We start from the raw sequence: 144,179 nt of genomic DNA on the forward strand, positions 1-144,179 counted from the left end.
CACCAATGAAGTTCTGGAAGTTTGCATTGCAACTTCCAATGGGCAGAGCCTAAACTTTTTGATAGAATCAAATAATGTCCTCAAATTTCAAACAAATGTTCATATCCTTAGAACCATAGGGGTTACAAAGAAGTGTAAATGGCAAAATCATCAGAACAAACTATTTTTTTAAATGACAGCATTCTTTGGGTTTTAATTCTTAAGATGGATTTTATAAGTTCCAGTAAACATGGTAATTATTAAGTCTGCAATATTTTGTAAACAACTTACAATATCTCAACAAGTTACAAATATACTGTCAGCAGTTTGTTCTTCCAGCTGAGTGCTTTCACATGGGCCTGAGCAGTTCTGTCTGTGCTACATGGATTCTGATGTATTTAGAAAAAAAAAAACATGACTTTTTTGATAATATAAATAAATAATATTTGAACAATTAATATCTCTTTACTTGCACTAGATAGAGGTCAAATATCAATGCTGTTGTGTTTGACATTGTGTAAGCTTTAAGATAAAATTGTTTAATACTTTGTATGTAGCATGGCTTTAGAATTATTAATGCAAATATGAACAAACAGTATTTGATGCCTAGAGATGCCAGTAGGATGCAACTGCAGAAATTCTTGGAGGCATCACTCAGCTGCAATGAGTTAAATGTAACACATATGTAAGGAAAATATACATTATTTGACTGAAAATAAAATAGATAAATTAAACAATTTGTAGAGAATTTGAAAGAGAAAGCAACACATTCCACAATCACAATAACTGGATATAACAAAAGTCCAGGTTCAAATTACAGTAGGGCCATGCTATTTTAATACAAACTTCTATGTTTTCAGTCTATGAAAGTTTTTTTAAACTTTAGAAACAAAGTATATGCATTGAAATACTTGGTTATATAAGAAGATCTTGCTATGTAATTCCCTTGTAGATTATTTTAAGTTGTTATATAGAACTTCATCAATGTATACAGTGTTATAAACAATATTTCATTATTTTTATTTGTAAAATCCAGCCCAAAATATAAGCTGCACTGCTGCCAAAACAAATCATTTACTTATATTAATATTAGTCCAAGTGCAAAAAAGTTTTCCAAGATTCCAAGATGAAGACTGGAACGATCCAGGAAACACAGTAGGAAGATAAAAGTGATAATACTTGTGCAAGAAAAACACATATATAAATAAAGATGTGCATCATTACACTACCTGGACAGTTAAATAGAGAGAGAGAGAGAGATCAAACCTACTACAGCAATATTGAACTTAATCAGGACCTTCTTCCAGCTTAACCCATATATGATATGTCTAAAAGTGGTTCCAAACAGAATCAATATATCTATAATAAAATTCAGGCAAATAACCTAAGCTAATTCAACAGTTTTAAAATTTCCTAAACTTAATGTTTTACCGTAGAAGGCAATGTGGTAAAATTAAGTACCTCCTCTGGTTTCACAGGCAAAACATGCAGTCATTGAAAATGTAAAAACGTAATATGAGGGTAGTGATATTAAAATTAGATATGAGTAAGGAATTGTAAGGGGTAAGATCTAGTTAACAGAAAACTAATACTGCAGTCAGACCATATACGGAAATGGAAATGGTGTGTTTCTTATTTAAGATCATTGGCGGCCATGGTGGTGCAGCGGTTAGCGTTGCCGCCTCACAGCAAGAGGTTCCCTGGTTTGATCCTCGGCTGGGATGCCTTCTGTGGGGTGTCTGCATGTCCTCCCTGTGGTCGCGTTGGTTTCTTCCGGGTGCTCTGGTTTCCTCGCACATCCCAAAGACATGCTGTAGGTGCATTGGACACTCTAAATTGGCCTTAGGTGTGAGTGCGTGTGCCTTCTGTGGAAGGATGGGTGCCGGGCTGGCAACTCGGCACCGTAAAAAAACTTCACTGTCAATCATGAGTGGACAGGTGATCCATTGTGGTGACCCCTCACTGAAAAGCAGAAAGTATATATATATATATATATATATATATATATATATATATATATATATATATATAAAGTCTAGAGCTGCAAAATGAGCTGAGGTTAAGTATATAAACTGCAGTCAGAGTGACTTGAACCAAATCTGCAGAGGTTAATAGGTAGTTAATAAGGGTGCAGTCCAGAGAGCTATAAAGGAGCCTATCCCAAATTCCCAGTTGCCAGCAAGCACTGTCTGGTTAAAGGAGTTTCTCAAGGTCACACAATAGGGAAATAAAGGTTGAGGGAATCAAACCCTGTATCCCAGGAACTATAGCTCACAGCTTTAAACCTCTGCACCGACTACCAGACAGCACCACATTTTTATCTCTGAACTGCACCATCAAGATAACTATCTAAATGTACAGACTTCTTGCACTGGCTGAGAATTAAACCTGGATCAGTTGCTTGGAATGCAGCTATGGTCACTACTCTGCCACCAATGGTACTAAATGTCACCACTAAATGGAACTGTATGCATGACATCTGTTGAACAAACAGTCGTACCTGTCACTATCAGACGCACTCATCCTATTTAGACATTGCTGGATTCTAACACCTGCCTATCTTAGTCCACACTCTATAGAACCATGTATTAACTGCTCATGCCACATGAACCAGATGCACATGGGAGGGGATGAGAAAGAACAGATCGCAAGGTAGTCAGCAGTCATTTGAAATTTATTACTATTCAAAAGAGACTTTATTTGTAAATTTAGACTTTCAGCATTGTCCTATATACTGAGAGAAAAACAATGAAATGCTGTAATTTTATACCAAGAAGTAAAAATAGCCAGGGTCTGAAGCTACAACATAGCATGAGCCTGAAAATATACTAGCAGCAATTAAAATCACCTGAAAAAAATTGGATAAAGCACATGGGAGAGGGCATGATAAAGAACACAATATTGTAGCCATCTCCGTAGCTGAAGATGGAATTTTAACCTTGAGTATACCTTCAAAATAGACAAAAGAAAGCAACAATGAAATGAAAACTTAACTATGTATAACATATAGACAGTCTGGATTAACATTTATCATTAATACAAATATAGAGTTATTGTACAAGTGTAGAGTCCTACGTAGTAAGAGAAAAGCAAGTAGAATATGAAATTTTATATCAGAAATTATAATATGCTGATGGTAAGATATACTATCAGCAACTGGGACTGCCCACATTAAATTGGCACGAACCAGCAGGTGCATGGTTCAGGAGGGGGGATGAGACTTAACACATTACTTTAAAGACTAACAATGTCCTTAGAAATATAGCCACTAAAAACAGTACCTTGTTTGGTAAATCAAGATGCATATTTTAAGCAGGAAATATTAAGCAGTGCATTTAAAACCACCTCAGCAAATCAGTAATCCCACCCCACCCCAGCTCAATGGCCCAACAAAAATCATTAAAACATTCAACACTGTTCTTCTAACCCAGTGGTTAAAACACTCAGTGGTTCTCTTGCAGGCAGAAATAAAGAAGCATGTATTGGTGAAAGATGTTTTTCTATCATAGATGTGGTTCTAACATTATTTTAATTATGCTAATATTGATGTTTCTTCTTATCATTGCTTTCAGGAATTGTTAGAAAGGGCCCCTCCAACCACAACTATAATTGTCATGATCTGATCTCTCACATATTAGCAATGTAATGCTGCAAAACAGAAGGTTGTTTTATTGGGTCTATATTACATCGTCAAACTCACAGGAGTTCGAACGATGTAATATCAAACCATGAAGTTCGAAACCCAAGAATTATGAAAACACAAAACAGTGATTTTTTTTCCCAGGGAAAAATATCGCTGTTCCGGTAGAAAAAAAAACACTTACACTTTAAACTTAAACTAATGTGGGGGGGCTTTGCCTAACACACCTCGCAACGTGGGGGCTGTGTCCTCCACACCCCCTACTTAAATATACCAATTCCGAGATCGCACCACAGTGGAGGAAATAGCAAAGCCCCAAAAACGGCCCCCAGGGGAAAAAAAAATCAGTGTGCCATAGCTTCATATTTCGAACATTTGGGTTCGATATTACAGCGTTTGGACTCCTGTGAGTTCAACGTTGTAATATAGACCCTGTTTTATTTATATTTGTGGTTAAACTTGAGCCCCAATCTTTTTCTATAGGTTATATGAGGTTATAATTTTACTCATGGTATGTTGGTAGGATGAGTCCCATGACTTTTCATTTCAATGTTTAAATTTTTTAAGTATTGTAACTAATTTGAATAACTTTAGTGGCAGGACAGGTAGCTTACATCCTTCTAAGTTGGGAACTGTTGATTGAGGGCTCAGTGTATGTTATTCTAAAAGTGTATTAATTCTGGTTAAAGCACTTGGGCTTCAGGCCAGTTATTTTACATTAAGAGGGTTCGTGGTCTGCACTCTTGTGGGAGGAGAGGCTGGACTCTGCCCTTCTGAGCTGGGAATTTCTGGTTAAAGACTTATAGTGCCTGCATATTTGAACTGCTTCTTACTGAAACTGGTACACCTTGTTTGCTGTAGCATATACTAGATCTAGGCCTGCTGAATCTAGCTTTGTTTGTATAACTTGAGCACTAATCCAGGCATTCTTTAAAGTATTCAATTGTATTTATTACTGCTTGGTAGTAACTTGATTAAAGTGTAGCTATCATTCTAAGTCTTTTGGATTAAGCACTTGGGCTTCAGACCAGTTGTTTTACATTAGGAAGGTTTGTGGCCTGCACTGTGGTGGCAGGACAGGTAGCTTACATCCTTCTAAGTTGGGAACTGCTGATTGAGGGCTCAGTGTCTGTTATTCTGAAAGTGTATTAATTCTGCTTTAAGCACTTGGGCTTCAGGCCAGTTATTTTACATTAAGAGGGTTCGTGGTCTGCACTCTTGTGGGAGGAGAGGCTGGACTCTGCCCTTCTGAGCTGGGAATTTCTGGTTAAAGGCTTATAGTGCCTGCATATTTGAACTGCTTCTTACTGAAACTGGTACACCTTGTTTGCTGTAGCATAGACTAGATCCAGGCCTGCTGAATCTAGCTATGTTTATATAACTTGAGCACTAATCCAGGCATTCTTTAAAGTATTCAGTTGTATTTATTACTGCTTGGTAGTAACTTGATTAAAGTGTAGCTATCATTCTAAGTCTTTTGGATTAAGCACTTGGGCTTCAGACCAGTTGTTTTACATTAGGAGGGTTTGTGGCCTGCACTGTGGTGGCAGGACAGGTAGCTTACATCCTTCTAAGTTGGGAACTGCTGATTGAGGGCTCAGTGTCTGTTATTCTAAAAGTGTATTAGTTCTGGTTTAAGCACTTGGGCTTCTGGCCAGTTATTTTACATTAAGAAGGTTCGTGGTCTGCACTCTTGTGGGAGGAGAGGCTGGACTCTGCCCTTCTGAGCTGGAAATTTCTGGTTAAAGGCTTATAGTGCCTGCATATTTGAACTGTTTCTTACTGAAATTGGTACACCTTGTTTGCTGTAGCATAGACTAGATCCAGGCCTGCTGAATCTAGCTTTGTTTGTATGCTTGTTGTTTGTTTGCCTGTTATTTACCTGAAATGCTAATTCCACCTAAAACTCGGCTTTTCAGCGCTTCTGTGGATCCCTAGTGATAGCTGCATTGCTTACTGTACTTATTTCCTTGTTTCACTTGAATGAAAGTTACTGTTTGTTGTTTTTGCATTTAAGTTACCTGTAGCACATTGCATTTAAGTTACCTGGCACTTGCTCACTAAAGCAATTATATAGGTCAGCACTAAAAAATTAAAAGCACTACACCCTCACAAACTCCCCTTGAGTACCTTGTTCCCCATTGGCCTTTTTTTTCAATTATAAAGGAATTCCCAATACTATTCTAGCATGTCCAAAGGTCAGTTGTCAATCTCCTCTCTGGTCCAGCTGGTAAATCTGGGAATCTTGAGGCAATGTTACAACTGCCTCATGTACACAGACAACCCTCTCCTCCTCCCAACAAATTCCAACACATGTGAGAGATGCAACCATATAGCCAAACTGGAGGCTAAGCTCTCTCATCTCAGTACTGGCATAACCAGTCAGGAGGAGAAGGAAACCACACTCACTACAATTCCAGTCTCACATAGACCTACCACGACAGCAAACCAAACACATAAACACACAAAAACATACTCGGAGACTCTAAATAAAAATTTGCCTAAGCAGCAGAGACCTCCAAAGCAGACACCCAAGCAAACGCTACTCCAAAACAAAACACGTGCAACACATAGCTCACAAAGCCAGTGTGCTGAACAGTCACAGCCCTTAAGGCTAAACAACACACCTGATACACTTGTAATAGGTGAGTCTATTGTCAGGCACACTGACGTCCCGCTCACCAGGCTGAACAAGGAGAAGGTCACGGTGAGCTGCCTGTCGGGCACTAGGATCCACCACATAACACAAGCACTCAGGTCACTCCAAGGCAAGTGCAAATATGACTCAGTCATTGTCCATGCTGGTGTGAATGACCTGAGACGTACCTCCCTGGACTACATGAAAAGAGACATAGAGGAGCTCTCTGAGCATATAGCCCAGGCCGGTATGACCCTGACCTTGAGTAGCATCTTACCCTCACCAAGAATGATGCCACAATATGAAGACAAGATGATCAATTTCAACAATTGGCTTAAGTATTGGTGTCATTCAAAGGGGATCCAATGCCTGTCAGCCTGGGATGACATGCTCGACAAGCCACGATGCTTTGCTAGGGATGGCTTGCACCTATCACCCCTGGGCTTTCGGATATTGGCAAAGGCTCTTGCTACCCCCATAGTGCCTTTTTTAGGCAAGGCTCAAAAGACAAACCCACCTCCATAGGTATCACAAGGGATAAGAAACTAAGAGTAATGCTACTCAATGCCAGAAGTCTTAACCTCAAGATGCATGCACTCAAAACTCTCCTTAGCATGGAGAACACCGATATCTGTGCAGTAACAGAAACCTGGTTCAAGGCTCCTGAGAGCACCCCAGCACTACCAGGTTATACCTCATACCATGCTTTTCGGCCCCAAAACTTGGACCAAACCACAAAAGGAGGGGGAGTATCAATATTTGTCAAAGATACCCACACCTCCAGGTTGGTGGCACAGCACGAAGCATCAGAGACTATCCATGTGCAACTAACAGTGGGTAAAACTGCCTTCCAGTTTATAGCCTGCTACAGACCACCCTCCCAAACCCAGGAACTCCACTCGGCCTTCCTGAGAACACTGGAAAATATGAAGGTCTCTCCAAACACCATTATATTGGGCGATTTCAGCTACCCAAACATAGACTGGGAGCATTACTCTAGCTCCAACACCCTAGCCCAAAGGTTCCTAGAATTTATAAACTCAAATGTTATGGAGCAACTTGTTACCACTCCCACAAGAGGGGAAAACATACTGGACCTAATCATCACCAACATGGGGACTCTATACTCCAGACCAGAAGTGTATCCCTCACTGGTAAGATCAGACCATAAACTTATCTCACTGGATATTCACATCCCGACCCCACCCCCTGCCCAGAAAACCACAGTGAAAAACTTCTCTAAAGCAAATTTCACACTCCTCAAAACCGAGGTGGAATCCTTTAAAGCCCCCGGGCCTGTGGAAAATATGTCCCAGAATGCAGAATCCTTTATAAACGCATTCTATGAACACCTTCAGGAATGCATGGATCATGCGATCCCAAATAAAACTAAGACCAAATTCTCCAAAGGCAGACGTCCTGTCTGGTGGACCCCAGCCATAAACAAACTATACAATAGAAGGAGGAAGCTACTACATGATAGAGCAATATCCCAAAAAGGGAAGGCATCTCTGATCAGTATTAACAAAAAACTACGGGCACTCATAAAATCGTCTAAGGCCAGCTTCGAGAGAAAAATTACACAAGACACTAAGGATAATCACAAGGCTTTCTTTAGTTATGTTAGGAACCTGGGTGGGAATTCCCAGATATGCTCAGAATTAGTCCAAAATGACAAAAAATACATCGAACCCACAGACATTGCCAACATCCTAGCTGACAGGTTCAGCGCAAACTCCCCCCCCCCCACCAAAAGGGCAAATATCTATCCCAGCAGAGTGCGATCCCCCCCTGACATCTCAGATGCTCAGGTAAGAGCCGCCCTCTCCAAAGCAAAAAACACAGCATCAATGGGACCAGACGGTGTCCCGGGCTGCGCCCTACATGAACTCCAAGAAGAGCTAAACCCAAACATAAAACTACTGTTCAATCTCAGCCTTACTACAGGATATGTACCCAAAGAGTGGTGTACAGCAATGGTGGCCCCTCTCCACAAAGGTGGTGCCTCAACGGATCCTGGAAACTATCACCCCATAAGCCTGACTAGCTTGGTCTGCAAAGCTATGGAAAGGATCATCATGGACCTTATAAATAAAGATATTGGGGACCTACAGACACTGGATCCTACCCAGTTCGGCTTTGTTAAGGGCAGATCCTGCCTCTTAAACCTGGTCGATTTCTTTGAAACAGTCACCAAGGCCATTGACGAGGGGAAGGTGGACCACACAGCCTACCTGGACCTCGCAAAAGCCTTCGATACAATACCCACCTCAGGCATTATAGATAAGCTCACCAGCTTAAATATAAACCCCTATGTCACTAGATGGGTTGCAAACTGGCTCAAGGACAGAACCCACATGGATAGAATTGCTGGAGCCATGTCAGACTCCAAACCAGTTACAAGTGGCATCCCACAAGGCTCAGTCCTGGGACCTCTCTTGTTCGGTATATATTTCTCAGAGGTACAGGCCAACACGGAAGGACTGTGGCTGACCAAGTTCGCAGATGACTGCAAACTGGGCACCATAATCGACTCTCCAGCTGACACAAGCATCCTCCAAAAGGGCCTCATAGAAACAGACAACTGGTGCCAGAGCCTTGGCCTCAAGCTAAACGTCAAAAAGTGTATAATCATTCCCTTTGGCAAAAACAAAGTGCCCACAAATTACCACATAAGTGGTAATCCATTAAGTATGGAAGAAGTAATTAGGGACCTGGGAACCCAAGTTGATAGCAATCTCTCATATGACAACCACGTGGCCAAAGTGGTTAGAAAAACATTTTATATAGCCCACCTAATCATGAAGGGATTCACATCTAGATCAGGGGAGGTCATCGTGCCTCTTTACTCATCCCTCATCAGGCCCATAATTGAGTACAATGCCCCTTTTGGGATGTACCTTACCAGACACCTGCAGCAACTGGAAATACCCCAAAAGTACCTCACCAAGAGGATCAAAGGGCTCAAACAGATGCCATATGCTGCCCGGTTAAAGAAACTCCAGCTCTACTCAGTGGCATACCGCCTGCTCAGAGGCGATCTGTGCCTGACGTATAAAGCCATGTCCAACCCGGAATTAATGGACATGCTGCACCTCAGAAAATCCAAATCCCATCGAGCTACGCGCTCGAGAGACTTGAACCTCAGCACTGAAATAAATAGGACATGCTAGAGGGACAGATTCATAACCCAGAGGCTCCCTTCACTCTGGAATAAAATCCCAGTCCAGGTTAGGCAGAGTCCCTCATTGACTCTCTTCAAGAGGAATCTTGATGAGTGAATGGGGGATCATAGGTTTACCCCGGTATCACTTCTGTGTCACTGTTAGACAGAGGCTAAGTATACTAACCTTAAAAAAGGGCATAGCAAAATTAATTTAAAATGGGTGGCGAAAGCCAAACACACTCTGGCTAGGTTTATAAATGCCCTAGGGCAGATAGCCTAGTATGAACCTATGAACCTATGAACCTATAACATTTACTGAAGATTGTGGTAACAGCTTAACATGTTTGCTGTTTGATTATACAAAAGTTTTAGCAATTGATTTTATCTCTAAAAGTTAAGTTGATTGACGTTTCTAAGGGAAGCCCAGTAAAGGACCCAAAAATCCACCCCTTGGCCCCTCCCTCATTACAGACATGCCCATGGTCTGGACTACCCCTCAAGACACACCCACTATTTGTGGCTATAAATAACACACTAAAGGACTCGTCAGTTTGCCTATGGAAGCACTCATCTGCCTGGAGTAAGATAATAAAGGACTGAACCTTAACCACTTGATGGCTTCATTGTTTTTATTTATGGGAGTTATTATGTTTTTCATTTGTGAATTGTCTTGATGTACAACCTTACTCGGGAAAGGTCTAAAAGAAAGATTACCAGCTCACACCAACTGACCACCAAAATGAACTAAAAAAGCCCAAACAGCTCCCCTGGATTGCTTTGGCCCCACCAAGCTTGAAGTCAATGTGTTACCACATACCCACATGGGTAAGGTAGTTTTTGGTTTATTGCTTTTTGCCCCTTGGCTTCACTGGAACACGGGGTCTACAAAATGACTTGCTTACCAACTGTTTCTTGACAGCTTCTTGTGGATTTACATTTTTTGGAGTTTCAGTTCTCAAGTTTGGGTCTAATGTAATTAACAAACAATGACTTCATAATTTCTGATTTCCTAGACTTTATAAATATTTTTATACAACCTATAGTTTTATAACTATCATTAACCAGTTGGTTGATATGCTTAGAAAAACACAAAGCTGGATCTACCCTTATACACAGGTCCTTAAATGATTCTACAGTCTTAAACACTGTGTGCTGTATTAAATACTCACCTTTCAGTTTATCTATCCCAAATCTCATATGTTTAGTCTTTGATGTATTAATTGGCATACTAGTCTCCTGTGCCCAAATGGTCAATTTAGTCAAGTTTTTTTGTAGACATGCCCTATCTGTAACACATGTAATCGGTTGACCCAATTTCAGGTCATCTGCATACAAGCTGTAGAATACTTCAGATGAAAAAGTTAGGTCTGAAAGATACAATATAAACAAGTAAGGTCCTAAGGCAGAGCCCTGTGGGACACCCAGAACTGTAACCAAGAATTTCACCTGTCCATTTGCTGTATGATACTTGCAATGTTGTATATGCAAGCCATGCAGCTATCCATCTTATCAAGAGTAAATCAGTACCTAGTTGTTATAATTTATTTGACAGATTGGAGATTTGTAGACGTAAGGGTCTATATGACTATGGGTTTGTCCTACTCCCCTTTCCCTTACAGACAGGTTTAATAAGCACATGTTCCCAGTCTTGAGGAATTTCCCATATGTATATGACCTATTAAATAATAGATATAATGGTACTATAAGTTCTTGCTGATGTTCTCAGGTCATTATTACTTATTTCATCTTCTCCCAGTGCTTTGTTTGGATCCAGTTTGCATAGTTCTTTTTCAATATAATCTAGTTTGATTCCAGTGTCTGAGGTTATCTGGATATCACTAGAACAACTTATCACCCTCTTTGTGAAGCCAAACTGTTTTGCATCAGATTTTGTAAATATATATGGCCAGATTCAGTAAACCCTACACAATCCATTTATGCCATGTGTGCATCACACAGCAGTGCGCACTTCGTAGTGCATTGCTTTGGATACAAGGTGAACACTGTGGCATTCTAATTACAGCATAATCAGTTGAATTGTATGCTAATCAACCAATCCAGGATGGAGGAGCTATTCAACAAGCTATAAAGCAACCACATAGACTTGGTGCTGGTTTTCCATGTGAATTCCAAAACCTATTGGAATACAGCCCACAGAAAGGAGTCTACACAGAATGAATGTTAGGGCCTGCTGTTGCCTGTTGCTTTAATTCATGCGTCTGTGCAACATGCTGAAGTCTATGCTACTGCTAATAGACCACGGCAGAGAAGGAGAAGAGTTTTCAGACCCTGTTTAACTTACACAGTCTACATGACGTGGATATTGTAGGCAGTACAGGATAGACAGAGACACACTACAGAAGCTCTGCAACCTCTGTCGTCCTCAACTCAGACCCAGGACAAACCAAGGGGAACCCATACCAGTGGAGACAAAAGTATGTTCAGCACTTAGAATTTTAGTTACAGGAACCTTTCAGTGATCAACATGGGATATGCTGGGGGTGTCAAAGGCATCAGCATTCAGGATTCTCCATCAATTCCTGAATGCTATGCTCCAACATGCCAGTGACCACATATATTTTCCCCATACTCCTAAGGATAGGGCCACAAATATGCAGTTCTGCCATATATTGTACACATATTGAAATTAAGGGGCCACCTGGGGAACAGGGAAGGCTCTACATAAATAGAAAAGGCTTCCACTTTATTAAATGCCAAGTTATGTGTAATGCAAAGGGAATCATGTGTGCTGGCAACCCAGGCAGTTACCAAGACTCACATATCTGGCACACCTCCCAACTATATCAGATGTTCACTTGGGCTAATATCCCACAAAGTCATTTACTGGGAGATGCAGGTTATGCACTGGAACCATGGCTGATGACATCCATAAGAAATGCACATCCACCCACTGAAGAACACCATAATGAGGCACACACTCAAACCAGAGATATCATAGATTATGTGTTTAGACTGTTGAAGTCGCTGTTCAGGTACCTATATGCATCTAGGGGTGCCCTACAGTATAATCCATGTACATGTATTGAAATATGTGCCATGCTACATAACATCATCCTGAGAAAGCAGCATCAGCAGGATCAACAAAGGGAAGGGGGCACACATCCCACCACCAATGGCAAGGTCACCTCAGCCACAGGCAGGTGAGGAGTCAGAGAGGGAACCAGCAGGTGCTGTGGGTGTAGGCAGATGTAGGTGTGCTCAATATGCCCTCACTAAGAAGCAACACATAGCACATTCAGGCACCACCTAAGGGGCTAAAGCCTTCATCCTACACACATGCATATAGTAACAGATACCAGGAATGTTCACAGCCTTTACCTGCCCATGTAATGGCTGTCTACTGCTAGCATCAGACAGAGTCAGCCTTGAACTACAACTGTTACAACTGCCAGATTTGCAAGGTAAGTGTTGAACATGAAGTGTATTGTGTAATAATAAGAATGAATGGCATATCCTAGCAAGCTGTTGTTTCATTTGTTTCATAATGTAAGCAAGTAAAAGGTGGATGATTTGTACAGAAATGACTTTAACATGTGACAGCAGAAACTTATGTGACTACATGTGTCCTCTATCAAGAAGTATGCCTCAGGCATTAAAGATTTACACATCATATTTACACAATGTCACTGCAGTCAAACCTCTCACACAAAAGTACTCCTAATGTCAATAAGGTTGTCAGTAGTACACACGCTGCACCCATCACAGATACTTCAAAGCAGACATATAAACCCACATATGGTGAGGCACGTAAATGTAGCCTTCCTAAACAAAACCACAAAGACCTCCTAGACAAAGTACACATAACAAATACCCTCAGCAGCCCAAAATGCACTCTTTCAAAACAACACACACATCAACACATAGAGACACATCTCATGGAGCCTCTACTTCTAAGCTCATAAGGTATGCCACCACACAATCCAACATCCTGGTCATTGGAGACTCCATCTTTAGACACACTGATGTCCCCTCTCACCAGGCTGAGTAAGGAGAAATTCACAGTCAGTTGCTTATTGGGGCTAGAATCTGCCATATTATGCATGCACTTAGGTCATTGGACCACAAGTACAAGTATGACTCAGTCATAGTCCATGTGGGAGTAAATGACCTGAGATATACCTACACAGACTATATGAAGAGAGACATCATGGTGCTCTCAGAATGTGTGTCTCAGGCTCGTACGAGCCTAGCATTGAGCAGCATTTTACCTTCTCCAAGGATGACTCCACAATATGAACAAAAGATAACTGACTTTAATAATTGGCTTAGTTTCTGGTGTTATTCTAAGGGGGTGCAACATTTGTCAGCTTGGAAGGAGATGGTCAACAGACCACGCTGCTTTGCCAGGGATGGTCTGTACCTCTCTCCTCTAGGCTTTCGACTATTAGCTAAATCATTGTCTTCCCCATAGTGCCTTTTTTAGGCAATGCCAAACTGAAAGTACTTCTGACATAGCAAATCAAAACCAAGAAAATCTAAAGGTATTACTGCTTAATGCTACAAGTTTAAACAAAAAATCAACTCCCTAGAAGCTCTCTTCACCCTAGAGAATGCTGATGTGCGGTCACTGAGACATGGTTTAAAGCCACGGAGAGCACACAAACAGTGCAAGATTATAATAATGCCTTCCAGACATTAAGACCAGCTAGGAAGTGTATTTATTGAGATCAAATAGTAAACCACGAAAATACTTTTCTTCCAAAATAAACCCAAGAAAATCCACCAAGGTAGAAATCGAAGGCATACTATAAAGCTCCCAGACTGCTTGTGTAAAAGTTCTCACCACATCACGAATCTAGCAAATTTAAACACTCCCAGTCATAAATATATTAAACTCCTTTATTAGTAAAACACCAAACGACATGAATGTCTAACACATATGTTTTCATTTTGACCAACTTCATCAGATGTGGGCTCAAATAAATTAACACAATACTGATTCAAATTCCAAAAGAACCAATCAATTCATACTATTTAGCATATTTGATTGACATTCCAGGGATTTCATTAAATAAAGTGCCTCTTCTTAAAAAGTTACTCAATGTGATTAAAACCATTAAATGAGTAATGGTTGTTTCCTAACCATGAATTCATAAATACTTTAATACCACTTTAATAAAAACTTGAATAAAAACATTTATAAATATCATAAAATTGTGTTAAAAAATGTGTTATGTATTTGTTTTCCTTATAGGAAGACATCATATTGTCATTAGTACCATCTTCTGGCCAAATGTTAAAATGACACTTTAACAGAACCTTTCTATAGCCATTTCTTAGGAAATACTTTATCTAAAAAATTCCATCCACGGTGGTGCAGCGGTAGCATTGTTACCTCACAGCAATAGGTTCTCTCGTTCGATTTTCGGCTGGAGTGCAGGGAGTGCCCGCGGTCGAGTGGCGCTCCGAAAGACATGCGTGAATGGGTGTGCCTTCGTTGAAGGTTGGGCGTCAAGCTGGCAACTCGGCACCGTAAAAGCCTGCTGCCAATCATTAACAGATCGGAGTTCCGCTGTGGCGACCCCTAACCGGGAAAAAACGAAAGACAAACAACAATAACTTTATCTAAAATTCATGTTTCAGTTTCCATTATTGACATAATAGTCTAATGTGTGTGATAAAAATAACACAGATTTAAAACCAAGGAATCTCTAAAATATTACAAAGGTGTTATACAGAAGACAGTAAAAGTGAATATTTAAGTTTTATTTTTTTAACAACAGGTTTACAATTTATTCATTGTACTTTGTATACCTGTTTGACATTGATTTTAAAAATAATGCATCGTGGTGCTATAACTTGGCCGCCCTGAGTTTAAGAAGGGGAGTAATAGAAATACATTAATTTAACTCTGGCCATTTATTAGCTTGTAAGGTCACCTGCTGCCAGAGTTCTCTGTATTCTATTTTTTCCTCCCATAAATTTCCCCTGACATAATTTTCCACCTTCTCCAACACAAAAAATAAAAAGTGAGCATCATTACATTACTTTTTAAGAAGAGGCACTTTATTTAATGAGATCCCTGGAATGTCAATCAAATTTGCTAAATAGTATGAATTGATTGATTCTTTTGAAATTTGAATCAGTTTAAATATTGTGTTAATTTATTTGAGCCCACATCTGATGAAGTTGTTCAAAACGAAAATGTATGTGTTAGACGTTCATGTCGTTTGTTTTTTTACTAATAAAGGAATTTAATATGCTTATGACTGGGAGCGTTTAAATTTGCTAGATTCGTGAAGAAACATGACCTATCAGGGCCTCTGGAATTGCTATTTAACTATAGCCTTCAAACAGGCTTCGTGCCTCATGAATGGAGAACAGCAACAGTCATCCCTCTGCACAAAAGTGGGCCATTTACAGACGCTGTAAACTACAGACCCATAAGTCTCATTAGTCTTATGTGTAAATCCATGGAAAGAATTATCATGGAAATGATCAGTAGTGATATAGTAAACCTCCAGACACTGGACCCAAGTTTTGTTTCATCAAGGGCAGATCATGCTTACTCAACCTGGTGGACTTCTTTGAGAAGGTCGACAAAGCAATGGATGAGAGCAAAATGATTCACACTGCCTACCTTGACCTTGCCAAGGCATTTGGCACAATACCCCACTCAGGCATTGTTGACAAACTCAAGAGGTTAGGTACAAACCCATATGTTGTCCAGTCAATGGATAGCCAACTGGCTCACAGACAGGACTCAGGGAGTTAGAACTGGGAAGTCCACCTCTACAAAGAGGACAGTCACAAGTGGAGTCCTTCAGGGATAATTCCTAGAACCGCTTCTTTTTGGCATTTACTTCTCTGAAGTCAAGGCCAATGTCAGTGGTCTCTGGCTGACTGAATTTGCAGATGATTGCAAATTAGGAGCTGTCATTGAATCCCACACTGACACTAATGTTTTCCAAGAGGGGCTGACACAGACAAACAACTGGTGCCAGAGCCATGGACTAAAACTAAATGCCAAGAAATGCATAATAGTACCCTTTGGGAAGTCATCCACTCTGGGTAACTATCATATTGACAATACACCTCTTAGAGTTGACCCAGTAGTCAGGGACTTAGGTAGACATATAGATAGTAATGTAGCCTTTGACCATCATGTGTCTACAGTGGTGAGGAAATCATTCTATGTTGTGCAACTTATAAACAAGGGTAAGGCATCTAAGTCCAGGGAAGTCATTGTTAACCCTGTATTCAGCATTCATCAGACCTATCATTGAGCACAATGCCCCCTTTGTTATGTACCTAACCAGGCATATGCAACAATTTGAATGTCCACAAAGGTTCCTCACTAAAAGAATACAGGGCTTAAGTAAAATGTCCTATGCAGACCACCTCAAGGCTTTATCCCTGTATTCTGTCTCCTACAGGCTTTTGAGGGGAGATCTGTGCCTGATATATAGGGCATTCCCGGACCCCAATCTGATGGACCTCCTGCATATCCACAAAACAAACAGCATCAGAATTACCCATTCTAAAGACTTAAACCTTTTCTGTGATATAAACAGGACCTGCTGGAGAGACAGGTATGTATCCTAGAGATTACCCATCTCTGGAACAGGATCCCCATCCATGTAAAGCAGAGTTCCTCCCTAACCCAATTCAAGTGCAACCTGGACAATTGGATGGGATATAGGAAATTCATCCCTGGTTTGGCACACCTGTGTCACTAATGAACACTGGCAACCTGTAAATGGTTCATCTCCCAAGCCCTTGCTTACACTTATCAAGGGTATCAGAACTTGTCAGAGATTTTGGATGTATGGCTAGGCTTAAAAAGGCCCTTGTGGTCATTAACCTAATAAACACCTATGAACCTATATCACTCAAAAGTACCGATGGTCACTGAATGTACTCAATTTAGCATCATACTTTTGTAATTCAAAATCAGTAAAGAGAGAAGTTAGAAAGTAATGAGACACATTTCAGTTTCAAAATTCACATCCCTCAGAAGATAATTAAAAATACTGATGCAAAAATATGTTTGATTCTATCAACTGTCTAACTTTCTAAGACCAGAATATGTCAAAGGTACAATTAGCAAAACAATGTCACAAATGCAGATATATTAAGTCAACTATGCACCCTGGACATCAGACACAAATGTTATGTGTCCCTGAATCCAAAATATAGAAAACAAGGATATGGCACAGTTATCATCACTTGCACAGGGTGTTGTGTTGGAGGGGTCAGGAATCCTAGGCTGACACAAAAAGTTGGTGAGTGTGTGCGAGTAAGAAAGAAAAGCAGACAGACATTTGGATAAAGTAACACATGACCATTGAGACAAAATGAGCTTTAAGCTTCACAGCTGAACCATGTAACTGTCGTGTGTGTGTCTGTATGGGTCCTCCAGGTGAAATTGGTGTGGACATGTCTGCAGGAACACAGTCGAGCTCTGTGCTAACTCTATGTCTTGGTATGTTGGACAGGTGTGAGCTGGGCATGGTAGAGGTGGCAGTTCATCATTGTTGTACCCATCCATGAGAACTTGCTCTGCCAGGAGTTGTACTGTTGCATCCACTCCCATGGTCAGAAGCACTGCTGCTACATGACTATTACTGATGTCTGCTGGATGAGCTCCCCTCATGAGGATGCTCAGAACCCCATGGCCTGCCATGTCTGGGTGTAGACACCTCAACCACTAACAGAGTAGTGGAAGTAGTGCCAACACTAAGGGAGCGTGATTGGGCACAGCCATATCAGCTAACAGTAGATGATGTGGCTGACTTGCACCATGAGGATGCCATCCCCCTCCCACCAGATGTTCCTTCACTGACACCGCAAATCCCAGTGTATCATTCATCCAATCCATTGAATCATCAACATGTTGGAGGCAGACATGCATGTCAGCCTGCGCCACATCTACAACCCTAAGCATTTCTCTGGAGGACCTATAGGAACATGCCTGTGCCTCTGTGATGGGCCTGGCCCTAAACATACATCGAGTGGCCTGGGAAGACACACCTGGATCAGATGGAGGATATACAGCAGGCCTCCACTGAGCACCCCTAACAACCATCCTGCATGGCACCTTGCCCACACTTTGGCTATGGCCAGAGTCAACAGGCACTAAAGCCACAGTAACCACACTTCCCTGATCGAGTGTCTCACACTCCACCTGTCCAATATCTGAGGGCTCACTGGAATGTGTTGGCCTACTGGCTGTGTTCAATGGAGTTACAAGGGATGGCTGAATATCAACCTCAGTGTCAGATTAAACCTCTGCACACCCCCGACTTTGTTTCTGTTTGACCACCATCATCATCAGAATCTGCCAATACTCTGACATCAGGTGGTAAGAGTCCTACACTTCCACTTTCAGGATCACCTGTGATTATAAGCAACAAACACAGGAAATAAATTAATAGCTATTACACTGCTAATACACTACTATAGTCAAATGTATGCTAACAAACTAACAATAGTGCCACTACTACAAACAGTACAGCAGTATACATAACAGCCCTGACACCCACATCACACATATAGATAAAATCTTCTACTCATCACTACTGACAAAAAAATATTTGGCTTACCATATGCAGTTATTGCTATGCTTCCCATGGATGATGGTCCTGGAAGAAGTTAAGCAAAAGATAAGGACATCTTCACAATTAACAGTAACACGGGGTTAAAGCTTTTTTATCCTTTATATGCCCATCAATGATACTTTTAACAAGAACTTGGATGACAAGTCCAACCTAAACACATATGTAATCAATCAGAATGTATTGTTAACTGTAGCAATCTACAACTCCCCCCAAATTAATTTATTGTTGAATAGAACTTATGTATTGCTGTCATATTTTATTATAGAAGAATATTTAGCAACTGAGATAGATAAGCCTACCTGGAAACTCATCCTGGGACATACTTGTTGTCCCAGAAACAGTAGCACCAATGTCAAGGACATGCTGTTCTGCACTTTCAAGGGAGGTGCCTGGATCCCTGAGAGTGGACAGGAACTCTTCATTTGCTGTTAGTGGTGGCTGTGTAGCAGTCCCCCATTACCCATAAGATAATGGGTCACTGCAGTTGCTCTCCTCCCTGCAAATGAAATCATGTCAGTGGCCCTATGGTGCACCTGATCATATGTTCTGCTGTGGCCACCTACTGCATTCATGTCAGCAACTATTTGCTGCCAGATTTACATTCTGCCTGACATATCTCCATGTCCCCTCTCAAGCAGAAAGGCACCATGTCACCTAAAAGCTTTCACAATGACCTGATTCTCAAGGTCACTGACTGGGGGGTTTCAGGGCTTGGGGTGCCTGGGTGCCATAGTCCTAGGTGACCTAAAACAAAACAGAAGGATGATACACATAAGTAGCACATAACTAAAAGTCTTGTTTCCAGATAAAACACAAAAGGTAGAATTTTACTGCTACCCACTAGAGAAACATAAAACAGTCAAGATATTGAAATATTAAAAGAAGGAATTGTGTGGTTGTAACATATTACAATCGCAAACATAGTATGGTTGGATGCAAAACAAAGAGAGTAATAAATAGCAACATATCCTTGTTTATGTAAAAACAGAAATGCAACTTTGTTCCCTCACCCCCCCCCCCAAAAAAAAGAACAGGAAAATGACACATTTTGCTAATAAACCATTAGTAAAATGCTAAAAGTGATATCAGATAAACTGTCCCCGAAACATGTCTATAGATTTAACACAGAACATTCCGTTTTAAGCTATGTTCAATCATGTCTACCTGTGGCTAGCACTCCTCTAGAGGTGTGTATGGTCCATCCTAGAAGGTTAACACCCCTGTGTCATTGACAATATAGGACATTTGAATAATGTCCAAATAACCACACAAACAGATAAAAAATAAAAAAGAAGGAACCAAGTCAGAGATCCACTCTGATTATAATTTATTGAGCACTTTTGTTTCCCAAATAGAAACTTCATCAGAATACATATTAAAATCCAACACACCTTTTTAGAACATTCATCTAATTAATGAAGTTAAAACTACACCTACTTAAAGGTGAATGATTACAAAAAGTTATAAACACTATGTATGCATATACACAACTTATGTATAAACACTTTGCTACTGGTATACACATATAAAAAAATGAAAAATAAAAATAAAGCATGGAAAAATGTTAATAATCTAACTATGCATAGTAATGCTTTTCACAAATAAAAATCAGCTCTTAGTCTTAAAATAGAGCTGATAGAAATTGCACTATTTAACCCTGGATAATTAGCAGCATTAGTCCACAGTTGCCATCTCAGCTCTTTTAACTCTAACTTCATTAATTAGATGAATGTTATAAAAATGTGTGCTGGGTTTTAATATGTATTCTGATGAAGTTTCTATTTGGGAAATGAAAGTGCTCAATAAATTATATCAGAGTGAATTTCTGACTTGGTCCCTTTGTTGTTTGTTTTTTTATCAATATAGGACATTTACCATTTCACAGAAATAACAGTAGAAGAGTATACACAGAAAAACAATTATAACATTAGCAGTTGTGATGACAGTTAATAAGGCTGTGCATCTGAGATTCTAAGAAATGTATACAAATAAAAGCATCATTTGCTAATTTATATATATATATATATATATATATATATATATATATATATATATATATATATAAACAGATTTTTCTTAATGACATTTCAGCATATGCAGAATATAGCTGAAAAATGCAAGCATACCTTTTCAAGGTCAGTAATCCTCTGTGAAGATATATCCCAAAGTAATATCATCTACTCTGCTATCTGCGTCTATATCACGTTATCGAAAGTTTACTTAATCAAATCAATAAAGGTCGAACTTTATTGATCGATTAAGTAAAACATCGAATAACATAAAAAAAAAGAATAAAAAAAAAAAAACTAAATGGCGTAGGCAGGGGGTCAAGCACCCCTGCATCCCCACGCCCCCCTACTTAAAATATACCAACTCCGAGACTGCACTGCATTGAGGTAAATGGAAATCTCCCCTTATGGATATTTCCATTTACTTGCACAATGTTCTTCACTTTCGATATTGTCGTGCCGACAATATCAGACTCGATATTGTCAGCTTATGACAACGTGAAGTAGATCTTGCTATCCACATAAATAAGTTACCTAGCTACACAGTTCCCTTTTTATGGTGTAGATTCAAGGCTGTGAGCACAGTAAATATGCAAATGAGATGTGAACTCATTAGAATTGCTGAAACCCAATTACTTGGCTCTATGTCACAGAAGTAAACATTGTGCAGACTCTCACTCAGTGTTTGCTGCTAATGGCTTGCAACTATGAAGGATTACTGGCAGGGAGAAGGAAAACACAACAATTCAGACTGCCCTACCTTCGGTGGGTGTGTCAGCCAGGATAGACTTACAAAGTGTATAAGTAATTGTATCAAGGTTTTAAATGTAAGTAAGCAGCACACATTTCACAGTGTCTGTACAGTAACATCCAACCTCCCCTTCATTTGTTGACAACTGTATATTATTGCCATTTAATATCCTTTCACATTTTAAGGACAATGATACAGAATGCCTTACAGACTGCATGTCTCAAATTACTGCTCAGCTAAGACAAGAATGAACAGCAAACAGAGAGAGAGATAAGACAGGGCTGCATTTTTGCAAGCAATAGTCATAAATTGCTGTGTTATCACTCAGTGCACTACATCTGAAATTACTACATGTACAAGCAACTGTCATATGTTTTGTTAGTACTGTGGCTGATGTTGCAGTTGGTTGTATGCAGAATGATTTCTGTTCCCTGTTGCAATGCTGTTTGTGTGGCAAAGAGATAAGACACTCTTACTGTTTGCTGAAGGTTCATTGGAGTGAGAGTTCCAATCCAGATCTGTGTAAAAATATTTCATGTGTACCACCAAAATTTTGTTGTGTTTATTCCATAGATTTCTTTTCTCCATTTCAACTAGTTTTCCCTTTATTTTTTTAATGCCAGTGTTTGCGTGGTGAGTGGCTTGGCACAAACAAGAGAAACAGAGAAACACGATAAATGCCAGGTTTAGCTTTACTTATCTCATTTGTGTGACACTTAGTGTGCAAACCTGGACTAGTGGACCACAGAGGAAGCAGACTGAACATCTGCAGACAGGGTGTAGAAAGTGTAAAGGTCAAAAAGGATACATTGTTGCAATTTTTGCTTTCCATCGCACAATGCCACTAAGTGACTTTGCACAGTAGTTAGCAATGTTCACCAACACCTGCAGCCACTGAACACCTGCAGACAGGATGCAGACAGTCAATGATTTAAAATGGATGCATTCTATTAATTCTGTTGGGCACCACGCAAACTCACTAGGTGGTATTGCATGGCAGTTAACACACAGAATTTAAGAATGAATAGAGAATTATGCAACTGTCATTTAACTATTCCTGTGGCAGCAGGTGAAAGTGTAGGGCTGTGATACAGATGGTCCTGGGTTCTAATACAGGAAGTGCAACATATTTTTACTATTGTGACAGTCCAGTTTATAGCAATGAACAGAAAAATATATAACTGTTATTTCAACATTCTTGTGGTAACAGGTGTAAGTCTAGGGCTGCCGTACACATGGTCCTGGGTTCTAATATAGGACATTCCAGACAATTTTACTGTTGTTCCATTTCATATTATATTCATTCCCACTTATGACACTTTAGATAGTGAAGCTTATATGAATTATAGGTATGAGGGATAAGACACTGTTATTGTGTTTTCAGATGTATGACTGAGGGTGTACTGTCTACTATAGGGTCTATATTAAATCAGTGAATGCTTAAAATAGTGAATGCTGATTTATTGACCCTTTAAAAGTGAAAGCTTGAAATTCCGAAGATGTGGAACAGCGACTTTTTTCCCAGCAAAAACAATCGCTAGCCCATTTTTGGGACTTTGCCACTGTGGTGCGATCTCAGAGTTGGTATATTTAAGTATGGGGGTGTGGGGGGTTAAGCCCTCCACTTTATTTAGTGTTTTGAAGTTTTTTTTTTTTTTTTTTATGGGACAGAGATTTTTTTTCCCTGGGAAGAAAATCATTGTTCCGTGTCTTTAGGATTTCAAGCTTTCACTTTTAAAGGGTCAGTAAATCAGAGTTTGCTATTTTAAGCATTCACTGATTTAATATAGACCCTCTACTATATTTATGTAAGTATAATTCTGCTGTCTTGACTTGGATGGCCTTCACACTCAAATAAGACACATACACAAATTAATCTATATTCAAGAACCTTGTCAGGTCACACACATATATGGTTAACACCTGAAATGGTCAGCTGTATTTATGAATGATTCATGTCTATATCTGAGCAGCACTTCTGCTATGGCAAAGATGGAAAATCGCCACTGTGAAAGAAAATGCTTTGTACCTTATGCATAGGTTTGTATCCCACACTTTATGAATCAGGTTTTTCAATATATAAAGCAAAGCAAAAATGTGTCAGGTCATGAAATTTATGTCCCCAGTGCATGTCTGCAAAAGTAACTCACCTAACAGTTGCCTTCCAATTTTCAAACTTTGTTGCCAGCCTACAGCAGCAGACACCCCTCTAACTGTCAAGTGTCAAATTAACCTTCCAATTTAAAAAATGTATTTCCCCCCTGCTTGGCACTGCTGCTCTCTGCTTAACATTGTGCAAATGTGGTTGGCATCATTGCTCAGGTTTGCACACTGCCACTAAACATGATAATATGAATTCACAGGAAATTATTAGATATTATTGCTCTACTTTTGGTATTAGACTTGTCTGTCATTAGAGGGAAAGGTGCCCAGTTTAGGGCACACCAGTGGGCTCTTCAGGAGTCCAAGATATTTAATGGACTCCTGGGAAAGCACCACAGCCAAAGGCTTCTGCATGGAGTCTATTCTGGCTCCTAGTACAAATCTGAGGCTTGGAGTAGTTTGGCTAAGGCAGTATCCAGTGTGACTGGAATCCCACACACTGGAGAACAGCGTATGTACCATTTCAACAACCTACAAAGATGCAAGAGGGATACGCTCAACCAGTGGTTGACTGAATTTCAAACTGGTGACATCCCACATTTCTGTAAGTATGCTAATAAAGAGAAGTTTTAATACACAGAAAGCTAAATATAAGCAAGACTAGTATGCATAATGGTCTTCTGTTCTTTTCTTTTCTTTTCTTTCCACAGCTAATGCCAAAATAGGGTTAAATTGACTGGCTCATGATGATCGTCTGGAGATACTGAGGGAAACAAGTGGTATGTATGTAGCACAAAAGAAGTATTATTGTAGCTTTTAAAGTTAATGATAGATTATTTTTTGTATTCTATACAGTTGTAGCAATGTGAGTATGCATATCTCAACTGTAAAAACAAGTATGCATGCATAAGTCTGTAGCACAAACCGACTTTATGAGTCAAGTGTAAGACTGTAGTAAAAGGTTTTGGGTAAAAATACCAAAAGCAGCAACTATACAATACTGAATTTCCTTCATATTATTACATAAATTTAACTCTATACAAATGGAATAAATGCCCTGCTGTTAATTGTAATCAGTATACCTGGGGACCAAGCATATGTGTGATATATGGACATTGCAAAATTACTTTGAGCAATCTGTAATCATAGTTTGTAGTTGATAAGGATGTATGCTTAAATAAAATAGTTCAGATAAAATAGTTGTACAAATGTGATACTGCATTGTATGTCACATATGATGGTACTAATTTTATCTCTTTTTTCTCTCACCCCAACCCTTATCTTTGCTATATTATGTGTTGTCAAAATGTCTCCATGTCATCCATCTGTAACAAATCACTAAATGCTTCACAGCACAGCAAGGTAGGTCAACCCCAGTGTATCATCCTGCACCAGCTCCACCAGCTCTAGCACCGATGCCCAGCACATCTGGGACCCAACCTTGCAGCACTGCCTCTGCTGCCCCTGAACTACCTGTACCCTCAGGTAGCAGTGCCCTACCAGCTGGTGCTGTAGTACACTCCAAGAGTAGTGGCCGAGGTGAAGATTTCATCACCCACCAGGAGATGCCAGGGTTGGTACATAGAGTTGAGCTCCACACCACTGGTGTATGCCTATACTAGATGGAGATGCTACTCTCCCTCATGGCCCATAGGAGGAGAAGATGTCAAGCATTCCAGCAGCCAGCGGAGTAAGGGGACAGTGATGACAGTCCTGTGGGTGAGGATTAGATTCTCACTGTTTCTATGTTTGATAGGCATGAGCTTGTGTTGTCCTCTCTCTCACCCCAATCAGAGTGTCATAGTTTCATAGGTTCATAGGAGGTTAATAGGCTAATGGTGCTATGGCCTTTACAAGCCTAGCCCTGTAGTAACCTGTTACCCATATTGACCATAGTTAGATGGTCATTGTTAACAGAGTGATTATGTGATCACCACTGACTGGCCCTGTCCATGAAAGACATAGGTGCCACCCCTGGGTGAATTTATGGTCACCTATGCAGTTGTCAAGGTTGCACTTGAATAGCATCATTGTGGACTTCTGCTTCACATGAAGTGGGAGCTTATACCAGATGAGTTGCAATCACTGGGAGATATGTCTGTCTCTCTAGCATGTTCTGTTAATGTCACAAACTAGGTTGAGATCCCTGGAGTGAGTTATTCTTGTCCCATTTGATTTTCATATGTGTAGCATTTCCATTAGGGCAGGGTCCAAGACCTTTGTCCCCAAGCTTTTGTGCCCCTCACCATCCCTGTCTTGTCTTGTTTGTTTGCATTTGCTTCCTCACCTACCCAACTTATCTGACCCAGAAATACCAATGCCCCTTAGCCGGCATTCCTCTCTTACTGAATTAAAAAAATGGGCACATGTACCACAAAAGAAATATCATCTCATATATAGTTCTCCGTTTCACACACACACATTTCTTGACACACTTGATTTTGTCCATTTGGCTATAAAGCATGATTGCAATGTTCTCACTCCTCTTTGTGGAGCTGACAGTCAAAATTTAGCCAATATTCTGCATACATTTTCAGTTTACACTGTTACAGAAATGGCTAGCTATGGTTCCTACCTCCCTCCTGTACATTCCTGTATTGCTTTCCTTTTGTTCTTCCCCCTGCTTGCTCCCCATTTCACCACTTTCCTATCTACCCCATTTTAACACCTATAATCTGGTCAAAAAATAGAATCACACACAACACACATAAGTAACAAAAAAGCAATGGAACCCTTCACTTTTTGTCCTCTGTGTTTGCACAGAATTTGGCATCATGCACCAATGCCAAGCAATGGTTAACGTCTCTTTCTTGGTGCAGTTACCTCCACACAATACTGCTTAAACACACAGTGCTAAGCTAACACACAATAACACACGGTGAATGTAGTATAAAGAATAATTTCATTCCATTATCTCTATTTTTTTAAAAGCATTACATACACCTGGATTTGAACCCAGTATCATCTATGCTTAAAAAAAATGTGTCAATGCACTTACACCTGCTGCCATAGAGTGAGCTAAGCAGCAGTTGTGTTTCATATACTCAGTACTAACACACATAAATTTAGCAATGAGTTTCACATTTGTGCACTGCTTAACTATGTGTAAACAGGAAAAGCAGTAGAACTGTGTATCCCACATGTGCAAATACTTTGCCATCCATCACACAAACACTCTGCTCACCATTGCACTATACAAACTAAATATTAGCATGTATTAGTGCTGTTTATTGTCCATTTAGTCTTCATGCCATGAAACTACATGTGGAAATAAAATAAAATGAAGGCCCTTTCTAAGAATATGTCAGATATTTACAATGCAGCCATGTGTTACCTCCCCCCATGCATTGCAACCATGGTCTCTCAGTACTTGTTGACAAATATATCAACTACACCGGATCACCTTCAGATGCCCGAAACGCCAAACCGCCGACACACAAATCACCGACACCAAAAGACCGACAACAAAAAATACCAACAGCGCAAAACACCGAATACCATTACACCAACACACTACACGTAAACAACACAGTACACTATATAACATATCCACTATCCCTAACCCAAACCCTAACCCTAAGGTCCGACACTACCGCACACTTACCCTACCTGCACCCTAACCCTAACTCACTTACCCACCCCTAACCCCAAGATCCGACACTACCGCACATTCACCCTACCTGCACCCTAACCCTAACTCACTTACCCACCCCTAACCCCAAGATCCGACACTACCGCACACTCACCCTACCTGCACCCTAACCCTAACTCACTTAACCCACCCCTAAACCCACAGTCCCTCACTATCGCACACTTACCTGTCCGCTCCCTAACACTAAATCCCTCACTCTATCGCACACTTACTGAGTCCGTCGGGTTCTCACCTTGTCGGTCATCTGCGTTGTCGGTGTTTTTGACCCGTCGGATTCCGTGTCAGTGAAATGGGATGTCGGGCATCTGAAGGTGACCCACTACACCACATAAATTAATAGCAAATGTCATGTAATATACTATGCACGTATTTAGAATGACAATACACATTCAGATTTTCAAATACTTGTAGTAATGTGGATACATGTTTACATATAGTTTGTAAAGCTGTCTCTTGAACTATACCTGCACATTGGAACACAACCACCACAGACTACTCATTGCACACTCATCAATCTGGTAACGTGCAGAACATGAGCTATCTTCACAGTTGATCATACTTACACATCCATTTCATGCAGGCATCCCAACATATTCTCTCCAACATCCAGTGCTGATGTCATCCACTATAAGTTGTCCTGCAGCCTTGAAAAAGTCAGAATTCTGCAGTTGTACTTGCATAAAGTACTGAGCTTTGTATTCTGTGTACTTAGGTAGGGGTTCTTTTCTCACTGCAGTCAACTGGACTATGTGTGTGTGTGTGTGTGTGTGTGTGTGTGTGTGTGTGTGTGTGTGTGTGTGTGTGTGTGTGTGTGTGTGTGTGTGTGTGTGTGTGTGTGTGTGTGCGTGTGTGTGTGTGTGTGCGTGTGTGTGTGTGTGTGTGCCCTTGCTTGACATTACAGAGTGTATTTTACACCAGCATGTGGGACACTGCTATTAGCAATTTCTATTCACCAGACATTGCTGATGTCATCAGCTATAAAGTATTGTCTGACACTCTTCAAGTCAGACTTGAGCTGTGGTGCTTACCTTAAATACAAAAACCTGTAGTATGTGTACTTAGATATATAGGGGTTTGGGTCTCACTACAGTCAACTGGGGTGTGTGTGTGGGGGGGGGGGGTCTGTGCACTTGCTTGACATTATAAAGTGCATTTTACACCAGCATGTGGGTCACTGCTATTAGCATTTTCTCCTCACCAGACACTACTGATGTTATCAGCTATATCTGATTTGTGGATATGCACTATTCCCACCAGGGCAGGGTCAGAGACTGCCCTGGAGTCAAGGCACAAGTCACCTCATCCTATACAATACAGATTAGACTGACAGGGCTTTCATTTTATCCACATACATCATGGCATGGCTATTAGGCCCTGTATTTTCTAGGTGAGAAACCCCTATGGTTTCTCCAGCTCCTGCAGTTGTCTGGTGAGGTACATGCATAAGTCAGCATTATACTCTATTAATGTTCTGATGAGGTTCATGTACAGTGCTGTTATATAATCCTCAGTTCTGAATATGATGTTGTGACTCATGATGTGCACAACAAAGCCTTTCCATACTACTGTGGTCATTTGGTGGTCAAAGTTCAGATTGCTATCTACATGTGTTCCCAGGTCTTGAACCACTGGGTTTCAGCATTTGGAGAGTGTTGGCAACACTGTAAATAGCAGGGAATTCCATTTTGCAGAAGGCCAAAATAAAGACACATTTTTGTGTTTATTTGTAGACCTTGTGGCTTTGTCACCAATCATTTACCTGTGTTAGCCCCTCCTGTAGTATGTTATCATCATTGGTGGACTCAATGATTGCACCCAGTATGCAAGAATCAGCAAACTTAGTAAGACAAAGGCCATATCCTTTATTCTGAACAGTCAAGAAATAGATTGCAAACATTAAAGGACCAAGCATAGATTCCTGGGGTACAGCAGTGGTGACACCTCTACTGGTAGAGGTTGATTCACCAACTTTCACAGTATGTGTTCTGTCGGTGAGCCACCTGGTTAACAATCTAGTGACATAAGGGTTAATCCTAGCTGGAAGAGTTTCTCAATGATACCTGAGTGGGGAATTATGTCAAAACCCTAGGCCTGATCAAAGTAGGCGCCATGCACTGTCTTACCTTCATCCTGGTATATCACACAGAATCAATGGGCTGTGACATCACAGATCACCTATAGTGTGATTCAGCACATACATCTTCCTGACATGGTTGAATACACTCTTCAACACACCCTCCACACAGACCATGTTCCCATAGAAGGGTGTACATTAACATACATACATCTGCGTTGGGGGAGACAACACCTGATGCATGCATGTATAGACACATCCTGACTCTCTTCATCTGTGAGTAGACCAACATGTAATCATGGACCTTTTTTAAATGGAAAGTAATAATATCCTGGCTGTGTGCAACAGACCTGTGTGAGTTGTTAATGCTATATCATGTCTATTACATCTGTTTGATATCCTCAAAGAGGTCAACACTATCATCTTGTGGAATTTGATCAGGCCAAGGCATTTGACACAAATCCACAATGAGGTATTCAATCAATGCTGTCAGATGTGGCCATAAACACCTATATCACCAAGTGGGTAAACCAGTGGCTCACATATATGGCATATAAATATGTTGAAACATGTGAAGTGACCTATATCTCAGGTCCAATGATCAGGTCTGCACATCAGGACTGTCTGCTAGGCCCTTTCCTGTCCATTATTTTAAGTCACAGACATCACAAATGATATACACATCTTGTGTCCAAACAGCTGTCTAAAGGACTACAGATTGTGGGCAGTCATTGCTCCAACTGTGATATCAACACAAACCAAAGATTGCTGCCACAGCCATGACAACACATGAGATGAAACAAAAACATGGAGGGATTTGTTACATCATGAAAACAAATGCACAACCCAGAGATAATGTAGACATCACACCCTATAAGCAGACCAACTGGTATGTGAGCTATGTCCTTGGGTAGATGGTATGTGCAATGTCTGCCAGCATGAGGCCACAGTGCTGATTACTCCCTTGTATGTAACACAACTACTAATACCTTCATAGTTCATAGCCTTCATCCCACCAATAACTGAGTACAATCCATCTTTTTTAATGTAACTCCCTACACATCCTTCAGTGATGTATAACTGAAGTGTACCACCTTTGCCACAGTGAGCTGACACACACCTTACTACCTGGGTATTCTTTTTGTTGCATAAACATTACTGTCTGATGGTGTGGCACCCCTATCAAGGTGTTACACCAGATGCATGTGTGATATGTGTTCCAATAATGCATACTATATATACATAGCTGTTTGACAACATTGATGGCATGGGTTACATTCATGATAGTGTGGATTGTGCCACAGATATATGCCATGCACACCAGTCAACTAGCCTGTATGGATCATAATGCCACATAAAGGTATAGCAGTTTCCCCTCCTAATACCTCCAGCAGATGTTGCAATGTCAGGACAGTGTGCTTGATTACCCTCATAGATTAATGACATGTCATAATAGTTGTACAAGTGGGTTTGTGCAGAACCATCTATGATCACTTAAAATCACATTGCTGACATGTCATAATAGTTGTTCAAGTGTGTTTGTGCAGAACCATCTATGACCACTCAGAATTATATATGTTATGTCAGAGGCATGGGATTACTAGTGGTATTATTCTGATATTGTCCATGATTGTGTGTGCTTCTTTTACTGTTGTCCATGAGCCTGTAACTGTGTCCGACTTGTTGGAGACCTCTGTTGACATTACGTTTATATTCAGGCAAATCAGTATGCACAGCTTCACAATATGCACCCTACCCCAATTGTATATAACAGCCTTGATAAATGCCATCTGCATTGTTCATGTAAGGATGCTTATCTCACAGAGGCATCTTCTCCATTGTTATGTCACCTTGTGTAACAGTCACATAATACATGTTTTCATTGTGCAGTGCATACTGTACCATATTGACATGTGATCAGTGTTCCTACTACAACTGTCTTCCATTGGCATGCCCTCATATTCTGTACATTAGGATGTTTCACCTGTCCTTGTTCAATACACAGAATGCCTGGAATGGGATTTCACAATACTCTGCACTGTATACACTGTCTTGTACCATGTTTGGCCCATATACATTACTATATGTTAAGCCCTCATAATCATTGTGGCATTCCGCTCAATCCCACTAGCCTAGTTTGCTCTATAGTAAATAAGTTCCCTATCAGTGTTGGTTTATATGGCTTCCTGGCTGGCAACACTGTTGCCAGCCATGAAACCATGCTTGTTTACATTTAAACACCATGTATGGCATGAATATGCAATTAGCGCTGCTGCTCACCTTGCAAACATGTAAACTCCATGCAGCCTTCGTGGGAAGCCTACACAGACTAAGACTGAATGATATGGTTTCTATCTATAGTGTTCTATCTATAGTATCTATAGTAATATGGGCAGCAAAACTCTAATTTCAATTTTAATCATTAAGGTTGTGCCGGAGTGTACAGTGGGTCAGATAAGGTTAAGTATGATTTTAATTTTATGCATTTTATTTGTTTATTATTATATAGCATTACATATATATATATATATATATATATATATATATATATATATATAATTTATATAATTTCATCTGTAACTGGTTTGGATAACCATTTAGAATGTCGTGTTTTTAATTAGTATGTTAGTATTACTAGATCATGTGATTTGTAGAATAACTTTTTGATCACATCCTTTTGCTTGTGACTGAGGTAATCTTGGCTTTTTAAATGGTAAGTTTTCTGAACTCAGTTTCTGATGAAGTCTTATGACCAAGAAAGACAAAAGCGCCAAAACTCTGCATTAAAGATTTTTGGCTCCATGAGTACGTGTCCAGTGTGTGCTGTTATTGAAATGTGGTGGTGTCTCCTCACATGTGCAAAAAAAGTTTTTGTCCTATGTTCACTGAAGGTATTTTTGGTGCAAAGCTTTTTGAGTTATTTACATTTGTCTAAGCTACTCTCAGCAAGTCAGCACAATTCTGTGCAGTGCACACATTCAGGTTAATATGCTGCCCTTTGCATTTAAAATGTATTTCTTAATCCTTTATTGCCTGTGTTAGTCCCACTAGGCCACTCTTTTTTCAGTAAGTGCCACGGGATCTTTTACATCAACCAGAGCTACCAACAGCTCAAGCAAATGGGACCTTTAATGTCTGACAATAAAATATCTTTTTCTAATAAACATTTTAAAATATTGTATCATATGCTTAACCACAGCATATCCACCAACAAATGATTCACATCAGGAAGGTATGTAGGAATTTAGATAGCTGCTTCTCAGAGGGTCAAAAAGAGGAGCAACAGAAGGTCTTTATATGCAGTACTAGACTGCATATAATTAGTGGCAATAACATTTTTGTATACACCTAAGTATTTAATAAAGTATGTTTTCATAAACGAGTCTGACTTTATGAGGAACATCATAAATCTGGGAGGAGCAAGGCTAAATTAAAGGGCCAAAAAGTAGCACTATGCCTAAATTATAGCAGTTGAGAGGTATTTTATTGCCCTTTTTATGAAGTAGTTACTTTATACAAAATTAGTCATTCTTCAGCCCTTTTCATTTAGTGTAAACTAGTCAAGCAATGGAAAAGCAAGTGTAAGACAAAATACCAGAAATACATGATATTTGTTGCATTGTAATCAAGTACATATATTATATTTATGAAGAATAAGGCACAAGAAGCTATTTTACTGTGCAGTTTAAGTAAAATAAAGGCAGAACAATTGCCCAAAGGAGAACAAATATTCACTAGGATGGAAGTAAATAACTTTTTCAATTGCATATATGCATTTTTTCATGCTTGAAGTATTAATACTTGTCAATCTAAGACAAACACTAGAGGCAAAGTAACATCTGATGGACAGTTTGCAACCATATTTTAAAATAAGACTTGTCATCCCCCATCACTCCTTAGATGACTTCAGAGGGTAAAGTAAGTTTACATCAGCATCTAAAATTATTTAATTTAGAAAAGCTAGTCTGCTGTTATTTAAGATTTATTTGGTTCAGCCAATAATTATATTTTAATGAGTCAGAAAAAAAATATTTTGACACAGCAGTTGTATGGATTAATATTTAAGGTCTTTGAAAAAGGCCAAAAGCATAGGACTTGCATGGAATATTTGGTAAATCAGTGAGGGATTTTTAACAACTGCCCAACAGTAATAATATTTCTGCTACTTCAAATGAGTTGTTCTGTCTCTTTATCAAAGCTGAAGAAATTCATAAGCAGCTGCAAAAAGGTATGAGACTGCATAAATAAAATGCATTCAGTTAAAATGGAATGTTAATCTCAGTTTTGCTTAATGATGTGCAGAAGAAAAAAACATGGTAGAAATAATGTTTGGGTATGAATAAATAATGATGTCCAGCAGATTATTTGAAAGAGTAATCATCCTAACAATACATAGCAAAATCTGCCTATAACAGGAAAACATAATGGTGCTCAGACTAATCTAACAAATACAGTCTTCAGACTGTTAACAGCTGTAAGCACTTCTCCTCTGGCCATAATATTTAACCTCTTCCAGACCTCCTTCCATAATTTCTGGTAATTCACATTAGTCCTTTAACCCTTTAACTATACACACGTTCCCTATGGAAAGAGATGTCAGCCTTTTTTTTCTCTTTCTAGAATTAAACTGTGATTATTTTATACAGCCTGTACCTCATTTCACTTTAGTGATATAGAGGGTACCCATTGTTCTATAGTCAGTAGCTTTGCTAATATATTGTCTTTATGCTCAAAAAGCAACTGTACCTGTACATATATGTATATTGTTATCCCTTCTTATTATACTTTATCATTTATATATCAATATCCCTTTGTCTATTCATTCAGCTTTCATTTCACTTCCCCTCTCGACCAGAATACTTCCCAGCCTAGCAACCTTGAAACAATCTTTAAAACAACACCTTAATAGTTCATGGCTGTGCTCATGCTCTGCTCCTGGCTAATGCCACATTTGGCCTTTCCTTACTGCATCTTCACTTTTCTGCCTAAAACCTCTCCAAGCTTATACTCTCACCACATTTTATGTAATTCTTACAAATACTCCTAATTTTACAGATTCCGTGTTGTCTTTTACCATTCTCAATACTCCTCCACTTTCTCTACTAACAATCTTTTTCTCTTCTGTACTCTATAACACTATGGAAGCTACTCTTTACTGTATAAAATGCATCATACTATATATTATATTACATTAGCTCCTGTTGTAGCAAATTGCTAAGATTTTTTTTTTTTTACAGTAAATTGCTAAGTTTATTTTTCGTCTGACCACTCAAATATTGGAACATCTGCTGATCTGTATTAAGCTAAGCAGCTGTAATATATTGTATATTATATCTGTAATTTAGAGCTTTTCTCCCTGGGCTTTACTGGAAACAGGTTCATTTTTGACCCATTCGGACAATCCCAGTAAACAAAGTAAAATAAATAAATAAATACATCTGTATGCTTCCGGGCTGAGTCATAAAACAACCCCTTCTGATGAGAGCTTATACTCTGTTAACCACAGCAAGTATGACTTTTATGACAGTAACTGATCAAAGTTGTCGATTGACCCTTGATTCATAGTCTGAATCCATTTCACTGAAGCCTTAACTATATATTAATTCCTGTGTAAAAGGATAAAATAAGGTAGATTTATCTGTTGATCTTTTTCTTGGTATATCTTTTTCATGTCTTCCATTTCTGCGACAGAAGGTAAACAGTTTTTCTTCCTTTTGATGTTTGACTCACTTTTTTGTAGAGTATAATGTAATATAAAACTTTGTTTTTTAATTCGATAAGAAGGCTTATAGAAGATAAAAAGAGATTGAGCCATTGTAGTTTCCACATGTGATACTCAGCAGAGTTTCTGGTCTGTCCTACAACAACACATGATTGCTGGAAAGATTTGAGAAGTATTGTAGGTAGGCTGAATGCCTTTTCTGTTACTCTCACCATTCCTGAGCCCACTGCCATCCATCCATCTATGTAGCTTTCTAAGGAATCCTTGAAACAGTGAACCTTAAGGCCTAAAAGCAGATGGGAAAGTCCTTCAGTTCTTGGCAACACTACCTGGAGATGTGCAACTTTATCTCTCAACTTGTAGAGATACCTGCAGTTGGAAACACAAAACTAGCAAATGGGAAAAAAAAATGCAGCCACACATAGATAAACATTTGAAGGCAAAAGGCCAGAGTAACATAACAAAAAAATGTTTTACCTGTGTTGTGTGGCTTCATTTTTTTTCATATACCTGGCAATTGAGACAACACTGCCTTCTCCAAGAAATCTTCTAGAAAACTACTGCACCATGGCCATTGCCATATGTTCTTTACGTTAATAGCAGTAAAAGCAGAAGGTGCACATGAGGTTCCTGTGAATACAGAAGGAAAAAAGATGGGAAAATGTTTAAAAAACAAACTCAGAAGGAACCAGAAGAAAACCAGTCAAACGAGATAAAAGCAATCTATAATGGGGTTGGTTCTATTTTAATTATGTCTAGTGACTGCCTCTAAAATCATGATTTATCAAACCAAACTGCATAATGAGCAAAAACAGGAAATGTTGAAAATGTTACATAAGAAAATTAAACAACACTTTGCGATGTAATCATAATTTTCCAGAGGGGCAAGACCCTACAACTCGCAGTATTGATATCTGTACCCCCCAATCTTATATTCTATCTTTGAGGTCAAACAAATTCATGGAAAGATGTACCCTTTATTTTAAAAAAAGGATACACCTTTCCATGAGGTTGTGCAACTTCAGAGTTAAGATAAAAACTATATGAAAGGGAGAAAGAAGCTCCCTACATCAGGAACATACAAGGATATGAAGGTTGCAACCCCTCATATAGCAGGAATGTGCCAGAGGACTTCGCTCTGTGCAAAATAATTGGAAAATAACAGAAATGGGCATCTATATCTCCTATATCTCACTATGTTTTTCATTATCTGAATTTTTTACTTGAGAAGTCCATTGCAAGAAGCTGATTAAGCAAGATAAATTAGAACTATATGTATCAATATATGAAAAATAATTACAACTGCAACAACCACCTGCATTCATAACATATAAGGCTGCTGGAAATCTCTGCATATGTTGTTTTAATACAAAACCACACACTAAATAACCAAATGGAGTAACAGTAGTAGATAGGGTGGTACATAGAGCAAGAGTATATTTAGGTAGAATACTCTGTATAACGGGATGGAAATATTTAAGTGCAAATAATTAAGTAATTAGGCAGTCAGGGGAAGCAGTTATACTATATATATAGGTTTACCTTTAAAACCGTGATTTGCAGTGGTTCGAGTGGTCATATGAGCGACTCGAAACCATGAAACTGACAATGTCGACAAAACCTTCATGTTCAAAAAACATCAAATCGAACAGCAGATTCGCTGTTTTTCGAACATGAAGGTCGAAGAAAAAAAAACAAAGTGTAAAGCAGGGGGGCAAGCCCCCATGCACCCCCCCACACAAGCCCAACAGCAAGAAGGCACAGTGTTCATTTTCAGAGGACAGAGCTACAGTGCTCAGATGGAATGGAAATGTAACAGGGACCACTTACTACAAAACTAAGATAACATTTAACTCTCAATGAGGTGTTAAATGTTAAAGCATATAGCAAGGTAATGTTGTGTGCCTACCTCTTAGTAACACACACACACACACACACACACACACACACACACACACACACACACACACACACACACACACATGACAATTGATTTGATTAAATATAATATGAGGGTACAAACCTCTAAGGTATTGTATTCCTTGATATAACCAAACTAAAAAAAGGAGCCAGCACAAGTCCTGTTGGAAAATAAGTGTATTAGAAAATACACATAATATACACTACAGGAACAGATTGCATATACATATGCAAAAAAAAAACAGGTTACACAGACTGGTTTCGGCTAAACAGCCTTCCTCGGTGTAACAAAAATAATAAAGACCATTGCATTCAGAAGCAGCCCATAAATATATAGGCGTACAATTAGGAAAGAGACCAATGAAAATAATACACAAATTAGATAATCAAAAGTGTTCATTTAAACCTGGAGGAAAAAGCCCTCCCAGTTTGACAATACACTTTTTTCTTTGACATCCAAAACTTGATGTAAACCAGCTAGGTCATTATTTTTATGCACAATACAATCAATAATAGTGAATTTAAATGAACCAGTCGGATGATTACAAATATGCTTATATAGTGCACTAGTTTGCTTATGTATCCTAATATCACTCAAGTGTTCACTAATTCTAAGCCTGAAAGGCCTCGAAGTTTATTCCACATAAAAAGCTTGACAAGAGCAACTAGCCAAGCAAATAATCCAAGTTGAGCTGCAATTGCCAAAAAAATCTATGTCATAAACATTTGAAGTGTTTTTACTAGAAAAACAAGTGGTTTTATATATGTGTGAACAACTTGAGCAATGACCACATGGATGACAACCTACTAACTTCTGCCCAGTGATGGTCCTTTGTGTCAATATTTTATCTTGCTGAGCCCTTTTATAATGGCTAAACAAAGACCCCAAGGATCTTCCCCTCCGAAAAGAAAAAACACATTTATCATCCAAGATGTCCATAAAAGGACCCCCCCCCAAAAAATGTTCCAGTGTCTGGAAATAATATCCATAAAGGATTTGGTATTTCTGCCGTAAGTAGTAACTAGCCTAGTCTGTGACCCCTGAGCAGAAACCCGTTCCTTATATCTTAATAATTCAGATCTATCCTGTAATTCTGCATACTGATTGGCCACATGGATGTCACCAGCCCTGTATCCTCGGGCTCTAAATCTGGCACATAAATCCGATTTAAAGGTCTTGTGAGTGGCAGTACTAGAACATATTCTTTTAACCCTGAGAAATTGAGACTTTGGGATATTCCTGATGACATGTTGGGGGTGGAAGCTAGATGCATGTAGCAGGGTGTTATATTGAAGAAACTTGTGGAACACCTGTGTTTCTAAAGTATTAGAAGGAGTACGTGTAACCAAAACATCCAGAAATGTAATCTCTTGTTGATGCAAAGTTAATTTAAACTCAATACCCCAAATATTTTCATTCAGGTATTCCACAAATTCCTCAAGGTACCCAGCGTCAGCCCTCCACACAAGCCAACAGTCATCAAGATATCGTCTCCAATTATCCATTTCATCAAGGTAAATATTATGGCTTTTATCATAAATGAGGGCCTCTTCTATATAGGCCATAAATAAATCAGCATAAATGGGGGCAAATGATACCCCCATTGCCGTGCCATGAACTTGCCAGACACATTGCTGCTGGAAATAAAAAACGTTCTTATCAAGAACATATTCAGCTAAACATACTAGAAAGGTGTTGAATCCTGGTCTATATAAATTAGCCCTGTCAAGTCAATACTGAAGTGCCATTAGGCCTGCCCAATGAGGGATATTAGTATACAGGGAGGTGACATCCAAAGTACACAACAACCATTCAGACTCCAATTAGAGATCCAAAATACCATTTGCCTTTGAGACTCTTTATATTCTACTATTAATTCTTTATGAGGTAAATAAGTTGGAATTTGCCTCCTGGGTGTAAATTCTTCTAGACCTTTTAGATGATATGCTAACACTAAACAAACATGGGTCTTCGGTTATGAAGTCTTTCACTTCCACCCTTGGAACATCTCCATTATGTTCTGACCTAGACAGAGGAATGCACGTGCTGTTATCCTCACAAATTGACTGCAGCAATACTCTACACCTTCAACTCTCCAATACTGACATTGTTCCCCTGCAGTAGGTGCAGAACTTACAACCAAGGTATTGAAAGTGATCATATCACACTTGTATTGTGGGATCTGCACTGCCTCCTGGTAGTGGCTTGGCTGGCTTTTATTTTTTTTATTCTAAATGAGGACTATCTGACCAGGTTCACATCTACTCAAAAAAAGCTATTAATTTTTGATAAGCTTACCCAGCAGGCCTTGTCTGACTTTAATTTCTCCAAATGCTTTGAGTTTCTAATACCATGAAAGGGATAGACCCTGGTGGTAGTAGATTATGTTACTGGATACCCTGAGGAGGTGGCTCTGTCGAGGCTTTGTTGAGGCAGAGAAGGTGGCAAATGCTTTGTTAGAGAGTTTCAGCAGGTTAGGTTTCCCAAGATAAATACTGACTGAGAGAGGTGCCAATTTCATGTCAGACCTGCTGGCTTGTCTGTGGAAGGCCTGTGGGCTGAAGTACCAAAAGGCACCCCCTACCACCCCTAGACTAATGGTCATGTGAAAAGGTTAAACTCTACACTAAAGGTCATGCTGCGTGCATTTGGAAACCAGTTTAAGAGAGAGTGGGACAAATATTTGCCCCATCTGCTGTTTCTATACAGAGAGGAACCCCAGGAATCCAAGGTTTTTCACCCTTTGAGTTGTTGTATGTGCATAGGGTGATGGGGCCTTTAGATTTGATTTGTGATGAGTGGGAGGGTGAGTGTGACTCCCACAAGGAGTCTGTTGTGGCATATGTCCTAAACCTCAGAACAAGGCTTAGAGAGCTAATGGGCCAGGTGCAGGAGAACCTGGCAAGAGTCCAACAGCAGAAATAGGTCTGGTATGACAGGAATGCTTGAGCCATAGAGTATGCTGTGGGACAGTAGGCTATGGATCTCATTCTTGTCAGACACAATAAGCTGCACACAGCTTGGGAGGGACCCTTCAAAGTGGTAAGGAAGGCCAGTGATGTTAATTACATGGTAAAACCTGCTAGGCAGGAGGCAGAGGCACACATTCTACCATGTTAACGTGAAGAATTCTTACCATGATAGGGAAGCCCTGGTGCTGAGTATTTGCAGTGGGTGGCAGGAGGAGTCTGAGGGGGATCTGGTGACTGATCTCCTCAGTGAGACTCAGACTGACACCTCAATGAAAGAGGTAGCAATGTCCCAGCAGCTATCCCCTACTCAGGTTCAAGAAATCCAAGTAGTGTTACAGGAGTCTGAGGGCATGTTCACTGTGAAACGTGGATGCATCCACCTGGTACAGCACCATGTGGCTACAGTACCCCAAAGGCCTATCAAGCATGCCCCTTACAGGATGGCTGAGCAATTCAGACAGACTCTGAGGGAGGAGATACAGGAAAAGTTGGAACTAGAGGTAATCCAGGAGTCCAGCAGTCCATGGGCCTCCCCGGTCATGCTGTTACCAAAGAAAGATGGCAGCACCAGACTCTGTGTGGATTACAGAAAACTAAACAGTCACACAGATTCAGAGGGTTTACCCCATGCTTAGGACAGATGAAGCCTTAAAGCAGATGGGTGGGGCTAAGTATATGACCACTATTGATCTGACCAAGGACTACTGGCAGGTGCCTTTGACTCCCACCACTAAAGAGAGGTCAACCATTGTAACTCCTTTCAGATTATATGAGTTCACAAAGATGCCCCTTGGGATGAAAAATGCCCCAGCAACCTTCCAGAGGCTAGCAGATCTTATCCTAGTAGGAGCAGGAATTTATGCCATTGTTTACCTGGACAATATTGCTATCTATAGCTATTCCGGGCAAAAGCACCTTCAGCATGACAGGGAGGTCCTGACCAGACTGCAAAGGGCAGAGTTGACCATTAAGCCAACTAAGTGTCAGGTGGGTATGGCAGTGGTCTCCTATCTGGGACAGAGTGGAGAGTGGTAAGATCAGGCTAAAACCTTCCAAAGTGGAAGCTATTCAGGCATGGCCTGCCCCTATTACCAAAAAGCAAGTGAGGGCATTCTTGGGGATAGCGGTGTACTATAGAAAGTGCATTCCCAACTATAGTAGAATAGCTGCTCCCCTCACAGACAGGATGAAGAAAAATAGGCCAGATAAGGCAGTGTGGACCCCAGCCTGCAAGAAGGTATTCCAAAAGGTTAAAGGGGCTTTGGGAGGACCCCCTGTATTAGCTAGTCCTGATTACAGCAAAGAATTTGTTGTGTAGGTGGATGCTTCAAACCATGGGGTGGGGGCTGCACTCAGCCAGGTTTCCTCAGAGGGAGAAGAGCACCCAGTTGTGTATCCCAGCTGTAGACTCCGATCCAGGGAGGAATGTTATGCAGTTGTAGAAAAAGAATGTCTAGCCATAGTATGGGCACTGCAGAAACATCTGCCCTATCTGTATGGAAGGAAATTCATTGTGGTTACAGACTACAACCCCTTAGCATGGCTACATTGTGCCAGCTAGCAAAATGCCAAATTAATAAGGTTAGGCTCACAGGTGTATGATATGACAGTACAGCAGCGTAGTGGGGTCAGCAATGCCATTGCAGATGGGCTCTCAAGACAGGGTACAGGTTCATGTGTTCCCAAACAGGCCCATTTCTGTCAAGTAAGGTTTTTCCAGGGTCACCTGAAAAACTAGCTTGGGTCTTCAGAAGGCCAAAGATGCGATGATAAGAGTTAGTGCCATCTTTGCCAGAGAGAGTAGGGCAGTACATGTGTAACATATGCCAGCATAGCTAGCTGGAGTTTTGTAAAGAATTTTATGTCATTTGACTACCACACTGATTTGAACAGATGCTTATGTTAAAAATATATTTGTAAAATTGCTTGTGTTAAAATGCATCAACAGTGGGTCCTGCTGGACAGAAAAGAGATATATGTGTATGTCAGACAGCATTATTATAACTGATTAAATGTATATATTTCAACAGAGAATTCCGGAAGGGAAGAGGTTAATCTCAGTCTAGCTAATTTTGAAAAAATAGGTTGAAAATTAAATGGGTTGGTTTAGGCCATAAAGATTTTATCTTATAGGTCTGACTGCAGCCGGAACACAAAAAATTGGGGGAAAACCAGGACTAGAGTATTACTGTATTGTCCTTAGGAGTGAACTAATTGCTACAATGGAAGAGTGGAAGTTTTTGAAATTGTTTTATAGCTTTCAGGTGCTGCATCAGATCTTAGCAAAGGTATGTGTGTATTGTACCAGAGTCAGGTGAGCAGATGTGATGTCATTCTATAACTAGCACTGAAATGATTCTTTAGATATTAGTGAGAGATATGACAGAACTCTCACAGCAGCACTTTGCCTTCTGGAATCTGACAGGAAAGATCTCTCATAGATACCTCACACAACCACAGACCTCATCTTGTCTTGCTGTAGTAAGCAACTCAACACACTTCATCCTGCCTTGCTTTAGTAAGTAACCAGGGAACAGTAATTCTTTAGTCAGTCAGGAAAATATAGCGAGATTAGTTATGTATTGTTTTTTTGGGTGGCCAAGGTGGTGAAGCGGTTAGCTTTGCCACCTCACAACAAGAGGTTCTCCGGTTCAATCCTTGGCTGGGGTACCTTCTGTGTGGAGCCTGCATGTCCTCCCTGTCATGTGGTTTTCCTCCGGGTGCTCCTGTTTCCTCCCACATCCCAAAGACATGCTGTAGGTGGATTGTACACTCTAAATTGGCCCTAGGCGTGAGGGCGTGCATGTGTGTGTCTTCTGTGGAAGTGTTGGGTGTCAGGCTGGCAACTCAACACCGTATAACTCCACTGCCAATCATGAGCAGACGGGTGATCCACTGTGGCGTCCCCTAACTGGGAAAAGCTAAAAGAAGAGGTAAGTTATGTATTGTTTTTCTGCCTGTCTGTGAATCTCTCCAACTGTGTTATCTGTTGTATCTCCTGTGATTGAAGCTCTGGTGTTAATTGTAACTAGATATTAATTTTTCTTATATTTTCTATTTTATTATTTATTATTAAATAGCGGACCGGAGTTCCGCTGTGGCGACCCCTAACCGGGAAAAGCCGAAAGACACAAACAAACAAACATTATTTATTATTAAATATTTCTATACCTTTTATTGTGGCTGGTCTTTTAGAGAATATTTTTAACATCTTAAGAGTACTTATGCTTATTTTAGTGACACTGTGGCCACTCCTGAAAGCCTTGTTGCATTGGCCAAATTCTACCATTTGTATTAATTTTACTCAGTATAATTAGGTATTCTTGCACGAGCCTTAGAGTAGCTGACTGGTGGCAGAGTAATTACCTTATAGTCTGGGCAGAGGGGGCACAGCTGGTAAATCTGTACCAGTTTTCCCCAGTGTCTGTGTGTGTGTGTCTGTGTGTGTGTGTGTGTGTGTGTGTGTGTGTGTGTGTGTGTGTGTGTGTGTGTGTGTGTGTGTGTGCACGCACGTGTGTGTCTGTGTGAAAATCAAATATGCAAGTGTGTGTGTGTGTGTGTGTGTGTGTGTGTGTGTGTGTGTGTGTGTGTGTGTGTGTGTGTGTGTGTGTGTGTGTGTGTGTGTGTGTGTGTGTGTGTCAACTACTTGGAACAGGGACACAGAGCTCCAAAGTGATCAGTGTGGAGCCTTGTTTGGGGCCTGGAGAGAGAGACTGTCCAGCCCCAGGTCTGGAGTGTGCTCCCTGTGTGCTCTTAAGGGAAACTGTGTTTGGTGCAGAGAGCTGCTTTTGAAAATACTGAGTGTATAGAATTTGGTTCCTCGTGGCAGTCCTTCATCAGCGTCAGTGGTGAGGACTGAGGCTCCTTGATTACTATCCCGGAGAAGGGACCATCACAGCAGACTCTTCACGTATTCCCAAAAATTTACACACACCCTCCTGCCCAAGTTCCTTTATATCACACTCATGTCCCAGGTTGATATTTTCTTGGTGCTTCAGTTTTCCTGCTATGGATGATGCTTTTGCACATTTATCAAGACTAAATGTCATTCTTATATCATCTGTGAAAGTTTTAAATATTTCTAGTTGTGTTTTAAGGTGCTTATCTGATTTTACAATTTAAATCATGCACAAAAAGTAAATGAGATGTAGGAGAGCTGATACAGGGAAAGGGTTTCATGATTTAACAACTTTAAACAAGAATACTAAATTGAAATCTTTTTTGCAATCATTTACCTTGTAATGCAAAGGCATTATACACCTCAGACCATCAGGGACATGAAGTTGAGATGCTAAAAAGTTAACCTGTGTAATGTAACATGATCAATGCAGATACATTATGTATTCTTATCAAAGTGTTTTTTAACATTTTTTTGTACATTCAATGGCCATTATTTTCAACAAATGAAGGCATTGCAAAGAAGGCAATTATATCCCAAACTTTGCAATACTAGTATTAGTAGAATGGAGAGGCTATTTTCATACAACAGGCCCTCTGCTTTGTATATAGTCTTTTACAGATGGCTAACTAATAATCTTTTTGTCTGGTCTGCTAACAATTTTTGCTATTTATATATGTGTTCGTATATGTGTGTGTGTGTGTGTGTGTGTGTGTGTGTGTGTGTGTGTGTGTGTGTGTGTGTGTATATATATATATATATATATATATATATATATATATATATATATATATATGTATGTATGGGTCTACTACAGATGATCAAACTTTTAAAACATTGACTTTCATATGTCCGAGACCATATGATCGACGTTTCAAAAGTTCAAACACTTGAAAAAAAAATAAAGCAAAACACATTAAAACATTCCTGGACATTTTTGCAGGGGGCAAGCCCCCCTGCACCCCCCACACCCCCTGGTATTTAAATATACCAACTCAGAGATCGCACTACAATGAGGAAAATGGAAATTTTCTAGTTCTGCACTGTATGGAGATCTCCATTCAGAACGTTATATATAGTGAATATAAAATGTTTACACACCCCTGTTAAAATGCCAGGTTTTTGTGATATAAAAAAATGAGATCACAATAAATAATTTCAAAACTTTTACCATCTTTAATGTGACCTATAAACTGTACAAATTAATTGAAAAACAAACAAATCTGTTAGGGGAAAAAATAAAAAATGTACAATAAGCTGGTTGCATAAGTGTGCACACCCTTAAACTAATACTTTGTTGAAGCACCTTTTGATTTAATTGCAGCATTCAGTCTTCTTTGGTAGGAGTCTATCAGCATGGCACATCTTGACTTGTCAATATTTGCCCACTCTTCCTTGCAAAAGTGCTCCAAATCTGTCAGATTATGAGGGCATCTCTTGTGCACAGCCCTCTTCAGGTCAACCCACAGGTTTTTTGTTGTATTTAGGTCTGGGTTCTGGCTGGGCCATTCCAAAACTTTAATTTTCTTCTGATGAAGCCATTCTTTTGTTGATTGGGATGTATGCTTGGGGTAATTGTCGTGTTGAAAGATGAAATTCCTCTTCATCTTCAGCTTTCTAGCAGATGCCTGAAGGTTTTGGTACTTGACTGGTACTTGGAACTGTCCATAATTCCCTCCACCTTGACTAAAGCCCCAGTTCCAGCTAAAGAAAATCAACCCCAAAGCATGATACTGCCACCACCATGATTCACTGTGGGGACGGTGTTCTTTTGGTGATGCAAAGTGTTGTTTTTGCACCAAAAATACCTTTTGGAATTGTGGCCAGAAAGTTCAATCTTGGACTCATCAGACCATAACACATTTCCCCACATGCTTTTGGGAGACATGGTGTATTGTTTTGCTAATTTTATCCAGGCCTGGATGTTTTTCTGTGTAAGAAAAGACTTCCATCTTTCAACCCTACCCCATAGCCCAGACATATGGAGAATATGAGAGATTGTTGTCACATGTAGTACACAACCAGTACTTGCCAGAAATTCCTGCAGCTCCTTCACTGTTGTTGTACATCTCTTGGCAGCCTCCCTGACCAGTTTTGTCTTGACCTTTCATCAATTTTGGAGGGATGTCCAGTTCTTGGCAATGTCATTATTGTCCCATATTTTCTTCACTTTTTTTCTCAATTTGTTTTTTATTTTTCAAATATATTTGAATGAATTCCATAGTATTTATATCTAACATCTTAAATAACTATGTACACTATTTACATTAGCCTGACACTATAACAGATCTTAATGTACACAGTTACTTTATAAGTATGTCCTATCCATTATCAGAGTGCCTGATCAATTATTGTGTAGTGTCAATCAACTATAAGACTTTTCCCCAAGGGTTGTTGATAAATGGCTTTGGATAAATTCTTAGTTCTTTAATTTTAATTTCCAATAATGCTGTGATCTTCAGTAGGCTGTAGAAGTCTTCCAAAGTTGGTATTGTGTTTGTATTCCATCTTCTTGTTATACACTTACTTGAAATTGCAAGTATAGTCCATACTAGATACATGTTTGACCTATTCAAATGAGGACCTTCATTGACATTTAATAATACAAGACCTTTAGGTAAATAAAATGATTCATTAAATATAGCTTGTAGAAAGTTATTAATACCACTCCAAAATGGCTTAATTTTAGCACAATCAAAGAAAATGCGGTTCCCATCTGCATTGTGTACTTGCTCACATCTCCGAAATATTCCTTTTATGGAAGAACTAATTTTACTGATCCTGTCTGGGGTTAAGAATGCCCTGTGCAAGAATTTCCAATTGAAAATGTTCCAGTATTGTGTAAAGGATGCATATTTTATCAATAATAAGATACTTGTTTTAATATCTTCAGTTAACTGTATTGAGTGTCTTTTTGTTATATAGTTCCAATATGAGGTTTTGGGTGTTGTTTTATAGTTTATCAATATTTTGTAAAATTTTGAAATACTGTTTCCCATGTCAAAGTTATTATATATGATTTCACATATGTATTTTGTAAATTTAGGTATTTCTTTAAATGAAGAATTATTAATTATTCTACTTAAATCTTATGAATATGACAGAATACTCTGTAAAGTTAGCCAGGCCTGTTGTGGAATTTTGTATGTTGTTTTTATTACTTGCATATCTAAAACTTTTAGTTCTTTGATACATTGGAGCCAACAAACAAATCCTTTCTGTTCCCAGGAATTAATAATTTCTCAATATATTTTATGTGGAAAGTTCTTTGTCATTATAAATGGTGTTAAAAAAACAGATTTTCTAAATCTATATTTGCATTAATAATTTTCCTAAATGAGTCAATGTAATAATTAATCATACGAGCTTTAGTGGGTTTAGTTATGTTATATTTCATACTAATACATAATATGTCCCATGGCAAATTGTTATTATCTGTTATTTGAAATTTTTTGTAAATAAAATTCATTTATTGATATTACAGTTAGTAATTCTTTCCAATTTGCAGAGTAATTTGGACTTATCCAATCTGAGATTGTTTTAGATATTGATGCTTTTATATATGTTTCTATATCAGAAAAGTTTAATCCTCCCTGTTTCTATGGTCTGATATGATGTATTAAAGCTATTCTGTTTCTTTTGGAAAACCATAAAAATTTTATTAGGCATGAATTTATTTAAGTATATTCCTTTCTGGTAACAGTTGTATTGCCAAAGCTATATATAGGATCTTGGGTAGTAAAACCATTTTTATTAACTGTAGTCTATCTTCAAATGTTAATATTATTTTGTTCCATTTTTCCACAGAGATTGTACTTGTATTGATGATATTATTGTAGTTTTTTGAGAATAATTCATTATTATCCATGAATAACTCAATTCCTAGATAGTTTAAGGTAGATTATTGGTTCCCTGTTATGTGATCCCCCTTAGTCTGCAGTTCTTTTTTTTTTATTTAAAAATAAAAATTTTGATTTTGATTTATTGAAATGGAGTCCTGAAGTCATGCAAAATTTGTCAATTAATATATCTAATTCTTCTAATGTCTCTTTTGCATTAGATGTGTTAGTAATAAGTCATCAGCAAATAGCATTACTTTAGAATTGTATTGTTAATAAACATCTATCCCTTTGATTTTTATATTGTTATGAATTGAATCTGCCAATATTTCAATAGCCAGAGAAAATAGAATTGGTGACATGGGACATTCTTGTTTAGTGCCTTTTGTTATATGTATAGATTCCGAGGTAAAAGGACCTAACTTGACATATGCTAAATTATTTGTGTATATATATATATATATATATATATATATATATATATATATATATATATATATATACTTTAGAAGATGACAAAGGATGTAAGAAATTCAAATAGCATTAGGATTTTGAATAAATAGTCCCAATTTAGAGAATCAAAGGCTTTCTCTATATCTAAGCCAATTATGAGTGTTTATTTTCTTTATTAACATAATCTATAAGAGAAATTATTATTTTAATATTGTCATGTGTGTGTCTATGATATATAAATACAGTTTGATTATTATTTATTGTTTTGGATAGTGGTATTTTCATTCTGTTAGTTAATATTGTCATAAATATCTTATAGTCATTACTTAATAATGATAGAGGTCTATATGAGGTACAGAGGTTTGGGGATTTGTTTTCCTTTAGGATTGATGTGATTAAAGAATATCTCCAGAGAGTGGTATTAAAGCTTGTGACTAAATTTCTAATAGAGTTTTATGGAAGAGGGATAGTATCTTTGAAGGAAAAAATATATATTTCCGTATATATTATGCCATACATACCTGGAGCTTTATTATTTTTACCCTCTTTTATTGTATCTGTAATTTCTTTGTAGGATGTGGGTGCTTGCAGATCTAGTTTTAATTTCTCTGGTATTTTTTTTATATTAGAACATTTTTCATCTAGATTTAATTGATCAATGTGTATATTTTCTTTTTGGAAATGTTCCATATAGTGATTTCTATAGGCATCAAGAATGTCACCTATATCCGAGAATTTTCCCTTTCTTTTCATAGAAGATACTTTTAATGTTATTAGCTTTTGATTGTATTTTTATTCTTGTGGATAAATTATGTAGATATTTGGGATAAGTGGCCAAGGTATTAATTTTTAGTTTTTCTAAAGATAAACTAGTTTTATGTGTTAGAATTCTGTTGTATTTATTGTTTAATACTTCTACTTTCTTTTTCATCTCCAAATGATTTAGATTTTTTTCAGCTTTTACTGACAAAAGTTTGGATTGTAGATCTAATAATTCAAAATCCCATTCTCTGATTTTTTTCATACCAAGTTAGGATTTTACCATATATGTAAGCTTTTAATGAGTCCCATATCATTATTGTATTTATCTCTGAGGTGTAATTAATATCTAAAAAGAACTGTAATTCAGATAATAACCAGGGTTTGAACTCTTTAATTTTAATTATATATGCTGGAATTCTGGAGTTAAAGATTAATGGTTTGTACCCATTTTGAAGTTTTAGTATCAATGAATTGTGGTCTAAAAAGCAGCAGGGAGTGATTGAGAAATTAATGATTTTAGAGTGTAAGTCATTGGCAGCAAGTATTTTATGTATTCTAGTTTGGGTACCAAATCTGTGATCTTGATGGGAAAACAACAAAGATTTATCTTCTTTAAATTTGAAAGTATCTACAAGATGAAATGATTCTACCCAATTGTTTAAAGCTTTTGATAAAGCAGATGTATGCAGCGTCGTTTATTTGTAGTTTCAGAAATATCAAATATACAGTTGAAATCTCCTCCTAATATTAAGTTGCCTTTATAATTATTGAAAATGAAATCCAAGTGTTTTTTTAACAGTTCCTGTTCCAATGTCTGGGGACCAGTATAGATTGGCTAGGGTCCATATTCTGTTATTATATTTAACTATTGCTAATGGCATAAGGCCTTCTTTATCTTCATACTTATAAATGATTTTTGGGTTAATCACATTTGTTTTCCATAAAATTGTTACCCCTTTTGCCTTTGTCTTATAAGTGGATTTGCCAATATCATATATTCCTTAGGATTCCATTTGTAATTGTCATTTGTTTTGAAATTAGTTTCTTGAAGGAAGACAATTTGTGCTTTGTTGAGTTCTAAATATTTCAGTAGATTTGGTCTCTTGCTACGATTGTTTAAGCCATTAGTATTTAAAGATAATAATCCATCTTAGGTTATTTAGACTATGTAGTTTTGTTTTATTGTGACTTAAACATTTTCCTCTGATAACTATAAAGCATATGTTTGAGCTTTTAAAGAAAATTATCAGTTTTATACTTTGAGTGTTTACCAATAAAGTAATGTTTTGTTCAGGCATACTAAAAATGTTTTTGTGAAATAACAAATTTAAATTAATAAATGTTAATAAAACTAAGATCTGCACTAGCCATGGAATGAAAATCATTCCTAATTTGATGGATAAACCTAAGTCCATCAGATTATCACTCATACCTTGACAATCCAGAACATTTGAGCTCCATAAATTGAATTATCATATGGAGAATATTTGTAATAGGAATAAGCAATATTTATATTATTTCAAACAGATATAGTACTATTGTAGATTAGACAGAATTCTAATATAATATAAATGTCTACTTATTGTATAAGCAATTAATATTTGCATGTAAGATAGATGACAAGCAATTCAATCATAGTAAAGTAGGATGTATTATATATAAAACCTCAGTAAAAGATTATAGCACACCGTTATTTAACATATTCACCCTTATTGATGAAGTCTTTCAAAACTTATTACTTAATATAAATAGATGGTAATAATATTTATACCTAATGTTTATAATACAGTGCATTTTACTGGATATATCAGAAGTTATATGTCATTGTTTGCCGGCATTTAAGCAATCACTTTGTTGCTAACTTACTTAAATCACCAAGCTTGTTTTATATGAACATTGATGAATGTTAGTGCATTTTAATTATAACTGCATCCCCCGCCCCATTTCCTACACATAAGGATTTTCATTATCTGTCATTTCTTATTATAAAAATGAGTAAAATTATAAGTTAAAAACAACAAATTCATTTACTGTGATTAATGATTACAAGTTCCCTTTCCATATTCATAAATTGCCATTTTATGGCATATACTGAAAGTTGTTTTAGATTTAAGTGGCAACATTCTATTTTGTATTATCAGCAAAAGTTAAACTGAGTGATTATTGTCAATTTAATACTAATTGTTCAGAATGTGATTGTTATATTCTGTGACATTCCTAATTCGGGCTTCTATTGTTTCCCTTGAACAACTTTGTCATTTTGATGTTATGTATAAAACATTATTTACCTTGGTAACAGCTTAAGTACTATGTATGGTCAAGATGGGTTATAAAAACCACAATTCATGTTAAAGCAATTATATGACTTGTTATGCACATTTACTTATATGAGAAAATCATCATGCTTCCCCTCAATGTTCAATATAGTGTATGTCATGCATGACAAGTTAAAACAGTAGCGTTATTATACACAAGCCCATGTTATTAAACTGAGTGTCTATTGTCAATTTAATTCTATTTGTTCAGAATATGATTATTACATTCTGTGACATTTCAAGTTCAGGCTTCTATTGCTTCTTTTGAGCAATTTTTTCAGTTTGATGTCATGTATAAAACATTAGTTAGCTTGGTAGCCACTTAAGTATTATATATGGTCAAAATGGGTTACAAAAACTACAGTTCAAGTTAAAGCAATTACATGCCTTGTTATGCATATTTACTTATATAAGAAAATCATCATGCTTCTCCTTGATGTTCAATGTAGTGTATGTCATTTATGACAAGTGAAGACAGTTGTGTTATTATACACAAGCCCATGTTATTAAATCCAATCTTTAATATCTAAATTCAGCAGACTGCTTCATCTCATATGACGATTATCTATTTTTTGTCTAGATTTGCTAAATTCATACATTACATAACTATTGTGTGTGTGCTTTTTTTTTTTTTTTTGGCTGTTGTTTAGTTATTTGAGAGACCACAAGCTGTAATGCTTATTCTTATTATTAGCTCCTTCCAAGCATGTTTATACAGTCCACAGACTTTAAATTATGAGACCCTTCTAGTTTCTTATTTGTTATAAGTATATTTCCATCCTTACATACACACATATCAGTACTTCAAGCACGGGCAACAATACCCACCTAGTTTTGCCAGAATATCATTTACTAGTTCATGTGGTGTTGAGATAAAGAAAGACAACATGAATAAGTGTTTTACTTCAACCATTTATAGGAAGCCGACCTATTCCAACACCCTTTTACATTTTGAAAGTTGTCACCCCTTACACCAGAAAAGGTCATTGGTGAAGGGGCAAGGGGTGAGGTTGTCTAGAATGATGAGTGATTTTGCAACATTTATTGAAGAAAGCGAGAAACTGAGGGGTATGCTATTAAGAAGGGGATACCCAGATGCATTTATAGACTCCATATTATTGGAAGTAAAAACAAAAAGAACTGATGGACACTTTTTCCCATTGTTAGGAGTTAACTTCACGGCCATCAGTGTAGAGACTGATAGAGTGAGCACTAGTAATATGTGTAATCCAACAGGTAAAATGTATTGCCGGGCTATGATTTTAACATATAGCCCAGTGTTTTATGACATCAAGGAAATTATTACCAGTAATTGGAGCATTTTGACGAATGATTTTGAGAACAGGGAGAAAGTAGGTGAAAAACCATTGATTATTTATAAGAGGAATTCCAATATTAAGAATTTAACAGAAAGAAATTCACCTGGTAAGAGCCAAGGGCATATGAGAAAATGTGGGCAATGTGCACAATGCTGTTATGTTGAAGAAACAGAGAATGTTTACATTATGGGCTACGATGAGGTCAAATTGAGACAAAAGCTTAACTGCATCAGTAAATGTGTAGTATACATCGCAACTTGTCAACAATGTAGACAGTTATACATAGGGAAAACAAAAAATGCCCTTAACAAAGGCATATATCAACATATGTATGATATACATAGAATGAACCTGAGTAATGCTTTGGCTAAGCATATTTTTGAATGTAGTGGACATTTTTTTAGATTTTTAGGTTTAGAGCAAATAGTTGACAAAGAAAAAAGAGGTGGAATAAATGAAATGTATTTAGAATATAGGGAATTAGTATGGCAACTTAGATGTAATGCAATAGTCCCCCCAGGTTTGAATGAGACTGTATCCATTTTTAGCTTGTTAAAATTAAGATCAGAGTTTCATATGTAAGCCCCAAGTGCAATAGGTTGTCATGGTGTTAACAGTTTTGTGATTAATAAATATTATTTTATGAATGTGTGGTAAATCTAGATGTAATTTCACAGATTTACCATTGTTTTTTAACATTGTTTGTCACACACATATTTATTTATATATATACACACCATTTAGGCTTGTTATGTATTTATATATTTATTTATATATTTATTATTGTTATTTATTGCACTTATAGCACTTTATGACAGCTGTTCTGCACAAAATCTTTATACATAAACAATCAATGAAGGAAGGGGTTTCTAATGGTCATGTGATGGGGAATGAGTATTTAAGCATGCTAATTAATGTAACAAGTGTATTCTGATGAAGTCAATGGCTTAAGGCCGACGAAAGCACTCAAACTGTGCTTGCTGTGGAATAATTTGTTCTGGATTACTGTCACCTTCTTCATTTATAGTTTGTGTTTCCTTTTTTGCTTTCTTAATACTGTTGTTACTTAAACTTGTATGATTCCCCATAAACCATCTTACATAATCAACCCCAACATCTTTAGGGATGCAAGTGAATAGGGAAACAACATCAACAGTGAATATCACAAATTTTCCAACCTAAAGTCTGAGGAAGAAAAAAAGTACCTAAGCTTGTCCAAAAAATCCCAAGAATCAGCTACATAAGAAGGAAGCTGCTTAACTAATGGGTTCAACACTGAATCTAAATACAAAGAAATACAGTCAGTGCAACTTCCTTCTTATGTAGCTGATTCTTGGGATTTTTTGAACCAGCTTAGGTCCTTTTTTTCTTCCTCAGACTTTAGGTTGGAAAATTAGTGATATTCACTGTTGATGTTGTTTCCCTATTCACTTGCATCCCTAAAGATGTTGGGGTTGATTATGTAAGATGGTTTATGGGGAAGCATACAAGTTTAAGTAACAACAGTATTATTACTTATACTGCTTTGTTAGATTTATTATTAGATAACAACTTCTTTTTGTTTTACAAGCAATTTTATAAACAACTACAGGGGTGGCCATGGGGGCCACTGTTGACCCAACCTATGCAAATTTGGTATTAGTTTGGTGGGACATGGAAATACTGCCACACATTGATTATTCAGAACAAATTATCTTTTATAAAAGATTTGCAGATGATCTGTTCTTTATGGTTTATAAAGACAATTTTAATGTCAATGAGGTTGTGGAGCTTTTAAGTACTAGTACTAAATTTTTAAAGTTTGTGGCAGATGTTAACTTGATAATGGACATTAATATGAATGTGTTCTTGAGTAGTATTGATCGCATGAGTACATTCTGTAACAGCTATGTCCATTTTAAGAGTTTCCACCCTTACTTAATGAGAAAAAATATTCCTAGAGGTCAGTTCATTCGAGCATCTCAAATGATAGTGGAAGATTCTGTTGTTTTAAAGGAAATAAACCTCATAAAAGAGTTGTCTTTGGAAAGAGGTTACCCTGGAGACCTACTTGAAAGCATGGCTCAAGAGGTTATTCATAGGAGACAGACAGATTTTCCTCCTATTCTGTTAAGAAGCTTTGTTAAAAAAGCTCAGAATGTAGTATCTAGAGGCACACACACAAAAGCGAGAGGGGCAGAAGGTCCCAGATTCTATTTGGACATGAATGTAGACAGTAATTATATCCGTCAGATTATTAGAATTGGAAAGTAGTTACGGGTAATGCAGATTTATCTAAAGTTCTTGGAGAAGGCCCCCATTTTGTTTATAAGAAAAAACAAAATTTAAACATTTGTTAGAAAATAATAACTTTGGGCCAACCCTTACTTCTGGTGAAACTGGGGGGTATATTCAAATGTTCAGGGTGCAGGGCATGTAGATTTATTTCTGAGGGTCCTTTTGTGTTTTTGGAACATCTACAGTTTACTATACCCATCCCTGGAAAATTGAGCTGTGGTACAACAGGGATAATATATCTTGCAATGTGTTCAGCATGCCCTAGTTTTTATGTGGGCATGTCTACCAGAAGTTTAAGGAAATGGGTATTAGAGCATTTGTATGCCATAAAAACAAAAAATAGTAATAATGCCCTTTTTAAGCATTATTTGACATGTTCTAACTGGAAGAAATTTATTTTTTTCTATAGTGGAAGTTGTTAGACATGACCTTAGGGGAGGGGATTTTAGAAATTATGTTGAAGGCACAATGGCAGGTTAAACGTGTTTCTTATTTACCCCATGGTCTGAATGATATGGTGAACATAAAATGATTCTTAAAAAAAATAGAAAAATTACTAAAGTGAATACACAGAAGTGAATGCGCTTGTGTTTTAAACTGTGTTAACTGTGTGAACACTTTGAGATGTACGTTTTTTGTAGTATGTCTTTAAATGTTTTTATGTATTTAATTGATCTTATTAATAAGATGAACTGATTGGTCAAATGTTTTTTGAATGGTTTCAAAGTGGTTTGGAAGTGTATTTTATCATTTCTGATGAAGTCTTTGGGACGAATAGTGAACATTAAATTTTAACTATGCTAAAAGAACTTTCTTAGCTTCTCTAGTGCTTTTCTTGGTGGATTTTGTGATTCTTCCAGCTTTCCCACCTCTCACTCAGCAGATGTATAAACAAACTATTGTCTGCCAAAATATACCAAATCACAGTTTTATCCACCCCCTTCCCCTGGATCCAGGCTAAAACACCAAATATCTCTTCCTAATACACAAGCATCAGTAAGCTTTGATCACAAGCCGCAACCCACAGCTTCCCAGAAATGAAAATGGCAACATGCAACAGCTGCCAGACACAGCAGCATCCAAACACACCATGTCAGGCTTAATCAAATAGCACTTGAAGCTATGATACCTGCCATAATTGATATTAACTATATTTAGACAGAATAATAATGACATTTGTACTAGCTGCCAGATACAGCTGCATCCATGCACACCATATCAGGCTTGATCAAACAGAACTCATAGCTGTGATACCTGCCATAACTGATATTAACTGTATTTAGACAGAATAATGATGACATTTGTACTAAGAGCTTGCTGCTATTATTTAACCAGGTTATACATGACATTTTTAAATCATATTTTAACTGAAGAAGCATTAGTTTCCATGACAGCATTTTGTTTTTCAAAACATTCTAATGTTACTGCTATTATATATGATGTTAATTTGTTACACTTGAGTCTGAACTCTGATGAATGGTACCTTGTTGAATTAGTTAATTACTTAAATTATTATAATAAAAGCAATGAAAAATGAACAAGATATGTATTCACTGAGTTCAAGTAGGAGAATAGAAACTTCTATGTTTGTATTATATGATGCTTTGTTTGGCTTATATATAATGTAAATAGTAACCCATCTTGACCTACCTTTGTTTGTGAAGAATTATTGGACTCTTTGAACATTCTGAATAAATCATTACTGTTTCTCAGTTCTTTAAGAAACCTTCCTTAAAAAAAAAAAAAAAAAAAAAAAAAAAAAAGCAGATGACAAGTGATGTACCATATCAGCTGATATACTGAGAGATGTAGTTGTAAGAGTTATTTTTTTGGGATAGCTATTTAGAATCAGTTTTTTTTGTTTCTTCGTTCTAGCATCAGTCCAAGTATTTGTTTATTTTATTCTTTTAAGAATAGGGGCTATCTATTCCATTTCTTCTGGGATAGACACTATGTTGTTGTTTTTGATGAATATAGTAGCTTCTTCTAAGTCATTAAAGGTTCTCATCTCATTGGCAAAAAGTATTTTTATCTTGGCTGGAAAGGCCAGCTGTGCATTAATGTTGTTTTGTTTCAACAGTTTTATTATTGGCCAGACTTTTTTCCTTTCTTCTACTATTCTGGAAGAATAATCATTGTCAAACCTTATCAGGCTTTGATTGTATTTAAAGGATTTTCTCCAAGCAGATTTTAATATTAGTTCCTTGTCCAGAAATGGAAGAAATTTTATAACTATGGATCTATGTGGAGTATTTGTTGAGTTAGAAGCAGGTTTCTTCAGTGCTCTATGCGCCCTTTCAATTCCAAATAATGAATGAAAGTCCCTATTTTAAGTCTAAAAATTTAGTAATCCAGGTTGTTAAGAATGAAATAATGTCTTTGCCTTCAATGTTTTCAGGCAGAGCCTTATATTGTTTCTCCTTTCCCTGTTTTCTAAGTCATCTATTTTGTTAAGCAGCCATGTATTATGTTTAAGCAGAAATTCTTTTTGGAATTCTTCCTCTTTGAGTCTACCTTCAATGTTATTTAGAGAAATCTATTTATTATTTTTGTATGGTGTTGCTGAAATAGTTCCTTAAGAGTATCAGTCTGTTTTTGAGAATTTAATTTGCGGTTTTCTAAGTCATTTTTAAAGCCATTAATCTTCAAAGATAGTTCCTGTAAGGTAGATGTCATCAATTGCAGTTCTTGTTTCAAAGCAGCATCTGGATGATAATTTCTTGAGTTGTTCATATTCAGTGACTTAATATAGCTCCAAGTTACTTGTCAGGAAAAGTTTTGTATATCTCCACCAAAATTGATATTTATGTAGTTTAGTAGTTTATCTATAGATTTCTGATGTTTTAAACTTGAAAATAATAACATTTTCCTATATTATTTTGCTAGTTTGTGGAGCTCTCCAAATTCACTGCTCTCAGATGGCCATCTAGTTTTTCTCCACTTTTTGATGAATGTCTTTACTGTGTTCCATGGTATATCCAATGCTGTGGAATTTTTTTGTACCCTTCTCCTGACTGTTACCTTTCAACAATGAGATCCCTTTGATGCTTTGTAAGCTCTCTGCAAACCATGGCTTTTGCTTTAGCAGGCAACTGAGTAAATGTCAGCAAAAAACAACTAGGACAGCTGAACTTTATTTGGAGTTTATCAGAGTCTGTTTAATTGATGGCAGGCGTGTATCCAAGAAGACTGAATGCTGTAATTAAATCAAAAGGTGGTTCAACAACGTATTAGTTTAGGGGTGTGCACACTTATGCAACCAGCTTATTGTACATTTTTAATTTTTTATATTTTTCCCCTAACAGATTTGTTTGTTTTTCAATTGACTTATACAGGTTATAAGTCACATTAAAGTTGGGAAAAGTTTTTAAATGATTTATTGTGGTCTCATTTCTTTATATTACAAAAAAACTGGCATTTTAAACTTTTTATATCCACTGTGTATATATATACATATATATATATATATATATATATATATATATATATATATATATATATATATATATATATATATATATATACATATACATATATATATATATATATATATATATATAGGTCTACTTTGAGTGATCGAAATTTAAAAACTTTGAATCTCATATGGCCTGGACCATGATTGAAGTTTTGAAACTTTAAACATTCAAAAAAAAAAAACAAACAAAAACAAAGACACATTTATGCAGGGGGGCAAGCCCCCTGCACCCCCAACACCCCTGCTATTAAAGTATACCAACACCGAGATTGCACTACAGTGAGGATAAGGGAATATTCCCATTCTGCTCTGTATGGAGATCTCTGTTTAAGTGTTCGAAGTTTTAAAACTTCGATCATATGGTTTTGGCCATATGACATTCAAAGTTCTGAAACTTTGATTACTAAAATGGGACTTATATATATATATATATATATATTTACATATATATATATATATATATATATATATATACATATATATATATATATATATATATATATATATATATATATATACACACACACACACACACACACACACACACACACACACACACACACACACACACACACACATACATACACACGCCATACATATATATACTGCATGTAGTTTTAAAATTCACTAGGTCATGTGCTGAATTTGCCATTGATTTTTTTATATGTTGAAGACAGAAAATTATACTTTAAAATACACAGGAAATTCAGCTTTTCTAACTTTTATTTGTATAATAGCAGTCGATATCCCAGTTATAGTAAAAAGTGTTATTAAGAGAGAGGCAATTTGTTTACCTTCCTTAACAACTGTAGATATCATTAATGAATAACAGAAAAACTTTGCAATCAGTTTTAAGAAATGGTTTATAAAGAAGAGGCTTTATTAATTATGTCAAGAAAATGAGACATACTGACTATGCTCATATATTCAGTAATAGTTATATGTTAAAAATAAGCAAGAAATGTCACTCCAAAAGAATTAAAGTTTGTCATTCCACTTAATATTTTCAGTGAGATCAAAGGAGGAGGAAGAGTTAAGACCATCATAACTATAAGATTAATGGTAGAAATCCAGATTTACATGAAGAAACTGGGGGCTACTCCATAAAAATAACTGAAAGATTATTGAGGAGAAGTCCCATTTTTCATAATCATAATTAAGTAAAAAACTATATACCACGGTGTGACTGAGTTGTGATTTTTAAGGTACTTTTATATGTGCCTCTTGTAGGATTTTGTCATTACATTAACAAAGGCTGCAACATTGTACTACCATCTATAGGTAGAATTTATAAGCCAAATGTTTACTTTAATAGTAATTCTGACAGGGTAATATACCTGTCTGTGTTACCTGTAGATAATTTTTTGTCTGGAAGACTAAGAAAACTACTTCAAATGATTTTTGAACACTTGTAACTAAGCACACATATGGTACTGATGTACTTTTTAAACATACAATGCAACGGGATAATTATGTTATTGGCATTTGTTGATATTTTTGTCTTTGTGGTTGTTAAGAATCAGGAAAACAATGTTGGTACTGATTTCTTGTTAGAGTTTAAAGAAATGCTATGGCAAATTAGACTCTGCTAATCAAAAACTTGAATCAAACAACAGCATTAGCTTAAATGCCCATAAAAGTTAAATTAAAGTGACAGTGTAATTTCTAAATAGGTAGGCATAAACTTAATTTTATTAACCACTTGTTTATAGGTTATAGGTGATCTATTTATAAGTAATGAATGTTTACAGTGTCTTTTATTGTATTTTTTAACTATCACATGACACGCTATTGTGTTTTTAAGTTGTTTGTACATTTTTCTCAATTATTTCTAAACAAGTCTGTATTAAAGAGAAAAAACAGTGCTCAAATATTACTTTGAATCTGGCAGTGATAGTATTTATGAGCAGGAGCATTTGTTGAGTTATAAGTTGTTTTTACCTCCTCTGTTCTACCAGATTAATTTTTTTTCATGACCAGCAACTAAGTCAATGGTAAGTTTCTGAACACACATGGAATTCCCCCAGGTTATATATAATTTAGGCTTTACAGACATAGTCTTGACTTGGTGTTCCATCCATATGTGATAAACTGGCCTGGTTTAAAATGGTCCTTTAGATTATCTGGTTTATGTTAGAGCTTTAACTGCCCCCAAATATGGTAAACCAGTACTAAGTGGGTTATGTTTACTGACTTGTATAACATCCTTTTCTTGATCCCCATCTCTTGGAATATAATATGAGAGGTGTGGAAGACCTATTTGTGACCTGTAATATAAGAATTACTGGTGATCTTGGTATCCGACAAGTACATCTATGATTCAGTGGGGTGTGCAAATATTTGCATGACCAAAGTGTCATGACCTCAAAAGACAGATGCTAGAGTGCAGCTAGACACAATTTAGACTACTACAGGCTAGAAGACAAGTTTAAGTTGAATAACTATTATTCAGTTTACTTTTCAGAAATCTCATGTATGAAGCAAATTTTGACAATATCAATGCAGCAGCCATTCAACCAGCTAAAGCCCTCTGTACCATGGACAAACTGTGCAGTCCAACTTATCTTGTGAACTGGAGGCACTTGTCTGCCTCAGCAGGTGAGGCCAGTTGAACCTTTGGTGATATGCTTGACTGCATTAGTCATGTGATCCTCCAATCTGCACCTATTGGATAGAACAGTACTTCTGACTGAGAGCCTTTTGTTTTTGCATGGTCTGAGTTTCATCTTTTTGACAATGTTAATACCTACATAACTAATTTCCACTTTACATCCTACCAATTGTAAGTTTGCTTCTGAAACAATGGAGTAAGTATTATCATGTCAGGGTATCCTGGGGTAAATGAGTATCAGATTATATGTGCTTTATGGGTAATGTATTTTTTTCTGTATTCTTTAAAAAAGGCTTTTTTTTACTCCCTCTCAAGAAACCACACCTGGTTTCACATAATAGAGAATTACCATACATACAATCTATAACCATCAATTTATTCACAACATTACTAAGAAAGCAGTACATTTAACTTTAATTATAACTATCATCTCATGGCAGTTTTATCCTTGTCTATTTGGCTTCAGATACTGACACAGTATGAGACAGCTTTCAGTGTCATTAATAACCATCTAGTTGCAAGAGCTGAGTTGTTAAACTCCACTCTCAGTCTTCTTTGTTCAGCATTTGACATCACAGATCCTGGGATTCTGCTTGGACATTTGCACTTCCACTGTCATCTATCCTGCACTGTCCACTGTCTTTATAGCAACATTCACCCTTTTATGTTGGGTGTTGGTACAATAGTTAACGTGTTTACCTTGCAGTCACAAGTAACATTGTTTGATTCTCACCCTTGAAAGTGAAATTGGCAATGCTTAAATGGACCACAAGGGCACAGCTATCCTAGTATTTGCCTATGAACCTTAAGTGGGTTCATTTTTTAACTGACTCTGACATGACCACCAAACTGTGAGCAGGTGAATATGTTCACTATGGATTAACATATCTAAACTGGCAGCTTCTTTAAGAGGAACCTGGATGATAGGATGGGAAACAGAAAATATACCCCTGGGATAAGGTGCTGACTTTGAGAGAACATGGATAAAGTTCTTGGCTATCTTATAAGGGCCTCCAGGCCAATGGCCTGGTATCATCCTATGAACCTATGAACCTATGAAAAAAATGTATAATTCTGTCAGATCTTTATAGCGCATGACACTCATTTTTTATTTTTTATTTATGCTTTTGTTGATCAGGTTAGACCCACTAGGCCTGCATCTACTGTTCAGGGAAGGTCTGATGTAGTATTCAATACCATCTCGGAGGAAATTTAGCCATGGCACCAGAAATATTTCTCTACTCTTTTTCATAAATGGTATGGGATCACCCCCTTCTGTATGTCAGCATTTTCAAATGGTATATCAGCAAAACTCATATACATACATATAAGTTCATAGGTTAATACTAGGCTATCTGCCCTACGGCCTATACAAGCCTAGCCATAACAGTTCCCTGGCTATTTCTTCCCACACTAGTTACTGCCCTGGACCCCTGTCTAGCAGGGCAACTGAGGTGATCCCCTGGGTGAATTTCCTTTCTCCCATCCAATCGTCAAGGTTCCTTTTGAAGAGGGCCAAAGAGGCACTCTGCTTGACATGTATGGGCAGTCTATTCCAGAGTCTGGGGAGTCTCTGGGTCAGGAACTTATCCCTCCAGCATGTTTTGTTTATTGTGATGACAAGGTTTAGATCCCTGGAGCGTGTGGCTCTGAGAGATTGGGATTTCTTTAAGTGTAGCATGTGTAGCAGGTGAAAAAACATTCTTTTCAAAAGCAGGGTTTTGTTTGAGAGGTTTTTTTTACTATAAACCTAGTTGAAACACTATTGTGTTTCATGGTATAGTTACACTGTATTTGTAAAAGTTAGAAGGAATATTTCAATGGAAGGTCTAGCATTAACATGCTAGATGGATTTATTATTTAATTTCCAAACCTAGTTGTGTCTTTTATTATCCAACTTGAAATACAAAACTGGAAAATGAACTACAGTTGAATTGTTTTTTCACAGTTGTAATCTTGCATTATGGGTATCCTAGTTTTTTTTTATTTTTGCTAATTACTCTAAAGGCTAGAGATCTGAAGTTGAACTCTGATCTGATTCCTCAACACAATCTGAATTTTGTTCACATAGATAGCAGAGTTTTTAAATTATAAGTTTTGCAGAACAAAACATATTTTATTGTATGCTTACTGCTCTGCTTCTGTCAGCAATCTTTATGATAGCACCACAGCTTATACTCCGTTAGATATAATTAAATATAACTTCCAAAATGGCCTCCGACCACATATGTTTTGAAGACAAATGGTCAAAACTCAGTTATGGTATATTTGCAAGACATTGTCAAAGTAGCTCTACAGTTTGGTTCTGTTTTATATGCTTCAGAAATTAGCTAAATATAAATTTGTTCTGCAGTGTTAAACCTTTACTGTGGCTCTGTGGGCTGTGGCCATGTCCATATGACCTCTAAAATGGCTAATGTTAATTGTTTGTTGTATGTCAGCTGATACATCAAACTATTCCTAATGCTTGAGTGAGAAATTGATTCTCACTTGTTAGTTTGCTGAAACTCTAAAATGCTAAAAGCTAAAATTTTATATAACAGCTTCTACTTTAAATATCTCAAAGTTATATTGTAAATAACACCTTGTAGTTGCACCTTTCAAAATGCATACATTACTCTCAGCTGCATCTGATATAACTTTTTATTTATACAATTATTTACTGTATTAATTTCTTCTGTTTAAAATAGAAGTTGTAACTGAGGTGATTCTAACAGTGAAAAATACCTTACGCTATGAAAACTCATATAAAACCTGCTGGTAGATATACTTGTTGTCTGTTTTATAACTAACAGTGAGATGTGCCTTACCTTGCATTATCATAAAATATAAACAACCATTTATCTGACTTTTTCCTGCATACAAGCAGAAATAATGAAAAAATAGGTGCTTCCATTGCAAGGTAATTAGAAAATGTCTGTGATCTTTTTTTAAGAAATTAGCTTTCAGAAGTAGAAATACTTTTAAGTTTGAAGTAGCTGTAATAAAATGTCTTATATTCTTTTGTGAGCTTAAGTAACAATCATTATTATAAAGAACACTCACATTATATGCAAATATTATATAAATGTCACAAGGAAGATATCACTGCTGTCTTATGACAAATATATGGAAACACAATGTTTATTATGCAAGATAGGTAAATAAGCCTGATTTTCCATTTTAGAGAAAAATGATCATCCTGTTTTCCTGAATATATGCAGAATGATCTGCTAAAATGGGAAGTGGTTCCCTTTTATTTTAAGCACTCCCATTAAGGCATATTTAATACATGCTTGTGCCCTAAAACCAGAACTGTGCAAAAACGTCTGGTCTGGTAGTCTTGAGATGAGTAGCTGGACAAATTAATTTATTACAATATTAAGAGTGTTTCTTTCCCATCACTTAGTGCTCACGTGTACTTAAGTTAATATTGATTTGTATGTTAAAATATGAAACATTGCTCTGAGTTGGTTTTAAATAATATTGCCTGACATATCTTGTTTGTTGAGCAAATGTTACTGTCATATGTGAGTAAGGTACTGTTTTTCTTTCCAAAATGATCAATGTCTTTATCATACTTCTAGTCCCTTAAACATTTGCTTAATTCATAAGGTATACAGTTTGATCAAACTGTATATGAAAATACCACACTTAGCTGATAATAGAAATTAAGCTACATTTACAGCCCTGTGCTAGGCAATTAAATATATTGTTTTTTGCAGTAATCTTACTGTTTTCTGAGCCAGCTCCATGAAGTAGAGAGATGAAGCCTTGACTATGACTCCAGAGGCCTGAGTCTGATTAGGGACTCTGGTGCTAGCTGGAGCAGGCAGAAGGTTGGAAAGGATGATAAGGTTCACTGTATGCAGCCACTCATCTACCCCTGGTACAGGTAAGAGCAAAGAACAATATCCAACTTGAGTAAATAGGTAGATTTGGTTGGCTTACCCATCCATGGGCCCAGGACAGGGCTGCTTCTAATGAATCCATGCCATGCGGCTTGCCTAAACCTTTGACATGGCTCCATGGGCTACAACCTATTCAAGCTACATCTGTTTTTGCAGAATCCTCATTATTTACCAGTTTGAATGGAGCTGGTAATCCTAGCCTTAAGGAGATAAATACCTGGGTTAGCTGCAGAAATTAGTGCCTGAAGTCTGGGATGAGATGAGGCTTAAGGAAGCCACATTACTGCAAGGATAGGTGCTATACTAAGTGAGTAACCAACATCAAAAAAATCCTTTTGTTTTCATAATGCAAGTTTTTTACACTCTAAAATTGTCAGTAAAGAAAGTATGCCTTGACTTTTTTCTTTTTTTTTTGCTCAAAGAGATACAAAGTGATATTAAACTTAATTGAACTAAAGGATATGAAACATAAAAACACTAAAATAATGACTGACTTCTTTCAAACTTCTGTTTGGTATTTTTATTAACTTTCTTCTGAACCTAATTACACTTTTGTCAAAATTAGGCACCAAAACTAAAACTGTTATAGACTCCATTTGTTCCTCTTATTAACCAAACTGGTACATTTGATAAACTGTGATAAAAGGGGACGTTAATGAACATAAAAATTTGTCTTACTACCTGAGTCGCTATTAATATCTATGTAATAATGGAACTTATATTCAAATGTTTATGACTTTGCTGTCAGAATTGCGATGTTAACAAAAATGGGGTTATTGTACTTCACTGTTAACTATTATAAATTCTTCCCAGTTGCTATTACGGATTATGTATCTACTTTCTTAATGCCACTTCTTTTCTCTTACCTAGCATGTTTTCTTTTCTCTTACCTGGAATGTTTTAAATTAACGTTAATCCGTGGTTCATCTTGTATGATGACCTACTTAAAATAAATCTTTTTTATTGCTGCTTTATGGAAAATATCTAATATAATCTTATATAGCAACATTGTTAGAAGAAATAAAGGTATAAATCATGCTCCTGTGTAATATTTTGGAAAAATTTGGAACCAAGATGATTTAGGCGTTCAACAGCAATGATATGAGGTAACTGTTTTCACGAGTGTTTATCTACAATATTTCCCTTATTTTATTATGGTCCTTAGTATAATTGCATGGAAGTTGAATGGTAAACAGAATTTGCATAAATAAAAGTTATTTGTATCCATTCTACAAGTCACAAGCCTAAATAGCATTGCTGCAAGAAATTATTTTGTAATCAATAACTAGATTTAAAAAGTCTAGCTGCTTTACAAATTTAATACATTTAGCAAAACTATCAAATTTGGATGAAACTGGAGATTAAATGCTGCAATCTTAGGCATACCTCAAGCAGATGAAAAAATAAATGAATTCTACCGTAGATAATTCCGTAAAGAATCTTGAAGATACTGAAGTTAAATTTTACCAGCTTTAATTGTTTTTAAAATAAATTAGGAGATGTTCTTATAAATGTGGCATCTTTCAACAAGAAATAAAAGTAAAGAAAAATACTGAGTAAAATAAAAACTGCTTTGAGCTTTGCAAATTGTAAAATATTCTATTAAAACAGAGGATCAAATTACAGGCTTGTAGAATGAGATGAATATTGGTTTAAATTCCATATGTTCTTGCCTTGAAGCATTAATGACAGCCATGTACTTGGGGAGACCAAAGTCCCTTCTAAAATATTATCAAGAATTATATAAATCCACAAACCTAATAGTATATCTTCTATTAATACAGATGACACTTCAATAAATTGAATTGAATTTAAAGCATAAGTATGTAAATAAATCTATTAAAAAATACATGACAATTCTGACACACAAAGGTTCACTGGATATTGAGGATGTATCTGACTTTCTTCAAATTCATCCTGACATGAAGGTAAAAAATGCAGTTGTATAAATTGAACTTACAATAACAATAAATGTTCAAATGATCACTGCTGCATTAGCCTTAGCTATATGGGTTATATCCTGCAAAGGATATAATAGCTGGTCAGCTTCCAAAGCTTTAGAGCACCTTCCACATGCCCAAATTGTCAAGCAGATCGAGCTGAGATGCCTAAAAAACAAGTTTGGGCACACAGACCTTCAGAACTTTCCTTCCAGCACAGAGACAGAGGCTGAGCCATGAAAGAACAATGCTAGGAACAACAAAAAATATATGTCCACACACTAAGGTAAAAAAACACAGCAAAAATCAAGGGGGCTGGAGAGGGAAGTGGCTACTGCAGCAGTGATCATTCAAACATCTAATGTTATGTAAGTTTGAATTATACAACTGTACAATGTTCTTCATATTGATCACTGCTGCAGTAACCTTAACTATACGGGTAGATTACCATAGCTAGCTATATTTGGGAGGTAGAAGGAGAAAGGTCCAGGATCCTCTAGACAATGGTCCTTGCAAAGCTTGATCCTGCACTTTTTACCTTCAAGTCAGGATGAATTTGAAGCCTGTTATCTGGGATATACTGTTCTGAGGTGCAGGCCAAAATTAGTGGGCTATGGTTGACCAAGTTTGCAGATGACTGCAAGGTGGGTGCTGTCACCAATTCCCCTAGTGATGTGGACATCCTCCAAGAGGATCTCACTCAGACAAATGACTGGTGCTAGAAACATGGCCTCAAGCTGAATACTAAAAAATGCATAATCATCCACTTTGGGGAGAGTGATGTCCCCACAAAAAGCAATGTCTTAAATATGCAATCAGTCATGAGGGATTTGGGCACCCAGGTTGATACCAACCTGACTTTTGACCAACATGTTGCTTCTGTTGTAGAGAAAGCCTTCTACATGGCCCACCTCATAAGCAAGGGTATCTCATCAAGGGGAAAGGAGGTCATAACATCCCTGTTGTCTTCCCTTATAACGCCCATTATTGAGTACAACTTCCCTTTTGGCATGTACCCTGCAAAGCATGTGCAGCGGATGGAAAGACCACACAGGTTCCTCACCAGGAGAATCCTGGGCCTCAAACATGTACCATACACAGATAAGCTAAAAGCCCTATCCCTCCACTCAGTTTCATACAGATTCCTCAAAGGTGACCTCTGTCTTCATATAAAGTGATCACAGACCCCGCCTTGATGGGACTGCTGCACATCCGCAAGTCAAGCTCCACTCAAGTAACACATGCGTGGCCTCAGCCTGGTCTGTGACATCAACAGGACTTGTTTGTGGGACAGATTTGTGTGCCAGAGACTCCCCCATCTGTGGAATAGACTCCCTCTCCATGTCAAGCAGAGTACCTCTTTGTCCCTTTTTAAGCGGAACCTGGACAACTGGATGGGAAACTGAAATTACACCCCTGGGATTCCACCTGTGTCCCTGCTGGACAGGGGCATTGGGTGATAACTTGTCTAAACATGGGCTAAAGTCTTGGCTAGGCTTATAAGGGCCTCAGGGTCAATAGCCTAGTAAACATCCTATGATCCTATGATCCTATGATTCTATGATAACCTAGAAAGGGAATCAAGCGTATAGTGCTTTGTAAAAGTAGATACTGAAGACTAACTAACAGCTTCTGGAATATTGTTAGAATCCAACACTTTCCAAAAAGCCAAAGATGAAGCCAAGGCCCTGGTTGAGTGGGCCTTGACACTGCCTGGAATAGTTTTGTTATTGTGAGTATAACAAAATGTAATAGCCTTAGACAACCATTTTGAAATGGTCTGTTTTGATACAGGTTGTTCCTTCTTCTTACCTTCACAAGAAAGGAACAATTGATCATAATATCTGAAAGATTTAATTCTATCAAGATAGTATCTGACTTGTCTGTTGACATCCAAGGTACAGATGATCCTTTCTCTCTCATTTTTAGGTTCAGAAAAGAAAATGGGGAGATGGATAGTTTGGCTTAAACTAAACTCTTATATTACTTTAGGCATAAAAGAAGAATTAATTCTCAAAGAAACCCTGTCCCTGTGGAAAATGAGAGAGGCTTGACTCATTGTAAGAGCTTGCAGCTCAGATACCACTCTTGAAGAGGTCAGAGCAATCAGAAAAACTGTTTTCCGTGTTAGCATCTTCTTGATATTTATGTGTTTGCATCTGTCATTGGTGTCTCATCCCCCCTTTACTTTCTTCCCTCCTGAAACTGCTCCTCAAGGAAAGTTCATAGACTCCGTGATTACAGACTGCTTTAGAGCAGGGAGGGAGAAGTGCAGACCTGGATTTAAGGATAGCTGTTGTGTCAACCAAAGGATTTCTCTTCTGACAAACCCTCTGCACTGGGATATGAAAAGATAAAGGCTGTTGATGCTGGGACCTAAGACATTTCAGATACCACCATATCTTTCTCATGTGGAGTCTTGCCAGGGGTATCATGTGAAACACTGATGTCATAAGACCCAAAATCCTGAAGTATTCCCTCACAGTGACTGAAGTCTGAGTGGTAAACCTTAGAAATAGTTCTATATATAGATTTATTTTTCCTGTGGAAGAAAAGTTCTTTGAACTGAGGTATGTAGTTGACATCCTTGGAACTCAGTCCTGTGAGAAGAAGTCAAAAAAAGACTTTTGAATGTTGTCTTGAAATCCCAGTTTCCGCAAGAGTTATCTCACCAAAGATTCCTGGCACATCAAAAAAGACTCTGTAAAGATAAGTAAGTAATCTAAATATGAAAAATGTGGATACCCTGTAGCCTGCAAAGAGCTATAATCTGAGCTAGACACTTTGAGAACACTCTTGGTGCAGTGGATAGTCTAAAGGGTAAGGCAGAGAATTGATAATGTGACCCAGACACACAAAATCCTAAGCAATGTCTGATGTGTGCATGAACAGGGATGTGATGAGAAGCATCTTTTAAGTCTAGTGTTAGCAGGAAACTTAAAAGAGGAAGAAGGGGTAACAGGTGGTGAAGTGACAACATTTTGAATTTGGGCACTATCACAAACAGGTTTAGGTAAGAAATATCCAAAACTGGTCTCCAAGAATTTTCTTTGTTTGGCACTAGGAATATCCTTGAATAAAACCACTTCTCCACCTGGGGAGGAGGAACTGGTTTATCACTCCCTGGGACAGCATGTGATGAAGAACAGGTGGAAATAAACGGAGTCTAATATGTAGGATGAGGAATGTTCACCTGGAAAGGAAGAATTTCTTTCCAGTGCCATATGTAACCTTGATGAATAATTTTCAGAACCTTTTTGTCTGAAACAATTTGTTGCCAAAGAGAAAAATGGAAATTTAAACCTTCTGTTATAGAAAAGGTGCCAGGGTTATACAAGGGTCACAAGGTCTCTTGAATAGTCATTCAGACTTGGACTATGCTTGGTTTTGGGAGGTTTGAGACTTCTTTTGGAAACTCCTTTGCCATTTCTTCTTAAATGTCTGTTTATCTGAATTCTGTTGACACTATTTTTTCCAGAAATGAAAGAGGAGAAAGAAGATCACTTGGATGATTTGGAAAAAGGGGGTAGAAGATCTTAAAGATTCCCTAGATCAGCTTCCCCTTTCATCACACCTTTGATCACCTATGTAGCAGAAGACCTAAACGCCAAATCTCTCTCCATGGGAGAATTTAAAATCTAATTTTTTTTAAATCATATGAGAGGTTCTGAGAATGCAGCAAAGCAAATTTCTTTAAAACAGTACCAGTAGTCATAGCCATGGAAGATGTATTAGAGTCATAAGAGGTGGTGCACCGGTTAGCATTGTCGCCTCACAGCAAGAGGTTTTTCGGTTCGATTCTCAGCTGGAGCGCCTTCTGTGCAGAGTCTGCATGTCTTCCCTGTGGTCAAGTGAGCTTAAAAAGGCATGCAGATAGGTCTGTTTGTGCGTATGCCTTCTGTGAAGGTTGGGTACTAGGCTGGCAACTTGACACTGTAAAAACTCCACTGCCAATCAATCTATGGACTGGTTATCCACTAGGCAACCCCTAACTGGGAAAAGCCAAAAGACACTGCTTTTTTTTTGCTTTGCTTACACACACACTACAAACTATGAGTAATGAACTGTGCAACAGAAGAAACTGTTATTTAAAGCAGATTTTTTTCACAAGAAGAAACTGTAGATAAAGCCTTCCTCATGCTTTCATAATTTGTCAAAACAAACTTTAACATAGGAGCCTGACAATTCAACATTCTGAAAATCAAAGCAGCAGAAGTATACACTTTTCTCATCCTTATCAGTAATGTTCCCATCCTTATTAGTAAGAGTAGAACTGGAATTAACTAAGTGCTTAGCAGAAGTGGAATTAACTAAGGCTATAGCTGCTAGGTCAGGTTAGGCAATAGTGAATAAAAAATTAAAAAGACTGAGGAGCTTCATACATCTTACCTGCCTTTTTAGGGGCAGCTGGCTGACTATCAGGAACATTGCACAGCATGAAAAATCCTCTTAAATCAGACAGGGTCGGAGGAATGGGTGTAGGTTTTGGAAAATCCTTCTATAATGACTCATAGTATTTTCTGAGGGACTGAGACACCTCAGTGTTCTCCCACTAAAACACTGGGAAATTCTTGCAATAGTCTCAGAGAAAGAGAACCCATCACAGAGAGAATCAGAAACTGAGCTGCCTCTGAGTTTGAATCAGAAATCTGAGGACTGAAATAATACTTTTCCCTAAATATGAAGCTGCACGCCCTGGAAGCACTCCTCACCTTGGAAGATGCTGACATCTGTGCAATCACTGAGATATGGTTCAAGGCCATGGAGAGCATCCCAGCTGTGCAGGGTGACAATGCCTTCAACACACTCAGACCTCAAACTTAGTTTGAAAACTGGAGCTGTATCCATCTTCATTAAAGACAAGTACACCTTGAGACTGGTCAAACAGTATGACTCTCTCAAACTATTCTATGTCCAATTAACTCTAGACAAAAATCTCCTGCCACATCATTGCTAGCTTTAGGTCCCCCACCATGAACCAAGAAAAGCACACCTGGACGTACGGGAATCACTCTCCATACAGCCCGACACCTTAGTCACGGGTGATTTCAACTATCTTTCCATCAACTGGGTGACATATACCAGTGAAAAAATGCTTGCCCAGAGGTTCCTGGACTTTGTTAATTCAAATGTTTTGGAATAGATAGTCTGCATGCCCACAAGGGGCTCAGATGTCCCAAACAATATTCACCAGCATAGAGAGTTACTATAATCTCCCCCATGTGATGTCTTCCCTGATAAGGTTGGAACATAAAACTGTCTCATTTGAAGTAACTACTGGACTTGACACCCCCACAGGAGCAAAAAACTGAAGAATTTTTCCAAAGCTAAGTTCAGACTATTAAGCAATGGTATAAAAAGTTATAAACCCCCACATTCACAGACAACAATGACTCCTATGCAGAGGTGTATTCAGATGCCCTATACAAACACATAAGCAGATGTATAGACTAAGCTGTACCTGAACGGATCAAAACTAGGTCTTCCCAAAAAAACAAACCAGCCTGGTGGACATCAGGCATAAACAGGTTATATAACAAAAGGAAGAAACTGATGTCTAAAAATAAGAGAGAACTGACTCAGCAGAGGAAGAATTCCCTCCTCAGCTTGAACAAACAAATCAGAAATCTTGTGAAATCCTGTAAAGCTAAGTATGAAGCTAAAATAGCATCTCTAGCTATGGATAATCATAAGGGATTATTTAATTACATCCAAAACCTAAAAGGGAATCCCCAGCTTTGTGCAGAACTGGTAAAAGATGGTACCACTCATACTGTACCTGAGGAAATCACGAACCTGCTAGCTGATAGATTTGGTGCAAACTTCACCCCTCCAGTCCCACTGGCCATATCCCAAAGCATACCTGACACCACTCCTCTGTCTAACATCTCTAGAGATCAGGTCTTATCTGTGCTCTCCAAGGCCAAAAACACAGCCTCAGTGGGTCCAGACAACACCCAGAATGCTTATTAAGCAATCTAAAACAGAACCTAGTGGGCCAACTTAGCAGTCTCTTTCACCATAGCCTGGAAACTGGCTTTGTTCCAGCGGAGTCGAAAACAGCAACAATCATCTCATTGCACAAAGAGAAGCCATCAACAGACCCTTGGAATTATAGACCCACAAGTCTAACCAATCTCATCTGCAAAGCCATGGAAAGAATCATCATGGACCTTATCAGCAAGGACATAGGGGAATTTTAAACTGTAGACCCAACCAATTTGGCTTTGTTAATGGTAGATCATGTGTATTAAACCTGGTGGACATCTTCAAGAAAGTTACCAAAGCCCTGCATACCACCTATCTTGACCTGGCCTAGGCTTTTCACACAATCCCCCAACCATGTATCATTGAAAAACTCTCAGTTATGGATTAACCCTTACATCACTAGATGGGTAGCCAGTTGGCTCACTGACAGAATGCATACTGTCAAAGCTGGTGACCCCACCTCTACCAGTAGACCCATTACCAGTGGCATACCACAAAGTTCTGTGCTGGGTCCTTTACTGTTCAGAATCTACTTCTTCAGAAGTCAAGGCTATATTAGATGGCCTTTGGCTTACCAAGTTCATTGATGATTGCAAATTGGGTGCAATCACTGAGATCCCCCAATGATGTTTACATATTACAGGAGGGGCTAAGACAGACAAATGACTAGTGTCAAAGCCATGGCCTAAAATTAAAAGCAAAAAAGTGCATTATTATTCCCTTTGGCAAAGTAGACTTCACCACTAAGTACAGTACTGACAACACCCCCTAAGCTCAAACCTAGTGGGGCGAGACCTAGGATTACAGGTAGATAGCCATCTGAACTTCAACCACCAAGTTTCCTGTGTGGTAAGGAAAGCATTCTATGTTGCACACCTCATAAGTAAGGGCATCACATCCAGGTCTAAGGATGTTATGGCTTCACTGTACTCAACTCTCATTAGACCACTAATAGAGTACAATTTCCCCCTTTTGCATGTACCGCAACAGACACCTGCAGCAGCTGGAGAGACCACAGAGGTTCCTCACCAAGAAAATACAGGGCCTCCAAATCATGACATACACGGCTAGACTAAAAGCCCAGTCACTGTACTCTGTATCATTATAGGTTGCTGAGAGGAGACTTTTGCCTGGCCTACAGGGTAGTCCCCAACCCTGCCCTAATGAATATGCTTCACATAAACAAATCTAACAGCACAACAGTCATTCTCTCTAGGGATCTTAACCTAGCCTGTCACATTAACAGAACATGCTGGAAAGACAAATATGTCTCCAAGAGATTACTACTCCTCGGGAACAAACTTCCAGTTTACGTGAAGCAGAGCTCCTCACTGACCCTATTCAAGCACAACCTGGACGAATGTATGGGAGACCACTAATTCACCCCAAGGGTGGCTCCTATGTCCCTCATGGATAGGGGGAGTCAGTGCTGACTATAGACTTAGGGGAAACTTATGTCTGGCTTACAGAGCAATTGCCGATGAATTTGCTGCACATCCGTAAATCAAATGGGACTAGAGTTACCCATTCCAGGGACCTAAATATGGCCTGCGACTTGAATCGAACATGCTGCAGGACAGATTTGTCTCCCAGCAACTGTCACGTCTTTGGAATAGGCTGCCAATTCATGTGAAGCAGAGCACTTCTATGACACTGTTCAAAAGGAACCTGGATGAGTGGATGGGGCACCGAAAATTCTTAGTGGGGATAGCACCAACAACTCTCCTGGACATGGGAAGTCATTAATAAATAAAATCCGGGGTATTGACTAGAGTATCTATGGTATTACATTGGGATGAAATGGCTAGGCTTGATATGACCTCTGGGTCGATAGCCTAGTAACCTCCTATGATCCTATGACTAGCTCTGCAAAATATGTTCACTTAATAAGGACAGATGGGGAAACTTGGGATTAACATGGCTAGACTTATAAGGGCTTAAGGGTTACTAGCCTAGTAACCTCCTATGAACCTGTGACAAAACCCTGAATCCGTCTCTAAACCTTCCTGTTCAGATTCAGAATCTTAAATCTCTTTAGGAAAAGAGGAATCCCTGCTACTTTACATGAAAGATCAATAGCCTGAATCAATCCCTGAGCCAGTCCCCCGTAAACTACTTTTATTCAAAGAAATTTGAGAAGCAGTAGATACATGCTTGGTTTTCTGTTTCTTTTTGACCAAAAAAAAATAGGGCCAACCATCTTACTAATGGCAGCAGATGCTTCCCTAGGGATGGGCACAGTATTCTGACACAAGAGGAAAACCTTCCCTGTTCCCTCTACCAGGACTGACAAGAGTGACTCTCCCTTCCCCACTGAAGGGACTCCAACAGCCACAGAGAATGTGGCTAACCCCCAAGCCATAGTGACTGTAGGTGCTACACCAGAGGGATCTGGGGTAAAAGATGAGTGGTCTGAGGTACAACAAATGGCCATGGCAGAGTCATCCACCAGTGGCTGAGGCAAATTTCTAGCCTGTTGTGGTGGCAAAGGCTGTTTGCTTAACCTTTTCTTTTTGTGGCAGAAAGAAGGACCAACCATGGGACAGGTAGTCTGTTCCATGCTCAAGCCAAAATGGTGCCTCTTTCCTGGGGAAGACAAGCAGAAAATACCAGTAAAACTACCAATATACAAAAGTTAGATTTTTAACAGAAAAAAAAACAGTAAAAAAAAAACCACTTAAAAAGCTATGGCAGTTCCATAATGGAAAAATAAACTAACTTTCTCCATAGAAAATACATTTTCAGGTAGTATACACTATTTTTATACTGACAGGTCAGGAGCCTATCCCTCCAGCATGTTTTGTTCATTGTGATGACAAGGTTTAGATCCCTGGAGTGTGTGGCTCTGAGGGACTGGGATTTCTTTAAGTGGAGCGTGTCCAACAGCTCAGGGTTTGACATGGCCTTGTATATTAAGCAGAGATTGCCTCTGAGTAGACGATATGCCACAGAGTATAGCTGGAGTTTTTTTTAGATGGTCAGCATATGGCATCTGCTTTAAACCTGTGATTCTTTTAGTGAGGTATTTCTGTGGCCTTTCCAGCTGTTGCAGATGTCTTGTGAGGTACATACCAAACGGGCCGTTATACTCTATAATGGGTTTAATGAGGGATGAGTACAGTGGGACAATGACCTCCTTTTTTCTGGATGAAGTGATGAGGTGTGCCACATAGAAGGATTTCCTGACTGTTGTGGTGATGTGGTTATCGAAGGTGAGACCACTGTCCACCTAAGTCTCTCATCACACTTTTGATGTTTAGTGTACTGCCACCTATGTGGTAATTCATGGGTATATGTTTTTCTCCAAAGGGGATAACTATACATTTCTTGGCATTAAACATGAGCCCATGGCTCTGGTACCAGGCATCTGTTTCTGTAAGGCCCTTTTGTAGAATATCCACATCATTTGGGGATTCAATAATGGCTCCCAGTGTGCAGTCATCTGCAAACTTTGTTAGCCAGAGTCCCTTAGTGTTGGCCTGTACTTCAGAGAAGTAGATGCCAAACAAGAGCGGTCCTAGGACTGAACCCTGAGGTACTCCACTTGCTACTTGTCTGGAGATGGATTTGGAGTCGGCTCCTTTTACAGTCTCGGTTCTGTCAGTAAGCCAGTCGGCAACCCATCGAGTGACGTAGGGATTTATGCCCAGTTTAGTAAGTTTATCTATGATTCCAGAGTGAGGGATGGTGTTGAAGGCCTTGGCGAGGTCCAGATAGGCTATGTGGACCACCTTACCCTCGTCCACAGCTCTGGAGACTGATTTGATGAAGTTAATCAAGTTCAGGAGACAAGACTGGCCCTTCACAAACCCAAACTGGGTGGGGTCCTGTGTTTGAAGGTTGCCAATGTCTTTGTTTATAAGTTCCATGATAATGCATTCCATGCCCTTGCAGATCAGGCTCATCAGACTGATGGGACGGTAGTTCCTGGGATCCAAGGTGGATCCCCCCTTGTGGAGTGGGATAACTGTAGCTGTGCGCCACTCAACTTCATTTCCAAACTTGCCTTTTAGTCAGCTCAGCTCAAGCTTATTGACAGCTTGGGCACATACAAGGTGCCCTAAAGTTTTGGAAGCTGGCTGGCTACTATATCCTTAGCAGGATATAACCCATATATCCAAGGCTACTGCAGCCATGATCAATATGAAGAACATCTTGAACTACTTTTTTGTATTGATGAAGTCAAGTGACTACAAAATCCATAAAGAAAAATAAATTACCAGAACTAGATGGTTTTACATTGGGCTCTATAAAAAAACTCCCTGAAAAAATATGTTTAATTTTGTTATGAATCCATATATACATTTAAAAATAAGGAAGATCTAAATAAGTCTAAGATGGTGGTCACCTCCTGACCAAACCTGCAGATTACAGACCCACAGCCCAGATAAATATACATTCAAAACTGTATGTTTCAATATTTTCTAAAAGAATCAAACATATTTGCCATATATATCTCCACTAGAGTCATGATTTACTAAAAGAAGACAAGAGCTTTGCTCAAGCCATTACCATGGATTATAGGTTCATTGGCAAGTACTAGGTTAGTCGCCTTTGTAAGCTGTTTTTAAACCTAGCCAATTTTCTTCAACGGTGAGAATCAAGCCCTGTATCCTGTGTCTATTAGGTAAATACCTTAACCTTTATGCCAACCCCCAACTTTTTTTTTTTTTGGCATAGCCCTAACATTTACACTTCCCCAAGCAAGTCAAACATTTCTACTTTACAGCTCACAAGTCATGGTTCAACGGTCATGTCAGCTCCCTGCTGCTTTACATTCTGTGCCACAGAGGTGGAGTGGAAGGAGAATGTCCGTGACTAACAAAGAATGATGTTGACCCAACTATGTGCATGGAAATCAAATATATTAATGATGCTCAGAAAGCTCACTGCAAACCTGCCAAAACACTTTATAAATATGAAAGTGTGTATAAACTTTTTCCCATTAATCGGCTATTCAATATACAATGTTTTTTGGCTTGAATAGTTCTTTTAATATTACATGCTTTTTTACACTTGTAATCTATATAGTGTGCACACCTCCCGCCAAGTATGGCTATCCCCCTCCCAGCTTAATTTAATTAAGAATTGTACTTGCAGCAGTTTCTGATTCCACTGTGCTTAGTTAAGGAGGAGTACAAAACAACCTTAAGCTTATATTCTTTAATGCTGTGTATGTAACCTTATATACCTTACTACTCTGCTCCCAATACCTAACTGGCCCCATAACAAGCATTTTAAACAGATTTTCTGCTGCCTCACTGATTTTTTTTTTTCTGAGTACTTACCTGAAGAGTCTCAGTCTCTGAGGTGTCATTCCACTTCATTCGCCCTCTGGGCTCACTTCGGCCCCCTACCCTGCCCCCAAATTCCTCCCACCTCCACTACCTCTAAATTGAAACCTATCCACACCACACCCCTTGCTCTGTTAGCTCCACCCTCCTCATCCATACACGCCATCTCTCAGCATATGTCTATTAATATCACACTAGTTTCATAGTTTCATAGTATAGTACTAGGCTATCTGCCCTGGGGCATTTGTAAGCCTAGCCATAGTGATGTGGCTATTGCCACCCCATGAAATGGTACAAAAATGTACAGAATAAATCTAGAATACTGTGCCTCTGTCTAGTAGTGACACAATGAAGGTCCCCTTATATAATAGAATTAGTTTACTGTGCCCCTGTCTAGCAGTGACACAGATGTGACCCCTGGGCTAAACTTACGATCTCCCATCCACTCATCAAGATTTCTCTTGAAGAGAGTCAGTGAGGGGCTCTGCCTAATATGAACTGGGATCCTGTTCCAAAGCATGGGAAGCCTCTGGGTTATGAATCTATCCCTCCAGCATGTCCTATTCATACTTGTGCCGAGGTTTAAGTCTTTAGCTCTCGTGGTCCTGATGGGTTTGGATTTTTTGAGGTGGAGCATGTCCATCAGATCCTGATTGGACATGGCCTTGTACGTCAGGCAGAGATCACCTCTGAGCAGGCGGTATGCTACTGAATAGAGCTGAAGTTTCTTTAGTCTGGCAGAATAAGACATATGTTGGAGACCCTTGATCCTTTTGGTGAGGTACTTTTGTGGTCTCTCCAGCTGTTGCAACCTATCATCCTATTTACCTAGCATCCTATTTACATACTACTCCCCTTGCTTCACTTCGACAAACTTTACTACTCTCCTCCAATTATCCATATAGGTAGTTTTTCTGATTACCTCTCTAATAATCCTTAATCTGAAATGATTATCCTTACTCTCTTATCACTAATGCTGTTCTCCCTCTTGTCACTTTCATCATATCTAGTCCATATCCGACCTATGCTAAGCTATCCTACAGACACAACTTCATACACCAATAACACAAATCAATACTGCCTACCCATCACTTTTCATCTCTTGCACACAGACAATATATTGTTTTTAAACCTAAACTGTTTCAGACACAGCTATTCCCATTTAACATTAAAATTACTGACAATTTAACTAAAATTAAATATTACCTTTACTATACCATCTTGAAATTCCTACATCTCTGTCGTGACATCCACCCTAACCCTGGTCCCAACATCACTCAATTCCCATCATCAACCCATATTCCAGGTTCAACATATGCTTAAATTTATCTCAGTAAACACATAGCATGTGCAACAAAATCTCTGAGTTGCATGCTTGGATAACTGCACAATCTCCTGGCATAATAATAATGACTAAAACTAGCTTAAACCACACATAAAAGATACCAAAGTACTTCCTCCTGGCTTTAATATGTTCAGAGCTGATCCTTCATCAAATCCCTCTTGTGCAAGCTCAAGCCATGTTCCCCCTCTGCAGACAATCTTCCTAATGAATTTCTAAAAATGGCTGCTGATTCAATTGCCTACCCAGTCTCCATAATCATTGATAAATCTATCAGAGAAGCTTATGTCCCCTTCCTGTGGAAAAAATCCTTCATCCTTCCCCTCCACAAAGGTGGCACTTCCACAGAAATGTCTTACGTTAGGACAATTGCTATTCTTTCACCACTATCAAAACTTCTAGAAAAATGTATCCATAAACAACTTATTCAATACCTACTTGACAATAATGTTCTCTGTCCCACCCAAGATGGATTCAGACCAACACACAGCACTATCACTGCTCTCCTATCCTTTACCGACACTGTCAACAAAGCTCATGACTCAGGAAACTTTGTCTCTTCTCTATTCTTAGATCTATCCAAAACCTTTGATACTGTCTCCCACCCCAAACTCTTATCCCAACTATCTTTCCTGGGCTTAATTGAAACATCCTTATAATGGTTCACTAGCAATCTCTTTAACAGATATCAGTCTGTCAAATGGAACTGTAACTTCACTCCTCACTTACTAGTCAGCACTGGGGTACCCCAAGGCTCAATATTAGGTCCACTCCTCATCAACATTTTTATTAATCATCTTAATACTGCCAGAAAACAAACCATCCTAATTCAATATGCTGATGACTCTACACTAATCTGCTTCACCAGGTATCTTTCTCATCTACAAAGCTTAACTCAAGGAGCATTCAAATCCATTGAGTTTTGGCTCACCAACAGCCATCCACTACTTATCAAAAAAAAAAAAAAAAACAAGCTTCTAAACAATTTTCTCCAGATGCTTCTAACTTTGCTTTTACTTCTCCGAACAATACTTCAATCAGTGTGGTTTCACACACAAAACTGTTAAATGTAACTATCAACAACACTTTTAAGTTTTACCTGCATATCAGCAACAACATAAAAAAATAATCAAAAAATTGGCATCATGGACAGGGCTAAGAAATTAATCTTCATCTCAACAGGAGTAACCCTTGCTACCACCTATCTCTTACCCTCTCTTTTATACACTTTACCTATTCTAACCAAGCTTCACTCTTCTCTCAAAGCAAAACATAGCCAATGTTATAATAAAATAGCTGAATTTGCCACAGGCCAAGCCCACTACTCTCACCATTGTTCTGCTCTCAAGTCCCTAAATTGGCTCGGACTACCCCACTTTCTCACCTTTAATCAACTAACACTAACATACAAAATACTGCACAACTCCTCATTTTCACAGACTACATCATCAGTACTTCAACATATATTCCATCCCATGACCTATGCTCTTCTCACAAGTATCTACTATCTATTTACAAACCTCACAGATCTGACGGTGTTAGTCTGTACTCCCACTGTGTTGCCAAATCATGGAATAACATTCCAGAATTAATCTGACTTATACCCCAGGCTGAAAGAACATCTAACCAATAATTGGATCTGCCCATTCCCTTCTCCCCAGTCTTAACAGACTTTTCTTGATCTATCCCACTTCCCTTTCTGCATTACCCACTTTATAGCCTAACCTTTTTATAATTCCTTAAACTTATAATGTTCCTTCTCTCTATTTTTACACTAATCTTTATCTATCCATAAATTATGACTGAAATGTACTACCTAAGTCTCTTGCCAGAAAGTGCATATAGATTTTACAACTTATTACTTATTCTGTATTATATTTTTCATGCATTATTATGTAACATACATATTAGGAACTCTGTTCTATCTTCTATATAATGTATGTTCAACTTTATTGCTTGCTTTATATTTGCTTATTTTCTTCTTTTATTGTATCCACAAATTGTACTCATGTGATTGTCTTAGTCCTTGTAACCAATGCTGATTTGTAATTCTGTCTAAATTGTACTGTGGAGCTTTTCTCCCTGGACCGCCACTGAAAATGGGCTTATGCCCAGTCAGACTTTCCAGGTAAACAAATGTCAAACAAAATAAATAAATACAATAAATGTTCTATTCTTGCAATAGTAATAGATTCCACCAAGACTTTTGACAAAGTTTATTACATTTTTCAGTTTAATATTCAAGCAAAATGTGAGGTTTCCATGCATATTTATAAATGCAATTGAAAATATAATCTATCAACAGAAAATACAGTATGTTAATTTCAATCCAGCATGGAATATATCAAGGGTCTTCACTGTCACTGTACTTGTTCTGTATTTATATGGAATGTTTTATCTAACTATTGCAAAGTGTTTTATTTCTTTTTTTACTAAATTTTCCATTTTAAACAATGACATAGCTACACATACATTAATAGCCAAAGTAACATTTAAAATTCATTATATGCTTTCTTTTTAACAATTATCAGTCACACTAACATTATATAAATTGCCCAGTTCCTGCCTTCTCTTAAATATGACTCCTCTTCCTGAACATTATAGGTTCACGGGCACTTACTAGGCTATTCATCTTACATTCCCGTGGTAATTTTTAGCCATTATATTTTTTGTACAAATAACTCCAAGATAAGCCAAACAAGGATATGTTGAGACATTCACATGTTTTTCCTAACCATGACAGAGAAAGGTGCAAAACTGAGGCTGAATTTGTGGTTATCCATTCATTCATCCAAGATACATTTGAATAAAGTAAGAGAAGTACTTTGCATTATATGGAGGGGAAGATACTTCCATCAAAGTGGTATTTTCACAGATGTATTCCATAAACATAGTCCATTCATTTGGCAAAAGAGATTGAGATCCATTGAGGTGTTTATGATACCACTTGACCAGAGAATGTGTAAAAGGTATGACAAAATAAGAAATATTGAAACTTTATCTGAAACTCACAAGGCAGAGGTTATCTTGCATGTATTTTTTTCCAAAAGTTCCATGTATTTCAGAAAGTTGGTAAACCTTTCCATTACTGTGGGTTGTCCAACTCTCCTTCTGGAGATTCCTCACATATGGATATTGCCGTGGAAGTTGGTTCTTTGAAAAATGAAATGGTCTGGCTAACAGGATTGGTGCAGCATTTATGCAATAATGCCTTACAAGCTACTCTGACACTGGATGCCCAATTTTCTCCTTCTGAATTAGTTGCACCTATGAGCAGCAACCATTACAATTCTTCAATATGTACATAACTTTCCCTTGTATGCACACAGCCCTTGGAATCTGGTAATAGATTTCTAACACAAGGGACATCTACTAATAACCTACAGGTACCTTCTTTAAATATAAGAAATAATGAATTTGATTTAAATACCTGGCTCAATTTCTACTATGGTTCTAAGTTTTCTTCTGGGAACAATAATGCTGACCACGCATACTCAAGCTTGGATTTTATGTTTAAGGTGTTTAAAACTTTACAAACTGAAGGCATTGCAACTTGACAACTTGCACCTAAGGGAATGTTTGGAACATAATACAACTTTAACATTTCCCAATGGTATACCTTCAGATTTTTTTTTTGAACAATTTAGTAATTTATTTGGCAGCTATGGATTTGAGACTATGGAACTATTGATTAAAATGAATGAATTTAACATTGGGAGACTGACTGATGAATTTGGTGCCTTGGATATTAAAATCAAAAATGATTTACGGTTTCCTTCTTATTTTAAGGAGTATGAATCACTTTTCGGAAGATAGACTAGCAAATTAATTTGATTTAAAACAGGAAATATAAAAAGATCTTGAGGGAAATAAAACAATACAAAACCAGGACAGTATATGATACAAGGGGGACCTTTTCTTCTAACACATTTGGCACTCAGACGAATGTTGATGATACACCTAGGAAAGATCTTGTGACAGATTGGAACTCTGATGGTGACAACATTACTGGTGAACTATCGTGAGATGAACAAGAAACGGGTTTCCCTTTGTATTTTCAGATACCCCAGATAGAGAATCAGAACAGGAATCAGAATCACAGAGAATACCAGGATAGGAAGAGGAAAAATTGGAACAACAACTGGCAAAGGTAGCGCCTTCAGAGGATGGTATAAACACATAGAGTTCTATTATTATATTACTGATGACATCATGTTTTGAACACACTAGATATAAGATTTTTAATTACAGCCACTTGGATATTACACTGGATAATTTTTCCTTATCGGAAAAAGGGATCACCTTTATAGCGAATCAGAAATATGACTTGATTGATACCCTTACAGAATTAAAGATTTTTCTCAAGAAAATTAAGCTCAGCTATCATGTTTAAAGGGCAGTTGGTGCATAGCAATGAAAAAAACTAATCTTATAAGAAGAAAAGTGTTTTTGTGCCACCTCTGCACCCCCTTATCCAGACTTTTTAAAAAGCATGTGAACTGGATTTACACCAGTTGCACAAGAACTACAAGTTTTGCCCTTAGGGGAACTTAGCAGCTCAAGAAAAATATGCTCTTCATTCCCTCCAAAACAACAGGGGTATTAGGGTGATGAAACCCGACAAGGGTGATGGCAAAGTTATTTTTGATACTACTGATTATATCAGCAAAATGTTTAACATGCTGCAGGACTTTGACACAGACACACAAGTGTCTATAATGAGATCAGTATTGCCTACAGAAGAATTGATGTCTATCTTCAAGACTTATTATTTCAAGGTGTCATTGACAAAAATGTATTTAACTTCCTGTACAATACCCATGCTGTTACTCCCTCAATCCTCGGGGATACCTAAAGTGCACAAGGATATCAGGGATCCCCCAAGGCCAATTGTGACAGCTCAACAGTCCAAAACTTACCCATTTTCTGTATTTTTGGATTGTTCTCTTAAACCCATATACTCTAATACACGTCACCTATTAAAGGACTCATGGGACTTTTTAAGACAATTCAAGACATTAACTATACATCAACTGCCTATGCTTTCTTACTGTGGATGCGGTAGATCTGTTCAACTGTATACCTCAAGATTTGGGGTTGAACATTTTCACTGAAACACTTGTCCAGTATGCATTCCTTACAGGAAAGGACATTAGATTACTATCTGAACTTATCCACCTGTGTTTGGACAACAATTTTCTATTTTTCAAAGGAGAGTTTTACAAACAGACTCAGGGAGTATCTATGGGCAAAGCACGCACTCCACTTTTGCCAGCTTGGTCCTGTACCACTGGAAGAGTAATTATGTTCTCAAAGATAATCCTTTTTACATCCATTGTAAACTCCACCTCAGATATCTGAACAATATTTCTATCCTGTGGGATGATCCAGATGACATGATTGTACAGTTTGTCAATTATTTAAACTCCACAACTGAGTTTTTGAGGTTCACATTCACAGTCAATGTAGACTTTATTAATTACTTGGATGTGACCATTTATAAAAAATACAATGGTTTTATTTCTAATATTTACTATAAATCCACATTTTGCGACTCCTATCTGCACTTTTCCAGCTTTCATCCCTATAAGCAAAAGTTGGGGCAGGTCAGAGGACAAGTAATCAGGTTATCACAAACAATTTCTGACAATAATTATTTTAATACAGAAATTGGCACACTTAAGAACATGTTCATTGAGAAAGGATACCCAGCCCCTCTTATAGACAAGATTATTAAAGAAGTGGTGGAAGAGAGACCTTTGAGGTTTAGACCAGTACTCGGCATTGACCCTGTCCACTGTTCAACCATAGATATAGGACAATTTGGTTGCAGACATGACTCTTGGGATAGAGCCTTGGTGGTGAAATACCAAGGGGCCATGCACAAGTTACCAACGTCACTCAAAACAACTGGCACATTTTTAAAACCAACATTGAAGCTCTTAACAAGTTGGGAAAGTAGCCTATGTTTGTTTACAAGTCACATAGTACTCTGAAGAACCTATTTGAAAAAAAAAATTGACCCAAAAATCCAAGGCTCCCAGCCATGGGACCCACAAATGTGGGAGATGCCCATATTGTACATATATTTTAGATTCAGATTGCCTGGCTTTGGGCAACTATTTAGCTGACCAAATTTGTTTTTGTAAAGTAAATTGAAACACAAGCAGACTGCTTTACCTGGCTAAGTGTGAATACTGCCCTGCCTTCTATACAGGCAAAACTGAACTCCCACTTAGAAAAAGAATTTAAGAACATCTATACGATGTTCGGTCTAAGAATTCTAAAAATGCTCTATATAAGCTTTCACTGCCCTGTGTATCTTTTAACAAGTTTGTCTTTGCCATCTTGGATATTGTTGAACCCAGTCCCAGGGGTGAAGTGTGGGAAACTTGTTTAGAATACAGGGACTATTACTAGCAGATCAGGCTGGATGACACTCATCCCCCTGGAATCAATGACCAGATTTCAATTTTACCAGTCCTTAAACTGAGGGCTGCCAAACATTGATTGATGCATTTTCAATGTTTAATTTCATTGTTGTTGTTTTAGGTACTTCTGTTGACCCTAGGGTTCTTATGCACTTATACTGGTGTTTATAACAACTGTTTTTTGTATAACCTGCTTTTAAAATATTTTTAATATTACATACCTAGCAATTTATTGTTTCTAACTTTATTGATTAGTTTTTATATTTATTAATCTTTAAATATCTGTATCTCTATTTTGATTCCCTTGTGTTTCACTGAAGCTATGCAGTATGCCCTTGTTAGGTTTTAATCAGGTATCTATCCCTTTAAGTTTTAATTAGAACTGAGGAGGTGAGGTTTCTTAAGCAGCTTGAGCCAGCTACTACCTGTTTTGAAGGAGTCCGTGTTTCAGCTTACTGGACCAAAGCACTTAACTATTGGGTGTTATGTAGGTTTTAGTCATTTATTTTGGTTTTAATTAGTTGCTAAATTAAAGCTCTACATGTTTTTTAAAACTACTATTGTTTGCCTTTTATTTCTGGTTTCCTGGTGGTCCGGGTCACACGGTGTTTGAGTATATAGTGGAATAAAGAAAACCAGAGTACAGACAGGTAAAGGAAATCAGATCAGTAGCTGAAATGAAGAAGTTATTTTTTCAGATGAAACAGTACAGATAAGACAGTTGTTGTTGTTGTTGTTTGTCTTTTGGCTTTTCCCGGTTAGGGGTCGCCACAGCGGAACTCTGGTCCGCTAATGATTGGCAGTAGATTTTCACGAACACCGAGGTGCCAGCTCGACGTCCAACCTTCAACGAAGGCACGCCCATTTACACATATCTTTCAAATGCCACCCAACTGCGGGGAGGACATGCAGACTCCACACAGAAGACACTCCCGGCAACAGTTGTAATGGCAGCAAATGAGGAAAATCAGAAGAAGAGGAAAATTGAGATAAAAGGGAAAATAGTGCAACAGACAAACAGTTTCAGGTATCTGGGATGGAGGTTGAAGAGAAGGGACACAAACTTTGGCAGTAAAGGCCAGAAATCAAGTGCCTGAGATAGGTAGTAGGATGTACACCATGGGACAGGCAAAGAAATGAAGACATAAGAGTGGAAGGCAAAGTAGCTCCAATTGCAGAAAAGGTCAAACAGAACAGATTATGGTGGTCCAGGCACATGTGCAGGAAAGAAAAAGACAATCTAGTGAAGAAGGTTAGGGACAGACAGGAAGAAGGCAAGAGGAAATGAGGTCATCCAGCAAAGAGGTGGATAGATTGTGTGGGTGAGGACCCGTGACAGTCAAGCATGAATGTCGAAGAAGGTAGGAGAGTGGCATTGAATAGGGAGAGATGGCAACAAGTGACATGACATCCCAATCTATGTAGAGAATGGAAAAGGGAGGTTGATGATTATGATGATTTTCCCCTTTATAAACACAGTTGATAAGAACCCATTCAAACTACCATGTGCAGTTCTACAGTTCTTATTAACAATGGAATGCAGAAAAGATAGAAGTATATGGTGGGACAAAAAATATAGCAGTCTTCACTAGGAGCCTTATAAATAAAAACTACAAGAGCTTAATATGTACAGTTTAAAAAGGGAAGCATGGAGGATATGATAACATGTTTTGTTCATACCAAGATAATCCACAGAGTCCATTCAAAAATATCACATATGTGAGAAGAAGCCCGAATTTAATGTTAAATTTTAGGTTCATAGGTTCATAGATAAGTACTAGGCTAATTGCCCTTGTGGGCCATTTTAAGCCTAGCCAATTACCCCATGTGAGAATCAAACCCTGCACCTTGTGTTTGTAAGGTAACCACCTTAACCATTATGCCAACTCCCACCCCCAATTTTGAAATATTCTAGGATGATACATGGAAGAATAATTTTCATGGAAAGTTTGGTGTATGATTGAAACAGCCTTCCTAAAGAAAGAAAGTATCATCAAAAACAATGAGCAAATTCAATAATGCACGAGATGGATATAATACATTTTGGGTCTATATCATAACAACAAATGATCAGATGATCGAACGCTGTTATATTGACCCCTAAATGTTGAAAATCCAAAACAGTGAACAACCAGAACAACGATTTTTTTCCCAGGGAAAAAAAAATCGCTGTTTCCAAAAAAAAAAAAAACACTAAATAGCCCCACACCCCCCATGTGGGTGCTGTGCCCCTACACCCCCCCTACTTAAATATACCAACTCCAAGATTGCACTACAGTGGAGGAAACGGCACAACCCGGACGGCCGGCCCAGCGATTTCTTTCCCTGGGAAAAAATTCACTGTTCCTGCCGTTCGCTATTTTGCTGGTTCCACATGTAGTGTTCGCTCTAACAGCGTTCGATCATCTGATCGTTTGCTGTTCAAAAGTAGACCCCACATTTCTTATACTGGGTGGAAGAATAAAGGCCATGAGTTGTTAAACATGAGCTGCAGCTTATTCAGAAGAGAGAAAAGTGAACAGACTAAATGGGCTAGGCTGTCCTTACTTGCAGTCAGAATGTAAGCTTCTATTTATTTAGTGGCATTTAATAAAAAGTATGCCTAACTGATCTAACCAGAAGCAGTTTACTAAGTTGAATTCCTTACCACTGAAAATGGACCCAATAGTACACTAAATGATTATACAGGTGGCCAGAAATTCATATGTTGAGAACTCATGATACTTTCAGAACCAATGGACATTTGACTGGAACAATATCTGTAAGCCTGAATCCTACCAAGCTTCTCTTTGAAAATCATATGCAAACAGATGATGCTTGTTTCAAATGTTTCCATAATCAGAAACCCCACTCCCCAGTAATCTGTATAAATGATCTTTTAATTCTTACACTGATCATGCCTTCTGCTTTCAGACACAGTCTGCAAACACAAAAAGTACAGAACATTACAGCCACGGTAATGCATTTCATTTTGCTGCTGTCAAAACATATACACTGCCCCACCAACAAACTGGAGAACCACCAGTGACTGTTTAACAGCAATTGGTAAAAAGTCTTCGTGAGATGGGTCTCCTATGCAAAGGCAACTTGAAAACAACCTTTATTGTACAAGCATGTGCTCAAACTAGCTGTTTTACTGCTGATTATCAACTCATACAGAAGTTTGGCAAGCTACACTCTAGCCACATTAAATTACTGCTCACTGTAGCTGAATGTAATACTTTTTACTTGACAAGAAGCCCCAAGACCTCTCTCATAGTCTGCACCAGTGCCACTTCTGTTGCCATCCTTCACTCTTTCCTCAAATGCTCTTTTGCATACCACATGCAAAGTGCAGTGGGAGATGCAGTACTGATGTTTTAAATTCCACTGTTTTTATGCAGAAACTTAATTATATCTCCCGCACAAGAATCAGTCAGTCTAGGGTGGTGTTAGTTGTTCCCTATTATATTGATGAAAGTTTAGCTTGTCGAAATGTCAAACATCGACAGCTAAGCTCCAAAACGGCAAAACTGCAAACGGCCACCTAAGCAAATTTTTTCTCAGGGAAAAAATTTGCTTGGTCATTACCGAAAATTTGCCCTTTTCCCCGATGTAGAGCGATGTTGGAGTTAGTATATTTTTTGTGTTTTTGTGGTGTCCGTCAGCCAAGCAAATATTTTCCATGGGAAAAAATTTGCTTAGGTGGCCATTCGCGGTTTTGCCATTTTGGAGTTTAGCTGTCGATGTTTGGCGTAAAGACAAGCTAAACTTTCGGCGATATAATAGGGAAGCGGTGTTAGCAAGGCTACTGACAGTGACACTGAAAAATCTGCATAGGGAACTTCCAGTTTTAGCCTGTTCCTGTTGTTCAGTTCTTGGGCAAGAACAGTTTTATTTGTGTGAGGTTTGCTCAGGCTGATGGATGGGTGAGTATTTATTTAAACTGCAGTCTTCTATAAAATATGGGAGACTTATGAGCTGCAGGAGATGAATGTAGTTTTTATGGTCTTTATTTTACACAGAACATAACCATTAGTCATAACATGATCACTCCCTTCCATTTCCACAGTTATTCTTAAAATACACAGGTTTCATGAAGAGAAGGCCTATTCCCAATACTAAGCAAGAAAATCAAGTAAATAAATAACAAATGGGTGTCCAGATTTGTAGATACCCACTCCATAGTATAAAAGATGTAGTACAGAGAATATCTCAACCCCACTGCTGCACAATTATGCATCTGTTGGTCATGTGGTGCAGAGAGATAAAGCCCTTAGTATGCACCAGACAACCCAGGTTCCACTAATGACATGGGTGCTGGAGGGACTGGATTGGGGAGAGTGGGAGTGAGCAGTTGATGCTGGGGGGAGGGAGGCTTATTGGAACAGCAGCATTAAAAGCTCCATGCTACAAGTGCTATAACGATTGGTTGGAAGGCTGCTCATCCATGGAGATGCACATGCACCTCCTGTAGACAGCAATGCACAGCTTGCAAGGTTGCCATGGGGTGGGTGAAGGTTAGGTCAGAATCTCTAGCAGCAGTATGACACTGCACAGTTTTCCTCATTGGTCACAGATGTGTGTCAGGTTGAGCCAGGGAGAATCTAAGGTGGGTCTGGTAGACTCAATGAACAATGTGAAGAGCTAGTAGCAGTTGATGGTCAACCATGGGGAGGGGGAGCAGCATATCTGGAGCAGGGCAGAGAGGACAAAGAAAAGCAATGGTACACAGCATATAGTATAGTTGGCACTTAGCAGACCTGGGAGGGAAGAATGAGGAGATCATGACCATAAGCCTTGACACATTGTATGTGAGTGTGTGTGTGTGTGTGTGTGTGTGTGTGTGTGTGTGTGTGTGTGTGTGTGTGTGTGTGTGTGTGAGAGAGAGAGAGAGAGAGACAGCTGAGAGATGTGGACTTCTGTGGTTTCTTTAATATGTGGGAAACCAGATTGGTTAGTGGTTAAGGTCTTTGCCTCCCATGCACAAGGCACAATGTTCGATCCTGACCACCAACCAATGCCTGTTTGGAGTTTGCATGTTCTCCCTGTGTCTCTGTAGGGTTTCTCCCATGTCCGAAAAATATGCTGAGTGTTTCCATCTCAAACTCACCAATGAATGGAGCTGTGGACAGCAGCACAGACTGTACATGGTGCTCTGTAGGGGGAAGAGTTGTACAGACCAACCGCTTTGGGCATCTACTGTGGTGAGCAGTATCCTCAAGACTGGAGAACATGGACCACAGACTGCGCGCTATGGCAGGGATAGCCACTCAGTCTAAAATATGGCTCTAGGTGATTCGGTCATGTTGACTAATGTCGCCAAAAATGGGCATGGGTAGTTACTGGTGATAAGTGGGTTAACGAGCTGGCCTACTCTGACCCATGCCAGGGACCCTTGCTAATGGTGGGAGGGGTATATGTGCCCCTATTGGCCAGTGTGTGCCTGCCATAAAGCCCAGCAGCCCTGGGTCAATAAGCTACTGGCTGGCTGGTGTCTACTTGCCCAGCCTGGGTTACCTGGGATAGCTCTGTTGAGTGAAAGCTGGACATAAAACCAACCAACCTGCCAAATATGAACTGAAAATTCCTATACTTAATGTAGGTTCTCTGACAGGATGCAGCTTGGAAGTGGATGACATGATGATATGGAGGAGGCTGGACATCCTATGTATCCAAGAGATGAGATGGAAGGGCAGTGCAGCAAAGCCACTTGGCTTGGGATCCAGAGTCTACTACTCAGGTGGAGGGCAGTCTAGAAATGGTGTAGGAATTGTGGTGAGAGAGAGGCTTCAGAAAGCACTAAGGGATATCATCAAAATTAATGACAGACTCATGGCAGTCAGACTCCAGTGTAATGATAGGGCAGTATTTATAATATCAGCCTATGCCCTACAGCAGGGTTGTGATAGTGAGGAAAACAGTGCATTCAGACAGCAGTTGGAGGACCTACTAGATAAAGCAGGGCAGCATGAATTGGTGTTGATAATGGGTGACTTGAATGCACATATCAGGACAGACAGAACAGAATATGAGGACTGCCTGGGTCCACATGGGTGGGGAAACAGGAATAAAGTAGGAGAAGCCATGCTAGACTTCTGCCTGGCAAATGGTTTGATAGTAGCCAACACATGGTTCAGAAAGAGAGACAGTCACCAGATCACATACAAGAATAGTCAACATGCAACTCAGGTAGACTTCCTCCTAGTAAGAAAAAGGCACTGGGGTAGAATCCATGATTGCAAAGTCATCCCCAGTGAAACAGTTGGCCCACAGCATAAACCACTAGTTGCCACAATCAGCTGCCAGCAGTGGTTAGAGAAGGCTCTAAGGTCAACAGAGACCAGGCTGAAGACCTGGAGGTTGACTGGAGAGAAAGTACAACAGTTCAATGAATTACTCAGGGCTCTAGCACCCCAAGAAGAGGAGAAAATAGGTGGAGCTGAAGAAGAATGGCAGTGCCTAAAAACAGCATGTGTTAGGACTACAGAAAAGATATGTGGCTGAGCCAGGTATGGAAATAAGGTACCTAAGGAAAGCTGATGGTGGAATGCAGAAGTCCAGGAAGTAATCAAAAGAAAGAAGGAGTGCAGGAAGAAAAGACTGACCAGGCTAGGAAGGACTACTGGTTGGCTAACAAAGAAGTTAATAAAGAAGTTGCAATAGCAAAGAATAGAGCATTGGAGGCACTGTACCAACTTCTGGAAAGTGACTCAGTAAGGGGCACAAATAAACTATATCAGGTTGCAAGGCAAAGACAGAAAGATAAAGAAGATATCAGACACCTTTCATAAGGGATGCCAACAACAACCTGCTCAGCAGTCCAAAGGACATCAAAGGCAGATGGAAGGAGTATTTCCAACAGTTTCTGAATGAAAAAAAAAAACCACAGAAGCTGTACTGCCTCAGAAACAGCCTACAATTAGAGAAGAAGAGGAGCCCACCCTAGAAGAAGTAAGAACAGCACTAAGGAAGATGAAGTCAGGGAAAGCAGCAAACTCAGATGAGGTGACAGCAGATATAATAAAGATGCTGGGTGAGATGGGGAGAAATGCCTCCTGAGGGTACTTATAGCGGTGTGGAGAGAAAGGTGTATCCCAGATGACTGGAGAATAAGTATACTTGTGCCAGTGTACAAGAACAAAGGGGACATCCATAACTATGAGCAGTACAGAGGCATCATACTCCTATCACATTGCATGAAAGTTCTGTCAAGGCTGATTGATAAATGGATATGTAGAGTAGTAGAATGTAAGATAGGAGATGAGCACTTTGGATTCAGATCAGGATGCAGCACAATTGACCCGATGTTTGCATTGAGACAGATACTTGAGAAGAAGTTAGAGATGAAGAGCTAGTCCAACTGGGCATTCCTATACTTGGAGAAAGCATATGACAAGGTCCGAAGAAAGCTTATCTGGGCAGTACTGCAGTGGTTTGAAGTCCCTGAAACATTGGTAGAAGTATTGCAGGCTATCTACAAGGACCCAATGACTCAAGTGCAAACAATGTTTGGCCTCACAGAGGGGTACCCAGTGGGAGTGAGTGTACATCAGGGTTCAGCTCTGAGCCCACTGTTGTTCATACTGGTGATGACCTACATTAGCAAACAGGTTGGAGGGGACAGATCAAAAAAGCTGCTGTATGCAGATGATGTGGCAGTACAGGCAGACTCTGAGCTAGAACTTCAGCAAAGGATAAGAGAATGGAATGCAAATCTGAAGGCACATGGGATAAGCACAGATAAGATGGTGTTAATGGCAGCAAATTGGGGAAACATTAGAAGCTGAGAATAGAGATAGAAGGGAAGATAGTGGAACATGTAAACAGCTTCAAGTATCTGGGAGGAATAGTTGAGGAGAAGGGTAGTCTGAATGAAGAGGTCAAAGCTAGAATCAGAGGGGCTTCAGCCAACTGGCATAGAGTATAAGGTGCAGTCTATGACAGAAGAATGCCAAAGAAGCTGAAAAGTAAGGTGTACAAGACAGTGGTGTGACCAGTGCTACTGTATGGTACATAAACCTTGGCAGTAAAGGCAGAACAGTTGAAAAAGCTAGAGGGGATGGAAATTGTCTGAGAAAGGTGGTAGGATGCACACTGTGGGAAAGATGAAAAAATGAGGACATAAGAGCAGAAGCCAAAGTACCTCCAATTGCAGAAAAGATCAAAGAGAACAGATTACAGTGGTTTGGGCACGTGTAGAAAAGCAGAAGACAATCTGATGAGGAAGATTTGGGACAGACAGGAAGAAGGTAAGAGGAAGCAAGGACATCCAGCAAAGAGGTAGATGGATTGCGTGAAAGAAGATGTGCGACAGTTAGGCATGAGTGTTGAAGAAGGCAGGTGTGTGGCACTGAATCAAGAGAGCTGGTGACAGTTAACGTGATACCCCGACCCCCTGTACAAAAATGGGAAAAAGGGGGCTGATGATGATGATTTAGTATGCAGGAGTGCTCACAGCAGTTTATAAAGACTCTGAACTTTGTTTTGCTCCTTACTCTTTCACACATACTAGTTTTCATTTGCACCTCCCTTGAGTGTCATACTCCATAACTGTCATTACAAAAGAATGCAGTTCCCTCTCATTAAAGATCCTCATTCGGTTGTATTAATGTTTGTATAGTGTACCATAGCATGTGCCAGTCTTTGCAGCAGTTGTAATAAAACAGCATGCAAAACTTTTCAACAAACACAATCAGATAATCTGATGTGCTTTTGCTTACATCGAGTGTATGTCTCTGTGCGTGTGCAAGGAGTATGTATTGTGCATTGGAGTGAAATTCATTCATAATGATACCTCACATCTACACCCTGTTGTAATGCAACCTTCATCATGAGCTGGTATTTTCGATGCATTTTTTTCACACATTAACTCTGCTAGTGTGTACGGTATCCATAAATCCTGTCTGGAAGGTTCAAAGAAAGTGGTGTGTCAATTATGTTTTCAGTAACAGTTCTGTACAGAAATCATTCTTATACAACAAAGATAAAGCTTTCCGTTACTTTGACTGCAGGATCAAATACTCTGCTATTTTACTGTGGAATTATTTTGATTATTTTGCAGGGTATCACTTTGCATGTTTTTTCCCCCTTCGGAAACTACATATTATTATTATTTTTTGTTGTTGTTGTAAAAGTATTTGAAATTAGCACCATGACTATTTAACTGCAACACCTTTTCCTCCATTTTCATTGACTGTTGTAGACATTGTCTGATATTATTTCATTAAACAACTTTGGGAAGAGTTAAACTTTTAGTCATCATGATTATACCCTTAATCAAGTTAACTCTGGGAACATGGGCTGTCCCTTACAAAACATCCACGATTTTCCTTTCATTAGAGCAAGGACTGCCATGCTGATGTAATGCTCTGAAAAAGGTTATGTTCCATGTGCAATGTTTCCAATGTCTCTGCTTTCTCGTAAGTTGATGATCCCTGTTGATCATTTAGTGGAAAAATGCCCAAGGATGAAAGCTGTCAAGGGTAATGCCCAAATGAAACTGAGATTTATAATTCAGATTGACATTAAGAATGCCTTGGCTTAAAAGCAAATTTGAAAAAGATTGTTTTCTAAGGAAAAAGACATTTTATATCGAAAAAATTCATCTTGAGAAACTAACACTGTATGTATATATATATATATATATATATATATATATATATATATATATATATATATGTGTGTGTGCATGTGTGTATATTTAAATTAAATTATCATTATGTATTCTCCTTAACATTTGTTGCATTGTAGAATATCATTGTAAATTATGTCTACATGTTTCTCAAAGGTAATATATACTGTGCTGAGGAAATTCAATTTTGTTACAATAGTTTTTGTTACTGAATGTATCATTTGTCATACATGTACACAAACAAGAGTTCCTGAAGGAAGAATTACCCCTTATTCAAAAACATTTGTGCCTGATATGCTGCAAAAGTATATAAACTTGCAAGTGATTATTCTGTATACATGTAACAAAATAAGTTTTATTGACATGAAATTAGTGAAAACAGAGTCCCTCAACATACATGCTACATTGGGAGTGGGGGGAGTGTCATTGTCAAGCACTTGAACAAATAAGCAAAGTTTTCATTTATTTCACAGTCTTACTTCTCTCACAGAATACAGAATTAAGGTAGCGCAATGTACCCAAGTTAACTATAAATGCATGGTTATTTGTTAGTGTGTTACTTTCCCCGGGACTCAATAGCGCCTACACTAAGTGTACACTAAGCGTGCACTGTTTTGAGGGAACAGACAACACAGACATAACTAATACCTTCTTCCTCCTTATTTTAGTTTTCCTACTGATATTCTTGTAGCTATAAATATTGACAGGGATTCATAAAGGTTACTACAAAGTATAGACTACATGTACACTTAGTGCAGTCTTTCTGAGTTGCTAGAAAGCACAAAAACTGTGATAAGAATGTTCTTGAATACATATCATGTACACTTAGTGTACACTTGCTTATTTTATTTGATTGATAACCAAGGAAATCTGACTGAACTAAATTCATTTTCAGTGGAGGCCTAGCGATAAAAATCTTTAAACATATACAGTAGCTAATTTTACAGTTTGCTGTAAGCACACATACAGTAGTAGCATATCAGTTTAAAACAGTGGTTAATTAAAAGGAAAGTAAGAAAATCAAAATAAAAAGAAACAATCTATCCTGGCAAGGTGTGAGTTATCATACTAGTGTCCTGGTTACAGGTATCACATCCCACAGGCCTGACCATGGTCAAGTGATATGTATTGAACTACTGCCTTACATGATTTTACACCTCCTTTAAGTAGTTAACAGTCTCGCTCCTGGATAACTTTTTTATTGCAGACAATCTCTTGCCTTTACCCACTTGGTCTGTAGTTCAAAGGTGTAGATAGAATAGTAATATAGTGCTTTGTCAAGATGGTGCTGTGGTGCTAGGGCTTTGCCTAATGACCAAGTTATTAATATATTGTGAGCTACACAGCTCAACAAAAATTAAAACAATACTTTTGTTTTCATTTTTTTTTTATTCCATAAGGACTAGAATGTTAATTTGCTGCCTGTTGATGGAACTATGAAAATACTTAATCATTTTCTTAGATGCCACTTTTAGTATGTGTTATAATTTACAAGACTTGCATGAGCTGCGAGAATAGAAGCTTGTCATTTTGTCATGTATCATTCCATATACACAGAAATTTGTGTAACCCAGCCACTGGGGATGCATAAGCCAGTGCAATTCTTTGTGCCAGTCCGAAGCCCGGATAAATTGGGAGGGTTGCGTCAGGAAGGGCATCCGGTGTAAAACTTTGCCAAATCATTCATGCGGACAGCAGTAAATATTTAAATACAGGATTGGTCGAGGCCCGGGTTAACAATGACTGCTACCAGTACTTTTAGCCAACAAGGTGCTGACAGAAATTGGGCTACTGTTGGCTGAAGGAGGAGAAGAGGGGGAAGGCATAGCCGAAGGCTGGAAGAGGGGAGAAAGGCTAGGACTGTGGTAGTAAGGGTCAGAACTTGGAATGTTGGGAGTATGACTGGTATAGGGAGAGAGCTAGCCGATATGATGTACAGAAGGAAGGTTGGTATATTGTGTGTGCAAGAGAACAGATGGAAGGGGAGTAAGGCTAGGTGTATTGGAGGAGGGTTCAAATTATTTTATCATGGTGTGGATGGGAGGAGAAATGGCGTAGGAGTTATCCTGAAGGAACAGTATGCTAAGAGTGTTTTGGAGGTGAAAAGAGTGTTGGATAGAGTGATGTTTATGAAGCTAGAAATGGATGGTGTAATGATGAGTGTTGTTAGTGCATATGCTGCACAAGTTGGGTGTGCAATGGATGAGAAAGAAAAGTTTTGGAGTGAGTTGGATGAAGTGGTGATGACTGTACCCAAGGGTGAGAGAGTAGTGATTGGAGCAGATTTCAATGGGCATGTTGGTGAAGGGAACAGAGAGGATGAGGAAGTGATGGGTAGGTATGGTGTTTGAATGAGATTGGAGACTGTAAAGTGGTGACCGGGGAAAGTGTAGTTAGGCAGCATAGGATGGTGGTTTGTAGGATGACTTGATGAACAAAAAGAGGAGGAGGAGTATGAGGGCAGCACCAAGGATCAAATGGTGGAAATTGAAAAAGTGTAATTGTGAGGTGGAGTTCAGGGAAGAGTTAAGACAGGCACTGGGTGGCAGTGAAGAGTTACCAAATAGCTGGATAACTACAGCAGAGCTAGTAAGGGAGACTGCTAGAAAGGTGCTTGATGTGACATCTGGACAGAGGAAGGACGACAAGGAGACATGGTGGTGGAATGAGGAAGTACAGGAGAGTATACAGAGAAAGAGGTTGGCAAAGAAGAAGTGGGATTGTCAGAGAGATGAAGAAAGTAGACAGGAGTATAAGGAGATGAGGAGCGTAGCAAAGAGAGAGATGGCAAAGGCTAAGGATAAGGCATATGAAGAGTTGTATGAAAGGTTAGACACTAAGAAGGGAGAAAAGGACCTGTACCAATTGGCTAGACAGAGGGATCAAGCTAGGAAAGATGTGCAGCAGGTAAAGGTGATAAAGGATAATGAGGGAAACATACTCACAAGCGAGGAGAGTGTGTTGAGCAGATGGAAAGAGTACTTTGAGGGGTTGATGAATGAAGAGAATGAAAAGGAGAGAAGGTTGGATGATGTGGGGATAGTGAATCATGAAGTGCAATGATTTAGCAAGGAGGAAGTAAGGATATCTATGAAGAGGATGAAGAATGGAAAGGCTGTTGGTCCCGATGATATACCTGTGGAAGCATGGAGCTGTTTTAGGTAAAATGGCAGTGGAGTTTCTAACCAGATTGTTTAACGAAATCTTGGAAAGTGAGAGGATGCCTGAGGAATGGAGAAAAAGTGTTTTGGTACAGATTTTTAAGAATAAGGGTAATGTGCAGAGCTGTAATAACTACAGAGGGATTAAACTGATCAGTCACAGCATGAAGTTATGAGAAAGAGTAGTGGAAGCTAGGTTAAGAAGGGACGTGATGATTAGTGATCAGCAGTATGGTTTCATGCCTGGAAAGAGCACTTCAGAGGCAATGTTTGCTCTGAGAGTGTCGATGGAGAAGTACAGAGAAGGTCAGAAGGAGTTGCATTGTGTTTTTGTAGACTTAGAGAAAGCATATGACAGGGTGCCTAGAGAGGAGTTGTGGTATTGTATGAGGAAGTCGGGAGTGTCAGAGAAGTATGTAAGAGTGATACAGGATATGTACGAGGGTAGTTTGACAGTGGTGAGGTCTGCGGTGGGAGTGATGGATGCATTTAAGGTGGAGGTGGGATTACATCAAGGATCATCTCTGAGCCCTTTCTTATTTGCAATGGTGATGGACAGATTGACAGATGAGATCAGACAGGAGTCCCCATGGACTATAATGTTTGCAGATGACATTGCAATCTGTAGTGAGAGTTGGAAACAGGTGGAGGAGACCCTGGAGAGATGGAGATATGCTCTAGAGAGAAGAGGAATGAAGGTCAGCAGGACTAAGACAGAATATAGGTGTGTGAATGAGAGGGAGGGTAGAGGAATGGTGAGGATGCAATGAGTAGAGGCGGCAAAGGTGGATGAGTTAAATATTTGGGATCAATAGTTCAGAGTAATGGTGAGTGTGGAAGAGAGGTGAAGAAGAGAGTACAGGCAGGATGGATAGGGTGGAGAAGAGTGTGAGGAGTGATTTGTGACAGATGAGTACCAGTAAGAGTGAAAGGGAAGGTCTACAAGAGGGTAGTGAGACCAGCTATGTTATATGCGAAATGAACCTCCAGTGAACCACCACGACAAAAATTCCAATACGAAGCAGCAGATAAAAAAACAATAAAGTTTTATTGGTTAAAAGAAAAGAAAATTGTCTAAAAGTCCTTTCAAAGTTGATAAGCGCTTTCGGCATCTAGCCTTCTTCAGATCGTACAGTTTTTAGGACTAATACTTGGCATTTTTATAAAAAGAAATAGTCAATGAAAATCATGACATCAAAGAATAATTAACATCTTGACCAATCAAAAATATTAAGCAAATTCATTGATTCACAGTCTCCATTGGTTTTAACATATCCAATAATCTTGTTAATAAAGCTGCTTATAACCTATCACATAGGTTTAAGATATTTCCGTGACTGAAAGTCTGGTGCCAAAATTATGTTAAACAGTTGTTTTATCCATTTCATATATTGGCTATACAAGCCCAATACGGCTCTCAGAACACCCATCCAATTTTTGAGGCTTTCAGCCATTCAATAACCACACAACAAGTTTCCAACAACCTATCAACCCCAATAAGCGACAACCACAAATATAGTGAATGGGCACCACATAAACCATCATCCACACTAAGCAAAAAGCACCATATGTGCTTCACAAATATGATCGCATAATGGATCTTCCAAAATCAGAGGGTCTGTTTAATTGTGGCACAAAATCGCACTCTGTTAACATTCAATGTCACATCATCTCAGGTCAATGCTCAAATATAAACAAGAGCAAAAACAAATGGACAGCAAAAGAATAGCGAGCTCATGCTATGTCCATAACCATTAAAATACACTTGGTGCTTTGCCTATGCAGTTTACGGAGCAAAAACATGACATTTTCTGTATTTCTATGCCATCCATAAACAAGATAAAAATAAATATAAGAATAAAGATAATTTTCGCTTTATTTAGTACTGATTCAGCCTCATGAACTCTCATTACAATCAGGCAAAAAACAAAACATCATTTACCATTTGCATTCCCTAACTAACGGTAACCAATTATATTAGTAAATGCACCCTTCAGAGCCAATCAAAATGCTGAAGCGGGCAGGCCAATTTACCTGAAAAATAACCTAACTTTCTCCTTCAACTCATCAGCACAGTAAATCCATTGCTATTTAAATATAGGTATCCCTTTAACATCGATCATTAAAGAGATTAAAAATAAAAATAAAAATAGTTTTCGCTTTACTAGATATTGCTTCAGCCTCGGGAACTTTTAATGCAGTCAGGCGGAAAACGAAACATCATTTACCATTGGCGTTTCCTAGATAACAATAACCAATTATATTTTTGATTGGTCAATATATTAATTATTCTTTGATGTCATGATTTTCATTGGCTATTTCTTTTTATAAAAATGCAAGTATTAGTCCTAAAAACATTACGATCTGAAGAAGGCTAGATGCCAAAAGCGCTTATCGACTTTGAAAGGACTTTTATACAATTTTATTTTGTTTAAACCAATAAAACGTTGTCATTTTTTATCTGATGTTTCGTATTGGAATTTTTGTCGTGGTGGTTTACCAGAGGTTCATTTCACTTTTTTCAATTTCCACCAGTAACCTTCAACAGTGTAAGAAGAGTTTTTTCCTAGCTATGTTATATGAGTTGGAGACAGTGGCATTGACAAAAAGGCAGAAGTCAGAGCTAAACGTGGCAGAGTTAAAGATGTTAAGATTTGCAGTGGGTGCGACGAGGGTGGACAGGATTAGGAATAAGTATATTAGAGGGTCAGCCCAGTTTGGAAGGTTTGGAGACAGAGCCAGAGAGGCAAGATTACACTGGTTTGGAAATGTGCTGAAGAGGGATGCTGAGTATATTGGGAAAAAGATGCTAAGGATGAAGCTACCAGGTAACACGAAAAGAGGAAGGCCTAAGATAAGGTTTATGGACATGGTGAGAGAGGACATGCAGGTGGTTGGTGTGACAGAGCAAGATGCAGAGGACAGGAAGAAATGGAAACAGATGATCTGCTGTGGTGACCCCTAATGGGAACAGCCGAAAGAAGATGATGATGATGTACTGTGCTTTTCTGATGTTTATAGTACAGGCTGTATGCCATGGGTTTTCAGGGAATATCTGCAAGGCAGACAGAAATCTGTGGAAGATTTTTCCATTCTGTACTGCAGGTGGCTTCATTACTTTCTGTTCATTAATGGAATGCTGCAGCTGGAGAATTGTAACATTGTTTCCTTCCTAGGGAGTTTGCCCTTTTTCATGGCTATGTAACAATGGAGTCATATGTAAGTAAGGAAGTGTGGGGGACAAATCCCCTCCATATGGGTTATGGGAGGCTTGCCCCCACAAAAATACTTATTTTACTTTGTGTGGAAGTCTTTATGCTACATTGATATTAGTTCCTTGCTGCAAATGGGTACAGCATTTGCATCCTCTTTGTCTTGTAATGGACACATAAGATTTAGGGCCTATGAGTTAATGACTATTATATTTATTTTAAGACATCCAGAATAATGAAATATTTAGAATGGATTAAAGAACAATGTTTAACACATTTTTGACTTTGCATGTGCTAGCTTTCTGCAGGATCCTCTACAATATTAGTCCAGGACATGCAAACCCTGAATATGAGTTTTGATGCATTATTTGTATCAGCCCATGAAACCACAAACACTCTCAATCCCAAACAACAAAAGAACAATCATTTTAGAGGAACTCTAAAATGAGCAAAAACAAAGAGGAAAATTGTGCCCCACCCCACTCACTGCTAATTATATATACTAACTCTGAGATCACACAGCAGTGGTGTAAAGGCAAATTCCTTTACACCACTGCACCACAATCTCATAAAAAAGGCTGCCAGGAAACTCTCCAGTTAAAATAATATTCGCTCCCATTCACTGTTATTCACAGCCTGAGAAAATATTTGCCCATATGAGTGTTTACTGTTTCTGACTGAACCACATACATATAGATAGATGTGTGTGTGCATATGTATATATGGATGTATTTTGGAATATCGAACTACAGGAATGTCAAACATCAGTGCTTTATAAGCACTTACATGAGTGCATGGATCGTGCTATCCCAAACAGAACCAAGACGCTTTCTTCCAAAAAAAGGAAGCCAATCTGGTGGTCCCCTGCCATAAACAAGCTGCAGAACAGAAGGAAGAAACTGTTGCAAAAGAGAGTAAAATCCCATGAGTGGAGGAGCTCCCTGGTCAGCCTCAGTAAGAAGCTGCAACCCCTGATAAAATCCTCCAAAGCTAGTTACAAAAACAAAATCGCCACTGATTCTAAAGACAACCACAAAACATTCTATAGCTATGTCAAGAATCTCAATGGCAACACTCAGATCTACTCTGAGTTACAGCACAATGGCACTAAATATACAGACCCAAATGATATTGCCAACATCCTGCCAGATAGGTTCAGTGCTAACTTTACCCCCCTCTCACACCATAAAGAGCCCATCTCTATACCAGAAGAATGCAAAGTTCCTGTAATCACAGCTGCACAGGTTAAAAACCACTCTCCAAAGCCAAGAACACAGCATCCATGGGACCAGACAACATCCCAGGCTGCGTTCTACACGAACTACAGAACGAACTGGCACCCCACCTAAGTACTATGTTCAATCATAGCCTCACCTCAGGCTTTGTGCCTGCTGAATGGCGCACAGCGACTGTTATCCCACTCCACAAGGGGGGAGCCACCACAGGCCCCGGGAACTACCACCCCATTAGCCTCACAAGCCTGGTCTACAAGGCCATGGAACGTATTATCATTGAACTTATAAACAAAGACATTGGTAATCTCCAAACTCTGGACCCCACCCAGTTCAGGTTTGTAAAAGGCAGATCATGTTGACTAAACCTGATAGACTTCATTGAAGCAGTCACCAAAGCCATTGACAAGGGTAAGGTGGTTCACACAGCCTATCTAGATCTTGCCAAGGTTTTCGACACCATCCCCCACTCTGGAATTATAGATAAACTCACTAAACTAGGTATAAATCCCTATGTCACAAGATGAGTTGCCAACTGGCTCACTGACAGAACCCACACTGTGAAAGTAGCAGACTCCAAATCCGACTTCAGACCAGTGACAAGTGGAGTACCACAGGGTTCAGTCCTGGGTCCTCTCCTGTTTGGTATCTACTTCTCTGAAGTACAGGCTAACACAGAAGGTCTTTGGCTAATGAAGTTTGCAGATAACTGCAAACTAGGAGCCATAATTGAAACTCCTAACGATGTGGACATCCTACAAATGGGCCTCACTGAGACAGATGCCTAGTGTCAAAGCCATGGCCTCAAGCTCAATGCCAAAAAGTGCATTGTCATCCCCTTTGGTAAAAACTCTGTACCCATGAACTACAACATAGGCGGTAGTATACTTAACACCGAAAGTGTGTTAAGAGACCTTGGGATACAGGTGGACAGTAGTCTCGCCTTTGATAATCACATCGCCGCAGTAGTCAAGAAATCCTTCTACGTGGTACACCTCATCACAAAAGGTTTCTCATACAGAAAAAAAGAGGTCATTGTTCCCCTCTACTCATCACTCATTAGACCCATTATAGAGTACAATGCCCCTTTTGGTATGTACCTCATAAGACATCTACAACAACTGGAAAGGCCACAGAAATACCTCACAAAGAGGATTACCGGCCAGAAACAGATGCCCTACGCAGACCATCTCAAAAAATTCCAGCTTTTCTCCGTCACATATCGCCTACTCAGAGGTGATCTCTGCCTAACATACAAAGCTATGTCAAACCCAGAATTGTTGGACATGCTCCACTTAAAGAAATCCTAATCCCTCTGAGCTACACACTCTAGGGACCTAAACCTTGTCACCACAATAAACAGAACATGACGAAGGGATAGATTCCTGTCCCAGAGACTTCCCATACTCTGGAATAAACTACCTATCTATATCAAACAAAGCTCCTCATTAGCACTCTTCAAGAAAAACCTTGATGATTGGATGGGAAATAGAAAATTCACCCCGGGGATCACCTCTATGGCTCTGCTCGACAGTGGCACAGGAAAATAATTTTCTTGGTTGGCAAAAGCCAGGGTACCTTTTTGGCTGGGCTTGTATAGGCCCCAGGGCCGATAGCCTAGTACCTACCTATGAACCTATGAATCAACCCCTATATCACTTGGTGAATTTCAAACTGGCTCACAGATAGAACCCACAGTGCTAAAGTAGCTGACTCCAAGTCAGACTGCCAACCAGTCACAAGTGGTGTCCCACAGGGTTCGGTCCTGGGTCCTCTCCTGTTTAGTATTTACTTCTCTGAAGTCTAGGCCAACACGAAGGGACTCTGGCTGGCAAAGTTCACAGATAATTGCAAGTTGGGAGCTATTATTAACTCCCCAAGTGATATTGACATCTTACAGAAAGGCTTCAATGAGACCAATGACTGGTGTCAGAACCATGGCCTTAAGCTCAATGCCAAAAAATGTGTCATCACCCTCCCTTGGGAAAAACCTGGTTCCCTTGAATTACCACATTGATGGTAGTCCACTGAACACAGAATCCATTATAAGAGATCTGGGAACACAGGTTGACAACAACCTCTCTTTTGACCACCACGTTGCCACTGTGGTCAGAAAGTCCTTCTATGTGCCACATCTCATTACTAAAGGTTTTGCAACCAGGAAGAAAGAAGTCATTGTCTCCCTCTACTCTTCCCTCATTAGGCCAATCATCAAGTACAATGCCCCATTTGGCATGTACCTCACTAGACACTTGCAACAACTGGAGAGGCCACAAAAGTACCTCACAAAGAGGACTGTAGGCCTTAAACACTTGTCCTATATGGACAGACTCAAGAAACTCCAGCTATTCTCTGTCTCATATCGCCTATTTAGAGGCGATTTCTGCTTGACTTACAAAGCCATGTCTGACCTACCTCTGTTAGAAATGCTACATTTAAAGAAATCCCAATCCCTCCGCATCACACACTCCAGAGACCTCAACCTCATTACCACAATCAACGGAACATTCTGGAGGGACAGGTTCATAACCCAGAGACTACCCATGCTATGAAATAGACTTCTCATACATGTCAAACAAAGCACCTCACTGGCCCTCTTTAAGAGAAATCTTGATGAGTGGATGGGAAATAGAAAATTCACCCTGGGGAGCACTCCAGTGGCTCTACTCAACAGAGGCACTAGGAACTAAGGTCGGGTGGCATGATACCAGGGTAATCCTATAGGCTAGGCTTGTAAAGGCTCCAGGGCCATTAGCTGAGTACAAACCTAAGGAATCAATCTCAAAGAACTGAAATTAAAAACAAAAAAAAAAGAAAGAAAAAACTCACGGTTGGCAAGCCCCACTGCACCACCCACACCCCCTACTAAATATATACACCAACTGCAAAAATCACACAACAGCGAGGAAAGTGCAAATACCTACTCCCTGCTGTTCTGTGACCTCCCACAAAGTGATGCCAGCAGAAATGATCATATGAATTTGATCACTTCTGCCAGCATTACAGACATTTGATATTATGAATGTTCAACTAAATGGATTGCTCTCATTTATAGATATAAATATGTATGTATGCATGCACATATATACATCCACATGCATATCTCTCTGTCTGTATGTATGTGTGTATATATATATATATATATATATATATATATATATATATATATATATATATATATATATAAAATCTATCAAATGCACTCTTTACTGAGTGCAGGAAGAAGCAGGAGTCCTAACAGTAACTTTGAACTGGTGTTTCCCTTGTGGTTATGGTTGTGCATATCAAGAAGTGGTGTGTTGCAGGAAAAGCCCAGTATAAAACATTTGTATTTCAGAATTTTTTTGTTTTGTGTATTACTAATCCTGATAGAAAGATATGCTTTCTTTTGCAGTTAATTTACTTTTATTTTGTTTAACTTTCAATCATGTGTGTAGTTGATATTCCAGCAATGATTAAATTGCTGTGAATGCAACAGGATATGTATTATTAATGACATGCTCAAATGTGTCTGTGCGTGTATCTGTGTGTGTGTGTGTGTGTGTGTGTGTGTGTGTGTGTGTGTGTGTGTGTGTGTATATATATATATATATATATATATATATATATATATGTATATGGCTCTACTTCATTTAGTTGAAAACTCATTTCACTGAAACTCAGTTGCCTGAGTACAATTCATTGAAAGCTCACTTCACTGAAAACTCATTTGAGTGATTTCACTGAAACTCAGTTGCCTGAGCACAATTCATTGAAAGCTCACTTCACTGAAAACTCATTTGAGTGAAACTCATTTCATCGAAAGTTATATATGGTCTTTTCCCCACTGTAGTGTGAACATGGAGTTAGAGTATCTAGTAAGGGGGGGTGGGGGGAACAGACCCTCACACTGAGGGGTGAGGGGGTGTAGCCACCCACATAGTTTGGGTATTTATTGCCTTCTGGAAAGAGTTATTCATTGGACTTGTAAGTATCCATGTCTATGGTTTAAAAATTTAAAATAGGTGGGGCGCTATGCCCCCCACATCTCCCAATATGGGAGGCTGTGCCCCCCCACACCAAGCCCTTACTTAACTCCAGGATCACACTACAGTGTGGATATATATATATATATATATATATATATATATATACGCACACACACACACACACACACACACACACACGCGTATATATATATATATATATATATATATATATATATATATATATATGTATATATATAAATATAAAACACACAAGTAGAGGTGAAAATTCATATACCATGTAAAAATCAAAAACTTTACTGACATGTCAACAGCAAAAAATGTCTGGTACATATTGTTGTTTGTATTTTTGGCTTTTCCCGGTTAGGGATCACCACAGCAGAACTACGGTCTGCTAATGATTGGCAGTCGATTTTTATGATGCCAAGTTGCCAGCCCGACGCCCAACCTTCAGCAAAGGCATGCCCATTCACACATGTCTTTCGAAGGCCACTCGACCACGGGGAGGACATGCAGACTCCACACAGAAGGCACTCCAGCCGTGAATCGAACAGGAGAACCTCTTGCTGTGAGATAACAACACTACTTCTGTACCACCGCAGCTTCGATGTCTGGTACATATTCTGAATATAAAATACATCATTTATTTCAGTGCCAGTTTAATAGATTTATAGTGTTCCATGTAAAGGCCACACCACTTTTATATTCTTCCAAATCTTGTTTATATTTCTTGCTTCATGTTTGAGATGGGAATAATATATTCATTTTTTTGGTTGAGTGGTGAATTTATGGCAGATCGAATATCAAAAATGACTGTAGCAGGAGCGTTGGCAGATACATCTTGAGACTTTCAAATGATTTAAAGCATGTGTCCTGCTTCTTGGATATTGGTAGGGGACCCCAGAGGCATTTCAACACAGAGGTCTTTGAACCTGTTCAAGATTCCACTCATAACAACATCCACAAGCCATTTTGTGCATCAGATACAGCTTCATACAGGCCCATTTCAATCCTAAGCCATGATTATAAAGTGGTTATGTCTAAAATGGCTAAAAGAATGGCAAAGGTGATGCCAGAATTGATAGATATGGATCAATATGGTTTTGTGGAGGTAGAGGCAAACATTTGATAACCTTAACAGAACATTGATGATCCTGAGAGAGAAGCTGAATGTAAGAAAATACCACTGTTGTTGGTGTGTCTTGATGTAGAAAAAACATTTGGCAGAATAAGCTATGAGTTTATGAGCATGGCAATGGAAGCATTTGCATTCCCTGATAAAATTATAAGGTTGATTAAGAGAATATATGAGGGATCAGAGGTGAAAATTAAAGTGGGTGAGTTCTTCTCTGATAATTTCTGTTTGAGCAGAGGAACCTGGAAGGTATGTCCTCCCTCCCTCTTGGCAAAGAAAATAAGAGACTCAGAAATTCAAAGATATAATTGGTATGGAAGTAAAAAAAAATGGTTCTATTTGCAGATGATATTTTATATCTGATAAAACCAGAAAAGGACATTTCATTGCTGTGGTACATTTTGAGGCAGTTTAAAATCTTTTTGTGAAACAAAATTAATGATGTTAAAACAAAGGCGATAGCTATAAATTATGTACCCACACACAAATTGGTTCAGCAATATCCATATTCATGGGGACATGATAAAATGAAGTACTTAGGAGTATGTATTAAAAAGCATTCTGGTGTGGCAGCTAACGATATGTGAGAAGAGACTAAACAAAAGATAATGCAAAAACTGAGAAATTCGAAGCTCTGTTACATGGATATGGATAGCAAGATACAAGTAGTTAAAATGTATTTAGCCTTTTAGTTTTATACACAGGTGAGGCATATTTTTATCAACCAGAGGAGAAGTTGTGGATAGCAATTAATAAAGAGCCGAAGGATTTTATCTGGGGGGGAGATGCCAAGACTGAAGTGTGATAATCTGATTTTTTCAACAGAACAAGGCGGTTTGGGATTATCAGATTTAAAGGGGTATTTCAGAGCTACACAGTTAAGGTTCCTGTACATAGCATAAGCAGGAACCTATAATTCAAAGTGGAAAGGGATGGTGGTGAAACAGGGGGAAAGCTCAGGAAACAAGGAGAGACTAGGATTTTGGGTGCAGATCCTTAAAGGACAACAATGAGATATTAAAGCAGATTGCTCAGCCTACTGTCTCTTTTAGTCCCTGATCGTTGATACAGCCTTGAAAAATCAACCATGCAGCTTTAAAAACTAATCCACTCAACTGTTTTCCCTCTTAGGCTTCCTACCTTTCTGTACTGTTTTACTTTCACTTTGAAAACCAAGTTGAAAAACCTCTAGCTGGCTCTGAAATTATGATGTCACATCTGCCAGAGCTCTTGCTCTAGCTACCGGGATGTTTCCTCCCCCAAAGTGATGTAAACCCCACTTGATTTGCATGCTGTATAGAAGAGCCAGTGAACCTCCCACATTGTGATGTCAGAGCTGCATTTCCCAGCCCACTCTTAACCTAGCAAAAATGTCAAACTATAATCTCACTTTTCTGAAGAACTCTACCGATATGTGACAAAGTACAGGCAGAAGCACAGTAACAGCTGTAAAAACAGAGCATAAATTTGCAGTGACCATGCGTAGACATTAATTGCATGTTTTTACATAAGAAGCAGATGTGTGCCACAATTAATCAGCAACATTACATCAGATTACAAGAAGTATGCAATACCATAATTTTCTTAAATTACCACTTAAAAAAAGCATGTGGGTGCTGTCATGCAAGTCTGTGAAATATTTTGTGTTTATAGTGCATCATTTGTTAGCTATATAACCAAACAGGAAGGAAAAATACGTGGGAGTTTGATGCTTTGCTAAACAGTGATTATTCCCAGTGCTATGGAGCATGGTTCTAAATTTGACAGGAGTGCAAAAAAAAGTCTTCCACTGTAAGGAAGGAAAGGCTGACAAGAAAACAGTACATTAGTCTGGTCACCTGTTGTGAGCTGTCAATCACATGCAGACAATGGGTCAAATTACCCTTAGCTCTTTGACAGCTAGGGAAGGTAGGTGTGATGGGGTAGGGGAGATACCTCGAAGAAATAGATTTCAGCCTTCACAAAAGAAATCAAGTTAGCATTTCTAAGAAGAAAGAGCAATAAAATGCACTTCTCAATTCTGTTCTGTAGCATTTGCACTGCTTGTGTTTGAAGTAGTCATTGAAAAAGGATAAAATTTTAACCAAAAGTAGGTGACTACAACACAGCAGTGAATGCCTGTAAAATCAGTACACTGACAGGAGCTTTAGGGAAAACGTGGCAGATCTGGTGCAATTTTTTGGAGACAAACAATGCATTCTGGGATACTTAGAGGCAGACTAAACAGTCAGAATTATTTCAAGATGCCAGACCCCATGTGGTCAGAGTCAGAAATTGCATATAAAACTTCTAAAAAGCTCTGAATAGTCCCAGAGTGGTGTTAACATGTAGGAAACACCAAACAATGATGAAATAAACATGTTTTTTGAGTTTGTGGGTGTGGTTGTCCTTTAAGGAGAATAACAATAACCATGCAGAATATTATAATCATAAAGTAGCAGAAAGTATTCTAAGTACTAAGGCAACACAGGAATAGAGAAAGGAGATGTTGCCAATACATATGACTGGAATCAGGGATACAGACAATAGGCAAGAGGGGGCTGGAATTTATTGGAGAAAACTGGTAAAAGTATCATGGTATTGGGAGCAAATAATTAGAGAGGGAAAGGTAATAGAATGGGAAGAGACCAAGAACTTATTTACACTGCAGGTTAGAGATTGCCTTCTTTTTCAAGGACTGATATCAGAGAATAGGCAAAGAGAAAGAAATAGGGGTATCCTAGTGAAAGACCAGCACTGGTAGAGTTTTTAGTAGAATCTAGAACAGAAGCAATGGTTAAAAAATGAAGAATTAGTAGGGCATACAAAATATTACATGATAACTGTAAGAATCAATCAGAGGAAGTTAGAAAGGATTTGGAAGAGAAACTGGACAAGCAATTCACAGAGAAACAATGGGAGGATATATGTATGTCTCCCAAATATGCAACAAAGTTTAGAAGATTTAGGATCTTTGCTTGGAAGTATTTACATAGGTATTTTTATACTCCAAGTAAACTTCAAAGAATTTTTCCTCAGGTAGACAGCGAATGTTGGAGTTATAATGGGGAGGAAAGAGGTAACTGGGAACATATTTTCTGGGAGTATAATGAGTTGGCAGTCTTTAAAAATTCCCTGCAGTCTGCTCTGTCAGAGATACTGGGTGAGCAATTGAAGTAACTAAGGAAATGATTTTTTGAGCTATGATACAGATTACATTTTACTAGTGGAACTCTCATGACAGAGAACTTTACAACTTTTTATAGCACTCATTTTTTAAATTAAGATCAGCTTTCAGGTAAGTATGTTTTGCTTTTAGGAAAAAAAGGGTGATCTTTAATAGTTGCCTGCAACCTGATACACTAATCACTGTCTCTTTCAAGGTCTTTGTTTTTATACAACTTGGTGTACATCTTAGTAAGGAGATTAACTTCCTTATTTTTATAAGGACTGTTAAGCTAGGTTAAAGCATCTTTTAATAAGGGCCTTTCTTTTTATAACTGACTTACCGTACTGATAGGTGTTCTATGATGGACCACTTTTTTCAAGGTTACAGGCTGTCTTTGTTTAATCATGCCACTTTTGCAGCAAGATTAGAAACAGCCCCAACCCATCCTCCACTTAATTTTAACAAAGTCACAAGTAAACATTTATTGTCGATCAGATATACACAGCAGTGCAAGCTGAATGAAATTACGTTGCTTTGGTCCCCATGCAAGACATAACAATGAGCACATAGTTTGAATGACAAGTAAGACTAATGCACATACAGAAATAATTAAAATATTAACAGCAAAATAAATTACTACAATTGGACAGGAAGACATAAGACAGTATTATACTAGTAGGTATTGCAAGACTATGACTTCACATTGAGATTGCTAAAAATGTTGCACTTCATCAGTTGTAGTATGCTATATCTGATGTTCATATTGCACATGTATGGAGTGGTGACTCATTCTTGACTACTGCACATTCAGGAAGTAATAGCATAATAGATCAGGCTAAGTGTACCAGTTATTGAAGCAATTTTCAAGAGTGATTACTTTAGCTGATACTTCATAGCAAGTGGCATATTGATCTAATTATTCACTGTCATCCCTGGCATTCAAGTTCAGCAGCCTTATGGATAGAGGGAAGAAGCTCCTGTTCAGTCTATATGTCTTGCAGTGTAAGCTGCGATATTACTGGCCAGAGGAAAGGCAGAAGCACATGCCATGGGCAGGTTGAGTGGGATCGTTGATTATCTTCCAAGCCCTTCCCACACACCAATTCTTGTGCAGATCATCCATGGATGGGGAGCGAGGAGCCAGTGACTTTTCCCGCTGTCCTCACTACCCTCAGGAGAGCCTTGTGGTCAGATGCTTTGCAGTTACCATACCAAACTATGATGTTATTTGAGATGATGCTCTCAATGATCCTCCTGTAGAAGGCTTTGAGGATGGATAGAGTCAGGTTTACCATCCTCAGTTTCCATAAGAAGTGCAGACATTGTTGTGCCTTTTTCACTGCATGGCTAATATGAGTCAGCAAGGATAGGTCATCTGAGATGTGCACCCCCAGGAACTTGCTGTTTTTTTACTCTTTCCACTGCCACCCCCTTAATTTCCAGAGGTTGATATATCTCTGAATCCTCCTGAAGTCCACTATTAATTATTTGGTCTTGCTTACATTTCAAACCAAATACTCCCTTCTACATTCTCCCTCCATCCCTGTCTTATTTTTACTCTTAAGTTTTTCACCCCCTCTTAAAAATAAGACTCCTTTGATAATCTTTCATCCCTGCATTAAACTCCTGCTGTAAGTTATCCAATCTCCACAGCAATATAGCACCAGGCTTGGCCCCTTTCTCAGTAATCCTCCCTGCAAATCTGTATGTGTAAGTCCTATTTTTAACCACCACCACCACACACACACACACACACACACAGACTCACTGTCCTTCTTGATTGGTACTCTAGCCCACAAGATCACACACAAACCACACTATAACCTGGCTCTGTGACAAATTGGGGCTTACACACCATGCTACAGCCAAATATAAGCTATTGCTCTTTTCCCACTTAGATTGTAACAATAAGCCAGGATTCCCAAGATAACCCTCCACTAACCCTTCTTAGATTTCTATAAAACAAGACAGTTAAAAAAAACAGATGGTCTTAGATTAAAAGGAACAATCTAAGAATTTTTTCTAGCATTGCATGTTTGCTATAACCATATTTTTGCTAAAACCATATTTATTTGTTATCCACTTTCAGCTGTTATTTAATTGTTTACATATCAAGTGTGAACCTACGACAGACCAACTCCCTGTTGGCTCCAGCATTACCGGACTGGTACCAACCATGGCTTATGACCAATGTCCACTTCTTGGTGCATTCACCAGGCCTAGTTTTACAACCCTCCACACTGCAGCCCGGAATGGTAGAACAATTTAAACAAAACACGTGCAACACATATCTCACAAAGCCAGTGTGCCAAACAGTCACAGCCCTTAAGACTAAACAACACACCTGATACACTTGTAATAGGTGACTCTATCGTCAGGCACACTGGCGCACTCACCAGGCTGAACAAGGAGAGGGTCACGGTGAGCAGCCTGTCGGGTGCTAGGATCCGCCACATAACACAAGCACTCAGGTCACTCCAAGGCAAGTACAAATATGACTCAGTCATTGTCCATGCTGGTGTGAATGACCTGAGACGCTACTCCCTGGACTACATGAAAAGAGACATAAAGGAGCTCTCTGAGCATGTAGCCCAGGCCGGTATGACCCTGACCTTGAGTAGCATCTTACCCTCACCAAGAATGATGCCACAATATGAAGACAAGATGATCAATTTCAACAATTGGCTTAAGTACTGGTGTCATTCAAAGGGGATCCAATGCCTGTCAGCTTGGGATGATATGCTCGACAAGCCACGATGCTTCGCTAGGGACGGCTTGCACCTGTCACCCTGGGCTTTTGGATATTGGCAAAGGCTCTTGCTACCCCATAGTGCCTTTTTAGGCAAGGCTCAAAAGACAAACCCACCTCCATAGGTATCACAAGGGATAAGAAACTAAGAGTAATGCTACTCAACGCCAGAAGTCTAAACCTCAAGATGCACGAAACTCTCCTTAGCATGGAGAACATCGATATCTGTGCAGTAACAGAAACCTGGTTCAGGGCTCCCGAGAGCACCCCAGCACTACCAGGTTATACCTCATACCATGCTTTTCGGCCCCAAAACTTGGACCAAACCACAAAAGGGGAGTATCGATATTCATCAAAGATACCCACACCTCCAGGTTGGTGGCAAAGCGCATCAGAGACTATCCATGTGCAACTAACAGTGGGTAAAACTGCCTTCCAGTTTATAGCCTGCTACAGACCACCCTCCCAAAACCAGGAACCCCACTCGGCCTTCCTAAGAACACTGGAAAATATGAAGGTCTCTCCAAACACCATTATATTGGGCGACTTCAACTACCCAAACATAGACTGGGAGCATTACTCTAGCTCCAACACCTAGCCCAAAGGTTCCTAGAATTTATAAACTCAAATGCTATGGAACAACTTGTTACCACTCCCACAAGAGGGGAAAACATACTGGACCTGATCATCACCAACATGGGGACTCTATGCTCCAGACCAGAAGTGTATCCCTCACTGGTAAGATCAGACCATAAACTAATCTCACTGGATATTCACATCCAGACCCCACCCCCTGCCCAGAAAACCACAGTGAAAAACTTCTTAAAGCAAATTTCACACTCCTCAAAACTGAGGTGGAATCCTGTGGAAAATACAGCCCAGACCGCAGAATCCTTTATAAACACATTCTATGAACACCTTCAGGAATGCATGGATCATGCGATCCCAAATAAAACCAAGACCCAATCCTCCAAAGGCAGACGTCCTGTCTGGTGGACCCCAGCCATAAACAAACTATACAATAGAAGGAGGAAGCTACTAAATGATAAAGCAAAATCCCAAAAGGGAAGGCATCACTGATCAGTATTAGCAAAAACTACGGGCACACATAAAATTGTCTAAGGCCAGCTTCGAGAGAAAAATTGCACAGGACACTAAGGATAATCACAAGGCTTTCTTTAGTTATGTTAGGAACCTGGGTGGCAATTCCCAGATATGCTCAGAATTAGTCCAAAATGACAAAAATACACCAAACCCACAGACATTGCCAACATCCTAGCTGACAGGTTCAGCGCAAACTTCTCCCCTCCCCACCAAAGGGCAAATATCTATCCCAGCAGAGTGCTGCCCCTGACATCTCAGATGCTCAGATAAGAGCCCTCTCCAAAGCAAAAACACAGCATCAATGGGACCAGATGGTGTCCCCTACATGAACTCAAAGAAGAGCTAAACCCAAACATAAAACTACTGTTCAATCTCAGCCTTACTACAGGATATGTGCCCAAAGAGTGGCGTACAGCAACAGTGGTCCCTCTCCATAAAGGTGGTGCCTCAACGGATCCTGGAAACTATCGCCCCATAAGCCTGACTAGCTTGGTCTGCAAAGCTATGGAAAGGATCATCATGGACCTCATAAATAAAGATATTGGGGACCTACAAACACTGGATCCTACCCAGTTCGGCTTTGTTAAGGGCAGATCCTGCTTCTTAAACCTGGTTGATTTCTTTGAAACAGTCACCAAGGCCATTGACGAGGGAAGGTGGTCCACACAGCCTACCTGGACCTCGCAAAAGCCTTGATACAATACCCCACTCGGGCATTATAGATAAGCTCACCAGCTTAAATATAAACCCCTATGTCACTAGATGGATTGCAAACTGGCTCAAGGACAGAACCCACATGGTTAGAATTGCTGGAGCCATGTCAGACTCCAAACCAGTTACAAGTGGTGTCCCACAAGGCTCAGTCCTGGGACCTCTCTTGTTCGGTATATATTTCTCGGAGGTACAGGCCAACACGGAAGGACTGTGGCTGACCAAGTTCGCAGATGACTGCAAACTGGGTGCCATAATCGACTCTCCAGCCGACACAAGCATCCTCCAAAAGGGCCTCATAGAAACAGACAACTGGTGCCAGAGCCATGGCCTCAAGCTAAATGCCAAAAAGTGTATAGTCATCCCCTTTGGCAAAAACAAAGTGCCCACAAATTACCACATAGGTGGAAATCCATTAAGTACAGAAGAAGTAATTAGGGACCTGGGGACCCAAGTTGATAGCAATCTCTCATTTGACAACCACGTGGCCAAAGTGGTTAGAAAAACATTTTATATAGCCCACTTAATCATGAAGGGATTCACATCTAGATCAGGGGAGGTCATCATGCCTCTTTACTCATCCCTCATCAGGCCCATAATTGAGTACAATGCCCTTTTGGGATGTACCTTACCAGACACCTGCAGCAACTGGAAAGACCCCAAAAGTACCTCACCAAGAGGATCAAAGGGCTCAAACAGATGCCATATGCTGCCCGGTTAAAGAAACTCCAGCTCTACTCAGTGGCATACCGCCTGTTCAGAGGAGATCTGTGCCTGACGTATAAAGCCATGTCCAACCCGGAATTAATGGACATGCTGCACCTCAGAAAATCCAAATCCCATCGAGAGACTTGAACCTCAGCACTGAAATAAATAGGACATGCTGGAGGGACAGATTCATAACCCAGAGGCTCCCTTCACTCTGGAATAAAATCCCAGTCCAGGTTAGGCAGAGTCCCTCATTGACTCTCTTCAAGAGGAATCTTGATGAGTGGATGGGAGATCGTAGGTTTACCCCGGGTATCACTTCTGTGTCACTGTTAGATAGAGGCATAGTATACTAACCTCGAAAAAGGGCATAGCAAAATAAATTTAAAATGGGTGGCGAAAGCCAAACACATTCTGGCTAGGCTTATGAATGCCCTAGGGCAGATAGCCTAGTATGAACCTATGAACCTATGAACCTATGAACCTAATTTACATCCCTGAAGGTAGCAGCATATTGTCATCCCTTTTAGAACACAGGGGCTTTTTGAAGGCAGGGGCTTACTAATGCAAACAATACATTAAGTAAACTTAACATCCAAAATCCTACTCTTGAATTCTTGGACTGATTTCCAAAATCAAATTATTCCTCCCCCAATCGTTCAAATAATCCCAAGCAGCTATTCGCTGAATTTGCTACTTGTACTAGACTGGAATTTAATTAAGAAAAACAGTTAACATGACATCCTACTTGGTCTCTTCTTTACCCACACCCCTCAGCACAAACAATCTAAGCTCTTCTATGGTAGCACTTATTAAGGAGATGTCATTTACTTTAATTTAAAACTTAATTTTTTAAACTTAGTTGGAAATGGCATCCCACATATTCCCTACTTGACTCTCAACCCTCAGCACAAATATACTGAGTTCTCCTATGCTAGCACACAGAAAGGAGGGGATGCCCTTACTACATTCCTTCAATTTAAAATGTAACTTATAAATGTAGTTGGAAATTAAACCACCAATGCTCACACTTGTTAATATAACACACCACGAGAACTACTAAGCCTGATAAAAGCAACACGCTCCATATTCATGCTACAAGCTGAACCAATCTCTCACCGCACAACAGCTTCTTTTAAATTAACCCCCTTTTTTTGCTAAACATAAGATCACTTCTCACACCAAAACATTCCACAACTATAGGGCACCAAGACACCTCCACTCCTGATTCCTGCATCCTAGTTTAAATGTAAAAACTGCACATAATGGCAATAAATTAATTTTAAAGATAAAACCCATTGAAACACAAAAGCACAAAATTCTCTGTGTTAAGCCAGACGACAGGCAAGTCTGATGAAGACATTTGAAAGAGCCACAGAACTTAGAGGACCACCTATTTAAGACTTTAATAATAAAATGACCCTAACATACCTAAATAATTTTCTCTCATCAAATAATACAACTAAAATAGCCAATAGAAACCCAGTGCTTTAAAGTCTCATCTGAAGTGACATAAAAACAAAAATGTTTTCCATGATCTGTATTCCTAATTAGAAACTCCTAATTCTTTATGGTATTAAATTGTATTTTCATTTTATTTTTCATTTCTAATTTTTTTTTGTTAACCATTTATTATATTATTGTTTTATTGTATTTTTGAGGATGATAATCATGATTTGATTTATGGGGTTAATTTTGAATGTAATCTGTAATTTTGAAGACATAAAACTAATAGACTTGTACAGCCACATCCCCACTCATTTCTGAGCCACTCCTACCAAAATAGTAGGCATGCCTAAACACACCCACACACACCCTTAATCACTTGGGTGGTCTTATATAGGTTCATACTAGGCTATCTGCCCTAGGGCATTTACAAGCCTAGCCAGAGTGTGTTTGGCTTTTGCCACTCATTTTAAATGAATTTTGCTATGCCCTTTTTCGAGGTTAGTATACTGTGCCTCTGTCTAACAGTGACACAGAAGTGATACCCAGAGTAAATCTATGATCTCCCATCCACTCATCAAGATTCCTCTTGAAGAGAGTCAATGAGGGACTCTGCCTAACCTGGACTGGGATTTTATTCCAGAGTGAAGGGAGCCTCTGGGTTATGAACCTGTCCCTCCAGCATGTCCTATTTATTTCAGTGCAGAGGTTCAAGTCTCTTGAGCACGTAGCTCGATGGGATTTGGATTTTCTGAGGTGCAGCATGTCCATTAATTCCGGGTTGGACATGGCTTTATACGTCAGGCACAGATCGCCTCTGAGCAGGCGGTATGCCACTGAGTAGAGCTGGAGTTTCTTTAACCGGGCAGCATATGGCATCTGTTTGAGCCCTTTGATCCTCTTGGTGAGGTACTTTTGGGGTCTTTCCAGTTGCTGCAGGTGTCTGGTAAGGTACATCCCAAAGGGGCATTGTACTCAATTATGGGCCTGATGAGGGATGAGTAAAGAGGCACAATGACCTCCCCTGATCTAGATGTGAATCCCTTCATGATTAGGTGGGCTATATAAAATGTTTTTCTAACCACTTTGGCCACGTGGTTGTCGAATGAGAGATTGCTATCAACTTGGGTCCCCAGGTCCCTAATTACTTCTTCCATACTTAATGGATTACCATCTATGTGGTAATTTGTGGGCACTTTGTTTTTGCCGAAGGGGATGACTATATACTTTTTGGCATTTAGCTTGAGGCCATGGCTCTGGCACCAGTTGTCTGTTTCTATGAGGCCCTTTTATAGGATGCTTGTGTCGGCTGGAGAGTCGATTATGGCACCCAGTTTGCAGTCATCTGTGAACTTGGTCAGCCACAGTCCTTCCGTGTTGGCCTGTACCTCCGAGAAATATATACCGAACAAGAGAGGTCCCAGGACTGAGCCTTGTGGGATGCCACTTGTAACTGGTTTGGAGTCTGACATGGATCCAGCAATTCTAACCATGTGGGTTCTGTCCTTGAGCCAGTTTGCAACCCATCTAGTGACATAGGGGTTTATATTTAAGCTGGTGAGCTTACCTATAATGCCCGAGTGGGGTATTGTATCGAAGGCTTTTGCGAGGTCCAGGTAGGCTGTGTGGACCACCTTCCCCTCATCAATGGCCTTGGTGACTGTTTCAAAGAAATTGACCAGGTTTAAGAGGCAGGATCTGCCCTTAACAAAGCCGAACTGGGTAGGATCCAGTGTCTGTAGGTCCCCAATATCTTTATTTATGAGGTCCATGATGATCCTTTCCATAGCTTTGCAGACCAAGCTAGTCAGGCTTACGGGTCGATAGTTTCCAGGATCCATTGAGGCACTACCTTTGTGGAGAGGGACCACTGTTGCTGTACGCCACTCTTTGGGTACATATCCTGTAGTAAGGCTGAGATTGAACAGTAGTTTTATGTTTGGGTTTAGTTCTTCTTGGAGTTCATGTAGGACGCAGCCCGGGACACCGCCTGGTCCCATTGATGCTGTGCTTTTTGCTTTGGAGAGGGCGGCTCTTACCTGAGCATCTGAGATGTCAGGGGGGCAGCACTCTGCTGGGATAGATATTTGCCCTTTTGGTGAGGAAGGGGGGGAGAAGTTTGCGCTGAACCTGTCAGCTAGGATGTTGGCAATGTCTGTGGGTTTGGTGTATTTTTTTGCCATTTTGGACTAATTCTGAGCATATCTGGGAATTCCCACCCAGGTTCCTAACATAACTAAAGAAAGCCTTGTGATTATCCTTAGTGTCCTGTGCAATTTTTCTCTCAAAGCTGGCCTTAGACGATTTTATGAGTGCCCGTAGTGTTTTGTTAATACTGATCAGAAATGCCTTCCCTTTTTGGGATTTTGCTCTATCATGTAGTAGCTTCCTCCTTCTATTGTATAGTTTGTTTATGGCTGGGGTCCACCAGACAGGACGCCTGCCTTTGGAGGATTGGGTCTTGGTTTTGTTTGGGATTGCATGATCCATGCATTCCTGAAGGTGTTCATAGAATGTATTTATAAAGGATTCTGCGGTCTGGGCCATATTTTCCACAGGCCCGGGGGCTTTGAAGGATTCCACCTCAGTTTTGAGGAGTGTGAAATTTGCTTTGGAGAAGTTTTTCACTGTGGTTTTCTGGGCAGGGGCTGGGGTTGGGATGTGAATATCTAGTGAGATTAGTTTATGGTCTGATCTTACCAGTGAGGGATACACTTCTGGTCTGGAGCATAGAGTCCCCATGTTGGTGATGATCAGGTCCAGTATGTTTTCCCCTCTTGTGGGAGTGGTAACAAGTTGTTCCATAGCATTTGAGTTTATAAATTCTAGGAACCTTTGAGCTAGGGTGTTGGAGCTAGAGTAATGCTCCCAGTCTATGTTTGGGTAGTTGAAGTCGCCATGTAAACTCCACTCTGCCCTAGTACAATAAAAAGCCATGTAACACCACTGAAACTCATGCTTCTAAGCAGCGCTTATCTGTCTAATTAAGAATGGTCAGCTCAAAAGGACAGAGTTTTTGTTTTTATTTCTGAGCAGAATTACTGCACTGAGATATTGACTGCTCAGCAGGAGCCCACCATCAGCCTAAACAGCCAAAACTCCAGGGACCAACCCCAGCAACTTCAGAGGGGATCTACTCACCAAAACCTAGAACTAATCAGGTATAAACCAGGGGATCTACTCACTGAAACCTAGCACAGATCAGATATAAATCTGGGTACTCTCCCAATTTCTGCAAGTTTTTTCAGCAATTTAATTACCTTATCCTCAGCAAACTTCACAGGAAGCTGAGTACACACTTACAACAGCAAGAATAAGGAGTGGGCAGCACCCCCTTTTTTGATGCCTATAATACAGAACTGGAATTGCCTAGACATAGTAAGGCCTTGCTGAGTCTAATTATGGTGGCTGCCAAACAAGCAAATACTAGAAAATGGAAATCAAAGTCTAAACCAACTTTACTAGAAGTAGCGAATATAGTAACAAAGATAAAGCAACTGTAATTGGTATCTTTAGAAAAGGGTAGGAGCAAATTACATAGAAAACATGGGAATTATGGGAACAATACATGCAGAGTAGGAACAAGGTTTAAAAGAAGACAGGATTTCAATGAGCTATGTAATGTATGACTGATAATGACTGGGTAGATTATAAGTGATGTATAATGTTTGCAACTACAGTTATGTGGCTTGTGATGTATAATATTTGCAACTAAAATTATATCAGTATGGTTTGTTTTCATTTACATAAATGTATGATTACCTTTGTCTTATGCGATAATTTAATAAAGGTCTTTCTTGTTTAAAAAAAGACATTTTGTGAGTTACTGAATTTATCCAAAATACAGAGATCAGTGATCTGGCATTCTAAGATACTTAAAGCATATCAACCAGCAGGGATGTTGCTTAGGGGCCTCAGGGTATATACTGAGGCAACCGTTGATAAGGGCAACTCTGACTCTTTGATAAAGTGGCGGAGTATTCAAGATAATGAATATAAATTATTTATTAATTTAATTATTTCGTATTTTGATAATGTTAAAGATTTACAGACCGGTGTTGATGTCTGTTTAGATAAGGTCAAATTATTCCATGCTCGAAGAATAACAGGATTGCATTTTCAAGATGGCTGCACACTGATCAATGGCTTAATTTCATCTCACACAGTGTGAAAAATGAAACTGACAGATAAGGGCCAGTAATTCTGGATGTTTTAGTAAAATTCATTTACTGGCTGCTAAGTACACTATCTGGATGCCAGCAAAGAGGAAACTTAGACAGCCTGAAAGAAAACCAGCTAGAAAGATGGAGAAAACACTGTCTGGGGAGAATCCCGCACCTGGTCAGCAAAAATCAGTTCAAGCTCCAGCTTTTCTACAAGAGACAGCTTCTAGTAGTTTAGAGGAAAATTAAATCCGATGTGCTCAGAGCTGATTAATATCAATGAAAAATTGAAGGAGTAAATCAACCCACATAACAAAAGGCTGAAAAATGGAAGACACTTTAAACAGCTATTCAGATAAACTGATAGAACTACAAAAATCAGAGGTTGAAATGAAGAAAAGGCCGACTGAGTATGAGACTGCTCAAAAGAGCTGTTTCAAAAAATACTAGCGTTAGAGGACAGAGCAAGCAAGAAGAACCTGAGATTTTCTGTTGTACCAGAAAAACTGGAAGGAACAGACTGTACTAATTTTAGGAAAGCATAAATAACTTGATTGGTATTCTACAACAGGATTTGTTAAATGAAAGGGCACAATGTGTGTATGCTCCAAATATGGTCATGAGAAAGCTGTCAAGACCTGTATTAGTAGGGATATATTCATACCAGCAGAAAGAGTTGATTCTGACAAAACTGTAGCAGAAGGGCAAAGTAATAAATACTGGAAACAGTAGAGTATGTGTGGTAAATGATTATTCACTATACACAAGGCAGAAGAGAAGTGAATTTCTCCCAGAAATCAGAGAATTTTAAAAAACAGGTGTAAGATTCAAGCTGCTGTGTCCAGCTGTCTTCAGAATATTTTTCTTGGAGGAGCAAAGTAATTTTTGATGCAGAACAGACTAAGAAGGAAATACAAGCATTTGTACAATAAGGGGTTAGCCATCAAGCAGAAAGGGATTCTGCTTCTCATTCTTCTTGTTATAGTAAATCTCATAGAGAGACATTGTCAGTGAAACCTTTTCCAATGTTCCAAAGGAAAATGCTTGAGAAACAGAAAAAAAGCACAGGAGTTAACTAGAAGACTCAGAAGTACCTTTGACTTGAACCATAGTTTAGGGTTGGAAGATGAAGAGAAATAGGAAGAAGACCAGAAACACTGAAATTAGTAAATAAATGCAAAACTACAAAGCATTAATCACATTTGTGAAATATTATTTTAAAAGAAAGAGTGGCTGTGAAAGACTGGAGTTTTGTTGACTTTGTTAAACTTGTGGGGGGATTAACAAGCATATGCCCCACTTCATATTATGCATGTTTGGAAGGAAACTGAAAGGGGAAAAGGAGAAAAAGGGAAATGTAACTGTAAGTAAAGCAATTTTTGTACTCAACAGTTTTTTTATAAAACATTTTACGATATAAATTGCATGTTACATAGTAAATCATTTTCAGTGATTGTTGTATACGATAAACACACTACAGTAAACTGGTACTTTTTTTTTCTTTTTTAGTTTTAAGAAATTTAGGCATTACAATGTAAAAAGAGAAGAAAGGCTGAACAAAAGCATGATAAGTCAATAGAGTGTAATCTTGGGCTGTTTGGTGGAGGATGGGGTATAAAAGTACACTGATTATAATATATGTAACAGTGAAATGTTTTCTTTTACTTTTGCATAGGTTAGTGTCTGGATTAATGCCTTTGGTTTATCCATCCATCCATTCTCAACCCCTTTTTCCCATTTTGCACATGGGGCTGGGGTGTCACTTATGTATGGATATTGTTTACTGAGAGAAGCACAAAATTAAAAGGTACAAAGATAAGCAGCTCAGTAAAAAATACATTTGAAATTATTGGAAGTGAATAAAAGATAGCAGCTTTTCTTGTAAGTAAATGTTAATGCATTTACTAGAACAGTGCACAATTTAGTTTTACTTAAAGATAGCCACTACACTTTTTCTTAAGTCTAAAAGTTAATGTTTTCTGAAAGTATAAAAGCTGTTTTTCACATCTAGGAGGGGAATAAAGATAAGACAAGAACAGACAACAATTAGTATAAGTAGGAGCACATGCTGTGGCATGTATCTTAGCAAGGCTAACCTTTAATTTTAGGTTAATTAGTGCCTGTAGCTGCAACTATCAATTTGAGACATTTGTTCCAATCAGAACGATTAAACTTCATTATCTGAAGATGTACATAGTTTTGTGTGTTTGTTTTAAGTTAATTGACTATGAGGGTGTTTTGGGGTGTGTTTGTTTGTTTGAGGTTTTCACTAAAGTCTTTTAAAATATGACATAAGTTCAAATGGAGATGATGACAAACAACTGTATAAAGGATCAACATGGCAAATGTTAGTGGATGTATGTAACAAAAAAAAGCTGGAAATAGACATTTAAAAAAAGCTGTCATATATAATAGGTTGGAATAACAACTTCTTATTAAAATTTCTACACCAAACATATTATTTTAGAATTGAAATGGTCTCATAAGTATAGATAAAAAGGTAAGAGTATTGAATTATCTTATTAAATGTAGACTGCAAATACTAATGCTATATAACACACATTTGGAAAGAAGTGAGCATGTGAATTTGATAAAGAAAGGATTTCAGGTTGGATATTCAGCAGAATATGAGGAACAAAGGAAAAGGGGAGTACTTATACTAATTGCTAGAGGAACTCCAGTAATAATAGAAGATAAAAAGATAATAATGGTAGATTTGTGGTAGTAAGGGGCTACTGGCAAGGGAGGATGATTATGCTATAATGTACTTGTATTCCACCTAAAACTGCTATTATGGATTTTTAAAAATTTGTTTGGAAAATAATCAGCTTTTAGCATGGAATATTACTTATAGGTGGGAATGGAACTTGATTTGCAACAGTGAGGATTATCTGGGGGACTTGGAATGCAACATATAACAAAAGAGGGTAGATTTCTGAAGAAATTTAGGAAGATATTTGGTATGGTAGATGTGAATTTGGTAGTAGGAACTCGAAGAGAATTTACATACTCTCCACAGTACAATAACTGTGTTAGACTAGATGTGCATTTAATTGAAAACTTCAATACACATCCAATAACTATATCAGAGCATACGCCAATAACAAATAAGATATAAATGCATGGTGATGAAGTAAAATGAGACATTGGCACTTCCACACATACTTATTAAAAAGAGAGGAATTTAAGGAGTTAAAAGTGGAAATTACTAGAGCCTTATTAGAGAAGATGGAATTTCTTTCAGAAGTGATACCTTGTGAGTGAAATAAAATCAAAGTAGAGTTTAAAATAGGGTAGAAATAAAAGAAAAATAGAAATAATTATTTAGAGGTGGTGACAAAGGTTAAAGTATTGCAGAATAAGGGCAATCTCACAGAACAAAAGGAGGCTAAAACTGCAGAGTGCTAAAGAGAAAATAAGGCAGCATCTGAATAACATGCATGAGTTTAGAAAGATTGCTGTTAAGCAACTGTTTCTTGATAATAACTCCAGAACACAGAAACTTTCAGCACAATGACTTACTCAACAGAAAGTAGAAAGGGTTGTTGCAAAACTCAGAGCATATAACATGAAAAATAATCAGAAATCCTGTTAGCAGAGGAATGTGGAAATCAGGAAGAAACACAAATGGAAATATTTATGGAAGAATTAAGTAAGCCAAGGTTAGAGGTAGATGAGGTTCAACAGCTCACAGTTACGATAAGAGGAGATGAGGTAAAAACAGTGACGTATAATCAATCTGCAGGAAAGTCTCCAGAAATAGAAGTTATTCCTATGGAAATTTGGAAGCTATGAGATAAGAAAGTGATAAAGATCTGGAAGGTTTTAATGTTGTTTTAAAAGAAGGGGAAGCACTAATATCCTGGAAGAAAGCTGTGGTGGCTGTAGTACCTAAAGATGGTAAAAACCCACCAGACCTAGCTTCATATAGGCCCATTTCAATTTAAAACCATGCTTATAAAGTGTTTATGTCTATGATAGCTAAAAGAATGGTAAAGGTGTTGACAAAATTGATATATATGGATCCATGTGGTTTTGTGGAGGGGTGACAAACATCTTACAACATTCATAGAACAATGATGGTTCAGAGGGAAGCAGAATATAAGAAAATACTGCTGTAGTTTGTGGGTCTTGATTCAGAGAAAGCATTCAACAGAGTAAGATTGGATTTTATGAGTATGGCAATGGAAGCATTTTCATTCCCTGATAGAATAATAACATTAATTAGGAGGATATATGGGGGATCAGAGGCAAAAATTAAGGTGGGATGGTTCTTCTCTGATAAGTTGTGCCTGAACAGAGGAACCAGGCAGAAGTGTCCTCTTTCCCCTTTGTTATTTGCATTATATTTAGAACCATTGGAAATAAAATATGGGACTCAGAGATTCAAAGATATAATTGCTATGGTAATCAAAAAAAGTTAGCTTTATTTGCAGATGAAATTATTTTGTAACTGATAAAACCAGAAAAGGACATCTCAGTGTTGTGAAACATTCTGGGACAGTTTAAAGTTTTTTTCAGAATAGACTTTAATGGACTGTATTGCAAAATTCTTTCTCAAAAGGTCAGTTATTTTGCATCAGAAAAAAGGAGATGTAAGACATGTGTCCTCTTTCTTTAATGCATTGGTACCACTAGTATGTTGGTCATGTAGTGTGGTTTTCTGTATACTAGACAGTTTTAAAATCATGTATTATGTGGGGGATTCAGAAAATTGTATGAAGGGGTAAATCAGGCCTGAAAATAGGAACATTCCACCAAAACAGGAACAGTTGAGAGATTAGGCACCTTATAAAAACAGATTAAAAAAAATGAATATGTATACTCTTGAGTTAATTAAGAAGGGATGTCATAGCAGAACTGTTGTAAATCCTTAAGGAAATCAAGAAAGATCAAGAAGGTAACAAGAATCAAGTTTTAAAACAACTATATGGATCAGGGATAACCCTCACATTAAATGCTTCATCAAGTTATCACTGAGTGGCATAGACTTCCTGGAACTGTAAGGGTCAATATACTAATGGATTTAAGAAACCAAAGATTTAGAACTAAAGGTATAAGAAAATACCACAGACAGAAAATAAAACTTAGGGTGAGTGTCATAGACTTGGTGCAAACTGTAGAGCAAATGCTTAGAAGAAGGCAGAGGACATGCCAGCCCATGAGTGAGATACAGATGAGCAGAAGGACTATTAAAGCAACGTCACTACATAAGCAAGCAGAGAGTATACAACACCTACATAGCAAGACTAGTACTAAAGATACAGTTTAGAGACAGTTAATAGTATGCACCATAGGGTAATAAGCATTTACTATATCATTATTTTTATCCCTCCTCTGGAAACATCCACTCTCTTCCCCAGTGACTTTATTGGCTTATTCATTCCCCTTCAGCCACCAGGGGCATGGATCAAGCTATCACTGGAGGGACCACCATACTGTAGATGGACAGTGTTTGGAGCCCAGACTCCTCCTGCACTGGTTCTAGGCTTGCTTCTTGTGTGGGCATGCATCAACACTGTGAGAAAATATCCCAACTCTGTGATTTGCCCATCTGGGGCCCCACTCACCAGAGGCATGCATTGAGGCCCTACCAGGCTATGCCCACCTCTGTGGATATACATATATCATCTCCTCTGGGGTCTTGTCCAATTATTGCCTGTTGTGAACTACCATGCTCTCAGGTATCTTCAACAGCAACAAGATAGCTGCACACTTCCCAGTATGTCCCCACATTCCTACGGCTCCTGAGACATGCAAGCAACCATAGCCTCTTCATTCTTCACTCGCCTGTCACTGGCTCCTCCAGTTCTAGGGATGCTATTTCGACCCTGATTACCCGAGTCATAGTCAGGGCTTCATCACTCTTTGCCCTGAAGCCAACAAACATTTTGGAGAAAGAGTGCACTACTTATTTAGAAAAGTCCCTGGGCCTAAAAACTCTTACTTTGATGTTTTAAAGACTGGCCACGAGCACGGACAAAAACAGCTACTTCTTTCCTCAGAGTCTATACCCACAATGCATAGAATTCAACTCATTAGTCCCCACCAATCATGCTAGCAGGCAAGCATGTTACCACCTTCACTCCTGCCTTCTGTTTGTCAGTCTTCCTAACAAGTTATTTCAATTAAAGTGCCACATATTTCACACCTGCATCTGGAAGTTATGGACTGTGGTATTTTCTTTTCACTAAATATTTTTTTTATTATTTCAAATAAGATGTCTTAAACATTACATGAAATAAAGATAAATAACATATTTACAATTCTAAAACATTACTAACTTCAAACCATTATATAACTATTTACATTGGTGTCTATGCAAATAACATTGAAATTCTATATTATATAGAGTTAGAAACATAAGATGATATATCTTCTTCGATATTTTCAAGTATTTCCAGTACTTTCATCCAAGAGTAATAGTAAGAAGTAGATCTTTTAGTTCTGTTCTTCACTGTTAATATTTCCATGTGAGCAACTGTTGTTGTTAAAGTCTCAAATTCCTTGAGCGTCTCATTTTTCCAGTGTATAGTTATGATTTTACGTGAAATTGCCAATAGTGACCATAGGATTTTAGTGTCTTTTTTGGTACACAGTTTGGAATAGGAGAGTTGAATAAAATTAAAGACTTTGTTAATTGAAAATTATCATTATAAACAGTCTGAAAAAATAATTAATGGATTTCCAGTACATATTGAGACATATACATTCATAAAAACATGCTGCCAATCTGCTTTTATCTTGATATGGCATCTCCAACATTGATCTTCAATAGAATACATTTTGGCTAACCTATGTGGTGTATAGAAACTTCTGTGTAGATATCTCCAAGTGAATAATTGCCAGTATTTTGATAATGTAGAAAATTTGGAAGATTTTAGAATATTACTTTTTCTTCTTCAACTGGAGGATGGTTGTTTATTAAAATATAATAATCCCAGTATGATTTTTCATGATAGTTTTTGTTTTTTAACAATTTTATAGATATTAGACAAATAACCTGTACCCTGATAAGGCTGTTTTGTGATAAGAATAAGGTATTCAATGAGTTTTGGAGCTTCATGTCTAACTGAAGGTTGCATTTGTTCTATTTTATTTATAAGAAAATGCCTTAGATTTTGTAAAACAGCCAATTGTCTTTATTTATATTATAATTATAAATTATCTGTTCCTTTGTTAGAATTTTCCCTTTCTCTATAAGTTGATGCCAAAAGAGTAATGTTTCTTCTTTAAGTATATTTATTTTAGATATTTGGAATGTATCTAGAATATTTGGTGTAAAAGCTATAGGGAAAATAAGAAAAATCCAAGAATTAATATTTGGTATTTTGTTTATATATGTTCTGAACACTGAAAGTGTAGAACTTACATAGTTTGATGGCAATTTATTAATATTATTCCTTTTCCCTAAAAATAATCTTTTAACATCCATATAAGGGGTGATGGTATTACTGTTAAGTTGTCTTGTATGTGATTAGAATTGATTTCTATGTAAATCTGCTCATGGGCTTGTTTCCATATAGGTGTGTATGAATTATTTAACCATAGTGTTATGTTTTTAATAACAGATGAGGTAATATATAAATCAATATCCGTAAATTAATTCCACCATCTTCCCAATCTGGCAAATGTTTATTTAAGGCTATCGGTTTATTTGGAAACCATAGAAAATTTAAAATTAGTTTATTGTATCTTTGAATAATATATTTGGGAGGTGGCAATGAAAATTTTGTATTAAGTATAATATTTTGGGAAATATGATTATTTTAATAAGATATAATCTGTCTGCTGTTGAAAAGATATATTTATTCCAGTAACCAATTGTTTGTTCTATTTTGTCTAGTATTTTATTATAGTTAAATATTAGAGAATCTGTTAATTCATTGAGTAGATTTATTCCCAGATATAATAATTTACTTTCTGTTACTATATATTTGGAAAATCTTTTGTTTATATTATTTTTTTTTACAATTACAGGGCATAATTTTAGTTTTGTTTTCATTAAATTTTAAGCCTGAAATATTTTGAAATTTATTCATGGAGTTAAATAGAGCATTCAAAGACTCATTTGCATCTGAGAGAGTTAATAGTATGTCATCAGCAAAGAGTTGGATTTTAAGGTTTAACATTTTATTAATACAAATGCCCTTTATGTTATTGTTTGATCTGATTTGATTTGCAAAGGGTTCTATAAGTAATGCAAATAACAATGGTGATAAAGGGCAACCTTGTTTAGTTCCCTTTTATTGTTATAGGGCCTGATCTATATGATCCCAGTTTAACATATGCAGTAGATTTTTCATATAGTATTTGGATAAGATTATTAAAATTAGAAGGAAAGTTATATTCTTTTAAAACTAGTGAAAGAAAGTTCCAATTAAGCGAATCAAAAGCTTTATTAATATCTAATGAGATTACATTTAAATTTAGGACTTTATGTTTGCTATAATCTATTAATGTTAGTATTCTTTTAATATTATCTGAAGTATTTCTTCCTTTAATAAAACCTGTTTGATCTTTGTGAATTAAGAAAGGAAGAAAGTGTTTGATCCTATCTTACGCATAAACATCTTGTAGTCTATATTGAGTAATGATATTGGCCTATATGAGGAACACTGTTTCTCATCTTTATCTGGTTTGATAATTGGGGATATCAGTGAATATTTCCAAGAGGGTGGTATATTCAAATCTTTATTGGCTATATCATATACTTTTAATAATAAAGATATGGCTTGATTGGGTATTAATTTATACATTTCTGGTAGCATATTGTCTGGGCCAGGTGCTTTATTTGTCTTGAGCTTTTAATTTGTGATTTTAATTCTGTCATATTGATTGGTTTGTTTATAATGTCTATTTGTTCTTGTGTTAATTTAATATGAATATTGTTTTCTAAGTATTTTTATATCCTTAGTAGGTGTATCTTGAGTATTTATGGAATTATCAATGTTAAATTGGAGTCTGAATGCTTCTAAAATATCATTTAGTTCCGTAACTCTTTTGTTAGTATTGGGAATAAATATTTCTTTTATTTGCTTAGATTTAATTATTTTTTGTTCTATTAGTTAAGTATCTCAGGTGTGCTGAATTAGTAGAGTATGAGTTTATTTTTATCTTTTCTAAGTTAATCATAATCTTATGGTGTAGCAATTCTGTATACTTCTTATTGATTTGTGTAAGTTCTTGAACTTGAGTAGCATTACCCTTTTGTATTTCCAGTTTCAATTTATCTGCTTTGTTTTGTAAGTCTAGCATATCTTTATTCCATAACTTCCTTTTATTTATGTACCAGGATAATATCTTCCCATATGTAACTGCTTTTAATGAATCCCAGACATATATTTCTGAAATATCTTCTGTGTAATTTATTTCTAGAAAGTTTTTGATTGTTTCTTCATAAAATTCTTTGAAATCTCTCAATTTTGTGATATAGGAAGGTATCCTAGTAATGGGATTTGAATAAAATGGTGTAAGCTCTATCTCAAAGACTATGGCATTATGATCAGATAAAGGACAATTTATGATTTTGACTTTGTCAATTTTGTTATTAGGTCATTGGCAACATATATTCTATCAATTCTAGAGTTAGTTTTATATCTATGAGAATAAAATGTGAAGATTAGTGAGTCTGGTTCTGCAAATTCATTTATATCTTTTAAATACAATGTATCTATAAATTTTGATAGTGCTTTAGAGATGGGTTGTTTTCTTCTTTTGGATTTAGAATCTGTATCTTTTCATTCATTATACAGTTGAAGTCTCCTGCCAATATCAGGCTACCCTTAGTTAAATGAATTATCTCTTCAAAATGCTGTTTAACTGTTTTTAATCCTAGTCCTGGGATCCAATATAGATTTACTAATGTATAGATTCTCTTATTTAACTCTATTGAAACTAGACAAAACATACCTGATGTATCTTGATGAGTAGTAATTATTTTAGGTGTTATAGTTGAGTTGCAGTAGTATAGCTACTCCTCTTTTTTGTTTTGTATTGAGAGTTTATTAGTACTGTGTAATTATTAATATTTAAGTTGTTTATATCTCTATCTAATAAGTGTGTCTCTTGTAAAAAGACTATTTGTGGTTTATGTAAGTTTATGTACTTGAATAGGCTTCTCCTTTTATTACTATTATTTAGACCATTAACATTTATGGATAAACATTTCATTTCCTAGTTTTGAGTTTGTTTTATGTGTAAGTTTATGTAAATATTGTTTATTCTTAGTTCCATCTTGGATACAGAATTCAAAAAGTTTTCTTGTATGATTTTTGCATGTTTCTGAGTGACACCAAAGTGATAGAAAAAAAAAACAAAGAACTTCCAAACTTGTAATTCTTAACCTTAAAAACCATTCCCTATTGCTATGAGGTAATATACCTCTTCGTTTGGTTAGTGAATCTAACCAAACAAACTTTCTACCCTCACAAATAATATTTGGATCAGTTTCTCTTATCCTCTTAGTTTTAAATAAAGATAATTGAATAATATATTAAGATAATCTAATCAGCTAAAATATATACATATATTCTTTACAAATCTTATTGTAATTCAATAATACTTACTTCTAAGCAGGTTTCAAAAAGGTACAAATATTTAGATTAAGGTAGTATCATTTCACAATAATTTAGGGTATTAATAAACATCATGTTAAAATCTATAACTGTATATTTCATACATCTGTTGAAAACTATTTACTGACATTACTGTATAATACAGTACCATTGTTGTGCAATTGTTTTAGACTACTCAAGTCCGAAACCAGTGTTTAAATTAATATTTGCAAAGTCATATTGGAATAAAAACATGAATAGTTCTGAAACCACATCATATTTCATGTTTAACATAAACTGAAATGCGATACAATGTATAAGTATATTAATATTTCTTTAGTAGACATTAAATATGTTCCTCTGATTGCATTTTTCAGCTTTTCAATGACAATTCCCATGGCTGGAGACAACAAGATCACAATTTAGACAGCTCCCTTATCCAAGAGACCACTCATAATGTTGTTACCTGATTGAGTGTCTTGTTGCCAACACTTCCATCAACCCTCAGAGGGACCCTGCACAATGAAAACTGACACAGTACAGAGGTAAAACTGCAGCGCACTTGACCACATCCTCAAAGCAAACATCTATGTATATCACACATCAACTCCCACAGCTTAGACTGACACCCAACTAGTGAGTCTATCTGCTGACAACAAGTGCTGGAGATACAATCCTGACCTACTCAACACCAGTAATTCAATCCTATGACTGAACAAAAGTATACCGGAAAACACATCAAAACAATGGAAGCTGCCAAGATTCAAACCACCATGTACGAAAATATTACAGGCCAAAATTCCCAACCCATTTTGCAGCAAAGAGACAAAACGTATTCAAACCATGGGGTAACACCTTTACCATGCCAAAAAGGTGTCCAAGAAGCTTGTTTTTCCTCCAACAACGGAGGACAGCCACGATGATCCATGCACTGCAAGAGTACCATTTTATCCTGGCAATTGCTTCACGACTGTATATAGAAACATTTAATCCAAATCATTAACTGGCACCACAACAATATTTCTCAGAAAAGCTGTTTTACAGCCAATGACCAGACAGAACGCATCACTGAGAGGATACATTTATCAAATGTCAAGTGCCCCAGCCATAATACAAGTGTCTCCTCAAATCAATCCCCAACAAATCTACTGCCCACCAAACTTGCAGACCAATACTGGCATCCTTTCATGCAGTCACATTGAAACACAAAAATACAGGTCCGCTGATCAGGAACAACCAGGCTCTCAACTGCCAGACAACACACCCGTCTGCAGAAAGGTCCAAGAATCATAGTTGCATTGTCAAGCATCCTTGTCCACACTAACAGTAACATGATATACCCGCATACACTAGTATTGTGTCATTCTTGATAATGTAAAAGCCAGACAATATTATAAGAAGGGTGAAGCCACAGCCAGGCAACATAACAAGAAGAACACAGCCGCAGTCACCATTCAGATGAGCAAACGGGAACAGCATGAGCCATCTAAGGATGGATAGCCCATTGAGTACCTGCCACAATGCATGCCCATAATGCATGGCAACCCAGTAACAAATTAGGGTGTGGGCTAAGCCTCTCCCCCTTCCACTCAAATCAGATCCAACACAATATGTGTGTAGAACACAGATGCTTCGACAAAGCCCAAAGCCACATGGGATATAAACATTGTATAATTGACACACTGGGTCAAATCCACTGTTATGTTACTCATTATAGTTGCCTATACAATCATTGCTTCCACTTTCTCCATCTAGTATACCATAACACCATCTAAATGTTTGATTTGCCAAATGCACATCCAACCTTCTTGTTGCATCCCACCTGCCCACCCGAGGGCATACCTTGGCAGCAGGACATCAGTAGTATTCTGCAGGAGCACCAGCGTGGGAAATGGCAACCCTCCCCAAAACAAACCTGTCAGTTGCTTGACATTCACTAGTTTCTTTAGAGAATTTGTAAAACAGCAGTGATTTTATTTGCTGATGATTAATTTCTGCTTTTAAACTCTGCTGTATAAAACATAGTAAGGGATAGCTAAAATGTCTGGAAATCTAAACTGATAGAAAGACAAGCAGATATATGTCCTTATCTATCAAGGTGCTAGAAGACATCAGTAGCCATAAACTGAAAGTGCTTCAAAAATAAATATCTGTGTATATTTATATGAACCTTTATATTATTTATGTTTCCTTAGAAGGAATTTAGGTTTCTGTATCTTTAAATGTGAACCTAGCTTATTTTCTGACTAGGCGTCAATTAGAAAGAGTCAGGGGATGGCGTACACAAGTAAATGACAAGCAATAAGTAACTCAAGTTTCTAGTGATGTTTGTGGCTGTTAAATTGTCTCGAGAACCAAGCGGGAAAAGGTATGTGTTTTTCTTTTTCTTTTCCCTCCTCTTATTTGGTGACAAACTCATGTAGTGTGCATAAGCACTCTAGTTTACGGAGTAGTGTTCACAACTGTCAAACTTTGCATTTTAAACATGCTATGCCTTATTTCTCTACAAAAGAAAAGACAACAGGATATCTAAGCTAGTCACAAGCATCTTTCAACTCCGGATGTCTGGAGCCACAACACACATGACTTATAGCCTCAAAATATCACTTAAAACATATTTTTTCACTGGACTATATCAGTATGTGCATATGGGTCAAAGGCAGAACATCTTTTAAGATTATTTAAAGTAGTCTTATGATACATCCTAACTGAAATACTTCATTTCAAAAGCAACACATTTCTGCCCAGCATTAGCATTTATCCAAACGGGACACTTTTAACTTATAAAGGTAATACTATCAGGGATGTAACTAATAATAAGTTATATAGCAGCCATTACTATACCTATTAAGCAATATAACCATATACTGATTAAAGTATTATAAGTTAATGAAGATTTAATAAAAGAAGAGAAAATAAAACAACAAAACACAAAGAGAAAATAAATAAATAAATAAATAAACTATTTGGGAACATTATTATGCATTGATTACTCTGATTAAGAATATGAAAATAATAGATGGATAATAATGAAAAATAGAGTAATGTTTAAATTATGCTTAGTATATTGATGTGATTTGAGATAAATGTATTTACATTTATGCTAATTTTGACATTTAAAATATAATTGAAAACAGTACCTGTTTTGGTGTAACTTGAAGACAGTAAGAACTTTTCTTTTGTTGTTAGTATTATTATTTAGATTTTTACAGAATATAACATATGTAAGATTATTTGTCCTTTAGTTTTTTTTTTTTTTTTGCTCAACAGTTTTCCAATTATTTTCTTCAGCATTTCTCTTATTTTCCAGTCCATAGATTCTTCATGTGTTAGGATGTTGTTGTTGGTAAGGTATTTTATTGCTGAATCTACTGTTTCAAAGATTTTTATTCCATTTGGTAGAAAAACTTTCAGTCTTGCTGGAAATAAAAGATGGACTTTCAGTTGCTTTTTCTTCAAGGTTTTTTATTGGTAGAAATTCTTTTCTTTTGAAACCACCTTTGTAGAATAATCATTGTCAAATCTTATTAATGAATCATTGTATTTGATGGGAGAATTTGCCCAAGCATTTCTTAATATAAGATCTTTATCTTGTGTAGAAAAAGTCTCACAATTATAGATCTCGGCTTGTTCTTACCGGAGAAGAAGCATTTCCAGAAGCTGCTAGTGATCTATGCGCCCGTTCTATACCATATGAAAGAGCTTCAGGTATTTTTGTTACATCTGGTATCCAGGTGGTAAGAAAGTTTATCATATTGTCCCCTTCAGATTTTTCTGGTAGACCATATATTCTAATATTATTTCTTCTTGTTCGGTTTTCCATATCATCAAGCTTTTCTAGTAAATATGTATTCTGTTGAAGTAAGAATTCAGTTTGTTGTTCTTCTATTTGGACTCTAGTGTCAATGTCACTTAATGACTGTTCAATAAGTGATATCTGTCCTTTCTGCTGTGTAAACATTTCTTGAAGCTGTTCCAGTTGTTGTGAGCACTTTTCTTTAAAAGTATCTATTTTATTGTCCATCTTGTCGATTTTTATTGTAAGTTCCTGTATATTTGTAATGAGAGACTGCAGGTCTTTTTTGAGAGAAGAGTCTTGTGCTGTATTCCTTAGATGACTCATGCTGTAAAGCTGATATTGGTGTTGATTTTCCAGTAATTAATTTGACAGGAATTATTCAAGTTCTGACAATAAAATTTTTCTTATAGATGCTCAGACTTATTAGAAATAAGTTAGTAATAAAAATTTCTTCAAATTAAATATTATTTTGTAAAATTCCTGTCAGGAATTGTATTGAGGTAAGAGAGCTGAAATGAAGTGCAGCTATCAGTTCAGCATCCTAGCCACGCCCCCCGACTGTGGTATTTTCTAATAGTTCATGTGATATTATGAGAATTAAACTTTGGATGAAGTCTGTATGCTGAGCATCAAGCCTGACATGCCAAAGTCTAATGGTTTTTCAAAGGAAAAAAATTCTCTCCATCAGATGGCATGGTCACTCAGATTTATTTTGTTTACAACTTTTGTCTCCAGATTTTTTCAAAAAAACTACAAAAAAGTTAAAACAATATCAAATAATTACTAACAATTAAAATATTTTGATACTCTTAATTATTAGATTTTATTTTAATGTAAACATTTGAACTAAGTGATATCAGAACTTCAAACCACCACCCTCTGCCCACAGTGACCAGTCTTGCAACCTTAATTCACTTATGAAACATTCCCATCCCATTCAGGACAATCCATAGACTCAAACACATTTCTCTACAGTATCAGTTTTAAGTCTCGTCTCTTCTATACTATCCTCTTGGCTAGTTCTTTCTATTGTGGTGACCATAAGATGTACTTTTTCTAGTATGTCTTTTGAAAGAGGGAGTAATATTTAAAACAGTATTCCTAGTTAGAGATTTTGAGACTTTATTTTTTAAAGGCACAACAACATTGCAGTTTGAGTAAATATGCGGCATTGCTATTCAACTGAACATAGCATGTGTAATTTATTTGCAATGCATGGTGTGCCATGATTAAGCTCCAATATCAGCAAAAAGGCAAACTAGTTCTACGCTTCTGTAGTGCAAGACCCAGTCACAACAATTGTTAAGCACACCCCCCCCCAGAATTGTTAAGGTACTAATACCTGCCAGTACTGGCCAGCAAAGCCCAGCAGCAGGTTTTAAAACAGCTTCATTTCTGTCTACAGTCTTTGCCATTAACCTGTCCTTGACTTTTTTTCCTTGACACAAGATGTATTAAGCTGTCTGTCTGACAGCACTCACTGAGTGCTGTATGGCTCTGAAAACTGTTAGAACACGTTAGTCTTTTTTTTTCTTTTTGTCTGTAACTAGTAAGTACATGGATAAAGCTCCTTGCAATAAAAAGAATTACAATTGGGTCTCCAATATTAACCCACCATTATGTGTTCTCAGCATGGATGCTAAGATTCATTCTCAAGATGAATTTCTTGGCATCCATGTCTCGACAATATGATAACATGGTTACGATCAGAGACTAGATTATACTCCTATATATTATGCTCCTATTAAAATAAATCATTGGTTTCTCTACCTTCTCTAAACTAGCTGTTCACTAAAAAAGATAGCCAGCAGCAAATACTGGTGGGAGAGCATTCATGTAGCCCACAACAGCTTCAAGAGGGTTGAAAGGATAGTTAAACACCCAACTCCTTAATAGCGAGATGAACAGTGAAGTGAGTGAAGGTGCAAAAACTTTCTGTGCTTCTTCACTTCTTAGAACTGCCATACAGGAGATGATATCACTTGCGATTTGCATACCAGTAATGGAGTCACTCATGAAGAATATAAGGAACAGCAATGATATTATCAGTCATGACTGGCACACAGGTGATGGAGTCACTCATGTCTCGCCTATAGGTGATAGAGTCATTTATGACCCACACACCAGTGATGGTATCACTTGTGACTGCATACCAGTGATGGTGTTATTCATCATTAACTTACCATTTATAGTGATAAAGTGCTTGTCTTGGCATACTTCAGTTTTATGATAACTACTTTTAATTAAATACTAGACTGGCTTGGTTATATTCTCGAGGATCCAGAAATACCAGTACACCAAGGGTTATTTGGACAATACTGGCAAACTGATATTGGTCTATGAAGCTGAAATCACTAAATTATTTACAGGAGAGAGAGGCTGCAAATTGTCTCCCCCAACTTTGGGGGAGCACTTGATATCTGGATCCTCCAGAGAAAATTTACCTTCCAAACGGTCTATGTGATTGTTAGTTCCAGTTGATAGGCCATCAGTCTTTCAGCTTTAATAGATTAGACCTGGTTCAATAATGCACGAGAAGGAATGTAGAATATTGGTGCTTCGTTTACTGATGGTAGAATTAATAGCTCACTTCATTTTATAGACTTTAGTTTTCTGATAGCAGTTCAGCTGGGAGGTACTGTAGGTTACTTATTTATTTTTTCTAATTATAGCAGCTTGAAGTGGTAGACAGTGCCCAAGATGAAGAGTATCTGTAGGTCTTCACTAAGATGGCTAACTATTGTGCCAGATAGTGGTGTGATGGAGAATGCCCCAAATAGTGAAAGTTGGTATGGCAACCACTGTACCATATATTAATGTGGTGGATAGTACCCCAGGTGGTAAATGCTGGTAGGGTATCATTAAGGTAGTTAGCCATTGCACTGTGTGCAGTAATGTGACCTAGAGTTTTTATGGTACCCATTTAAGCATGTTCGATAAAGTGACTTTTTTCAGCATGTATAGTCAAGAGATAGAATGCCAGTAATGCATTCAATACAGGGCAGTTTCTGCCATGGTATGTTACACTCTGCTATTAACACCAGTTCATTAGGATCTTGTCCTTCAGGACAGGTTTTGGAAGCTTTTGAATTTTGCAAATGTAGTCCAGTAAGATATACAGATACTATTACTTTATTCCCAGAAATTTCAGGAGGTTATATATTATGCAGTTTGGACCAAATAACACTGCTGATATTAGCAGTGCAATTGGTGCAAAGCTCACCTTTGGTACAGGAACACCAGAAGACTATGAGTTGTGTGCCCATTCCAGGTGAATGGATTGCTTAACTTGCAGTGCAACATGGGGGGTGCTGTACTCCTGCCTGCATTTTCCTCCATATGAGATGTTAAACTGAAGACCGATTGGGTTGAGTTAGTGTTATGTAAAAGATTGTATGGAACCTGTCAAAAACAGTAGGGTAAACTCCCCAGTGGCCTGGCCAAAATTTCCTCTAGTGCTAGAAATACCACCTTGGGTCATCCCTGAAAAGAGGCCATTAGCCTAGTGAGACTAACCTGGTCAACAAAGGATAAAAAAATAAAATATCAGTAACACCACTTACTTGTATGCTGTGACATTCTTTAGAAAAGCAAAAACAAAAACAAATACATGGATAAGAATGGTAGGATTTTGTTTGAAGCTTTAGGCATTTGGCTTTTGTCATGTTTCTCAGACTGCAAATATTTGAGGGGTAACTGTAATTAACTATGGTGGAAATTCTGATTTTATTGGATGCACCTTAATGTACAGATTTATGCAAAGTGATATCTTTAAGCTACATATAAATTTATACTTCACTTTACTAAGTCTTAGTAAATTGTGATATGTGTTCTTAGATTGCTTTGTATAAGTTGCTCTCCAGAAACTGAGACAGTATTGCAGATACTATTGAAGGAGAATCTGTACATAGAAATGTGAGATTTAAAAAACAGCCAAAACCAAAATGCACACACAGTTAAGCATTCAGAGAAACTAGCAGAAATGGAGGAACAAAGAACAGATAAAACTGGAGAAGCCACAAACATAAACAAAAACAATGCATTCCTAAAGTTGCTGTGTCAAACCACATGAACTATATACAATAAATAATAAAACTAGACCACAGCCGATGCAACTACACATAGCCTCAAAAAAGAACAGAGTAGAAGCATTCATGATAATGCTATGAAATCTGTTATGAGGAAAAATAAGTGTGAAAAGTGGAAACAGAAACTACACACCCAAACAATGAAGGAAAGACAAGGAAGGTATGGTAACCTGCAAAAAAAAAAAGTGTGGCACATGAAAAGTACTGCCTAGTCTCACAAACTGCATCAGAACACAACACAGAAATGTGACTGTGACCAAACAAAAAGGTGCCCCAAACTTCAGAGATGACACCAAGGCCCAGTATTAGGTATAAAATCTAAGGGCATTGCATGCAAGTAATGATGCATGTAATTCCTCAAATGCAGGCAAAAATAAAGTGAGCAGAAGGTAGGCAGACAGGGTATGAATGCATGTCAAAGGTATGAGCAAAATGTACACAGGTGATTCATATGTGTTTCATTATACAAGTCAAAGATATTAAAACAGTTATCCACACATAGCAGACACATAGAGCCGCATGATGAACATACAAGATACATCACTTAGAAATATAGACATAATAAAATCTAGACAAAGGTGCCAATATTCCACTGTCACCAAGTTATTTTAGCAAAAGGTCTAAAATTTAAACCATGTCATGTAAACACAGCATACCAAATAGGAATATAAATAAAACAAACAAAAAACTGTCAAGCCATCACAGTGTTTTTTTTTTATTCATGTTTAGTTTTGCACTCTGACGACAGCTTGACAGCACTTTTTTTGTTTTATTTGTGTTTAGTTTGCACTGCAACAGCTTGACAGTGTTTTTATTTTTATTTTATTCATGTTTAGTTTGTGCTGTTGTGGAAGTTTTGGCTCTTGGTTCCAAACAGAAGTACAACTGTGACACTTACTAATACAGTGCAACCAGTGACACACATGAATAACCAGGGTAACATCACAGAAATAATGAAGACCAGGCACAAAATTCACCACCTAAGCATGCTACTGCACCCATGTTTACCCAAGTTTGAACTAACTGAAGCTTTAACCAGACAAGCAAACCCAACTGTAGCTTAAGCTCATTTAAAACAAATGTATTTTACAGACTTAAATGTACTAATTCCATGGTGACAGAGCTACAAAGTAGAGAAAAGAAAAAAAACCTCACCAATAAATCATTGCTGACAAGCAAACAGAAACCATATCAGCAGTTATTTCCAGTGTGAAACAGGAGCTAATAAGTTTATTATCAGTGAATTGAAATAACTGAATCGAAACCTAATCCATTTTAAACTCAGTGAAGTGGAATGGGACATACTAATTAGACTAAAGAAACTGCCACGGTATAACAGCATTTCACTAGGCTGCAGCTATATCCAAATGTTATGCACAGAAGGCACATAAACAATGAGGATTCACAGCCATATTATATTAGGCAAAGCAGCAGCAGTTAAAACAAACCGTACTGTACACTTCAAACCTGACCATTCAACACAGGCAGGCATACACAAGGAACATGCCAAGCAATGGTACCAGCTGCAGAGCGCATAACTTTGTACCACACAGTACAATCCTCAAGGGGGGAAGCTGTGATAGGAAGCATACCTCTCAACCTCTTATAGTAAGAAATCTGGATAAAGCCACAAATAATGGTGGGACAAAGGCCCAAAAATAGGGACATTTTTAAATATTGCTCTAACAGACTTAGAAAGTTGGTAGACTAACAGGTTTTGCATTGGCATGAAATTTTCTGAGGGATATGAAGTCTGAAATGCAGATGTGTGCCATTATTTTCTGACTTCAGCCCTCAATGATTAGTTAGTGATTTCCCAGAAAACCACAATTTTATGAGAAATAGGCCAAAAATATGAGGCAAAAATCTGAACATTCTGCCAAAATATGGACAGTTGAGAGGTATGATAGGAAAGGGTAATGTAAAGCAAGCAGGGGAATATACAGTAGGCTCAGGCAAATGAAGGGCTATATACTTCAGGGGCATGCAATGTGTGCGTGGCAATTTTTTGTTTGTGGGACAGTTTCATTTTCTGTTTTTTAATGCATTGCAAAGAAAGTAGCGGTATAACACAAAAAGAACTGCAAATGATGCATATCCCTTTGTGATGCTGTGATCTTCTTTTCCCCCACTATCCTCACTGTTCCAAGCAAACCCAGACTTGGCTGGGGCATGCACAACTACAAAGGTAGTGATTTATATGCATGTATATATATGTATGTAAAAATAAATAAATAAAATATATAAAGCTATAAGCCCTTCTGTGGTCCTGGACACTCACGTCTCTTTTCTTCATACTTCCAGAACTAGCTGAGACTGAGCTGAGGCATGCAGAGATATAAAAAACAGTAATTTAAATAAATAAATATGTATAACCAAGTAAAATTTATTATAAAATAGTTGTCATATTGTAAACTACAATTCTCACTGACTACACTCTAGTGTAATACAGTCATTAATTATGGTATTCCCTGTGAAAACTAAATTGTGAAAAAGGACTGCATTAGTAAAGTACCCAGACCTCTCAACTGTACTGGTTTTTAATGTACAAACTTGTCTTAATGCCGGATTTATTTCTCTGCAAGATATACCTATTTTTAGAGGTATGTACCTATCTTGGGCGGTCACAGTGGTGTAGCAGTTAGCATTGCCACCTCACAGCAAGAGATTCTCTGGTTCGATTCTTGGCTGTGGTGCCTTCTGTGCAGAGTCTGCATGTCCTCCCTGTGGTTGCGTCAGTTTCCTCCGCATGCTCTGGTTTCATCCCAAAGACATGCTGTAAGTGGATTGGACACTCTAAATTGGCCCTAGGTGTGAGTGTGTGCATGTGTGTGCCTTCTGTGGAAGGTTGGGCACTGGGCTGGCAACTCAACACTGTAAAACTCCACTGCCAATCATGAGCGGACAGGTGATCCGCTGTGGCGACCCCTAACTGGGAAAAGCTGAAAGAAGAAAAAGAGGTAAGTACCTATCTTCTGGCTTTATTTACCACTTCACACTATTTTCAGAACCCAACCCCCTGTATGCACACACTCACATATAATATTTTAAAGCTGCTTAAAATACAAAAAACCATACTACATGGTCAACACACAATTGTCAATTTTTTGGATATACAATTGACTTGGGATCCAGTTATGAAACAATTCAATAGTGGCATTTACAGAAAAAATGCCTTTTCCAATAGCTATTTACATTGGACTAATAATCATCCAGGATACATGAAGTGTAATATACCCAGGAGACAATACATTAGAGCTTCTCGAATGATTAGTAACAATGAAACCTTTATGAAAGAGGTTGAATTTATTACCAAACTTTTTATA

The sequence above is a fragment of the Protopterus annectens genome, chromosome 4.part0 (assembly GCF_019279795.1).
Source record: "Protopterus annectens isolate FY-2018-M chromosome 4.part0, PAN1.0, whole genome shotgun sequence".
NCBI lineage: Eukaryota > Metazoa > Chordata > Ceratodontiformes > Protopteridae > Protopterus > Protopterus annectens.